This window comes from Lotus japonicus, chromosome 1 (genome assembly GCF_012489685.1).
Source record: "Lotus japonicus ecotype B-129 chromosome 1, LjGifu_v1.2".
Classification (NCBI taxonomy): Eukaryota; Viridiplantae; Streptophyta; class Magnoliopsida; order Fabales; family Fabaceae; genus Lotus; species Lotus japonicus.
The window spans coordinates 108,151,071-108,273,086 of record NC_080041.1 but is presented as its reverse complement, the minus strand read 5'-3'; the positions used below and the strand labels follow the sequence as shown (position 1 = coordinate 108,273,086).

At 36.8% G+C, this 122,016-nt stretch overlaps 12 protein-coding genes across 23 annotated transcripts; 9 read left to right on the top strand and 3 right to left on the bottom strand.

Moving 5' to 3' along the window:
- The first annotated feature begins 24,905 nt into the window (after positions 1–24,905).
- On the top strand, positions 24,906–61,571 carry LOC130728996 (protein SWEETIE). 4 transcript variants are annotated; one of them, XM_057580597.1, is made up of 48 exons: positions 24,906–25,194; positions 25,634–25,841; positions 26,160–26,266; positions 27,661–27,897; positions 27,992–28,081; positions 28,156–28,243; positions 28,714–28,778; positions 29,378–29,482; positions 31,342–31,431; positions 31,576–31,656; positions 31,741–31,809; positions 32,017–32,142; positions 32,998–33,101; positions 33,760–33,892; positions 34,544–34,650; positions 36,302–36,412; positions 36,502–36,669; positions 37,979–38,065; positions 38,748–38,841; positions 45,965–46,033; positions 46,123–46,245; positions 46,323–46,391; positions 46,488–46,592; positions 46,843–46,931; positions 48,799–48,955; positions 49,582–49,731; positions 50,423–50,472; positions 50,588–50,687; positions 50,773–50,829; positions 50,917–50,984; positions 52,075–52,168; positions 53,495–53,691; positions 53,972–54,116; positions 54,237–54,305; positions 55,124–55,180; positions 55,419–55,505; positions 55,722–55,850; positions 55,940–56,143; positions 56,275–56,739; positions 57,395–57,460; positions 57,684–57,781; positions 57,891–57,975; positions 58,159–58,303; positions 58,586–58,890; positions 58,964–59,098; positions 59,213–59,377; positions 59,464–59,589; positions 59,831–61,571. In XM_057580597.1, exons 1-48 carry the CDS (start codon positions 25,021–25,023, stop codon positions 61,289–61,291), a joined length of 7,314 nt encoding a protein of 2,437 aa, XP_057436580.1. In that variant the 5' UTR covers positions 24,906–25,020; the 3' UTR covers positions 61,292–61,571. The 4 variants fall into 4 exon arrangements, with proteins under 4 accessions (XP_057436580.1, XP_057436581.1, XP_057436582.1 ...); XM_057580598.1 differs by lacking the exons at positions 24,906–25,194; positions 25,634–25,841; positions 26,160–26,266 and having other exon boundaries at positions 27,766–27,901; XM_057580599.1 differs by lacking the exons at positions 24,906–25,194; positions 25,634–25,841; positions 26,160–26,266; ... (3 more) ...; positions 28,714–28,778; positions 29,378–29,482 and having other exon boundaries at positions 31,570–31,656.
- Positions 61,572–63,545: 1,974 nt separating this feature from the next.
- On the top strand, positions 63,546–64,344 carry LOC130732402 (uncharacterized). The gene is made up of 2 exons (XM_057584457.1): positions 63,546–63,925; positions 64,015–64,344. Exons 1-2 carry the CDS (start codon positions 63,746–63,748, stop codon positions 64,339–64,341), a joined length of 507 nt encoding a protein of 168 aa, XP_057440440.1. The 5' UTR covers positions 63,546–63,745; the 3' UTR covers positions 64,342–64,344.
- Positions 64,345–68,760: 4,416 nt separating this feature from the next.
- Positions 68,761–75,527, top strand: LOC130728995 (NADPH-dependent diflavin oxidoreductase 1-like). 3 transcript variants are annotated; one of them, XM_057580595.1, is made up of 13 exons: positions 68,761–69,155; positions 69,291–69,438; positions 69,541–69,618; positions 69,733–69,837; positions 70,097–70,188; positions 70,782–70,972; positions 71,810–71,904; positions 72,346–72,420; positions 72,596–72,706; positions 73,057–73,179; positions 73,619–73,738; positions 74,231–74,447; positions 74,761–75,527. In XM_057580595.1, the coding sequence occupies exons 2-13, from the start codon at positions 69,301–69,303 to the stop codon at positions 75,288–75,290; spliced, it is 1,875 nt and encodes a 624-aa protein (XP_057436578.1). In that variant the 5' UTR covers positions 68,761–69,155; positions 69,291–69,300; the 3' UTR covers positions 75,291–75,527. The 3 variants fall into 3 exon arrangements, with proteins under 3 accessions (XP_057436578.1, XP_057436577.1, XP_057436579.1); XM_057580594.1 differs by having other exon boundaries at positions 68,762–69,438; XM_057580596.1 differs by lacking the exons at positions 68,761–69,155; positions 69,291–69,438; positions 69,541–69,618; ... (4 more) ...; positions 72,346–72,420; positions 72,596–72,706 and having other exon boundaries at positions 73,057–73,189.
- A 1,316-nt stretch (positions 75,528–76,843) lies between these two features.
- On the top strand, positions 76,844–77,970 carry LOC130732401 (uncharacterized). 2 transcript variants are annotated; one of them, XM_057584455.1, is made up of 2 exons: positions 76,844–76,975; positions 77,543–77,969. In XM_057584455.1, the coding sequence occupies exon 2, from the start codon at positions 77,565–77,567 to the stop codon at positions 77,769–77,771; it is 207 nt and encodes a 68-aa protein (XP_057440438.1). In that variant the 5' UTR covers positions 76,844–76,975; positions 77,543–77,564; the 3' UTR covers positions 77,772–77,969. The 2 variants fall into 2 exon arrangements, with proteins under 2 accessions (XP_057440438.1, XP_057440439.1); XM_057584456.1 differs by lacking the exon at positions 76,844–76,975 and adding an exon at positions 77,046–77,093 and having other exon boundaries at positions 77,543–77,970.
- A 638-nt stretch (positions 77,971–78,608) lies between these two features.
- Positions 78,609–80,175, top strand: LOC130728994 (30S ribosomal protein 3, chloroplastic-like). The gene is made up of 2 exons (XM_057580593.1): positions 78,609–78,979; positions 79,712–80,175. The coding sequence occupies exons 1-2, from the start codon at positions 78,734–78,736 to the stop codon at positions 79,991–79,993; spliced, it is 528 nt and encodes a 175-aa protein (XP_057436576.1). The 5' UTR covers positions 78,609–78,733; the 3' UTR covers positions 79,994–80,175.
- A 1,692-nt stretch (positions 80,176–81,867) lies between these two features.
- On the bottom strand, positions 81,868–83,854 carry LOC130728993 (uncharacterized). Its single transcript, XM_057580592.1, has 5 exons — positions 83,527–83,854; positions 83,267–83,370; positions 82,874–83,045; positions 82,535–82,657; positions 81,868–82,274 (listed from the first exon to the last, which is right to left on the bottom strand). Exons 1-5 carry the CDS (start codon positions 83,692–83,694, stop codon positions 81,960–81,962), a joined length of 882 nt encoding a protein of 293 aa, XP_057436575.1. The 5' UTR covers positions 83,695–83,854; the 3' UTR covers positions 81,868–81,959.
- Positions 83,855–85,656: 1,802 nt separating this feature from the next.
- LOC130728992 (uncharacterized) lies at positions 85,657–91,363 on the top strand. 6 transcript variants are annotated; one of them, XM_057580590.1, is made up of 5 exons: positions 85,657–85,841; positions 90,061–90,129; positions 90,257–90,297; positions 90,404–90,425; positions 90,946–91,363. In XM_057580590.1, exon 5 carries the CDS (start codon positions 90,968–90,970, stop codon positions 91,172–91,174), a length of 207 nt encoding a protein of 68 aa, XP_057436573.1. In that variant the 5' UTR covers positions 85,657–85,841; positions 90,061–90,129; positions 90,257–90,297; positions 90,404–90,425; positions 90,946–90,967; the 3' UTR covers positions 91,175–91,363. The 6 variants fall into 6 exon arrangements, with proteins under 6 accessions (XP_057436573.1, XP_057436572.1, XP_057436570.1 ...); XM_057580589.1 differs by lacking the exon at positions 90,404–90,425 and adding an exon at positions 88,480–88,610 and having other exon boundaries at positions 85,658–85,841; XM_057580591.1 differs by lacking the exon at positions 85,657–85,841 and adding an exon at positions 88,506–88,610.
- On the bottom strand, positions 86,115–88,201 carry LOC130718137 (NADPH-dependent diflavin oxidoreductase 1-like). Its single transcript, XM_057568627.1, has 3 exons — positions 87,865–88,201; positions 87,058–87,248; positions 86,115–86,227 (listed from the first exon to the last, which is right to left on the bottom strand). Exons 1-3 carry the CDS (start codon positions 87,924–87,926, stop codon positions 86,115–86,117), a joined length of 366 nt encoding a protein of 121 aa, XP_057424610.1. The 5' UTR covers positions 87,927–88,201.
- Positions 91,364–97,560: 6,197 nt separating the features above from the next.
- LOC130728991 (uncharacterized) lies at positions 97,561–100,553 on the top strand. The gene is made up of 3 exons (XM_057580585.1): positions 97,561–97,754; positions 98,878–99,262; positions 100,092–100,553. Exons 2-3 carry the CDS (start codon positions 98,885–98,887, stop codon positions 100,260–100,262), a joined length of 549 nt encoding a protein of 182 aa, XP_057436568.1. The 5' UTR covers positions 97,561–97,754; positions 98,878–98,884; the 3' UTR covers positions 100,263–100,553.
- A 1,983-nt stretch (positions 100,554–102,536) lies between these two features.
- Positions 102,537–107,976, bottom strand: LOC130728990 (ubiquitin receptor RAD23d-like). Its single transcript, XM_057580584.1, has 12 exons — positions 107,802–107,976; positions 107,398–107,559; positions 106,878–106,937; positions 106,265–106,335; positions 106,111–106,158; positions 105,702–105,879; positions 104,667–104,807; positions 104,522–104,587; positions 104,381–104,428; positions 104,180–104,283; positions 103,554–103,623; positions 102,537–102,881 (listed from the first exon to the last, which is right to left on the bottom strand). Exons 1-12 carry the CDS (start codon positions 107,865–107,867, stop codon positions 102,765–102,767), a joined length of 1,131 nt encoding a protein of 376 aa, XP_057436567.1. The 5' UTR covers positions 107,868–107,976; the 3' UTR covers positions 102,537–102,764.
- Positions 107,977–114,053: 6,077 nt separating this feature from the next.
- On the top strand, positions 114,054–115,566 carry LOC130718127 (uncharacterized). The gene is made up of 2 exons (XM_057568615.1): positions 114,054–114,475; positions 114,573–115,566. Exons 1-2 carry the CDS (start codon positions 114,054–114,056, stop codon positions 115,564–115,566), a joined length of 1,416 nt encoding a protein of 471 aa, XP_057424598.1.
- On the top strand, positions 115,173–116,464 carry LOC130732400 (uncharacterized). The gene is made up of 2 exons (XM_057584454.1): positions 115,173–115,878; positions 115,960–116,464. Exons 1-2 carry the CDS (start codon positions 115,615–115,617, stop codon positions 116,137–116,139), a joined length of 444 nt encoding a protein of 147 aa, XP_057440437.1. The 5' UTR covers positions 115,173–115,614; the 3' UTR covers positions 116,140–116,464.
- The last annotated feature ends 5,552 nt before the right edge of the window (positions 116,465–122,016 follow it).

Below are 122,016 nucleotides of genomic sequence, written 5' to 3'. Positions count from 1 at the left end.
GTAGCAACGAACTATGGAACGATCAGGCAAGAATCGGCGAAAAACTCTTCTCCTCCTTCTCCTCTTGTGGCCGCGGTTTGTGTGTGTGTGTTTTGTGAGGTTTTTGTTTCAAGCTTCACATATTTATAGGGAATGAAATGGAAGATATTTATCAAAGATCGGATAAGTATGAATAGATATTTATCAAGATTGGATAAGTATGAATAGATATTTATCAAAGATTGGATAAGTATGAATAGATATTTATCAAAGATTGGATAAGGTTGAATAGATATTTTGTAAACCGGTACAGATTAGTTTAGATATCGGAGGATTTAACTCATAGAGTTAAGATAAAAATATAAGAGCGATCCCGATTTCTTCCTACTGATTCCAACGTATTTTAGACACGATATTCTTCCCGCTGAATCTTCTAATTCTTCGAAGAAATATCAGTATGATTTTTGGTTTTCGAGGCTTGTTTTTAATGTTTACCGGCTTAAAATGCACTTTATGCACTTTATGATTTTGACCTCGGATGCAGAAACTTCCTTCTGAAGAAAGATTTGGAACGTCGATTAGAGTGGGCGTACGCGTGTGGAATCTTCATTTGAAGCTCTGAATAGAAAAAGTCTTCATCGTCGGTTGATTCTAGGGTTTTGAAATACCAGGGTTTCGGTTTCGGCAAACTTCCGATGATTGGAATCGGACGTTCGTAGATCCTAGAGTTTCGCCTCGAAACGGTTGTGATATATGGAAAAAGAGAAGTTCTAACATTTCTCTGAAATTTTTTTGGAACTTTTCCCATAGTGTTCCAAGGGTGGAACTTTTTGGAAATTTTATTCCTATAGTGTTCCAAGGGTGGAACATCTTTGAAATTTATTCTTTTCCTAAGGTTCTTGTCCTAGGTTTAAGCGAATACTGCTTGCGTCATAAGTTCCGTCGGTTCGAATCTTGTCCTTTCACCAATTTATTCCAAGCTAAAAACTTGGGTCTTACAATACTACCCCCCAAAAAGAAAGTTTCGTCCTCGAAACTTGGTGTCAGAGGAACTCGGGAGTGTCATTCCCTCACATAACATTTTCTAAGCTATCCTCAAGGTCTCGTTTGCCCTTAGGTTCTTGGTGACTCTCTCACAATTAACAACCTCCAGTCTGCAACTCAATGCTAGAACTTTCCGTCCTTAACCTTGTCACTCCCATGTCAATCAAATCCTTAGTTTACTATCCAAAGTTTGACAGTCTCCATGTTTTATCCACTTAGGACAAGAATTCTCAGACTTAAAGTCTACTACACCTTTAATATGTTTGGACCTCTATTATCCTTTCGCTCTCTCACACTCCTCCTTGCAAAAGATACTACCCTACTCCTGGAACTCATACGACCTCTCATCAGAATCCGTCTCTTAACTTCTATTCCTTCTACTGTTATATCCTTATGAAACAAGGATAGATACTATCAGGTCGAACGGTAATTCTGTCACATCTAGCTTTAACCACGTCACACAAGCTAAGTCTATAACAGAATATGTAGCATCATAATCAAATAGTACGATAAGGGAATTACCCGGAATCTCGCAGGTACTGTGGATTAGACCATCGTCCTCCTCAGCTTCAGTTCCAATAATCGAGTAGACTCTTCCACAAGAAGTAGGCCTCCTTGTCCCAGCAACATTCGCAGCAACCTCAACCTTAGGAGCCCTACACTCTACAGCAGTGTGACCAGGCTTCTTGCAGTTCCAACAGATCCTCATGCTCTCAGGACAACGATTTGCAAAATGCCCCGCTTTGTTGCACTTGAAGCAAGTCACATCCTCTAAACTCACTGCTAGAGGTCTTGGTGCAATAGCATTCCCACCCGTAGGATAAAAGGAACCAGAAGCTGCCCCTCTACCCTGGGGACGAACATACGGCTTCTTCTGGATATGACTACCCTTGTCATTTCTTCCTTGATTAATCCTAGCCGGACCTCCACTCCCTTGGTGAGGCTTGTTCAGACCTTGGAATTTGCCCCTTGCATTATCAATGGCCTCAATCCCCTTGGTCTTCTCCACCAGCACTTGGTAGCGATTCAGTCCTAGTGGTTGCACCGCCCTCTGAAGCTCATAGCTCAGCCCATCAATGAAGCGCTCGCACATATAGCCTTCATCTATCTGTCCTCTAAAGTAGCGGAAATGTTTCGCCAACGACTCCAACTTAGAAGCATACTCAGCTACGGTCATGCCTCCTTGACGGAGTCTCAGAAATTGTGCTTCCTTAGCGGCTCTAGCACTATTAGGAAAGTACTTGTCCAGGAAAGCTCCCCGGAAGCACTCCCAAGTGATAGCTTGATGGTCAGCTTCCATCATAGCTCTAGCCCCGCGCCACCAATACTCAGCTTCACCAGTCAGCAGGTAGGTCGCATAATCCACTTTCATCTCTGCAGTGGTATGCATAAAGGTGAAGATCTTCTCCAACTCCTGGAGCCATAAGTCAGCTTCCTCCGGATCGAAACCTCCAGAGAACTTCGGTGGATCCTGACGCTTGAAATCGTTCAGACCCCTGGTCTGAGCAGCAGCTTGTTCACGCTCCTCACGCTGAACACGGCGAGCATTCTCTTCAGCTTGGTTTTGGGCAGCCACCAAAACCGCAGTAGCAGCACGTTGAGCTTCAGCTTCCTCCCGTGCCGCAGTGTTAGTAACTTGTTGTGCCATAAGGGCAGTCAGATTAGCAATAGCTTGCTCCATCGGATTCATGTTGTCTGAACCTTGAGTCTCGTCCAGTTGTGGAAACCTCCTGTTCCTGTTTTCATGAACAGTCAAAGACCACAACAGATACTCAGGCCAGAACAACACGAGGCTCTATCATAACTAACTATGTATATACTTATATCAAATGTATAATTAACGATAACTAGCATAAGGTTATTCACCTACAAACAACCTTCAAGAATAATTTATATAAACAGTAATCAAGCACACTCTTCCTCCGATTGACACCCCATCAATCGGTCTCAAAGTTCAAACATCTTAAGCAGACACTCTACCCAAAAGCTCTGGTTTTCTCAACCAAAGCTCTGATACCACAATTGTAACGCCCCAATTTCTCAACTGAGGAGTCACATTAGTAACCTAATAAGTCTAAGGACTATTTCGTAATCCTGAGAAAACACAATATATTTTTTTTCCTTTTCGAAACAACTGAACATAATTGAATACTTAACATAGACTTTATTCAACAACCCGTTCCCGACATATAATAATAGTGTCATACAATATCGTAAGCAAGTTTCCAAAATAAGTACGCTCACTGGAACAGTGGCGGAGATAAAGTTTAAACAACAGAGTTTTCAGATGGGGAAAGAAACTCAGACATAGTCCAGCAAAAGGAAGAAGCAACTGCTTCATCCACCTCTACTCGACCGCCCACGATCACGGTCTCCAACTTGAACAGCTAAGCTTCAGCGGAAGGCTCTCCATCGCCTAATAGCGTTAGGCGCCCAAACAACAAGTAGCAAATAGAAAAGGTTAACTCCATACAATTACCATGTATGAAAGAGAAAATCATGCTATTCAAATTTAACTACCTATCATGGTAAATAAACCAACAACATAACTAAACTCATATATCAACAACCTATCATATAACATCAATTCAGATATCAATAAAACAATAACTAAAATCCAACAACATAGGGTTAGGTGTTAGTTCCCTATAATGCAACTATATGCTTCTACCAAAATGGATCGATCAGCAACGTCTCTCAAGACGGGACGATCACGTGGGACAATCACCACCACACCGCCACTTAACGCCACTACGGACGGGACAATCACGTGGGACAATCACCACCACACTGCCACTTTAGGACATCTCGAAAGATGGGACGATCACGTGGGACAATCACCACCACACCGCCACTTTATAACGCCTTAAAAGACGGGACAATCACGTGGGACAATCACCACCACACTGCCACTTTAGGACATCTCGAAAGATGGGACGATCACGTGGGACAATCACCACCACACCGCCACTTTATAACGCCTTAAAAGACGGGACAATCACGTGGGACAATCACCACCACATTGCCACTTCAAGTTCAAGCCCTAAATGCCAAGTCAATCAACAACTCCCAAATCCAATAACCAAGTCAAGTATCAACAATAACCATGCCATATCCACTAGAAAGCAGTAATGACAGAAACCAGTAAACGGCCGAAGCCTCTCAGAAAACGGAGACACACGTCTCAATAAGTTTACTCGGCCGAAGCCTTCAGAAAACATTTGGCACAAGCCTCAGAAACAGTCAACATAAGCAAGCATAATAATCATAATCATCTGCCAATCAATATAAACATCTTCATCTCAAACACAGGCAGTGCGATAAAAGCAGGCAAGACTCAAAGACACTCTAAAACTGAGTTACCCTTACGATAAAAGCAGGCAAGACTCAAAGACACGCTAAAACCGAGTTACCCTTACGATAAAAGCAGGCAAGACTCAAAGACACGCTAAAACCGAGTTACCCTTACCTTCGTGAGTAGAAGTTGGGCATGGAAGTTGTGAACCTAGAACAAGGAAACACAATCATCAACACAAGCCCTACTAGAAGTAACACTATCTAATAACGCTAATCGAAACCGGAAAGAAAGCTTTTAAAGCTTCAGAGTTCCTCTTAAGGCATGAATTGACAACAGAACTTCGTTCGCTAAAACGAGCATAACTCGAGCTACAGAACTCGGAATGACACGAAACCAGCGCCAAAATTTCGACAATCGAAAGAGCTACGCAATGGTTCAAGTCATAGAGACCCAAAAATTATTTTTGGACACGGTATCCTAAGCAATAGGTTTCGGCCACTCTAAAAAATAGGGTTCCCGAACTTTTTCTTCGATCTAAATCGATTCCTAGGTATTCTTAGGCGATATCTAGGCCAGGGAAACTCTCAGAAAAATTATCGAATCGAAAACTGTCGCAGGGGTATTTTGGTCAATATTTTTAGCTCGGAAACTCAAAATCAGAATTTCAAAAAATAAATTAGATGGGGTTGATACCAACGACGATTATGACGACTAATCTTACTAACGCTAAACTCAGTCGAGGGTTTTAAGCCCAAAGGTTGGAACTTTAGCCAAACATGGGTATTATGAGCAGAATTGAAATTCGGCGGCAATTCGGCGAGAATCGGCGAAATGAAATCCGCTAAACATGCTCAGGGGCACGCAGGGAATAAGTTTAGATAGAAAGATGAAGTTATCTAGATAGTTTTGTAAAAACCTCAAAACTTAGAGCACAGAAAAGCATAGAGAAAAGCGGCAGAATTTACGATCAGAAGTGAGGATTAGCATCAGTACCTTGAGACCTACGCGTAGCAACGAACTATGGAACGATCAGGCAAGAATCGGCGAAAAACTCTTCTCCTCCTTCTCCTCTTGTGGCCGCGGTTTGTGTGTGTGTGTTTTGTGAGGTTTTTGTTTCAAGCTTCACATATTTATAGGGAATGAAATGGAAGATATTTATCAAAGATCGGATAAGTATGAATAGATATTTATCAAGATTGGATAAGTATGAATAGATATTTATCAAAGATTGGATAAGTATGAATAGATATTTATCAAAGATTGGATAAGGTTGAATAGATATTTTGTAAACCGGTACAGATTAGTTTAGATATCGGAGGATTTAACTCATAGAGTTAAGATAAAAATATAAGAGCGATCCCGATTTCTTCCTACTGATTCCAACGTATTTTAGACACGATATTCTTCCCGCTGAATCTTCTAATTCTTCGAAGAAATATCAGTATGATTTTTGGTTTTCGAGGCTTGTTTTTAATGTTTACCGGCTTAAAATGCACTTTATGCACTTTATGATTTTGACCTCGGATGCAGAAACTTCCTTCTGAAGAAAGATTTGGAACGTCGATTAGAGTGGGCGTACGCGTGTGGAATCTTCATTTGAAGCTCTGAATAGAAAAAGTCTTCATCGTCGGTTGATTCTAGGGTTTTGAAATACCAGGGTTTCGGTTTCGGCAAACTTCCGATGATTGGAATCGGACGTTCGTAGATCCTAGAGTTTCGCCTCGAAACGGTTGTGATATATGGAAAAAGAGAAGTTCTAACATTTCTCTGAAATTTTTTTGGAACTTTTCCCATAGTGTTCCAAGGGTGGAACTTTTTGGAAATTTTATTCCTATAGTGTTCCAAGGGTGGAACATCTTTGAAATTTATTCTTTTCCTAAGGTTCTTGTCCTAGGTTTAAGCGAATACTGCTTGCGTCATAAGTTCCGTCGGTTCGAATCTTGTCCTTTCACCAATTTATTCCAAGCTAAAAACTTGGGTCTTACACTATCCGACAATCAAAACTTCCATACTGATGCACTATCATTAGAGACGACCAAAGACAAAGCTTGTAACGTTAAACGAGACTCCGAGATTCTCCTTAAGTCATACCACAAGGATTCAACACTAAGGCTTGGGCTCAGACGAAAGAGATTCCAATATTCTTTCTCCCCTTAATCAACCTTAAGGACATAAGTTCTAGTCATCAATTAATCGTTTAACTACATTAAAGTCATCAACTTCCAAAGATTGAAATCTTAACCCTCTACCATCAAGTGCTTATGATAGAATCCTTAATCTCCTCAAAACTCACGATTCAGCCCTAAGGTACATTTCCAACGTTAGACTTCGGACATAACTTAACTTACTCGAGTCAAACCATCCTCAAGGTTTTGTTCACACTTAGGCTCTTGGTGACCTATCTACTTATAACAACTCCAAGCCTTCAACTCAATACTAGAACTTCCTTCCTTAGTCTTGTTACTCCTACGTCAATCGAATTCTTAGGTTCCTCCCCAAAATCGGAATATCTCTAAGTCTCAGACACCTAAGACAATAATTCCTAGACTTAAAGTCTAAACGTTCACCAAGTTTGGACCTCTATTGTCCTTTAACTCTCCTACACCCCTCAAGTGGAAATCTATTTCTTAAAACTACAATTTATTCACAGGGAAGAACAAGTACTCAACATAAACTTATCCTTCAAACTCGACTAGTCAATTATCAACTCTAATCAATCTTCTTATCATAGTCCATGTCAGTTGTGATTCCAAATATCAACCCCTCAATATTAAGTTGATCAGGCTCAATATCTTGCGGAAGAAAATTCAGAAAAAAAACTCACTAGTAAGGCCAATGAGTCTATCTCATCAAGTGGTCACATCTAAATTAAGATCATCTCTTAATCTACTCAATTTCTAACAACTTCATCTAGAAGAAGTACAACCTTAGTTCCTGGAACTCAAACAACACTCTCTTAGGATTCATTCTATGCTTCTATCTTCCTTACTAACATATATGTACCAAAACAAGTTTCAAGGCTTAGAAACTGCTCTAAACCCTATACCATTGTCCTAATTAGAATGCACACAATAGTCAAAGGAATGTGCCTAATGCATACTCCTTTCCCTGTTCAACAACATATAGTCGCTACCTAGAATATCGTATAACAAAGCAGGCAAACAACAAGTACAGTTAACATTTTTGTGGGGGTACTAACCATCTAGTCAGAAGTTAAGGGGTTAGTGTTCAAGACAACAACAAGCAAGAAACATCTAGTAGACACAATAAACAATTAATCATATAATATATATGGTAACACTCTGTCAATCGATCAACACCCAGCCGATCAATTACAGAGTTCAAACAACCTAGCACAGAAGACCTATTCCCCAACAAGCTCTGGTTTCTCAACCAAAGCTCTGATACCACAATGCAACGCCCCGATTTTCGGGTGTCACTTTAGTAACCTATTAAATTAAATATGTAATATTTTCCAAATAATTTATAAACACGAGTATATTTTTTTTCTTTTCAAATGTATTTCCGAAACATGTCATGCATACTCCCAACTACAAAGGGATTTACATCAAGCCTTGAACAAGGCGAGTACCCGAAACCCCAAATATAAATTTCTAAAATCGTTATGCAAGCTTAAACCAATAATGGTTAGCTTTTTAACTCAAGGCTCTAACTTTACACCCGACTATATTCTTCAAGTCTTCCACAGTTCTTCAAGCTCTCCTCTCCGACTCGTACGAAGGTCAAGCTTCATCGAAGAATCTCCATCGCCTAATAGCGTTAAGCGCCCAAACAACAAGTAGCAAATAGAAAGGGTTAACTCCATGCCATTACCACGTGTGAAAGAGAAAAACATGCTATTCAGATATAAGTGCATAACATAGCACATACGCTAGCAACCTAATTCAAGAAAGATGACGACATATATTCAACAATATAGATTTAAATCAACTATCAACAACCTCAACAATATTTCTACTCAGATATCAGCAACTTAACAACCTATATATTAACTCAGATATCAACAACTTAACAACACGTAACATTTATTCAGACATCAACTTAACAGCATATAACAACTCAGATATCCACAACCTCCACAGTATAGAATCAAATCATATGACAATAATCTCAACAATATAACATCAAATCAAATAACATCAACCTCAATCTGTAACATCTAATCAGATGTCAACAACCTTGACAATATAACGTCAAATCAGATATCAATAATCCTCAACAATATCAATCAAACAATAACGTCTCGCAAGACGGGACAGTCATGTGAAAACATCCACTCCACTGCCACTTGGTATGCCACGAAGGCCCTACAATATCAATCAAACAATAACGTCTCGCAAGACGGGACATTCCTGTGAAAATATCCACTCAACAGTCACTAAGTAACGCCTCGAAGGACGGGATAGTCATGTGAAAATATCCACTCCACTACCACTTGATAACGCCTCGAAGGACGGGACAGCCATGTGAAAACATCCACTCCACTGCCACTTGATAACGTCTCGAAAGACGGGACGATCACGTGGGACAATATCCACCACATCGTCACTTCAAAACTCCAAAACATTCCGATAAATAAGCTATCAATATATTTCCAGACAGATATCAACAAAATCAACAACATATATTTGAATTAGATAATACATAATCAACAATATGTAATTAAAGTAGATATAGCATAATTAACAATATATAATTAAAGCAGATACAAACATAATCAACAATATATAATTAAAGCAGATATAAACATAATCAATTGTTAGTGTCCTATAATGCGACTATATGCTTCTATCAATATGGATCGATCAGCAACGTCTCTCAAGACGGGACGATCACGTGGGACAATCACCACCACACCGCCACTTAACGCCACTATGGACGGGACAATCACGTGGGACAATCACCACCACATTGCCACTTTAGGACATCTCGAAAGATAGGACGATCACGTGGGACAATATCCACCACATCGCCACTTTATAACGCCTTGGTAGATGAGACAATCACGTGGGACAATCACCACCACACTGCCACTTCAAGTCCAATCCCTAAATGTCACAGTTAGCCAATCACCATCTCATCAAGCTCAGTTCAATATATCAACAATCAAGTTATCAACTATAACCAATGGTCGAAGCCTCAGAAAACGGAGACACACGTCTCAATCAGTTCACACGGCCGAAGCCTTCAGAAAACATTTGGCACAAGCCTCAGAAACATTCAACATAAGCAAGCATACAACATAAAAAGCATACCAACATTTCAATCAATTGCCAATCAAGTTTAAACAACTTCATCTCAAACGCATGCAGTGGGATAAAAGCATGCAAGACTCAAAGACGCGCTAAAACTGAGTTACCCTTACCTTAGCCAATTTATCCATCCAAGCTCAACATCCCAGTCCAATCCAAAATAAAGCTCCCGAACTCAGCAAGTTCCCCGGGCGTCCTTCTCAGTTGTGAAACCTCGCCAATTGCTCCAAAGTCTCTTTCCTCAGCTCAACTCGTTCCAAACCTTAAGCAAAGTATCATTGCTTAGTCGCTAAGAAACAAAACAACTAATAACACTATCAAAATCCGAAAAGAAGCTTTCGAAGCTCTAGAGTTCGACATTTAGGCACGAATGGACAATAAGACATGTTTTCGCTAAAATGCGCATAACTCGAGCTACAGAACTCGGAATGACACGAAACCAACGCCAAAATTTCGACAATTGAAAGAGCTACGCAATGGCTTAGGTCATACAGACCCAGAAATTATTTTTGGACACGGTACCCTAACAAACAGGTTTCGGCCACTTTAGAAAATAGGGTTTCTGAACTTTTTCTTCGATCTAAATCAATTCCTAGGTATTCTTAGGCGATATCTAGGCCAGGGAAACTCTCAGAAAAATTATCGGATCGAAAACTAGAACAGGGGTATTTTGGTCAAGATTTTTAGCTCGGAAACTCAAAATCAGAATTTCGAAAAATAAATTGGGTGAGGTCGATACCCACGACGTTTATGACAACTAATCCTACTAACGCTAAGCTCAGTCGAGAGTTTTTGATTCAAAAAGCGGAACCTCGGCATAAAATGGGTATTTTGAGCAGAATTGAAGTTCTGCGGCGATTCGACGAGAATCGGCGAAATGTAATCCGCTAAACATGCTCTTGGGCATGCAGGGAATAAGTTTAGACAGAGAAATCAAGTTATTTGGACAGTTTTACAAAAAACTCAAAACTTTGAGCACAGAAAGACATAGAGAAAAGCGACAGAATTTACGATCAGGGGTAAGGAAAAACATCAGTACCTCGAGGCCTACGCGTAGCAACGAACAGAGCGACGATCGGACAAGAATCGACGAAAAGCTTTCCTCCCTTTCTCTCCTTGAAGCTCGCGGGTTTGGGGTGTTGATGGTGGTGATGAAGTTTTGATTTTTTTCAAGCTATTTATAGTTGATGGAAAATGCGGGAAAATGAAAATTTCGCGATTCCGATTTTTCCTGTGAATTCCTCTGTGAATTCTAAGATAGATTCTGGCGACAGAATTCCCGAACTCAAAACAGGTTTCTCAGAATTAAAGCAAACGATCCAAAGTTGGTGTAAATCTATTTTACCTGAAAAACTACTTTTTGCAGTTGATGTCGGATGAGAAAACTTCTTTCTGAAGAAAGATTGGAAACATCGAAAGAAATAGGTTTACGCGTGTGGAATCTTCGTTTGAAGCTCCGAATAGAAAAAGTCTTCATCAACAGTTTACTTTAAGGTTCTTGAGCTATCAGAGATTCAGTTTCGGCAAACTTCAGAGAAACGAAATCGATCATTCGTACATTCCAGGTTTCGTGTTGAAACACTCGTCAGGAAAGGAATAAGAGAAATTCTTATAATCCTCTGAATATTTTTGAATTCCGCTTCTACAGTGCTTTAAGAGCGGATTAGCCTTTTACTAACGCTTTCGCCCTAAGGCGGAAGTGAATAAAGCTCGTGTTATAACCTATAGCGACTATAGAACTATTCTTAACCATTTCCTGAACTTTCTTCTTCATAACGCTGATCCAAACATTAAACACAAGTCAAGTTCCCTTCGAGCTTACACAAAATCCTATGCGTGAGTTGGAAATTAATTATTTATTTAATTCTAAGATCCTGGGTCTTACACTTTGCCTCTACGTCAGACCTTTTTCGAGATGAGATGAACTCCTTACTTCTATGACCATAACACCCATAACTTGTACATATGACATATAATCCTCCACACCAAATTTTATACCAATAACCCTAAATAGCAACCTTTGTACCACTAGTCTGGTCAAGTATAACTCCCCACACACTCTTGCAAACCTTCCCCTTTCATCCTTTAGAGTGTTAGAGTCCACATTGACACATTTTACCGGAGGTAAAAGACATAACTCTCATAATAAAACACTATTTCTAAATTTGGAAACCTTATCCAAGCTAGTGTTTTAGTCTTTTAGAGACTTTTTCCTAGAGTCCAATAAAACAATGGTCTCCATAGACAATGCGAGGTAATGGTCGAGTGTAAGACCAAAGATTTTAGAATTAAATAAATAAATAATTTCCAACTCACGCATAGGATTATGTGTAAGCGTGAGAGGAACTTGACTCGTGTTTAATGGGTGGATTAATATTATGAAGAAGAAAGTTCAAGAAATGACTAAGAATAGTACTATAGTCGATACAATTTATAGCACAAGTAGTATTCGTTTATACCTAGGACGAGAGCGTCAGTAAACGAATAATTTCCACTTAAAGACGCGATGGAAACTAACTCAAAAAATCTTCAGAGAAATGTTAGAACTTCTCTTAATCCTTCCATGACAAGCGTTTCGATACGAAACCCTGGAATGTACGAACGTCCGATTCTAGTTCTCGGAGGTTTGCCGAAACCAAAACCCTGATAGCTCAAGAAACCTATAATAAACGGTTGATGAAGATTTTTTCTATTCGGAGCTTCAAACGAAGATTCCACACGCGTACACCAATTTCTTTCAATGTTTCCAATCTTTCTTCAGAAAGAAGTTTTCTCATCCGACATCAACTGCAAAAAGTAGTTTTTAGGGTAAAATAGATTTACACCGACTTTGGATCGTTTGTCTTAATTCCAAGAAACCTATTTTGAGTTCTGGAATTCTGTCGCCAGAACCTATCTTAGAATTCACAGAGGATGGCACAGGAGTGTAAGACCTGGATTTTCAGAACAAGCTAATTTCCGACTCACGCGTAGAATCAGTGTAAGCGTGACAGGAGTTTGATATTTGAGAAAGATTAATGAAGAAGAAAGTTCAGGAATTGCTTGAGGAATGCTGCGTAGTCATTTTAGGAATTAGAGCGAGTCGTCTGCACACCCGCCTTATGGCAAGCGTGTCCAGAATAGGCTAATTTCGCTTTAGAGCAACGTTTTAAGTGAGATTTCGAATCCTTGGAAAATTTAAAGATTTTCTTTATTTTTCCTTCGACCAGCGTTTCATTTCGGAACTCTGGACTGTACGCACGATAGGTTTCACTTTTCGGATGTCCGCCGACGCTAATTTCTTTGCTTCGAAACCCTATTTTCGAGCAATGGATGAAGACTTTTTCTATTCGGGACTTCTAACGAAGATTCCGTCCATGTTGCCAGACTTGTTTCGACGTTTCCAATCTTTCTTCAGTTGGAAGTTTTGTCGTTTGAGCATCACAGCAAAAAGTAGTTTTTCGGGGCAGATTAACCGACACCGCTTTTGAGTTTTTCGATATCGTTTTTCCCAAATCCTAGATATTTGTTTTGAGTTCTGGAATTCTGACGCCAGAATCTCTCTTAGAATTTCTCGGTGATCGTGCTGCAAAAATCGGAATCGCGAAATTTTCATTTTCCCGCGATTTCACCCGCCTATAAATAGCGCGAAAAAGCAAAATCCTCTCATTTTCTTTCCATTTGTGGCTGATTTCGTGGGGAGCAAGGGGGGAGGAGATTTCCGCGAAAACTTGACCAATCTTCGTGCAGTTCGTCCCTACTTCTAGGTATCGAGGTAACTATCATGAATCCTGCCTCTGATTTCTGTTTCTGCTGAGTTTCTGAAGTCGTTTCTGTGCTCTAAGTTTTGAGCTTTTTCTAAAATTGTCCGATTTCTCTGATTTCTCGCTTGGGTTATGTTCCTTATGTTCCCCTGAGTCTAAAACCTCTGTCAGTAAACTCTGATTGCGATTCAGTTGTCCAGGATCTGAAAAATTGACTCAAAACTCTTTTTGTCTCACATTTCGAAACTTTATTGTCGAAAAGACTTAATCTGACTTCGTGCCTTTAGGATTTGTTGTCACGGATATCATGAGGATCGTTGCTGTCAAATTTGTTTTCCGAACTGATAACTTTGAAGTTTTGAGCCTTTATTTTGGACCAAAATGCCCCTGGATAGTCGTATTTCGACCCGATTGTCCGAAAATTGTTCCGACAATTTCTTTGCCTTAGTTTTACCCTAAAACTACCTTGTGAATTGATTTAGATCGAAGAAAAAGTTCGAAAACCCTATTTTCCATAGTGGCCGAAACCTAATTGCTTGGGTACCGTGTCCAAAAATAATTTTTGGGTCTCTATGACCTGAGCCATTGCGTAGCTCTTTCAATTGTCGAAATTTTGGCGCCGGTTTCGTGTCATTCTGAGTTCTGTAGCTCGAGTTATGCTCGTTTTAGCGAACGAAGTCTCCGTTGTCAATTTGTGCCTAAATAGGAACTCTGAAGCTTTAGAGGCTTTCTTTACGATTTCGATTAGTATTAGTAGATCGTGTTGCTCCTAGTGAAGCTTGTGTTGATGATTGTGTTTTCTTTGTTCTAGGTTCGCAATTTCCATGCCCAACTTCTACTCACGAAGGTAAGGGTAACTCGGTTTTAGAGCGTCTTTGAGTCTTGCATGCTTTTATCGCACTGCCTGTGTTTGAGATGAAGATGTTTATATTGATTGGCAGATGATTATGATTATTATGCTGAATTTGGAAAATGTTTTCTGAGAGGCTTCGGCCGTTTACTGGTTTCTGTCGTTACTGCTTCCTAGTGGATGGAACATGTGGTTACTTTGGATTGGTCCTTGGGTGGGCTTTGTTATTGTCTGACTTGGCATATAGGGCTTGAGTCAAGTGGCGATGAGGAGGTGTGTCCTATCATTGTCCCATCTTGCGAGACGTTAAGTGGCGATGAGGAGGTGTGTCCTATCATTGTCCCGTCTTGTGAGACGCTAAGTGGCAATTAGGAGGTTTGTCCTATGATTGTCCCATCTTGCGAGATGCTAAGTGGCGATCAGGAGGTGTGTCCTATGATTGTCCCGTCTTGTGTGACGTTAAGTGGCGATTAGGAGGTGTGTCCTATGATTGTCCCGTCATGTATGACGTTATAAGTGGCGATGAGGAGGTGTGTCCTATCATTGTCCCGTCTTGAGAGACGATATTGATCGATCCATTTTGTTAGCGGCATATAGTTGCATTATAGGGAACTAACACCTGACCCTATGTTGTTGGATTTTCGTATTGGTTTATTGATATCTGATTTGATGTTACATTGTTGAGGTCATTATTATCTGAGTCTGATTTATGTTTAAGTTGTTGATATATGAGTTGAGTTATGTTGCTAGTTATTTACCATGCCAGGTAATTAAATTCGAACAACATGATTTTTCTCTTTTATACATGGTAATTGCATGGAGTTAACCCTTTCTATTTGCTACTTGTTGTTTGGGCGCTTAACGCTATTAGGCGATGGAGATCCTTCCGCCGAGGCATAGCTACTCGAGTTGGAGATCGAGTTGTAAGCGGTGGAGTAGAGGTATGAGAAGCAGCTTTGCTTCTCTTCTTGTGGATTATGTTGGAGTCTCTTTTACTTTATGAGAACTCTGTTATTAAAGCCTTGCTTCCGCCACTGTTAAAGTGCGCATGTTTATTCTGAACCTTACTTATGGTATAGTAAACTATTATTACTGTATATCGGGAAACAAGTTATCTAAATAAAGTTATGGTATGTTTCCAACCTTTTAGCCGAAGTGTTTAGTTGTTTTACAGAAAAAAATTCCCTTGGTTTTTAGGGATTGCAGATTGGTCCTTAGACTTTGTTAGGTTACTAATGTGACTCCTCAGTTGAGAAATTGGGGTGTTACAATTGTGGTATCAGAGCTTTGGTCTAGAAAACCAGAGCTTTTGGGTAGAGTGCCTGCTTAAGATGTTTGAACTCTGAGACCGATTGATGGGGTGTCAATCGGAGGAAGAGTGTGCTTGATTACTGTTTATATAGATTATTTTTGAAGGTTATTCGTAAGTGAATAACCTTATGCTAGTTATTGTTAATTATACATCTGATATAAGTATATACATAGTTAGTTATTATCGAACAACATGTATTAGGTAGAGAACGTTGTAGCTAACTTGACCTGCTTACCCCTCTAGGGATTGGATGTGATCATAGGCATGTATTGGTTGTCCCACCATCATGTTCTTCTTGATTGCGCCAATAAGGTAGTTATCTTTCCCGATGCTGGACTCGCTGAGTTCCTGAACTCGTACTTTTCAAAGCTTTCTTTGAGGAAAGGAGCTTTGAGTTCTCTCATGTCTACAACCGTGGTGGAAGCTAAGGAGAATGGAGTACACGGAATTGCTGTTGTGCAAGATTTCGAGGATGTGTTCCCCGAAGACGTACCTGGAATACCTCCGGTCAGAGATATGGAGTTCACAATTGATATAGTCCCAGGCACTGGACCTATATCAATCGCACCGTATCGTATGGCACCGGCAGAACTGACTGAGCTGAAGAGTCAACTCGAAGATTTAACCAAGAAGGGGTTTATCCGACCTAGCGTTTCTCCGTGGGGAGCGCCAGTGCTGCTTGTGAAGAAGAAAGACGGAAGATCGCGACTTTGTGTGGATTATCGACAGTTGAACAAAGTCACGATAAAGAACCGTTATCCGTTGCCAAGGATTGACGATTTGATGGATCAGTTGAAGGGTGCTGCTATTTTCTCGAAGATTGACCTGAGATCGGGATATCACCAGATTAGAGTCAAGGATGAGGATATTCAAAAGACGGCGTTTAGGACACGCTATGGGCACTATGAGTACTTGGTGATGCCGTTTGGAGTTACGAATGCACCAGCTGTATTCATGGACTACATGAATAGGATCTTTCATCCATTCTTGGATCGCTTCGTTGTGGTGTTCATCGACGACATCTTGATCTACTCGAGGAATCGTGAAGAACACGAGGAACATCTACGTCAAGTATTACAAGTTCTTCGGGATAAGGTACTGTATGCTAACGCGACAAAGTGTGAATTTTGGCTCGAAGAAGTAAAGTTTTTAGGACATGTCATCTCAAAGGAGGGTATTGCTGTGGATCCCAGTAAAGTGGAAGCGATACTTGCATGGGAGCGTCCTAAGACTGTGACAGATATAAGGAGTTTCATCGGTTTAGCTGGATATTACCGACGATTCATCGAAGGTTTTGCTAAGATTGCAGGACCATTGACGAAACTCACCCGGAAGAACCAACCTTTTGCTTGGACAGAGGATTGTGAACAGAGTTTCCAAGATATGAAGAAGCGTTTGACGACCGCGCCAGTTCTGACATTACCACAAGAGAAGGAACCCTACGAGGTTTACTGCGATGCTTCGTACCAAGGTTTGGGTTGTGTGTTGATGCAACACCGAAAGGCTGTGGCTTATTCTTCAAGGCAATTGAAGATACATGAACGGAACTATCCTACGCACGATTTGGAGTTAGCGGCTGTGGTATTTGCGCTCAAGATTTGGAGGCACTATCTTTATGGGAGCACTTTCACTGTTTTTAGTGATCATAAGAGCTTGAAGTACCTGTTCGATCAGAAGGATCTGAATATGAGACAAAGGCGTTGGGTGGAATTCATCAAGGACTATGATTTCACTTTGTTGTACCACCCAGGAAAAGCAAATGTTGTAGCAGACGCACTGAGTCGCCAGACAATTCATGTTTCATCGTTGATGATTAAGGAATTGGAACTTATCGAGACTTTTCGCGACCTCAGTTTGGGTATGCAAGTGACACCTGGAAAATTGAGCTTTGGGATGGTGACGATCACTAGTGATTTTCTGAACGAGATCAAGGTGAAACAACTGTTAGATGAGGAGCTGATCGAGAAACGGAACTTGATCATTTTGGGAAAAGCGTCGGATTTTGAGGTAGGAACCGACAACATTCTGCGTTGCAAAGGACGTGTCTGCGTACCATTGGACATGGAGTTGAGAAGGATGATTCTTGACGAAGGTCACAAGAGCAGATTGAGTATTCATCCGGGATCGACAAAGATGTATCAAGATCTAAAGTTGAATTTTTGGTGGCCAGGAATGAAGAAGAATGTAGCAGAGTTTGTGGCGGCATGTCTGACATGTCAGAAGGCGAAGATAGAACATCAAAAGCCTGCGGGTATGTTGCAGTCACTTGATGTGCCGGAGTGGAAGTGGGACAGTATCTCTATGGATTTCGTGGTAGCTTTGCCAGCTACGAGGAAGAGATTTGATTCCATTTGGGTCATTGTGGACCGTTTGACGAAGTCAGCACATTTCATACCGGTGAAGACCACGTTCAATGTGGAGGCACTTGCAAAAGTGTATGTCGCTGAGATTGTACGACTTCATGGAGTACCATCGAGTATTGTTTCTGACAGAGATCCGAAGTTTACTTCGCATTTCTGGAAGGCGTTGCACGAGGCGCTTGGGACGAAGTTGAGGTTGAGCTCTGCCTATCACCCTCAGACGGATGGACAGACAGAGAGGACAATACAGTCATTGGAAGACTTGCTGCGAGCCTGTGTTCTGGATAGTCAAGAAAGCTGGGATGAGCTGTTGCCGTTGATCGAGTTTACTTATAACAACAGTTTTCATGCTAGTATTGGAATGGCACCTTATGAGGCTTTGTATGGGAGGAGATGTAGAACTCCTTTATGTTGGTTTCAAGATGGCGAACATCTTCTCGTTGGACCTGAATTAGTACAACAAACTACTGAGAAAGTGAAGCAAATACAAGAGAAGATGAGGACGTCACAGAGTCGACAGAAGAGTTATGCTGACACACGACGGAGAGAGTTAGAGTTTGAGGCGGGAGACCATGTGTTTCTTCGCGTGACACCAACTACCGGAGTGGGAAGAGCGATAAAGTCGAGGAAGCTGACACCGAAGTTCATTGGACCGTATCAGATTATCGAGCGAGTCGGTAAAGTAGCTTATCGGATTGCGTTGCCACCTTTTCTTTCCAAGATTCATGATGTGCTACACGTATCACAATTGAGGAAGTATATTCCTGATCCCTCTCACATCATCAAGGAAGATGATATTCAGCTTAGAGACAACTTGTCTTTTGAAGTGGCACCAATGAGGATTGAGGAACGTAGGATCAAGCAGTTGAGGAACAAGCAGGTTCCTCTGGTAAAAGTGATTTGGAACCAAGTCACGGGCGATGCTACTTGGGAACTAGAAGAGAGGATGAAGGAACAGTATCCGGAACTCTTCACTGAGCCTTAAGTTTCGAGGACGAAACTTTCTTTTTGGGGGGTAGTATTGTAAGACCTGGATTTTCAGAACAAGCTAATTTCCGACTCACGCGTAGAATCAGTGTAAGCGTGACAGGAGTTTGATATTTGAGAAAGATTAATGAAGAAGAAAGTTCAGGAATTGCTTGAGGAATGTTGCGTAGTCATTTTAGGAATTAGAGCGAGTCGTCTGCACACCCGCCTTATGGCAAGCGTGTCCAGAATAGGCTAATTTCGCTTTAGAGCAACGTTTTAAGTGAGATTTCGAATCCTTGGAAAATTTAAAGATTTTCTTTATTTTTCCTTCGACCAGCGTTTCATTTCGGAACTCTGGACTGTACGCACGATAGGTTTCACTTTTCGGATGTCCGCCGACGCTAATTTCTTTGCTTCGAAACCCTATTTTCGAGCAATGGATGAAGACTTTTTCTATTCGGGACTTCTAACGAAGATTCCGTCCATGTTGCCAGACTTGTTTCGACGTTTCCAATCTTTCTTCAGTTGGAAGTTTTGTCGTTTGAGCATCACAGCAAAAAGTAGTTTTTCGGGGCAGATTAACCGACACCGCTTTTGAGTTTTTCGATATCGTTTTTCCCAAATCCTAGATATTTGTTTTGAGTTCTGGAATTCTGACGCCAGAATCTCTCTTAGAATTTCTCGGTGATCGTGCTGCAAAAATCGGAATCGCGAAATTTTCATTTTCCCGCGATTTCACCCGCCTATAAATAGCGCGAAAAAGCAAAATCCTCTCATTTTCTTTCCATTTGTGGCTGATTTCGTGGGGAGCAAGGGGGGAGGAGATTTCCGCGAAAACTTGACCAATCTTCGTGCAGTTCGTCCCTACTTCTAGGTATCGAGGTAACTATCATGAATCCTGCCTCTGATTTCTGTTTCTGCTGAGTTTCTGAAGTCGTTTCTGTGCTCTAAGTTTTGAGCTTTTTCTAAAATTGTCCGATTTCTCTGATTTCTCGCTTGGGTTATGTTCCTTATGTTCCCCTGAGTCTAAAACCTCTGTCAGTAAACTCTGATTGCGATTCAGTTGTCCAGGATCTGAAAAATTGACTCAAAACTCTTTTTGTCTCACATTTCGAAACTTTATTGTCGAAAAGACTTAATCTGACTTCGTGCCTTTAGGATTTGTTGTCACGGATATCATGAGGATCGTTGCTGTCAAATTTGTTTTCCGAACTGATAACTTTGAAGTTTTGAGCCTTTATTTTGGACCAAAATGCCCCTGGATAGTCGTATTTCGACCCGATTGTCCGAAAATTGTTCCGACAATTTCTTTGCCTTAGTTTTACCCTAAAACTACCTTGTGAATTGATTTAGATCGAAGAAAAAGTTCGAAAACCCTATTTTCCATAGTGGCCGAAACCTAATTGCTTGGGTACCGTGTCCAAAAATAATTTTTGGGTCTCTATGACCTGAGCCATTGCGTAGCTCTTTCAATTGTCGAAATTTTGGCGCCGGTTTCGTGTCATTCTGAGTTCTGTAGCTCGAGTTATGCTCGTTTTAGCGAACGAAGTCTCCGTTGTCAATTTGTGCCTAAATAGGAACTCTGAAGCTTTAGAGGCTTTCTTTACGATTTCGATTAGTATTAGTAGATCGTGTTGCTCCTAGTGAAGCTTGTGTTGATGATTGTGTTTTCTTTGTTCTAGGTTCGCAATTTCCATGCCCAACTTCTACTCACGAAGGTAAGGGTAACTCGGTTTTAGAGCGTCTTTGAGTCTTGCATGCTTTTATCGCACTGCCTGTGTTTGAGATGAAGATGTTTATATTGATTGGCAGATGATTATGATTATTATGCTGAATTTGGAAAATGTTTTCTGAGAGGCTTCGGCCGTTTACTGGTTTCTGTCGTTACTGCTTCCTAGTGGATGGAACATGTGGTTACGTTGGATTGGTCCTTGGGTGGGCTTTGTTATTGTCTGACTTGGCATATAGGGCTTGAGTCAAGTGGCGATGAGGAGGTGTGTCCTATCATTGTCCCATCTTGCGAGACGTTAAGTGGCGATGAGGAGGTGTGTCCTATCATTGTCCCGTCTTGTGAGACGCTAAGTGGCAATTAGGAGGTTTGTCCTATGATTGTCCCATCTTGCGAGATGCTAAGTGGCGATCAGGAGGTGTGTCCTATGATTGTCCCGTCTTGTGTGACGTTAAGTGGCGATTAGGAGGTGTGTCCTATGATTGTCCCGTCATGTATGACGTTATAAGTGGCGATGAGGAGGTGTGTCCTATCATTGTCCCGTCTTGAGAGACGATATTGATCGATCCATTTTGTTAGCGGCATATAGTTGCATTATAGGGAACTAACACCTGACCCTATGTTGTTGGATTTTCGTATTGGTTTATTGATATCTGATTTGATGTTACATTGTTGAGGTCATTATTATCTGAGTCTGATTTATGTTTAAGTTGTTGATATATGAGTTGAGTTATGTTGCTAGTTATTTACCATGCCAGGTAATTAAATTCGAACAACATGATTTTTCTCTTTTATACATGGTAATTGCATGGAGTTAACCCTTTCTATTTGCTACTTGTTGTTTGGGCGCTTAACGCTATTAGGCGATGGAGATCCTTCCGCCGAGGCATAGCTACTCGAGTTGGAGATCGAGTTGTAAGCGGTGGAGTAGAGGTATGAGAAGCAGCTTTGCTTCTCTTCTTGTGGATTATGTTGGAGTCTCTTTTACTTTATGAGAACTCTGTTATTAAAGCCTTGCTTCCGCCACTGTTAAAGTGCGCATGTTTATTCTGAACCTTACTTATGGTATAGTAAACTATTATTACTGTATATCGGGAAACAAGTTATCTAAATAAAGTTATGGTATGTTTCCAACCTTTTAGCCGAAGTGTTTAGTTGTTTTACAGAAAAAAATTCCCTTGGTTTTTAGGGATTGCAGATTGGTCCTTAGACTTTGTTAGGTTACTAATGTGACTCCTCAGTTGAGAAATTGGGGTGTTACAAGGAGAAATCGGAATCGCGAAATTTTCATTTTTCCGCATTTTCTATTTTCTATAAATAGCTTGAAAAATGAAAAAAAAAACAAAAATCTCACCAACACACACACCCAAACCCGCGGCCAAGGAGGAAGGAGGAGGAGAAGAGTTTTTCGCCGATTCTTGCCTGATCGTCCCACAGTTCGTTGCTACGCGTAGGCCTCGAGGTACTGATGGTTTTCCTTACCTCTGATCGTAAATTCTATCGCTTTTCTCTATGTCTTTCTGTGCTCAAAGTTTTGAGCTTTTTGTAAAACTGTCCAAATAACTTGATTTCTCTGTCTAAACTTATTCCCTGCGTGCCCCTGAGCATGTTTAGCGGATTACATTTCGCCGAATCTCGTCGAATCGCTGCCGAACTTCAATTCTGCTCAAAATACCCATTTCTGACAAAGGTTCCGCTATTTGAGTCAAAAAACCTCGACTGAGCTTAGCGTTAGTAGGATTAGTCGTCATAATCGTCGTTGGTGTCGACCCCATCTAATTTGTTTTTCGAAATTCTGATTTTGAGTTTCCGAGCTAAAAATATTGACCAAAATACCCCTGCGATAGTTTTCAACCCGATAATTTTTCTGAGAGTTTCCCTGGCCTAGATATCGCCTAAGAATACCTAGGAATTGATTTAGATCGAAGAAAAAGTTCGGAAACCCTATTTTTGAGAGTGGCCGAAACCTATTTGTTAGGGTACCGTGTCCAAAAATAATTTTTGGCTCTCTATGACCTGAGCCATTGCGTATCTCTTTCAATTGTCGAAATTTTGGCGTTGGTTTCGTGTCATTCCGAGTTCTGTAGCTCGAGTTATGCTCGTTTTAGCGAACAAAGTCTCTGTTGTCAATTCGTGCCTATATAGGAACTCCGAAACTTTAAAGCTTTCCTTACGATTTAGATTAGTATTAATAGATCGTGTTACTCCTAGTGAGGCTTGTGTTGATGATTGTGTTTCCTTGTTCTAGGTTCACAACTTCCATGCACAGCTTCTACTCACGAAGGTAAGGGTAACTCAGTTTTAGAGCGTCTTTGAGTCTTGTCTGCTTTTATCGCACTGCCTGCGTTTGAGATGAAGATGTTTATATTGATTGGCATTGGATTATGATTATTATGCTTATAATGTTGTATGCTTGCTTATATTGACTGTTTCTGAGGCTTGTGCCAAATGTTTTCTTAAGGCTTCGGCCGAGTAAACTTATTGAGACGTGTGTCTCCGTTTTCTAAGAGGCTTCGGCCGTTTACTGGTTTCTGTCATTGAACTGAGTTGGTATGCAATTGAATTGAGTTATGTTCGTTCATAATAGGAATAACATGTGGTTACTCCGAATAAATCATTGGTTTGGGCATTGTTGTTGATTGACTTGGCATATATGGCTTGGTCTTGAAGTGGCAATGTGGTGGTGATTATCCCACGTGATTGTCCCGTCTTTTAAGGCGTTATAAAGTGGCGGTGTGGTGGTGATTGTCCCACGTGATCGTCCCATCTTTCGAGATGTCCTAAAGTGGCAGTGTGGTGGTGATTGTCCCACGTGATTGTCCCGTCCATAGTGGCGTTAAGTGGCGGTGTGGTGGTGATTGTCCCACGTGATCGTCCCGTCTTGAGAGACGTTGCTGATCGATCCATTTTGGTAGCAGCATATAGTTGCATTATAGGGAACTAACACCTGACCCTATGTTATTGGATTTTAGTTATTGGTTTATTGATATCTGATTTGATGTTACATTGTTGAGGTTATTATCCTCTGAATTAATCTATGTTAAGTTGTTGATATATGAGTTGAGTTATGTTGCTAGGTTATTTACCATGCTATGTAATTAAATTTGAATAGCATGATTTTCTTTTATACATGATAATTGCATGGAGTTAACCCTTTCTATTTGCTACTTGTTGTTTGGGCACTTAACGCTATTAGGCGATGAAGAGCCTTCCGCTGAAGCTTAGCTGTTCGAGTTGGAGATCGTGACCGTGGGCGGTCGAGTAAAGGTGGATGAAGCAGTTGCTTATCCCTTTTTGGAGGACTATGTCTGAGTTTCTTTCTCCATCTGAAAACTCTGTTGTTTAAACCTTATCTTCGCCACTTGTCTAAGTGAGCGTACTTATTTTGGAAACTTGTTTATGATATTGTAAGACACTATTATTATATGTCGGGAACGAGTTGTTTAATTAAGACTATGTTATGTATTCAACTATGTTTAGTTGTTTGAAAAGAAAAAAAAAATATATTGTGTTTTCTTAGGATTACGAAATAGTCCTTAGATTTTGTTAGGTAACTAATGTGACTCCTCAGTTGAGAAACCAGGGTGTTACATCGAGCACCATCCATGACTTTCGTTCCATCACATTTGCTCTATTTGCTCCGTTATCAAACTTCATCATGAAGCATAGATCATATCAAACTCACATGAAAGCCTCCACAAACTTGCAATTCTCGTGTTCAACATCTCATACCCAAAGCATTTTTCCAACAAACTAATCACAATTGCCTCCTACTACGAGTCATATAACTCTTGAAGCGTAGTATGATCCAAAAGACTTGTGGAAGAAGCTTATTTCCATTAACAAACTTCGTCTTCATCTTCTGTTTCTCAAAGAGATTAGAACTTCCCCTAGGAGGTTGGGCTCTACTGCATTCCATAATAGAGCTGATTCGAAAAGATAGTATAGCGTTCAAAGAATCTCCTTCCTCCCTTGGAAAGCTTTTCACCTCTAGAGAACTCCAATTCTCACAACATTTCTCTTATATATATAAAAAAACATTAGTCTAATAAATTTAATAAATATGTCTCATCTATTTGTAAGTCATATTCCTTCATGAGTGAATGATTACTAATATTTTCTTTCGATAGACAAATGTTAGTTGTTAGTAATGTTAGTAAATTAGTCATCCTCACTCCTCAGGGTTCGAACCTTGACCCTTCAGTCTTCACCCTTTATTCTCTAGCTATCACTTGAGATATTCTTCAAGGACGAACGGTAACCTACCCTATATTGTTAAGGTGAAAAATTGTAAATGAAAATAACTCGTAGGGGGCTAAAAGCATGTAACTATTTACACACCATTTTGCGATGAAGTCCAGTTCCTCTTCCGAAGTTTACAGTTACACTACACCGATCATCTAAACAAAACATTGGTGCGAGCGCGACGGACACTGCAGCGAGCGAAGTGAAGTTGGATTCACATGGCGAAGAATTACACGGCAGCGGCGGCGGCGACGGCGCCGCTGTCACGGTTCGGCGTGCTGGTGGCGCAACTGGAATCAATAGTGGCCTCTGCAGCCCACAAATCTCCGGAGCCACTCCTCTGCTTCGATCTACTCTCCGATCTCATCTCCGCCATCGACGAGGACACCAAGGTTACTTCACATGCTTCACATTGGATCTCTATTTTCCTTCGCTTGTTCATTTCTCCGCATTCCTTTTGTTTGTTTGAGATTCGTTTCGAAATTCCGCTGATCCGAGAGTTACTTTGTGGATTCAGTTTGAGATTGAGAATGACTTACATTCAGTTGCATCAGTTTGGATAAACCGTTGTTATTTTGCTCTTAACATTCTCTGATTAGCTAAATTATTGTGTCAAATTCAATATATGCTGAATAGAACACTCTGAAGATATGATGAATTTGTAATGTAAGACTAAGATAAAGATCTTGTTGTTTTTTTAGAATCGGCTCGGGTTATATGTATAATCTGAAGCTTCATAATTAGCTTGAGGTTCAATGCTAGGTTCATTTGTATTTTTTTTCGTAGAACCGTTGATTCTTGACATCTGATATTGAAATGTGTAATTTCCAGGAGAATATTTTGTTGTGGCAAAGGAGATGTGAGGATGCATTATATTCCCTACTTGTTATTGGTGCACGGCGGCCTGTGCGTCACTTGGCATCAGTGGCGATGGCAAAGATCATATCTAAGGGAGATGCGATATCGATCTACTCTAGAGCAAGCAGCCTTCAGGGATTTCTTTCTGATGGGAAGAGGAGTGAACCTCACAAAATTGCCGGTTTGTGCAAATTAAAGTTTTGTTCAACTTTTTTGATGGATATTAAATTGTTGTAATGTTTTTGATGGATTAGTTTGGAAGCTGTCGAAGATTCTTATAGGAAGATGGATATTAATTTTGTATCTATGCTATAATGCTATAAGCTGTCGATTATTTTTGGTATGACATGAATCTCGTACACCATTTTATGTTAAGCATGCTTTTGCTTGAGCATATTGGTTTCCTCATTGTTGCTTGCATTTCATTATTTAGATTATGTCACTTGTCTTTTGATTTTTCTTCACGATTTTGTTTTGAATATGATTTTGTAATTTATAGGTGCTGCGCAATGCTTGGGAGAATTATATAAGCACTTTGGAAGAAGAATTACTTCAGGTTTACTTGAAACAACAATCATAGCAACTAAGCTTATGAAATTCCATGAGGTATTTCCTTTCAGCTTTCATGTTTATCTTACTATGGCACAGTAAATGAAGGGCCAAATGCAAAAGGAAGAGAAAAAGTACCCTTTGTTGGTGTTATTGATTTAGTCATGTTTTCTCTTGCCCAAGATTTATGAATTTGTAATCCTACCTTTTAGTAGTTTTTCTTTTAATTATTTTCCCTTCACTGTTTTACAGATATATTAGATGTCCACAAACTAATCTGTGAGTAAAAAGAGAGAAGTTTTAGATGGACAATAGTATTCCTTCAAAACTTTGGCACTGGGTTGCAAAGGATATAAATTTAGGATAAGGCTTCAGGTTCAGGCCCAAAACAGAGACCCATTATCTTGAAAGTCTATTTTAGGAAACATAGGACTTAGTTTTAAAGTTTTAATAATATCCTTGTTAAGCTTTATGGACAGTTTAAGGAAGTTATGTATTCTCGTTTTTATTGGTGTGGTACTGGTAGTGTTAGGCGACCGTTACAGGCGCCTTCTGGTAGTTTTATGGAAAGAGACACTCTGTAGGAATTTCTGAACTCTGGGACAGCAAGAAATTGCAGTAATTTCTGTATTTTGGTGTGATTTAATCCTATTTTCCACTGGTGTTATATCAATTTAACATCACTAGAGGATTTTATCTGTCTAGTTAAAAGTATGGTCACATGTATGTGATCATGAACACGAGGCATTGACTATGGTTAAGAAAATGAAAGAAGAAAAAAGTGAAATAAAAGATAAATCTCTATTGACATCTTGCATAGATTGGGAACATCTAAAAAAGTGCAAGAGAGAGTGGCTGTGTGCTTTAGGAAAGAAGGATGAAAAGCATAGAGAACTCAGTTCCTATTGCTTGTAAATATTTTAAGTATGCTACAATTCAAAAATGTACTTTTTTTAATGTGAGCAGTTAGTCAAATTCAGTTTACAAAAACTCATCATAAGTGGAACTTGATTTTTTCTTAGTTGCATTGTCTTTTCATTTCTTAATTTTTTCTTTTTCTTTTCTTGTAAGTTTTAGGAGGATATCTTATGCTTTTGTACTTCTCCACTGTTAAATTGTAAAGTTTATTCTTCAATTTTTTAAAAAATGACAATTTGAGGAAGTTCGTTGTCAATTTAATAAGAATCGTTGTATTGGCCTACAAGAGGGAAATTTAATTTATCCTTTACATCCCTCTTTGCTAAATTTAAGGTGACTCAATTTTCCATTTATTTCTGGGGGAAGCTGTAAATTGGCAATGTGCTGTTATTTGTTTCCTTTTCGCATCTCTTTCATGTTATTTGACTCATTTTTGCTTCTGCATCATTTGTCAATTAATGAAGACACTTACTATTTCATCATACTTAGGGACGCACTCTTTTAATAACTTTGTTATGTCTCTTGAACTTTAGGAGTTTGTAAGGCAAGAAGCATTATATATGCTTCGGAATGCTTTAGAAGGCTCTGGTGGTAGTGCTGCTTCAACAGCATATTCAGAGGCGTTTCGTCTTATAATGAGATCTGCCACTGGGGATAAGTCGTTTGCTGTGAGAATAGCTGCTGCAAGATGTTTGAAGGCATTTGCTAGTATCGGTGGTCCCGGCTTAGGTGTGGCAGAACTTGACAATTCAGCATCTTATTGTGTCAAGGCAGGTATTTTTGTCTCAATTTCATATCTTTCACTTACAAGCACGCCAATGGTATTCTTTACTTTTCGTTCGTTGTCACTGCTACTTCTGGTAGGCCCTTGAAGATCCGGTTTCATCTGTTCGGGATGCCTTTGCTGAGACATTGGGTTCCTTGCTTGCTCTTGGAATGAATCCTGAGGCACAGGTTTCTATATGTTTGCTTTCTCTGATTTTTCCTTGATATTTGTATTCTTCGTAATTCTTTCTAAATTTCAATAGGTTCAACCAAGGGGAAAGGGTCCTTTGCCTCAAGCTAAAGTACTAGAAGGTGGTTTGCAGAAGCATTTGATTTTGGCCTTCACAAAAGGTATAATGATTTTATTTGGATCACTATATTTTTGTTGCCAAGATGGTCAGAATATACCATGGCAACTTGTTGGCAAGATAATCAGTATGCTTATTCTTTGCATTTGGTGATTAAATTTCTTACCTTACATCTATATAAAAAAAATTAGTTGGCTTTTGATTGGGATTCGTTTCTTTTAACAGAATGATAAATCGAAAGTTAAAAAATGGAGTTTGTGTCTTGTTTAGACACTGCTTTGGATTTTATTACGTAAATAGGGACTGTTTTACAAGCTTTTTACAGCTGTGTACAAAATAATATAAAACATTAGAACATAAAGCATAATACGCAAAACTAAAACTTAAGACTGATGGAAACATCCCTAAATATCTGACACATACAAATTATAATTGTTATTTTCTTGCTAAGGCTTCTATTGATCCTGTACTTTGTTTGCGGGCATGTAATGACTTGTATTTCTTCCATTTCAGCAAGTGGAGTACGGTCCAGGGTTGTCCGGGTTGGCCTAACACTGTCTTGGGTATTCTTTTTACAGGTGAATCTTGACGTTTCTGTATGATGCCTGTATCATTTTCTATTTTATTAAGGGACATTCTTGTCATTATTCTGCTTTTTTGTGTGTTTGGTCGTTGAATCTATTCACTATTGATGTTGTCTTTATTCGGTTATTTCCTTATTTTGGATTGTCACTTTATCATTATTTTTTGAAGCACAGACTTCTGTTCTTCACAGACTACTTTTCAAAAAGATTTGTCCTTTGGATAATGAGAAGTGGTTTTATCCCTACACATTAGGCCACTTTTTGTACTCATTATAAAAGTTGAGAGGGATATGGAGTATTAATTGAGGCTTTATGCAAGTTTTATTATTCTGCTGGGGTTTGGTGTATTTATCTGGAGTAGAAAGATAGATACTTTTGCCAGATTTTTTCTATCCAGTCTTTGGATTTTATGGTATGTGGTTGTTGTTATATCTGAGTTAACGTCTTCTACTTAATAATGCATTTTGATTTTTCATATATTTTCCAATTGCTCACTTTAATGGTTTTTTAATCAGTAATGGTGCACAAACAAATTGAAATGTACGTGCTTGTTCAGATTGTGATTTCTATTTTTGGTGATTTCTTTCTTCCAGGCCATTCGTATAAAATATCTGCATTCGGATAGCGAGCTTCAAAATTTTGCTTTGCAAGTTATGGAAATGCTCCGCGCTGAAACTTCTGTTGATGCCCATTCGTTGGTATTTTATTGATTTGTTCTTGTTAGTTGACTTTTTGGTTTTGATTTGCTTCAGGATGTGCATTTATTGAGATAAAATGCTGGAGAAAGAAACTACTGCTATTTTTAAAGTCTATTTATCTTGCTTATTTTATATTTTTGACATTAGGTCCTGTTTGGAAGGGTTTATTTTGAACATAGCAAGGCTTGTCTGTTGCCACAAAAACTTATGAAGAAATTGGTCTTGTTAAGGAAGAATGGGCTTTTCAGAGTAGCTTTTAAAAAGCAATAGAAAACTATTTTGGGCTTATTTTCTTCAGTTAGAAACTAAAGGTTTTCAAAAAAAAAAAATTTCAGAAGCTAAATTGGCCTTCGTATTAGTTGTTTTAAATTTTTATAGAAATTCTCTGTCTACATTAAGCTTGATAACTTGTTAAAAATTTCATTTCTGTGTAAGCGCTTCTTGAAATGTCTATCCAAAGATTATTCTGCTTATTTTAAACCACACTTATGACATGAGTGTTATTTAACAAGTTCTACCCATATAAGTTCTTATGTTAGCTGCTTATTCAAATGGGTACTTATTTTGTCACCTCATATAACATTTTTATCATATTTAATCTATGTGGAGCAATTAAAAAACTGTAATGGTGAATATGGAGCACTTGAAATTCACTGAATTAATGAATATACATTGAAAAATAACTTACTATTGCACCAAGGTTCACCCTCATCTTCATCAAGAAAGAATTTTTTTCGAAAACACACATCTGAACTAAATTAGCCACCTCCGCCCGAGGATTTTGTTCATTTTAATGTTTTCTATTAGAATAAGAGATCTAGGAAGGTGTTTTCACCTTTGCTTTATATCCTAAATGTTCCCAAAATAACTTTTTATAAACTTCGAACAATCTAAAATTGTAAAGGATAAGTATCTGACTTAAAGAATGGCTGACAGATGTTGTCAAGTTACAACCTAGGTTTGTCAAGACATTAAGTGACAACGAAGCTAAGATCTAAAGGACTAAAAGGAGATAAGATTTGTGGCGGATTTCAAAATGCTTCAAATCCAAAGTCTCAATTATTATGTTTTCATCAAAGCTGGGTTCTAAGAGATTTGAAACAGAATGAAGTCCGTCCACCCTGATAAAATAAATTTAAACCTGCCATTGGAAGGGCTTGTGAATATTAAAGATCCAATCAAAAGTCTTTGATTAATTCCCTCTTTTGTTTTCATAATTAGAATAGAATGAGTTAGGAAAGAGAATGGCAGTGGGTGGAATCAATGTCAGAGAAACACGTGCACTTCACACAGATGTAAGAGGTTTTTGAATCAAAAGAAAATTGAAATTTTGCTCGTCATTTAATATCTAATGGGCCTGAATATTCGCATAAATTTTAGAGCCATTTAGTGCAAACATCGGATATTGTTGGATGTTGAAAAAACGAAACTCAGAAGAAATTCAAACAAAAAGAATAAAATAATGCCTTCTGCTAGTCATAAGACCTCCTAGATTTGAATATTTTGACTGTTCTCAACATTGTGTTTAACTGAACGGTGATAAAATGCACTTGGAAATGAATTTTCAAGGACTTGCAAAATCCTCTACTTCTTATTTGGTTTTCGGATAAGAACAAAAGAAATATTGGTGCCCTTGTTGTCTTTTTGCAGACATTGAGCCTGTTCGGATACGGACTTATTGGAGCTTATCTACTAGAACAAGCACTAGATAAGCTCCAATGAGTGCTCATTGGTTTGTATCTAACCGGTTGATTGTGCATTTGGTTATAGCAATGTGCTAGAATTTTCTGACACTCCTTTCCTTTTAAGATTTTTAGTTTTGTGAACTGTTGATAAAAGTGTCTTATTTCTTTCTGCAGGCATGTGTTCTTTATGTTCTTCGTGTCGGTGTAACAGATCAAATGACTGAACCGACTCAAAGGAATTTCTTGGTTTTTCTAGGACAGCAGGTGCAATTTACTTAAATTAAATCAGTTGTTTCTATAAGCTTTTCTATATTTGTTATTGTTTGTTTCAGCTTCAATGTCATCTTAGTGATGTGTACTGAATTATTTACTCCTCCCTTTCCTTCCCCACTTTTTGGCAAGTTATAGCTCCAGTCACCTGAAGCTGGTCCTTACATGAAGGTGGCAGCCCTGCGTACTCTGTCTTATACTCTGAAAACACTAGGAGAGGTAATGAGATGTAGGTGCTATTATAAAGGATGAAGTATGGAGGGATGTCTCAAGTTTACATATTTTGGTTTTGTCCATTTGCAGGTTCCAATTGAATTTAAGGATGTTCTTGACAACACTATAGTTGCGGCGGTGTCACATTCTTCAAAGCTAGTGAGCTCATGACAGCATTGTTCATTCTGGATTTTATTCTTGTTTGGTTTAACACATCCTCTTCCTTATTCTCTTGCGTAGAATGATTTGAAAACCTTTTGCTAATTCATATTTATGGAGAATATGGAATCACAACATAATTCTTATACCCAGGCTTTTTTTTCCTTTACTCTTTGTTATATCTGTTTGAAATATGCATATTGTTAGGTTCGAATTGAGGCTGCTTTGGCATTACGTGCATTGGCTGAAGTTGATCCAACTTGTGTTGGCGGTTTAACTTCATACGGGGTGACCAATCTTACCGCTTTAAGAGAGAGTGTTTCTTTTGAAAAGGTATAGTTCTTAAAGTTTTATTGCATTCATTATTATGGGTAAAACAAATTTCACTGAAGGTAAGAATACGACAGAGTTGGGGATGAGAAATCCTCCATAATTAAGGTACTAATGAGATACATGAAAAAGATAGACAAAATGCATTGATAACTAGGTTTAGTCAGGCAGCTGAGTGGAACCTCTAATTGATTAATAAAAATGAAGTTCCCTTCATTTCATTATGAAATTATTGTCCTGTTTTCATTTCTTACTTATTCACCTTATAATGAGTAATTTCTTCTTTAAGTCCATTTGCAATCTAAAGCTCCATTTAAGGTCTAGTCATTGGCTAGCAATCTAAATTTCTTCTTTGTGAACACTGTGTTTGCCCGTAACTTTTAAAGGTTTTGTTAAGAATAAGGAAACGAATTTTACGGCAGCGTTCAATTTATGTGAGGTAGAATGGCCAATCTACTCGGGCATGTGATTGCACTCGCATGTTATAGGATAAGATGGCATTGCGGTTCACTTTGGTGTTCTGCTCATGGTTGTTTTGAGTGATTTTACATTTCTGATATTGATGGAGCGAAACTGACACTCGGTGGCACAAGTATTCCACTTTAAAACTCACGATAGAATATTTCTTTTTTTAGAAAAAAACTTACTATAGAAGTTCATACTGGTCAGCCCAACCATTGAAATAACACTAATTATTATATAGACCTTGCGCTGCAAAGTTTTTAAAATTGCACAAGAAAAAGTTTGTATTCAGCTGAGTTTTAACCTTTTTATTTGTGGAGAGATTAAAGATCAAAGCCCAACTAGTGGCTTTGTTGTAACTTTTTCTGTGAATTGACATTAATACATTGTCTGCAGGGAAGCAATTTACAGCTTGAGCTTGATTCTTTGCATGGGCAGGCTACTGTCTTGGCAGCTTTAGTCTCTGTTTCTCCAAAATTACCTCTTGGTTACCCTGCAAGGTAACTTGTCTTCCCCTTTATTTTACTTTATTTCAGACCTGGATTAGTTACATTTCTTTTTACACCAAATTGATGAATTCTTTTCGCCTATATATATATTAATATATATATATATGAATGCATGCGTGTAGACATATATATTGTGTGACTAACTTGGATTTGAAAATGCTTTGTCCTTTTACTTGCATCATAATTTTTATCCATATTTAGAGATAGAATGGAAGTTGATCAACACCTGATTTAATCTAAATGATGAGGTGTCCAATTATTTGAATGAAAAAAATTCTAAACTAAACACAAAAGAATGCGAGAGCTGATTCAGACTCTTAATATGTTACAGTTTTTTACTTTGTAAAATGAGTATATGATCATTACTTGATTTAAATGCTAATCAACAGCTTTTATCTTTATATCTTTTTAGTTCTTCTATTTATTGATGTTTCCCATGGAAGGCCATCATTCATATTTCAGTATCTGCTCTTCTAGTTTTCTTCTTTGAGATGGACTAAAGTTTCTCTCTCAGTCAAAACCAATTATAATTTACATTTCTAGTTTCATTCTCGGTATGATGCTAGATAACAACAGAAGCTGTGCCATGTATGAAGCTTAATACTTGCTTGATTTTCTTAAATAATAAGTAATAATGTACTATAAGCAGGCTTCCCAGATTAGTTTTTGGGGTTTCAAAGAAATTGCTGACGGAACATAGTCGCAATCCTGGGGCTGCTGCAGTTGAGAAAGAAGCTGGATGGTTGCTTTTATCATCTTTATTAGCTTCTTTACCAAAGGAGGTAAGAAGTTTGAATTGTTAGAGTTTTTCTTAAGATAAAATTTGTTATGAAACAAAACTAATGGTAAAGAAAAGCGTGTGAAAATATTTGACATCAGTATTACAATTAAGGCTTAATGTTAAGGAGAAGAGTCATGTATCCAAGGGAATCGGTCTTAGAGGCTCCTTATCAAGTCTTCGTATTTCCAATTCTTAGCTTCTATAGTTTTATAGAACAACAATTGAAGTCCTTTCCCATTAGGCGGAGTCTAATAGATTTATCAAATAATGCTATAATGTCTAGTCTTGAAGGAAGCCCAATGATAGACCTTTGAAATTTAAATCTCTCCCAATGGTTTGGCCTATAGTTTACCTCTAACTATGAGTTTATCATCAATTTGGTCTACCCTCCTTTTCGTTTTTTCTACAAGTCTTCTCTAGTCTCTAGTCTCTACACATATCCCCCCTAAGAGGAGACCTTACCAATTTCTCTGCAAAGGGAGCTTTTGGAGCTACCTTTCCTCTTGAAAAATTATAACACATAATCTTTATGCACTATTTATAAGATTTGGTAATATGACACTTGAAAATCATATCAGGACTGGTTCTGTGATATGCCGTATAACTGTTATTAGCAAAATCCACATGTCATGAGGTTTTTCCCTGCCTGCAGGAGCTTGAAGATGACGTCTTTGACATTCTTGCCTTATGGGCCACCCTCTTTACTGGTAACCCCGAAAATGAAATTACAAAGACTGAAGATTTAATGTCAAGGATATAGTAAGTACATCCCAAGCGTTATTACTCTTTATTGGTCATACAATTCTTATCTTGTTCTTCTATGTTTTCTGTGGTTTCATTATTTAGATTATTTTTTCTTAATTGAACTCTTCGTCCATCTTGTGAATGTTATTGTTAATTATTTTTCAATTTCCTTCCATAGTGGTAGATATTGACCTAACATCTAAAGGGGGCCACGAGTGGTGGTTCTTATTAGAATTTAAGTTATATCCACATCACCACAAAACCTTAAGGCACTTAAGGCAATGGGTGAGTGGGTCCTTTAACTTATATACTATTGTACACTTGCTTATCTATACAATGTGGGACTCCTTCTAGTCACACTTGTTACTCTAATGCTCCCCCTTCAAGTGGGACTCCATTTTTTTTTTCTCCTTGTTGCCTAGGCTTGTACTCATTTGTTCGAGTCTCAGAGGCCTTAGAACTTGCTTTTTGCCTGAGTTTGTACTCAAGTGGAACATCAGAGGTCGTTAGACTTGTGCTCCTTTCTGAGCCTCAGAGGCCTTATGACTTGCCTGTTTGTCCGGGCTTGTACTCAAGAGGTCGTTGGACTTGTGCTCCTTCATCTTTTAACTTGAGTCTCAAAGACCTAGATGACTTTTTTTTTGAATTTTTTTCTTCAATATTGTTTTCTTTTTAGATTTTTTTTGGATCATCTTTTAACTTGAGCCTCAAAGACCTAGATGACTTTTTTTTTGAATTTTTTTCATCGATATTGTTTTCTTTTTAGATTTTTTGGATCATGAGCTGTTAGGCATTTTCACCTCTGATACCATATTACAATTTAAGTTACATCCACATCACCACAAAACCATAAGGCAATTAAGGCAATGGGTAAGTGAGTCTTTTAACTTCGATAGTACACTTGCTTGTCAATACAATGTGGGACTTCTTTTAGTCACACTTGTTAATCTAATAGTTCTATTTGTTAGTTAGAGTTAGTTTTACACCTTGGGAAGTTCAAGTTCTGAAAGTAAAAAAAGTTCACTTCCTGAACTTGTAGTTCTTTTCCGGAAGTGTAATTCAGAAGAAAAAACATTTACACTTCCGGAAGTTGGATTTTCAGAAGTGATATTTTTCACCTTTTGGAACATGAACTTCTGGAAGTCTAGTATAATGGTATTTGGGACGAAAATCATTTGGCTGTGCACATAGCAATGTTGGGGTGTGCAAAAAATAACCCCCTATATTTTTTGTCTTCCCTTGGTTAAATGGGCTTCTAGGATAGACTCTATACTATCTTAGAATTCGATTATGGGTCTAGCTCTACTCCAAAAGCTAGCTTTGGTGTGAGGATCGCACACCTGTTTATAAGGAGTTTTTTGATCATATTTCTAGTTGATGCGGGACTTCGTTTGTCCTCCGACACTCCCCCACCCTTTATAAGGATTCCTTTGACCATATCTCATCGATGTGGGATTGTGGGACTTCGTTTGTCCTTCAACAATTGTTTAATTGAACAGAGTCGAGATAAGTGAGAAGGTATTCAGGATCCAAAGGTTTCTTATCATTTAGATTTGATTAAAAGTTTCATAGCATGCTATTTTGTTCCATGTCTTCTGTCTTGAAAACAAGAAGTGCTTCTGATTGTGCATGTGTTATTCATGGTCTCGTCTTATATATTTTGTAGTGTATGGTCTGCAGCTGTTCATGCACTCACAGCATTTATAGAGTGCTTTATATCTCCTAATGTTGTGAATGATGGTGTTCTACTTCAACCAGTTCTTGTGTATCTTAATAGGTACAGCTCGTTGTAAATTGGCTCTGTTTTTTTATGGCTGTAACTTCATTTGACAGTTGATAGTAATTCCTAACCTGTGTTGAAATCAGTGCATTATCATACATATCGGCACTAAGAGCCAAGGAACTACCACATGTCAAGCCTGCAGTGGACATCTTCATCATCAAAACTTTAATAGCTTACCAATCTCTTCCTGATCCAGCGTCATTTAAAAATGACCATCCTCAGATTATTCAACTTTGTACATTTCCATTCAGGTAGTGTTTATGTTGTATTTATCCGTAATAACATCATTTAAATTTTGACTTGGGGCTGAACATCATTTTCTAATACATAAAAAACATGTTTCAACTTTCCTTTGTGTAGGATCCTTTTAAATGTCATGCGAGTGTTGTTTTGGTATTTTGAGAAGTTATGCAAAAATGCAATAGCGGTGTTTTTCTCTTCTTTCTAGTTTTCCAAATTGATATCATTTTGAATAATTTTCTGCTTTTGATAAAAGAGACTTCATAAGGAAGCGATGAAATTATGATGAATTAGAGTTGATAAATCATTCTCAACTAAGTAAATTCAAAACAACAATTTGCAAAAAAGAAAAGCGGTCGATTCCTTATTATTTTTGCTGGTTTAACCCACTTTTGTGCTTTTAACAAATAGAAGCCAATATCTATTCTTATCCTAAATCAACTGTTGTGCCATAGAAACTTCTATAAGGATAAAAGTATCATAAACCCCACATTAGAATCTCATATTTCCAATGTGGTACTCAAGTCCCATACCTTGCAATTGGGTCCTAACATCCCACCACGCTCCACAGCCCCGGCGCCCATGCGGGTGGCTGTGCACTAGCTCTTTGACTAGTCCTGGGTGAACACTGCAATGCCAGCGTCACCACCCATGCCGCTTGTTTGCAGCTGCGAGACTTGGTGGAAGGCTCTGATACCAATTGATAAAAACCTTGGGAGAACGATACCACAAAAGCTAGCTGTTGTAGTTGGAGAGCCCAAGGCCTTATAAAAACCCCACATTAGATTCCCATACTTCAGATATGGGACTCAAGTCCCATACCTTGCAATTGGGTCCTAACATGCTGCAATCATATGCACCAAATTGTAATGTAGATTGCCCATTGCCATAAGACTCTAGAGTCTAGCCTCTTTACTTCTTGATTCATCGGAAAATATTAATAAAAAAGTAGTCCAAGTTCCTAGGATATGCTTAACATCCTCTAATAGGGCAACTATTGAATTCCAAGGAAAAACAGCAGCTGAAAAATTAGTTAAGGAACTGATTCAGAACTATTCTTAAACACTTAGAAGGTTTGATGAAGAAGGAACTTGGCTTTTGAAAAAGCTTTCATCATGTTAACTCCTAATAAATTATAAAGTTTCTTGAACATAATGAAGAAATTATGTTAAATTTGTGGTATCTTGTTTTATATTTCAACGAAAGCTGGTTGTAAATAAATGTTAAAATTTAATCATTTTCTTCACTTATGTAATAATTGATTAATTGTTAAATCTTCTTTGTTTGATCTGAGTATTTGTTATTGTTTGTTGGAATAAGGCGTGCTTCAGAATGTGAAGAAAGTTCGTGCTTAAGGTCGCTGTTAGACAAGAGAGATGCATGGTTGGGTCCATGGATTCCTGGAAGGTTTCAATCTGGCTATTATTCAATTTTACTTAATAGTATCTTTTCTTATTTATTGGAGTAAATGACGACGAACCCTTGATGTCAATTTAAATAAAAAAAATGTCTCATGTCTTGTTTGCAAAATGAGAAAAGTGCTTTAAATTGCGAGAAAAGTACTCTGTTTTTGTTAGGTTATACTAACTCACTCTTTCGGATTATTTTGAAGCTGTTCAAGGTAGACTAAAAGTGTTGGTTGTTCTTGCCTGTATCCACTCTACATTTCTCTTGGTAGAATCCAGTATAGAGATAGGAGAGAGAGAGAGAGGGAGAGAGAGATAATTCTCATTGTTATTGTTAATGAGTAATATTGATTTACATGATTATATAGAGATGTGCAGTGATAACTGCTTACAAGTTACAACGGAAAGCTGAACTAACAGCTTTCTAACTAACTGAAACAGACTTAACTAATAACTAACTCACATATACTCTAACATCTCTCTTATTCAATTTACTACCATTAATGGCTTTCGACAAAGGTTGGCTTGATTTTCTGGAGTTAAATATTTTCTAGTGATTTAGTGCAAATTGCAAATTTTCTAGCTTTATTTTGAAGACAAGTTTATAGTTCGTTTTAGGTCCCTCTCTCTTTTACCTCTTCTGTTTTACTATCTTACTCCTGTATATTTATATTTGATAAAAGGGATTGGTTTGAAGATGAACTCCGAGCTTTTCAAGGCGGAAAAGATGGCATTATGCCCTGCGTATGGGAGAACGAAATTTCTAGCTTTCCTCAGGTAATAATTATTTTGATGATTACAATTCAGGAACTTAAGAAAAAAATCACTTTCTAGTTTAGGATCAATCAACTACATGTGTAGTTATATCAAAATGTTATTGAATCAGTTAGGATTTATCAGTTTACTATATATTGACCTAACTAATTATTTTTCTCTTTTAACTATTACCTTATAACCTTTAACACTAATGGGAGAGTTGAGCTAATAAATGATAAACTACAGCCGTTGACATAAACCTTTTAAGTTCGACCACACGGTTTCTGAGTATTAGAAGTAAAACAGCAGTATACAGGATGCAAGTTCAGCGAGACCCCCACTTGCACTGGCTTGGAATTGAAACTTGAGAATCATAGCATGCCACAGGTTGCATAGTTTAGCCATTTAGGTATATTGGATCTATCACAACGATGAAATGGAGAAAGGCACTAACTGTATCTTAAGTTGTTTTTCAATTATATATATATATATATATATATATATAGAAACTGTGTTTCCTTATGACTCGCAAAATAAAAACTGTGTTTCTATATATATATATATATATATATATATAGAGAGAGAGAGAGAGAGAGAGAGAGAGAGGATGTATCGTATGAGAATGATTATTTTATATGAGAACATAAGAATAAATCATGAGCATTAGATCTAATCATGAATGGTCAAGATTTGAACAATTTAATAGTCATGTGACCACTAAAATGTCATGTGACTTTTTGACTTAATGTTTTAATCTTAACCATTCATGATTAGTTCCAACTGTCATGATGTATTCTATATATATATATATATATATAGAGGGAGTATCTAGTGAGAGGGCATGTTTTTATGTGAGAGTGAGGAGTGATTTTCAACCATTAGATCAAAATCAATGGATGAGATTAAAAGCCTCTTAAAACACCATTGTGCCTCTGGATTGGTTCACCTCTCGTCTCAGCTCTTCAGCATCTTTGGAGTGAGCTTTGAAAACTAGTGAATCGTTTATTTAATTATACATATTTATAGATTTCTGGATTGAATTTAAGTCGTAGCGATACAGAGGATTATGTTGGCATCAATGGAGATTTGTGCTTTCGACATCAATGGAGGTGCATAGGGCTGTGTTGGTGCGTGAAAAAACAGGGGAAGGGAACAAGGGTTTTTTAAGAGGCGAAAATCACTCCTCTCACTCTCACATAAAAACATGCCCTCTCACTAGATACTCCCTCTATATATATATCATGAAAATTTTATTAAGAAAAATGAGATACTTGAAGATAAGAGGATAAGGACCATGTGAAAACTACTAAAAGAAGCAATGTTGAAACTCTAACTGAATTGTAAACTGAATTGTATTTCTGAAAAGTTGAGTTACAATGAATAGCATTTAGCTATTTATAGAGAATCATAGAAGCTTGCGTAGCAAGCTGTTACTAAGAGAGAGAGGGAGAGAGAATCAGATTGACATGTCAGCATGTGACTGATTCTGTTACACCTACTAACTAATTCTGTTACAGATTGACATGTCAGCAATGCCATGTCAGCATGTGACTACATATATCCTAATACACCCCCTCAAACTGAAGGTGGGTGAGAAACTAGTTTCTCAGTCACATTAAGTTTGCTTCTAAGGTCTTCAAAACGAGTAGGAGAAAGTGCTTTGGTGAAGATGTCAGCAAGCTGATCAATGGAAGGAACATGATGAACAAACAAAGACTTATTCAGCACCTTCTCTCTAACAAAGAAAATGTCAAGCTCCATATGTTTGGTGCGGGTATGCAAAACTGGATTATGAGTTAATGCAACAGCTCCCATATTATCACAGAAAATTCTGGGAACTGTGAATGGAACATGCAGCTCTTGTAACAATGATTGAATCCATAGCAACTCAGCTGAGGTATTAGCAAGACTCCTATATTCTGCTTCAGTACTAGACCTGGCTACCAAAGTTTGCTTCTTAGAGGTCCAAGAGACAAGATTAGGACCAAAGAAGACACATGACCCTGAGGTGGATCTCCTGTCATCAGGATCAGACCCCCAATCAGCATCACAGTATGCTACTAGAGCTACTGGAGAATGCAGAGAACAAGGCTTGATATGCAAGCCATGATGAATTGTACCCTTTAGATACCTCAATATCCTCTTAACAGCCTTCCAATGTTCCTCCAAGGGCTGACTGAGAAATTGACACACTTTGTTGACTGAAAAGCTTATTTCAGGTCTGATAAGAGTAGCATATTGCAAGGCCCCAACTATGGACCTATAGAGTGTAGGATCTGCAAAATAATCTGCTCCATGCTTGCTTAGTTTGGCGTTACTGACCATAGGTGTAGAGATGCCTTTAGCTTCAGCCATGTCTGCTCGTTCAAGAAGATCACCAATGTATTTGGTCCGAGTAAGTAGGAGAGACCTATCTTGCAAGTGATGGACTTGAACACCAAGAAAATAGTCTAACTGACCCAATTATTTTAAAGCAAATTCAGAATTAAGCTTTTGAACAACCTCTTGAATAAAGGGCAGAAAATTCCCTGTGATAATGATGTCATCTACATAGACCAAAATATAGATGATACTTGACTTATGATGGAAAGTAAAGAGGGAGGGATCACAACAGCTTGCCCTGAACCCAAATTTGATTAGAGCTGTCTTCAACCTATCAAACCAAGCTCTTGGAGCCTGTTTGAGCCCATATAAAGCTTTGTTCAGCTTGCAAACTAGGGTCGTATCTGAACTTTGAAAACCAGCAGGCTGCTGCATATATACTTCTTCTTGGAGGGAACCATGAAGAAAGGCATTATTCACATCAAGCTGGTGAATATGCCACTGTTTAGACACAGCCAAGGTAAGAATCAAACAAATTGTAATAGGTTTAACTACAGGAGAAAAGGTTTCTGCATAGTCAAAACCTTTCACTTGATGGTATCCCTTAGCCACAAGTCTGGCTTTATACCTATTAACTGAGCCATCAGCATTTTCCTTTATTCTAAACACCCACTTGCACCCTATAGGATGTCTTCCCTTGGGAAGAGGCACCAAAGTCCAAGTATTGTTGGTCATGAGAGCTTCATATTCAGACTTCATAGCTGCCAACCACTTAGGGTCTTTAAGAGCATGCTTAGTGGTTGTAGGTTCTGCCTGTGCTAGAAGCAAAGTGGGAAAAAGCCTTGGCATAACAATGCCAGACTTTGCCCTGGTTTGCATGGGATGCACATTAGCCACTGGTTGAGGCTGAGAAGACTCAGTGGCAGGGACTGAAATGGAAGGTGCAGATGCAGTGGTTGTTGAACCAGAACCAGTAACTGGAGCTGCTGGAGTGGCAAAACTGTTGACTGCAGAAGTTGGACTCTGCTGTGGAGACTGAAGTGGTGCAGGAGATACCTGAAATGTGCTGCCAGTAGACTGGGAAGATTGGTGACTAGGAACTGGTTGCTGCACATGAGGCACAGAAGTAACAACAGGAATAATGGAGGAAATATGTGCATTATTGGAATCAGGACAAGGAGGAGAAAATAAAGTGGTGTATGGAAACTTGAACTCATTAAATTTAACATCTTTAGAGATGTAAATTCTACCATCAGCTGCTAAGCACTTATAACCTTGATGAGAGGATGAATAGCCAAGAAACACACACTCCTTAGACCTAAAGGATAGCATGCACTTCCAAACACTCTAAGGATAGAATAATCAGCAGGAGTGTTGAAAAGCTTATGGTAAGGACTGATGTTTTCCAAAACAGGAGTAGGTAGTCTATTGATTAGGAAGGTAGCAGTAAGAAAAGCATGGTCCCAGTAGGAAGAAGGCATGTTAGCACAAGCCAGAAGAGATAATCCAGTTTCTACAATATGGCGATGCTTCCTCTCAACACTACCATTTTGATGGTGTTTATGAGGGCAAGTAAGCCTATGATTAATGCCTAGTTTCTGAAAGTATGGGACTAAGGGTTTGAATTCAGTGCCACCATCTGTTTGAACAGATTTAATTTTTAAACTAAACTTCAATTCAGCCATAGCTTGAAATTGAAGAAAAACAGAACTGGTATCAGACTTCCTCTTAATTGGATAAATCCATGTAAACCTTGATAAGGCATCAACACAAGTTAGAAAGTAAAGATAGCCAGTAGAAGACTCAATGGAGGTAGGGCCCCATAAATCAGCAAAAATTAATTCCAAAGGTGCAGTATATATAGTAGTAGAGGAAGATGAAGGCAATCTATGAGACTTTGCAACACAACAAGATTGACAAATGTTATATTTTGATTTATGAGGAACTGGTATCTTACAAGTGGATAGTGCTAATTGCAGAGCCTCATGATGAGGATGCCCTAATCTAGAATGCCACAAGTCATAAGCTGTGGGACTAGGTAGTAGGTACATTATTTGAAACTGAAACAGAAGAAGTAACTGTAGAAGATGCAGGCTTGGACACTGAGAAGGCAGAGGGGACAGAAACTGGTGGAGAACCCTTGTTGAATGTTGAAGAGTGCATGCCATCAAAGGAATATAAGCCATCTGGACCAAGAGAGCCTCGGAGAAGAGTCCTAAAAGTATCCTGAGATTTAACAGTGCAATGAAAAGGGTGAAACTCAAAGAAAACACCATTATCTTTAGCAAATTTGCTAACACTAACCGGGCTTTTAGTAATATTAGGAACTAACAAGAGGTTTTTAAGTTGAAGAGTAGTGTGTGTGTGTGAAAGGGAGAAGAAAAAGAAGCTGAACCAATGGATGTGATAGGAAAACCTTGACCATTTCCCATGTACACTTGATCATTCCCAGTCACTGACACACAATCTGAAACTGCAGAAGCATCATGAGTAACATGATGAGTGGCACCTGAATCTGGAAACCAATTTCCTAGAGTGGAAGGTGCAGAAGTCAGCATAGCTTGTGGTGCACGAGGCTGCTGTGGTGGAGCTCGAGGATGGAAGCCAAAACCAAAGGTGGATGATGCTGGAGAAGCATATCCATAGCCAGGAGCAAACATTGCACCAGATGCAAAGGGAAAACCAGATCCACCAGTAAAAGGCATGCCAAACTGTGCAGGTGCACCAAAAGGTTGAAATCCACGAAAAGGTGAGTATCCAAACTGAGGCATCATGCCATAAGATGAGCCAAAACCATAAGGAGAAGGCACAGGTGTGTTGGAAGACACATTTGGCTGAGCATTCTGTGCAGGTGAAGCAGAGTTGCCTCGATGATAGCAGATGCTAGCATCATGACCATACTTATGGCAGATCTGACACTGAACTGAAGATCGATCACCACCGCGTCCACGGTTGTTGTAACCGCCACGTCCACCGCGTCCACGGTTGTTGTAGCCACCGCGATCGCGATTGTCACCAGAGCGAGAGCGATCATCATCGCGATCTTCATATGCACGATCCTCTGAATCGGTGCGAGAGGCGTAATGAACCTCAGATGCGACGGATGAAGGCGGAGGAGGCATCGCTGGCGGTGGCGCTTGCGGTGGCGCTGACGGAGGTGCAACTGCCTGAGCAAGGAAAGCAGACGGAGAAGTCGCAGGAGTCTGGCGCGAACGCATACGCTCCAAACGTGCTTCGTGTGCGATTACCATAGCTTCAGCTTGCGAGATCGAGCACGGAAACTCGCGACTACTCACGATAGTCATGAGATGACTATACTCCTCAGGAAGACCATCGAAAATCGCTTCAAGATGCTCGCGATACGTAACTGGATCTCCAATCGAGATCAAAGCGTTCACAATGGATTTGATACGCTTCAGATAATCGGAAGAACTCTTCGATCCTTTGGTGATGGATCGCAACTCAGATCCAAGTTGTGTGGACTGAGCAAGCGAGTGTGCGTGAAAGAAATCAAGCACTGCTTCCCAAACCTGCCATGACTGAGTACAATTCACAACAGTAGGAAGAACAGTAGGTGAAAGAGACAATAGAAGCCAGGTGAATAGTGCTGAATCCTGCTGTTCCCAGGCTTGATACGCAGGATTTTCAACCACATTCTCACGATCCTCATCAGTGAGAAAACGAAGCGGAATCTGCGGTGCTGTGAGAAAACTCTGCAAGCGATGAGTTCTCACAATTCCTTCTACGTGTTGCTTCCATGAGAGGAAGTTCGTATCATCAAGCTTCAAGGTGAGCTTGTGAACCAGAGAAGAAGCACTCAACGATGGTTGAGCCACTGGCACAGGAGCCTCTGGAGCTTCACCAGCCATGGTGAAGAAGAAGAAAACCAGAGAAAAAAAGATCAAGGATCGTTCCCTGCTCTTGATACCATGTTGAAACTCTAACTGAATTGTAAACTGAATTGTATTTCTGAAAAGTTGAGTTACAATGAACAACATTTAGCTATTTATAGAGAATCATAGAAGCTTGCGTAGCAAGCTGTTACTAAGAGAGAGAGAAAGAGAGAATCAGTTACACAGTGTTACACCTACTAACTAATTCTGTTACAGATTGACATGTCAGCAATGCCATGTCAGCATGTGACTACATATATCCTAATAAGCAATACTATGGGCCTGCAAATCAATATTTAAGAATAACAGTGCATCATGGCTGCCAATTTCTATGCAAATCTGAAATGACAACCCCCTTAATATGACCGTGAGCAAAGCACCAAAGGTCCTTGACCTCTTTTCTTCTTCCAAACCTTTTAAACCTTATCTCCCAGAAGGTTTCTTGAGAATTGAAGGACAAGGTTACAGATGCTCACCTATGACGGTTTGGTCAAGTGAGGAGAAGAAGACAAAGAGCTCTAGTAAAATGAATTCATTAGATGGAGGATAGAAAGATGTTCTGAGGTGGAGGATGGTAGTGGAAAACTGTAGGAGAAACCATTTTATAAGGCATTGATCAAGATGGGCTTGGGTTAAAACTTGGCATTTAACTAAAGCCAAGTTGATATCACTTGGTGGGAGAAGGATTTTTTTGTTATTGTATAATTTAAATTAGAATAACTCTCTTTTCAAAAAAAAAAAAAAATTAGAATAACTCTTTTCCTTTTAAAAACAATGAGAATAACTCTTTACTTTCATAATTGTATTTTCCTTTATTCATCCAACTCATTCATATTGCTTTCCCATGGTGCCTTGTTTTAGTTGTCGATGTTATTATTATTATTTTTGGATTTTTACACTTCCGTAATAACTTTAATCTAACCTTGAAGCCGGAGACGATAAGCAAGACTCTGGTGAACCAGATGCTTCTTTTATTTGGGATCATATTTGCTTCTCAGGTAGTTCATCACATAACGTCATTATATTGTTGCAGAATTCAGAGAGTGGTTGTTATTGTTGTTGACATAAGTTGGTTTTTATATCTCAGGATAGTGGTGGTATGCTCTCCCTTGTGGGAATTATTGAACAGTGTCTGAAAGCTGGGAAAAAACAACACTGGCGGTCAGCTAGTATCACCAACATTTGTGTGGGCCTACTTGCAGGCTTTAAGGTTCCATTCATTCTTTTATTGATATTATCATTTTGCGTGGATCTCACCTAATATAATGATTTCGTTGTCTTTTGCAGGCTCTGCTTTCTTTTCGAGCACAAACATTAGGACAAGAGATTTTGGGTTTGATACAATCTATTTTTCAGGTAGGAAATCTTTTAAACACACACACACACACACACACACATTATATTTGAGCAATAATTGATTTTACTTTTGTGCTTGTCAAATTTAAATGGAAGAGTATTTTGGCGGAGGGAGACATTTGTGCATCGCAGCGTAGAGCATCATCAGAAGGACTTGGATATTTAGCTCGATTTGGAAATGATATCTTTACTGCTAGAATGGCAAGTTTTTCAGTCTTCTTTTCAAGCTACTTTGTATTCCTCACAACTGAACTGTGATTTAATTATAAGAAACCTCCTTTTTAGTGTGTGTGTGTGTGTGTGTGGCGGTTTTAGAGAGAACACAAGAACAATTAATCTTAACCAGCCATGTATGATTATATTGTCATGGGTTATAGTTTCTAAATATTGTTTGTGCTATTTAATTTGTCAATTTCTGAATGTCGTTTTTACCCATTGTGGTGGCCACCAGACCAGATCACTGCTTGGTGACCTAAATGGAGCAACTGATTCCTACTTTGCTGGATCCATTGCTTTGGCGCTTGGCTGCATTCATCGCAGGTCATTTGCTACAATGCCAGTTAATAGTTTGCATGTTTATTTTATCATTTTTATCCCCCCCCCCCCCAAAGATATCTTCCTCTTATTCTGAGTCATGAATGGGTTTTAATTTTTTTGATCTTTATTTATCTGTTCGCGTAAAATTTCCTTGCAGTGTAGTGGATTAGCGTTTGATTGATTTAAATAGCATATTATTATTTTTGTTGAGTTTTTGTAGGTAATGAGTCTAAAGTCAGGAGAGATTGATTAGGATTTCTTTAACTAAAGAAAGAGTTTTAGTTATAAAGGAGATACATAAAAAAAGAGAGGAGGATAAAAACCCTCCACCCGAACAAAAGTGAAAGTCAAAATTACAATTTAAGTATTATGAGCCAACTATCCTAAAAGCTTAAGTTATTAGATGAAGACACATTAATTGTTCTTGTTGAGAAGTCTCACATTGACCAGAGATATCACTCGATAAATCCTTATATAGGGTAGAACAACTATTAGAATTTGGAACCCAAAAGCTAGCTCAAGAGTTGAGGGTTGCTCTACCCTTTATAAAGGTATGCCATATCTCTAGTCAATGTGGGACTTCTAACAACAACCCTCACCCCTGAGCTACCTTTTGGGTAGAGGTAGGCCTAACCTGAATTCTCAGATGGTATCAGAGCCTATCCGATCTGTTTATTGGAGACTGCCCATATATGGGCCATCCGCAGATGTTCATTCTTGCAAATTTTTACGCTCCAGATTTCCAACCCTCGGTGTGAGGGTGTGTGTTGAGAAGTCTCACTTTAACGTGTGTGGCCACTGCTCTCTTCTTTCTTTTTCAGCTTCGTTTCATCTTTCTTTTTGCACTCCGTAACCGAAAAGCTTGATGATGAAAATTTCTTGATCAAAACACGTGTCGCCACTGCGCTCTATATACATATGAAGGAACGAGTGATGCGTTGGAAACAAGATTCTCAGTTTCTCACAGAAAGACACTAAGAACATGTTTGGGATAGTGTTTTGGAGAGGAACGGAGGATAAATATTTCATTTCAAGTAATTTTTTTTTGATAAGCTCATTTCAAGTAAATGTTCTCTAGGTTAAGAATTATTAAGAAGGAAAGCAATAAAAGATAATTTGTCATGAAATCTTTTTCCTAATCCTTACTCTTTTATAAACATTATAAAACTCTCTTAACTCAAAAATTAAAATTGGTAACCCTCCCTTCCCTTTTCCTCTTAAACCCTTCATCTAAACATTCCATTAAAGGTTCAGGAGACCAAAACCTTTATTTGGGTTGGCAGATAAATGAGTAGAATCAAGGTTACACAAGACTAAAGGGGACTCAAATTTAGAAATTTCCTTATCATTTGGTGTTACTTAAGTAGAAGTTTCATAAAAATTGAACCTTGAACGTTGCTGCATGCATTATGGATGAAAGAAATGTGTAGTTTGATAGCACATTGTAAGTTAACTTTATTGAGGTTTAATGTAAGGAAAAGGAATGTTAATATGAATAATAGTAATGAAAATGAGGAAGTTTATACTTCTATAGTAGTTTCTTTACAATGAAAATGAGGAAGTTTATACTTCTATAGTAGTTTCTTTACAGAATATTTTCTTCAGTTATGATTTAATTCTTTTCATTGGAGGATTAGACAACAAAACTCTATTTTGATAACGGTGAAGGTTGACATAGTGGTTGAACCCTTTCTGTTTGATCATTCTTGTACATTTATAACTTTATGATAGATTTCACATTTTACTTCCCTTTCCTGTTGCTATAGAAGTATAGTCAGTTTATTTTCATAAATCACATACACTGTCCCAAGTCTACCAGCCTTTTCTCTATGCAAGTCTTGACAGTTTTTATCTTCTAATCTTGTTGCAGTGCAGGAGGGATTGCATTGTCAACTTTAGTGCCTGCAACAGTGAGCTCTATCTCTTCACTGGCTAAAAGTTCGGTAGTTAATCTGCAGAGCTGGTCTATGCATGGCCTTCTTTTAACTATTGAAGCTGCAGGCTTGTCCTTTGTTTCTCATGTCCAGGTTACCTATCTCAAATATCAGCATCTTGTGATCAATATATTTATGATTTTATGTCTCACATAAACAACTCATAATCTTTCTGACAGAGTAATAGCAGCATGGATAGCTCTCCCATTGTTTAATTGATAATATTTGTTAAGAGCCACTGTTAATTTTAATGCTATGAAATGTCACTAAATGGTTCATCTGAGCCGTTCAGTGATTCCATTCGTTTATGTTTTTTTGGGTTTCTTTATCTTATTAATTACTACCAAAGTCATGTTTCTCCACATCAGAGAAGTCTTTTCATAACACAGTCACATACACATTTACATGGACAAGGCCGAGAAAAATGATGTCAGTGTTTTACCAACTAAGTGAATTGAGATTTTAGTTCCATGTTTTGTTACTAAGGCACATCCCCCCCGTATGTAAGTTGCTTCCTGCCTTGGCTAATGTCGCATGTCGTTGTTGTATCAGCTTCTAAGTGATCTATGTTTTTTCAACCCAAAAAACTGGGAGAAAAATGAAGGAAAATTACTTGCTGCTTTCATTTGTTAATTCAATATACCTCATTTTATTGTGTAATACTATGTTACTATCTTTCTTAAGAAGATTACACCGATTCTCTTTCATTTTCTTCACAGGCAACCCTTTCTCTTGCTATGGACATTCTTTTATCTGATGAGAATGGTTTGGTAGACGTTCAGCAGGGAGTTGGCCGCCTTATAAATGCTATAGTTACTGTTCTTGGTCCTGAGCTTGTCCCAGGAAGCATCTTTTTCTCGCGCTCCAAGGTGGAATTCTTTGTTGAATTTTTTTATAAACAAAGAAACCCATAGATCTTCCATAATGTAAAAGGAAAACACAACTAACAAATGTAAAAAAAACATTAATGTAGTGAAGCTACCTAGTTCCTGGGCATGTATGTTTGTGTAGCTTCCTCTAGAGACTGTTAGATATAAAACCATTCATGTACTTTCACCTAACGTCTTCAGCTTTTGAGTAATTGGTTCATGACATGGTTCGATCCTTATTGCCCCAATGCTTTCAAGTAATAAAGTTAAAAATTTGAACACAAGGTTGATTGAGTCTACACATTCTTAGTCCATACTTGAAGCCCAAAGGGGATAATATTGTACCCTTTAGGTTAAACCTAACTCTACCCTAAAAGCTAGCTCATGAGGTGAGGATTGCCAAGCCTTTATAAACTCTACTTTGGCCAAATCTCTAGTCAATACAGGATCATAACAAATATAAAACTATTCATTTGCTTTCCCCTAGCTGTTTTGGATAGTAAGTTCAGGCAGAAAGCATGAGCTTTGGACCAAATACAGGCCAAATGCTACTTGGTCTAAGTAACTTCCTTAAAGATATGAAAGTTTCTCTGCAACCATACCACCAAAAAGGGGCATAGATTGCACATAACGTATTGCTTTCTTTTCTTTTTCTTATATGTATACTTCATGAGGTGTTTTTCCTTTCCAGTCTGCCATCGCTGAGATAAGCTGCTGGCAAGAAACTTCAACATTGCTTGAGTAGGTTTCTTAATTCCACTTTCTATCAAATAATTAACATTTTCTTGTGGCAAATATTATTTCAGTCAAATTGTTGCCTTTATTGATGATTATTAAAAGTTGTATTCTATTGCAGGAGTGCACGCTTCACTCAACAACTTGTTCTTTTTGCACCCCTAGCTGTTTCTGTGCACTCCCATGTGCAGACTCTTCTCTCTACTTTGTCATCAAGACAGGTTTTTTTTTTCCTGCATATTTTTCATTAATGGTAATAATGTGTTGTTCACCCTTCTTTTCAGCTTACTCTTTTTCTTCATGCAGCCAAACTTACGCCACCTTGCTGTGTCTACATTAAGGCATTTAATTGAGAAAGATCCGGTTTGTTCCTAATCTTAGTAGGATTTTCAATTAGGAAATGCCAGTATATCATATTTTTGTGCTGAGAGCTGATTTTAATCTTTGCAGGCTTCTGTTATTGTTGAGCAGATTGAAGATAACTTATTCTTTATGTTGGATGAGGAAACAGATTCAGAGTATGTAAATTGTTAAAAAAATAAAGAGCTTTCTTACTCTTACAAGCTGATTAGTTCTTAGGTTAAGTTGAAATCCCTTTCTTTTATTATTAGTCTCGTGAAGTTATTTTATGTAATTGCTTGTGCATTTTTTTGTAGTTTTCCTGTTTCTATCTCTTAACACGAAAGAGTTTATAGTAGAGCCAGAGAGATGTTAGAAGGAGTGCAGGCGGAGGGTAGATCATTCTCGATGACAAGTCAATTGAAGAGAATAACAGTTGAAAACACTAAATTTATCGAGCACTACATCTCTAAAATGGATGATCCGTTGGAAAATCTGATGTTCATTGGTTTAAATGAAATGAAACTCTCTGATAATAAATGGAGGCATTTGTTTCTAGGCATATGATGGCATTACTAGTCATTAATGTTATTCCCTGGTGAATTAGATTAGTGTTTGGACTTAGCATATATATATTTGGGAATGTTTTCAAAATTTGTTTAGTTCAAAGAAAAAAACTCAATATAAGAAAAATAATATGGTAAAAGGAAGTGGGAGTGGGAATTAATGGTTGGATACTTGGATGGGTTTCTAGATAACTGCCATTCTCATGGGAATAAAAACCAAGCGAAACATGGGCATGTTACTGTCTTAAGGATCATTAATTTCAAGGAATGTTTTTTAATACTTGCACCAAACATGTAAATGTCTATTCCCAATATCTTTTCCCCTGGTTCAATTCACAAACCTTGAAATAAACACACCCTATGCGGTGAAGATAAAAATCTTTTTCAATAATGACTCTTGGTTTTCTGCTTTGTATGCCTTCCTTTGTTGTCTTTGGTTGGTCTTAAATGATTTGTTCTTTAAAGGAAATTGTTTATTGTTTGCATGGTTTTGAGATAGAGCTGTTTCTAGGCTATCACTCAGGTTTTACCTTTTTTTTTTCTTCTTTTGATGGGGCTTTTTAGTGGATTAGGAGTTGAGGACATTGGCCATGGTCAACCAGAGTTATCGTTTATGTTTTATCAGTAAATTAGCCACGGCCAGCCATAGTTATTGGCATTTAGCTGTTAGACTGCTTAGTTCTTACTGCGTTCTTTTGTGCAGAATTGGGAACTTGGTGCAATCTACAATTATGCGATTACTCTATGCATCATGTCCGTCATGTCCTTCGCATTGGATATCAGTATGTCGCAAAGTGGTAAGCTTTTCTATTTCAAATTGCATAATTTTCTATATTCGTCATATTGTCTTGAAGTTATATTGCAACTTAAATACTAAATTTTTTAAGGGAAGTAGTGCTGAGTTCTTATGGAAGATGTAAATGTTTGTTCTTTTTCATATGAAATTGTTAGAAATGCCTATCTGGAACCAAGAAGATTTAGAAGGTCCAAAAGTGAAAAGAGCTCTGTAGTATTTTTTTGGCTTTTTGGGGGGGGGGGGATATTTGTTTAGTATAGAGAGATGTGAACTCACGAAATGGCCAATGACATATGAGAACTATAAGGAGAAACCTTTGTCAAATAACAATATTTATAAATGTCCTTGCAGATACCTTCTAGTATTCTTAGATCTTTCTCCCAAATGGCCCTGTCTTCTTTCTCACAGCTTCTCATCGTTCGTTTTCAATACTTATGACAGAGTTTCCAGTCTTCAATTTATTTCCTTTGACTCCCTCAATTTTCTCCTAAATCGTCTTTTCAGTTCTCACGTCACTCAGAAACAAACTCAACTCAGTTGCAAGTGGCATAATCTTCAGTTACAATTTGCAATTTCTCAGTAGGGACATCCATATAGTCCAGCTAAACCACCCACCAAGTGTTGGTGCGGCCATCACACCATAGAAGAACCAAATTGCACCAAGAATAACCAGAAATAGTTGACCAGTCAAATTCAGAAGCAGCAAGCCTTATATAGGTTCTTTGGTTCATAGTCTACCAAGCCTGGATCAAAACAACCTCCCCTCTACCATACAATATCAGCCTTGACAATCACTCTTGGGATATCATGACCGAATACCATGTACTGCTTGATCATAATCAAAATTGCTTCTAACCGAACCTCCCTCTAATGACAATGAAATTACCCAATCTTTGGTGCAGCATAAAGAAGGAACAATGGTTAACAGCAATAAAAGAAACGGGAAGTGTGCTTAAGAGACAGTTAATTGTGTTGGCTACTAAACTGTCAGATAGAAAAGGAATAGGAGCAACACTAAAGGACCAAAACAGGCAGGATCAGGTCACAATGGATTATATAGCTTTGACACCATATTAAAAGTAGTTGTCCATCCCCAAAGCTTAAGCTGTTGGGTGAAAACACACGCCCCTCACGCAAGAGCCCATTGGGCTTGAAGCGTGGACAATGCACTAGTCCACCTACCATGTACTGAAATTTAACTTTTTTTGTAGAATAATGGGGGCAACAAGTATCAAACTCTAGACTTTTGGGCAATATGGCTTGAGTTCTTAATACTTTCTTTAACTTTTACCATATGCTTCACAATGGTTTAATGGGATTATCACAGGTCCTTGCGACATCAATGCGGAACATTGAAAATAATATTGCAGCAAATGATGATAACGACTCAAGGTTGAACCTTGGGGATGAAGATAATATGGTTTCTGGCTCCAATAGCTCGCAGATTTACCAGTTTCAAGCTTCCATTGCTGCTGCTAATAGAGAGAAGTTCCTCAGATATAGGACAAGACTTTTTGCTGCAGAGTATGTATTTCTTGGTAGTTTAAGTTTTGCTATAAATAAGTTGAACTTACATGCCCTTCCTCTATATTTAACAATGCTAAGTTTGCCCTGTTTCAAATTTATATAAAATATTAATTCACCCCCTCTTTTTATCTATTCGAGATAATTAAACAAGCTTCTGTCATTTGACGTTAATGCACCTAATGCTAAAATCTTATTTTCTGAGGCTGACTTTTTCTTCCAATTAAATTATCTGGTTTTAATCTTTCTATACTATTGTTTGAGATTAATTTTATTGCAGATGTTTGAGCCATCTACCAGATGCTGTAGGAAGAAATCCTGCTCATTTTGACCTCCTTATGGCAAGGAAAGAAAATGCAAGTGGACGTGCTTCTAGTGATTGGCTTGTTCTCCACTTGCAAGAGTTAATATCACTTGCTTATCAGGTGCTTCTGAGCTATTTGAACATACTAGCAATGAATGATTTACCTCTTACACTTGTGAAAAATTAAAGATGTATAAAAATTCAATCACACCTTCCCTCTCTTTTTTTTTTACCATGTCAGATAAGCACGATTCAATTCGAGAGCATGCAGCCAGTAGGTGTGAGTCTTCTTGGCACTATTGTGGACAAGGTAATATATTCTCCCTGAAATATGATGGCTGTGCAAATTCTATGCCTTCTCTGCCTCTTCTCTTTCTTTTTTTTAACTTCAGTGCAAAAAGAAATGGCACTGAGATAAAATCTTTTCTTGGAGCAGCTAATTAGTAGTTTTTCCTTTTTCTTATTATTTTTTATTTTATAAAACAACATCTTGTTATTAGCTTAAAGGGCTGTAGTAGGAAATAAGGGAGAGGCTGAGCAGTAGGGTCTGCTAACTATGCTTCTTATTGTTATATTTGACTATTTGGCATGAGTGAAATGATTCTCTCTTCATGAATTCTTCTCACCTCTTATATCTCCTAAGGGCCAGGGTCAATTTTTTGGCATCTTGTTGATGTTCAGTCCATGGTATCTTTAAGTGAGCCCCTCTAATAGATATACAGAGGCTTTGGTGTGCCTTAATGTGTTGAAGACTTATTATGTCGTTTATATGCTTCTTCTCTCCTTTGTCTTTGATGATATTTTTTCCTCCTATTTTCTTGGTCATCTTTCTTCTCTCTAACAATTTTATTCCTTTATCCAGCCACACTTTGCGCATATTCTCTTCTTTCTAAACAAACAGGGCTAATTTGATCATGTTTACTTTGTAAATAAATGCAATGTTTGATCTATGAAGACCTCAATCACTTCATTTTTATTAGTTATCTGGATTCTGGAGTTCTAGTTGGAATATACTTATCAGTTTTTTTTCCTGCTTATTGTTATGCTGTGTGTATTGCATGGTGTATCTTATCATCCCCTGCTGGTCAAGGTTTTAATTTGTTTTTATATGTGTATTTCAATTAACAGTTTGAGAAAGTAGCTGACCCTGAGCTTCCTGGACATCTTCTACTGGAACAGTATCAGGTATTTGACAATTTTTGTTTCAACACCCCCCGCCAATAATTGTTTCCATGACAATATCTCAATTATTTTATGTCAACTGAGGAGTTTTTTTTTCTGTTTCTTTCAACTTTTAAGGGTCATTTAATTTATTCACTTGCCTATGTTAAAAGGTCCTATAGAATAAATGCTTCAATTTCATGGTTGTGTAGATTCTGAATCTTGTGATTCACTTGGAATAACTGAAACTTTCTAAATACAGGCCCAGGTCGTATCTGCAGTTCGTACCACCTTGGACACATCTTCTAGTCCTAGCTTATTGGAGGCAGGCTTGCACTTGGCTACCAAGGTTGTGGGTTTAATCTTTCTCTTCATTTCCTTTTTTATCTTTGAAATCGATTTATTTTTGCGTTTTTGTAAAACCCTTAAAAATTACTAATCACTTTTATAAATGAAGTTGTGGGCTTTGCCTCTAAATATATCTCATGTATTTGAAAATATCTTTGTGAAGTTCCTCAAATATTAAATTGAATACAATTTAACTCAGTAATATGTAAAATTTCAGATACTGACAAGTGGAATGATCAGTGGAGACCAAGCGGTGGTCAGGCGCATGTTCTCATTAATTTCACGCCCATTGAATGACTTCGAGGACATTTATTATCCTTCATTTGCAGAATGGGTCACAAGCAAGGCATGTGACTTGAATTGTTATATGTTCTTGTTAAGTTTTTGAATACTTTATATCTCGCTCTTTTGTCTTATTTATGATTCATGTTTTAGATCAAAATAAGACTTCTGGCTGCTCATGCTTCTCTCAAGTGTTATATATATGCATCCATGAGGAAGCACCAAGATGGTGTTCCAGATGAGTACCTGGCATTATTACCATTATTCCAAAAGAGCTCAAGTATTCTGGGGAAGTTCTGGCTCCATACACTGAAGGATTATAGTTTTATGTGCTTGTGCCTGAGCCCAAAGAGGAAGGTAAGCCTGAATTTGAACTTACCCGTTATTCATGAGTCCATACTTTCATCTAGGAGATGAAACCTGGATGAATATGAAACTGTTTATATCTTCATGGTTACCTTCTCATTCTAGTTGCACCTTTCTTGCAGTGGAATATGTTCCTTGATGGACTGCAGTCACCCATTGTTTCTTCTAAGTTACGTCCATGCTTAGATGAATCTTGGCCTGTAATTTTGCAAGCACTTGCACTTGACGCAGTTCCTGTGAATTCTGAAGGAAATGATTACCCGAAAGCCTTAGCTTCAAATGCTGAAAAACATGGTGTCACTTCATGTCAATATAGCATGGTTGAATTGAAGTTTGAAGATTTTAAGTTCTTGTGGGGCTTTTCTCTTCTTGGTCTATTTCAGTCACAGCATCCTATCCTTTACCGACCTATTATACAGCTGGATTTTGCTAATGCTAAGCATGGTGCGAACTCACCGAGTAATGAAGTGAAACCCTCAGGCGTGAAATTATATGAAATTGTACTACCTATGTTTCAATTTCTTTCTTCTGAAAGATTTTTCAAAGCAGGACTACTTACCGTGGATATTTGCAGAGAACTGCTGCTGGTGGGTGTTGATTCTTATGTTATTCTTTGACATAGGTCCAAGACACAGCTTTTTAATTTTTGTAGTTTATGAAGTCTTCTCAATCAAGCCCCATTAATATAACAGATTTTTACCTTTATGAGAGTTGGTCCTTGACACAGAATGTGCACATATTCCTGACGTGCATGTTAGATATTCAATTCTATTTATCAATTGGTGATGCATAAATTGGGAAATATTAGCTTCTTCTGTTCTCTTCCGTGCAACAATTAATGCATATTTCATTTTAGAAAAAGACAATTTATACATATTTGGAACTACAATATCGTATTGAAAGCCACATGGGTAGCTCTGAATTTGGAGGACCTGGAGCTTCAAATCTACTTATATTCTGACATAAATGATAGACAATTGTTCCCTTTTTTGTGGTCTTTACTGGTTCAGATTAGATGTTTGACTGTTTAATGGAAGAAAGGATTGATGACACACCTGCCTTATGTCAGTATATCGCTGTTAATCGAATACTGTATACTGTATACAAGGAGATTGGAGTGCAAAAATGTCCTTGTTTTAATTAATTTTAATTAATGATAATTTCTTTGCTCATGGTTAAATGCACATTATATGGAATGGTCATAAAAAGTATCCTTATATTCCTTATGTTTAATGGATGCAGATTCTTTCATATTCGACATACATGGATAATTGTTGGAGTAGTCTTGCGATGTCCATTTTATCACAGGTAGACAGATAAATTGATTTCTTGATTGTGACTCTGCTTTGTATTTTGTCTCCTATTTATGGTAAATTTATGAAAACGCTTAAAAAGTACCTTGTTCCTAGTAAGGCAAGATTTATTCTTGAGTGGCATGTTAATCTAGTGAGCTTTTTGCCGCTTTGGCCAATTTTGTTTTGCCTTCTTCCTTTCGAGACATGGGAAGTTGTTTAAATTATTTTCCCTACAGGTTGCGAGGAACTGCCCACAAGAAATTTTCAATTGTGAAAGTTTTGACTTGATAACATTGGAACTTTGTTTGCACTACCTTTTTAAAGTGTTTCAAAGGTAATTTATTTCCTGTGACTGATAATTTAATATAGTTTCAGTTATCTGATGGGCATTTTGTATGGGATATATATACTCTGCTAAATAGTTCCTTATTTCTGTTGTCCAGTACTGACACAACAAACTGTGAAGTAAATGTGATGCATTTAATATGTAGCACAACAAAGGCTATTATTAACCGTATTGAGACCAAGGTGTGTCAATTCTGTATGATTCTTGATAATTCATTTGCATCTAAGTGGCTATCTTTTTGTCCACATTTATAATTTTGTATTCATTGAAATCTCTGTACAAAACTTTTATCTTAAATTTGTCTGTCTTTTTTATTCTAAAATATGATCTTGATTGCTAATTTGTTCCTATTATGATTACTTAAGGTGCATAAGCATTCAAAATCCGTGGTTCTGGCATTAGTCTTAATTGGCTACAAGTGCGTTAGGGATGCTTCAACTGAGGTATACTTGTCAGAAGCCATTGAAATCGTCAACTGCACAAGTCCTTTATTAAAGAAAATAATTGACGGTAAGCCCTTTAAATCAGAACTAGTTTGATCCATATTCATCCTTGTTTCCTTGTGAATTGCTAGTATGCATTCTGCATAACTATATTTGATATGTATTCCTTGTTGATTTTGCTCTTTATGTTTTTTTCTTGTTTTAATTTAGTCGATGTAATGTTGCCATATTTTTGTCGGGAAACAACATGAGTCCCACAAGGTTCATGATATTAGAATTGGGGCGGACAATCAAATTTGATGCATTCAACAGCGCAACTGATGAATCTTTACTCATATTTGTTATGTAGATGAGGCTGGGCATGGTGATAGCATTCTCCCTCTAAGAGAAATGTTTGAAACTTGTTTGAGTGTGGTTGCTTCTCTGACTAAAGACTGCATTGAGGGATTCCATTTGCAGGAGGTTAAAAGTTTCAACAAACAGAAACTAATACATACGAAGCTTGCATTTTCTCTTGAACAAATCATATCAATTGCCAAACTGTCTCTTGATAGTAAATATGTCGAATGCGAAGCAAGCATATCCATCCGTGTTAGTGCACTGAGATGTTGTCTTCGATGTATCCAAGCTGTAATTAGTGATTCAAATATGCAGGTAAGTGAATATTATAAAGATCATACATGGCATTTAACCAGAAAGGAATACAAATGACCAGAGTTTTTGACAGGTTCAAGTAATAGGTTTGCAATTTCTTAAAGCCAGGATTCAAAGAGGTGTAAATACAGAAGATAACTCTTTCTTTATGTTTCTTGTTGGGGAGCTAATTAGCGATATTTTCACTTTGATTCACAGAATGCTAAAGGTATGGACCACATTTTCATTTTTGCCATTAGTGCAATTAATATTATCCTTAGTACATATTATTTGCTCATTTAAAGTGTGTAGCTAAAGAATTCTAAATTTTTATTGATTGCAGAATACTATAACAAGAGAATCTGTGAACATTGCAAGTGAATGCTTGAGTCTCATGGTGTTGTTACAAACGCTATCTAAAGATAATGACTGCCAGAGAAGTTTTATGAACCTACTTCTGGAGGCCATTGTTATGATTTTCTTGTCAACAGGAGATGGATTCTCTCAGGTAATATAAACTGAGATCTTCTATTGCTGAAGTTAGTTCTTCTTAACTTAGTTATACATTCTTTTGATCGTGCAAACATACAACAGGATGTCAGTGATTTAAGAAACACAGCTATTAAGCTTGTTTCTCGCCTTGCTCAAATTCCTTCATCAGCCAATCATTTCAAGGATGTTTTACTCTCAATGCCTCCGCTACACCGCCAGCAACTTCAGGTACTTTTCTGCGTGGCTAATATGTAGTATATACATCGGCTTATAATTGACTTTTATTTTGCTCAATTAGCATATCATTTTATGTTTTTTCACAATTACTAATTGGCCTCTTGAATAACTAATGGAGATTGAATTTTAGAAAATGGCTAATTCCTTTTTCTATCCATATAAATACAAAGCTCCCACTATAATTTCTAAGTTAATTTTCCGTTGTATATTGCTTCTGTACCTCTTTATGCAGGGGGTAATCCGAGCTTCTGTAACACAAGATAAAAACCCACTAGAACTAAAAGTACCAGTTTTGGACATAAAAATGCCGCAGTCATCAGGACCAAATGAAGAGAAACGTACTGTTTCAGCAGCTCCTGCGATGCGAACAGATGAAAATGACAAGGAAGAAGATGAAGTCAGTGAAGATGATTGGGATGCTTTTCAGTCTTTTCCTGTCTCTAAAACTGAAGATGGAGATGAATCAAGAACAGAACATGCTGCTGAAGGCAAAGATCCTAGCCTGGTTGAAAGCTCATCAGATAGGGAAGGTTCTATTGGAAGTGTTGAGTTTCAAGAATCTTCTGTTTTGAAATCCCTCAATAGAGAAAAGGAGCTAAAAGTTGATGAATATCTAGATGATGTCAAAGAGAAACATGACCAAACCAGTCCTGGTTCTAACGAGACATATGATAACGAGTATCAAAAGATGGAGGAAGAATTTCAAAGCTCTGAAGTGGCGACAGCAATCCCAGGAAATGAACTAGTTTCCTGTGATAAGAACCCAGAGATAGAAGCTGAAGAATCAATTAAAGATGAACATGATAACGAGGATCGAGAGATGGAGGAAGAATTGCAAAGCTCTGAAGTGGGGACATCAATCCCAGGAAATGAACAAGTTTCTTGTGGCCAGAAGCCAGAAACAAAAGCTGAAGAATCAATTAAAGATGAACATGATAACGAGGATCGAGTGATGGAGCAAGAATTGCAAAGCTCTGAAGTGGGGACATCAACCCCAGGAAATGAACTAGTTTCTTGTAGTCAAAAGCCAGAGATAGAAGCTGAAGAATCAATTAAAGATGAACATGATAATGGGGATCAAAAGATGGAGGAAGAATGGCAAAGCTCTGAAGTGGCGACACCAATCCCGGGAAATGAAATAGTTTCCAGTGATCAGAAGCCAGAGATTGAAGCTGAAGAATCAGTTAACGATGAACATGATAACGAGGATCAGAAGATGGAGGAAGAATTGCAAAGCTCTGAAGTGGGATCGTCAATCCCGGGAAATGAACTAGTTTCTAGTGATCAGAGGCCAGAGATTGAAGCTGAAGAATCAGCTAACGATGAACATGATTACAAGGATCAAAATATGGAGGAAGAATTGCAAAGCTCTGAAGTGGGATCGTCAATCCCGGGAAATGAGCTAGTTTCTTGTGATCAGAAGCCAGAGATAGAAGCTGAAGGATCAACTAAAGATGATTTAGTAGCCAATTATATGCCTGACCAAGTAGTATCAGATTCTCTGGCACTTCAACCGGGGTCTTGCGGATCAGATAATAATGAACAGTCTGACAGATATGATGAAGATGCTAAGAAAGAGAGTGTAGATGAAAACAAGAGTCATGACCGGCAGCAAGAAATGTCTGAGAGTCCAGTAGGGAGTGAAAATAATATTACAAAATTAGAACCATCTGCTGAAGACCGTATAGAATAAGGTATTTGTCTATTGCAACATTTTAATTTGAAGTGTATAAAAGTGTATCTTCCATCAGAGTCATTTTTCCCATTCCTACCAATTTTATTATCTTTGCTTCCACTCATTTGTAGCCTTACCCTCGTTATTCAGGTTATTTTTTGTTGGTCTTACATCGTTTCAAGTTCCCATAGCTATAGTTCTATGATAGTCAACTGCTTTCCACACCATATTTTGTACAATGATACTGAATGGCAAATTTTCCCCTTAAGAGGTAAAATATTCTTTGTTTGGTTTCAAATTGTTTATTGAGTTTTATGTAATACGTAAAATAAGGGGGTAAATATGGGATCCCTTCATTTTGTTACCACATTCCCATAGGAAGCGATGATGCATAAACTGGGTCACAGAGACTTCATCCATTCAATTTAACTCCTTTTTCTGTTTACATATTAGACAAAAAATGACTTTTTCTTTTTCTTTTTCCTTGAACTTTACGCTAACAATGAATCAATTTAAACTCAAAATAAGAAGACGGGTTTGTTTAGAATTACATCATCAGAAATTGGTCTCCATCTAAGGTGTGTAACAACAAGTAATTAAATTATGTGAGTGGCCTCTTGGTTCTTTTTGGGTGTGTAAAAATGAATCCCCGATAATTTTTTTCTTGGAATAAGATTATTTTAGGAGTTTAGACTAGTTTTCCTCACCGAAACAATTTTGCTTGAGCTAAGATTGGACTATAAACTTATGGGTTGCATAATTCTTGCACTGGATATTTAACGACATCTCTAATTAAAATGGGGTGCACTGTAAATTTAAAATGATAGTATCAAAGTAATTATATGACTTATTTATGTAAATTCTATCTTTGCTTTTTAGTCAAATACTTTTAAGTAATTTTAGTTTAATTTTTCGAAGTTAACTTTTTTTTGAACGCTTAGTTTTTGTTTAAAGATAAAATAATTAACTGTAACAAAATCAAATAATTCGAAAATAGTTTAATGGTTGTACACTGTTAGTGTAAAACATTCTTACACATAATAATTGAATGTCATGTATTAAATGCATTTATGTTCCTTTTTATTTTAATTAAATTAAAATCATATTTTCTGATTTGACAACATACTATTAGGTGCATGAGTAAGAAATATTTACATTAAAGGTGCATTACCATTAAATTCATCATTTAATTATATTTTGTATGTTCTCCTAAAATAATAGACAGTTGATTAGAGGGTAGAGGTTAAAGGATGAACTTTACTAAAACTTGTAGGTTAAACTGAAAAAAAAAATGTATAATTGTGTAAGATAAGTTTATTTTCCAAACACTTCTATTTTGATGAACTAAAATATTTATAAACTAATATTTTTTTACGAAAATTTGTAAACTAATCAAATACGCTATTGGTAGAAACAATTTGTCAAACAAGTTTTCGCAGCCACCCCTTGCCCAGCCGCTCGGAAACCTCCGTTGTACCATCGACGTCGTCACTCACTCCTCCGACGTGCCACCGCGCGACCATCAAAGTCGTCACCTCGGCTCCGCGCAAGATTCGCCGAGCTCTAGCCTCCAGTGTCGCTGGCTCTCTCCCCTATCTCTCATGTCAGCAGTGGCGGAGCCAGGAATTTTGTGAAGCCTGGGCAAAATTAAGTCTACACCTAACTATCCGCACCTGACGTTTGACTCAGTATTTTAAATTGCAGTTGCGGTTGCGGCCACAGTAGCGTTTGCAGCGTGATTTTTTTTATTTGCATAGTGTAGTGTGTTAAAAAGTCAATAATTATCATGATATTATCATGCCTATTACTAATACATATTTAAAATGAGACCCAAAATCTCAATTAAATACAATATTAATTCCAAAATCTCAATACTATATGCATTCTAATTTCATTTAAAAAAAAAACAAACTTTTCTAAGAGATTCACGGTCCCACAAACAGTAAAAAAAGAAACAACCTTTGTTTTCTTTATTTATAAGCCATTGTAATATTAATAAGCCACCCATATAACAAATGAGAAAATAAAATAAAAAGAGATACAAAGAGGAGGAAAACAGTAAGTAGCAGGGGAGAACAAAACAATAACGAGTAAACAGCCATTCTGGTCCTTGAATGTGTTCACTTGTGATGAAGTGGTCCTCAGCTTTTGAAAATGGGCTTTTTTCATCCCTGAATGTGTTGCCGTCGGTCAAGTTAGTCCTTGGCTCAGTTTTCCGTTAGTCCCTCAGACGAAAAACACCACATGTCACGTTTTTTTACACGTTGGCATCCTAGTTGGCTCTCCAACGGTCAGAATGAAAGTTTCTAACCTGTCAATTTAGTCCTCATCATTGAATCTACATAATCACCCCCAATTCTTAACCTTGGAGCCCCAAATCAGAAACCCTAGTTCTTCAAACCTACAATTGGCTTCTTCAATTCTCTCAATCGTGAAATCACTACCTCTCGTTGTCGATTCTCATCCATTAACATGACAGTGGGCTCTAATTCTCGTGGTGGTCAGAGGTCAGGGCCGACATATCGTGAAGGTGGAAGTGCTTCTGTGAATGGCAGAGTTGTGCGCTGCAAATGTGGCGTCGAAGCAAAAGTGAGGATCTCTAGAACAAATTTGAACCCAGGTAAACCTTGGTATGGTTGTCATCTACCAAAGGTGAGTTTCTTCTCTTTCTTCTTCTTGAATGTTGATGCATGTTATATTTGTAACCCATGAACTCGTGATGAATGTTGTTTTTTTCCCAGAATCATCCTCAAAATTGCAATTATTTCCTCTGGGTTAGAGATGAAGAAGATGGAATTACAGAAGTAACTAGCTCAAGGGAGGAAGAGATCATGCAACTGAAAGCAATTTTACTGAAAAATCAAGCCATGATTGAAGAATTGAGGGTTAAGAATGAAGCTGTCATTGAAGGTATAATGGTGCTGAATCAAGCCATGATGGTGAAGAATGAGAGGGTCACACAAGAACTGAGGATGTTGAGAGTTTCTGTCTTAGGTTTAGTGTTGATGTTGGTGATAGTGTTCTTTTTGTTGCTTTATTCAGGTTCTGTTCACTTTCTAGGCAGTTAGAGGTTGAGTGTGTTATGGAATGTTATGGAGAATGAGAATGTATGTAATGTTTATGAATTATACAATCCTCCTTGTTATGAATCATGCTACCATTTTAATGCAAAATGAAAATGACTGTGTTCAATCCTTGTTATCCCTGACTACTACAATCCCTGACAAAGATATACCAAATCAGGATAAATTCATTCTGCATAACATAAGTCAGGATCTTGTCATTGAAGATAATTACATAATCACACAATGACAAACATATACCAAATCAGCAAATTGACATTCAACATAAATAGATTCATTAAATAAGTCAGTTACCACAAAGTTATGGCACATTAAACAAACAACATTGGGGGTAGGCATGAAAGTCATTTGTGCTCCATTGAAGACAGCAGGACCTGGTGGTGGTGAGCTTCTGACTTGAAATTGCATAGGGCCAGATGATGTTGTTGGAGTGGAAGACATATTTATGTTGCGGGGGGGCCTGAAAACAATTCCTGTGCCTCTAGCTCTGATAGGAGGAGGCCTAAATCCAACAGCTGGAGCTCTTGGTGGCATAGGCAGAGTTGGAGGTCTTGGTGGCATAGACAGAGTTGGAGTAGTTGGTGCCATTGGCTGAGTTGGAGTTGTTGGTGCCCTAGCTCTTGGTGCCCTAGCCTGAGTTGGAGCTGTTGGTGCCATTGGCTGAGTTGGAGCTGTTGGTGCCATTGGCTGAGTAGGAGCTGTTGGTGCCCTAGCTCCTGGTGCCCTCCTTGTGGTTGTGGCCTGTAAAGTAGTCATAAAATTGAAATTAATTTTAAACCATAGTGGTTTTCTATCAATGAATTAAAACAACACCATACCTCATTTGATGAGCCTGCATTTGCATTCTTTCTTTGTCTTGATGCCCTCCTTCTGGTTGTAACCTGTAAAGAACCATGTTGGATGTAATCAGGGGTTGAAACCAAAACTAAACTGATGATGGAGCAGGATTTTACCTCAGATGATGGAGCAGGATTTGCAGCATTTTCACTGACAGGTTGAGGGATAGAATGAGACAAATTTTCCTCAGGTGGTGCATTCTGTGATAAATCAATCTCAGTTTGATTTCCCTCATTTTCCTCAGGTGGTGGGGGGACCCATCCTGTAGGCATTACTGGACAACCAATGTTCATGCAGCCTCTAGTGTTATGATTGACTCCACCACACCTAGAACACTGAATGTCAGTATATGTTCTCCTCAACCTTGTGCCCCCAACTGTTGTTGCCTCTGTGCTATCCCTTCTCCTACACTTCTTTGGCCTCCCAGGTTTTCTCTTCATTGGTGGTGGAACTGGCTTCAGGTATGGAGTAGCCTCCCAGAACTCTTGGCTCTGTGTTGGTTGTACATAGAACTCATAAGTAGCATTGTATGCACCTGTTGTCAGCCAACCATTGCAATAATTCTCTGGCCTATCATGTTTGTGAGCAATGGCAGCAATTGCATGCTTGCAAGGCATACCTGTGAGTTGCCAAAGTCTACAGGTGCAAGTTCCTTCATCCAATTTGACATCAACTCTTGTGTCATGACATTGAACCTCAAATCTATTCCCATCTGCATCACCAGCCCATACAGCGGTCCAGGGGCGACTATTTATCTTTTCCTTATCCAACTTACTCTGTTGGACTGGTGTTAGCAAACCTCTGTGTGCTGCTAGCTTCATTTTGTTGTTTGCCATAGTCCTCATTATGTAGCATCTTACTTCCTCCAGCAGAGTTAGAATTGGTTTCCCTCTATACTTGAGGATCTTGGCATTGAAGACCTCACAAGCATTATTGCATATATTATCACATTTGCATCTGACACTGAAATATGACTTGGTCCAAGCATGTTTTGGCCATTTGTCCAGGTATCTCCAAGCAGGTTCACTCTTCAACTTCACCTTGTCCATCTTCTTGTTGAATTCTATCACAGTAGTTGCTCTAGCACAATCCCAGACTGCATTCTTCAATTCTTTGTCTTTCCATTGCTTAGTAAAGTTTCTCCACAGATGCATTGCACAAAATCTGTGATCCACTCCTGGCATCACCTCCTGCATTGCTGGAATCAAACCCTGCAAGTGTATTAAAACAAAAATTAGTCCTTCAATTTCACAACTTAAAACCAAAATAGTCCTTATAATATTCGAGAACAGTCAATCTAGTCCTTACTAACCTTCTGCATATCTGAAATGAAGTTCCATCCATGTTGTCTGTAATCTCCAAGGTCCTCATGCAACAATCTCAGGAACCATAACCAATTATCCTTGTTCTCCACATCCACTATTGCATATGCAATCACAAAAATGTGATTGTTTGCATCCTGTCCAACTGCTGATAGTAGTTGCCCTCCAGAGTAACCCTTCAGAAAGCATCCATCAAGACCTATAAGAGGTCTGCAGCCAGCTTTGAACCCCCTCTTGCAAGCAGCAAGGCAGATATAAATCCTCTGAAACTGTGGATCAGAGCCAGTGATGGGAATGGTATCCATTGCAACAGTTGTACCAGGATTGCTCCTTCTAAGTTCCTGAGCATAGTTCCATAATTTAGCATATTGCTCCTTCTCACTACCTTCTACAGCTTTCCTTGCCATTTTCAGTGCTCTGTAAATCTTGGTGTCATCTAGATGGATGCCATATTCTTCCTTCATAACATCAAATGTTTCATGGTGAGATAGTGTTGGTTGAGTTCTCAATCTGGCTTGAAGTTTCTGAGCAACCCAAGCTGTTTTGGCTTGCTTATTCCTGAATGTCCTGTAGCAAGTGTGTGTCTCAACAAATGTCTTCACTTGAAAGCACTTTTGTGGCTTGCTCCAAGCACATAAGATCACCCAAGGGCAACTGTCTAACCTGCATGCAGCCCTGGCCCTGGTGCTATCATTCTTCTCCCATCTCATTTGCCTACCTGCATCAATTGTGTAGTCCCTGACTGCAGCTTTAAAGGTTGCCAAATCTGCAAATTCCATACCAAGCTCCAAAAACACTTTCCCACCCCGGTTGAGCCTTGTACTGGGGGAAAATACGAGTCCTACTTTCTCCCTCATCACCTGAACTCACAGGACTCATAAGCTCTTCACTGTGATAGCTCATGGCCCCTTCTTCGCATGACCATTCAGTTTGTTCCACTTGGTCAGCAGGCTCCACATGTGCACTGTCTGAATCTGTACTTCCATAAGAAGCAGATTCAGTTTCACTACTATCCTCATCCCTTCTTCTCTTTCCCTTCTTCTTGTTGTTCACCTTCTTTCCCTTCTTACCCTTACCCTTATCCTTGCTTGGCTTGTTCTTACTAACTTTCTTACCCTTGCCCTTCTTAGCTTGCCGTGCAGCATTCTCCTCATTCAATATGTCAGCCAAAATTGCATCAACATCATCTGAAAAGTCATGCCTTGAGCCATTCACCACAACCTCCCTCACAGCCTCCCTCACAGGTTCCACCACAACCTCTTCCACCACAGCTTCATCAACCACAACATCTTCCACCACAGCTTCATCAACCACAACATCTTCCACCACAGCCTCTTCCACCACAACTTCATCAACCACAGCCTCTTCCACCACTTCATCAACCACAGCCTCTTCCACCACAGCTTCATCAACCACAACCTCTTCCACCACAGCTGCTTCAACACCAACATTTCCAATTCCAACTCCATGGCCAGAAAGTAATTGATCATCATCATGATCAATGACCACATCAAACTCAAGCATTGGTGCTGGCGGCACAATAGTGAGTGGTTCAAACTCAGGGTGCTCAAAGTAAATGTAAACATCCCCCTCAGTGAACTTGGCCAGTGAGATCATGTTAATCACAAAACCATCTCCATCAACCTTCTTCAGGTTAAGATCCTCTCCACCAGCCTTCCACCATATATTCTTGAAGCTCCCATAACCATGCTCTTTTCCCATTGCTTCAACAAGGAATGTATTCAAAGTGTCACCATCAATGTCATCCCAAACACAAACTTCACCATTGACATATTCTCAGTCTCCAGATTCCTTGTCTACTATGAGTTGTCCACCATGGTGCAAAAGCAAATTCACCCTGGAAGCCATCTGCATTCAACCCCAAGATTATTTTAGAACACTAAATCTGACATATTAGAAGGGTTCCAAGGGTTCCACACTCAAAATTTAGGGATTTAAACACTACAACATAATCGACCAAGTAGAAAGGACATATGACAATTTAACACAACAAAGATATCAACTTTCATCTCACAAATATGTTAACCGACAAAAAACCCAAAAAATTTCAGTCACAGCTTAACTAAACATGGAATCTTTTCTTCGAAAAACCTAAACAAGCTTCACAACTACTTCAATCAACCAACAACAAGCTCAAATCATGAAACCTAACCGTAAATTTCAAAACATGCAGATGAAAGGAACGAACTTTACATACCTGAAAGCAAGGGAACAAAACCTCTCTGCCACAAGCTTTCCAACGTCGATCACAGCTCCGGTTAACTTCGATTCACAGAGCTGTTGCAATGGATGAGAAACCTAGGGTTCTTCAGCCGTTCTTCACTCTCCTCTCTCTGTGTTTTTGGTTGCTTATCTCATGGGTAATAGGTGAAGAAACGCTTGGTTTCCATAAGAAGCTGGCAGGGACTTATTTGCCCGACTTTGGCATCCATTAGAGGGTCAACACCTCTCACTCTCCATCTCTCTCACTGGCTCACCTTGATCTCCTCACCCACCGCCCAATTTGGCCCACTTTTTTCTTTTTATTTTGGGGCCAAAAGAGAAGCTTGTCCAAAGAATTTCATTTTTCTTTCCCCTAGAGCCTGGGCATAGGCCCAAGCTCGCCAGGCGGTGAATCCGGTCAGTCCCTCTCTTCTGCCCATTGATGCTGCAAACCTTCAACTGGTTTTGAATAAATCCTTCATTCAAATCGATTGTATTCTGCTAATTCTTTCTTTCTTCCATTCATTCAAACTCAATTCCTATTTCAATCAGAAGCAGCAGCATGCAACAAAAGCATAAGCTGCTCATACTCTATGCAACCCAAACCGGCAATGCATTGGACGCAGCTGAACGTCTTGCTCGCGAGGCCGAACGAAGAGCCTGCCCCGTCAACCTTCTCTCTGTCGATCGATATGATCCTGTATGTCATTAAACTTTATCTATGATTTCATTGTTTTGAACTGTTGGGGTGTTTCTTTTGCAATGGAAGTTGAAATTCTTGCTTGCTCTGTTGTGTTCGCAGAGTTTGTTACCACAAGAGGAGGCTGTGATTTTTGTGGTTTCTACCACTGGCCAGGGTGATGCACCTGATTCCATGAAGGTTACTTATAAGGGTCTTTTATATACTACTTTTTGTTGGTTTTTTGTGTGCCATTGTTTGAGGTTGTTTTTAATCTGTTTTTTTTTTTTGCTGATTCTTCTTTTGTCTATGCAGGTGTTTTGGAGGTATCTTCTTCAGAGGAACCTAAGCCAGCACTGGCTGGAAGGGGTTCGTTATGCTGTTTTCGGCTTGGGAGATTCTGGTTACCAGAAGTACAACGTAATCATGTTTATTGACTTTTGATTTTTGTGTTTTAGTAGTTCTCTATTTTATTTCGATACAATATTTTAATACTTCTTGAGTGCTGGAATTTTTGTGCATCTTGATGCTGGATAATTGTGAGCAAAATAGGCACTGAATGATATTGAAAAATGACCAAGTAACACTTCAATTTTGATGGAAATTATTGTCTTGGCTGATATGTTTATTTTTATTTGTTTGATGTTTTGGATCAAAACTCACATGTGAACCATTGCAGTTTGTTGCCAAGAAGCTGGATAAAAGATTAATGGACCTTGGAGGAACGGCTATCCTTGAAAGAGGCTTGGGAGATGATCAGCACCCTTCAGGGTATGCTTGTGGAATATGAAAAGCTTTGATATGATTGGATTATTGATTTATCTAGAAAATCCTGTGTCAGCATTGTTTCTTTTTTAAATGATTGATTGATATTCATTCAAGCATGACAATACTTCTCTGCTCTTCTTCGAAAAATGCTTCCTTTGGCATTAAAACATATTATCTAGGTAGGCATGGAGTAAAAGATATTACTAGCAGATGAAATTTTTCTAGAGTAGTGGGACACGCCTAAGGCTCACTCAGAACTCTAACTGACTTGTTTTATAGGAAAATATCATCCTTAGATGGTTGGACTAGGACTAGGTGACCAATTATTTATGAACTAGAACTGTATCTGCAATCGTTTTATTTATTCAGAATGGAGAAAACAAAGATTGTTTGACTGAAGTTCTATATGAATTTACCTGTATGATGTCTGTATTAGTGCTTGTTACTACCTTCTTTGGAGAAATCAGTTATATTTAATGGTTACCTTATTCTTTGTAGTTAGTATCTTTTTCTGATAAACTTATTGTGTTGTTAATTAAAATTCATATTTTCTTCTTCTTTGTACACTCAAGAGTTTGTGATTATATTATTTGCAGCTATGAAGGCTCTCTTGATCCTTGGATGTCTTCTCTGTGGAGAATGTTAAATATGACTAAACCAGAATTCTTACCACATGGCCCAGATGTTGTGATTGAAGATACAGTATTGATTGACCGACCAAAAGTCCAAATCACATATCACAACATTGAAAATGTTGAGCTTGGGTCACATTTTTCTACTGCCTCAGGTATCCCAATGATAGAGTTCACTGTTGGGAGAGAAAATGGAAATAGTGATTTGCTATAACTGATTGTGTTATTCAATCTCACTGGTGCTTCTGATTACAAGTACTTATAGAATGCTTCAGCTTGCTGAGCAAGCTATGCTTAAGTCTAAGAAACTGCAACAGTGATAACTAACTACATCGGTACAATAATAGATGCATAATTCAATCTTCATAACTGAACATATTTAAAACACTAACGATCTAATACTCTGTCACCCAAAGTCGTTAAATTCTTGGTTGACTTGTAGTGTTCCCTTAGTAATTATTTTGTGGCAACACAGGCAGTATTTGTATGTATCTTACTTTTGTTGTCTATGATTTACCACTTGTATGAATTGAATAGGATGCATATTATATGCAACATTTCATTAAGTTATGAACTAGCACAAAATGGATAGAACCTTTTGCTCTCATCACTTTACATAGCCATTTTCTGCTATCTATAGCAAGTAATTAGCTGTGGGATGTGAGTTTGTTTGAATTACTTATGGTAAAAAGTCTTTTAAGTTATTGGTGTTTGACATGCAAAGAGCATCTTAATTCCTGTCATATTTGAGCTATCATCTTACACCTTTATATATATTATTTTATTGGTGATATCTCTAATTATATATTTAGGGTGTAAGAATGCTTCTTTGGTGTTTCCATTCCAATACTTAGCATGGCTCATTATAGTTGAGTTGTAGCTGTAAGAGTTTGATTATGAGTTACACTTTTTTAGCTTCATTGTTGAACGTTGATATGAAAATTTTAGCTGCTCTTTTTGTATTTGACTAGATTAACATATGACTCTTTCAGATGTAACATGTCTTGATGCTCAAATTGGGAGTGCTCGTTCAATGCATCCTGGAATATCATCTTCCCACAAAAGGCCTGGCTGCTTTCTTAAGATGGTATTGGATAAGACACTATAATTTGTAGTTATGAACTATATTTATAATATGCACATTCTGCTGACAGTCATTGTCGGTAGGGGTGGTATGCAATGCCCATCTGTATTTCTATGCATTGCACTTGCAAACCTGCATAGTATATAAATCAATTCTTAAGTGAAGAATAAGACATTTGATTGTTGGTTTATATCCATTGAGACTACTCTAAAATCGAGAGTCACATTGAGAACACTATTTCTGTTCTATGTCAATCTTAGAAAGTATTTATAAGCAGTTCAACTTTGCACACACGAATAGTTGTTGGGGCTTTAACTCTTTTTATATTTGAATAAACCAACTCTTGCAAAACTTTAGGCTGCTGGATGAAGGGCGCATAAATGTTTAATATCTAACAATATCCAACATAATTATTTGTATATTTGTTTGATTCTGATGTTGCAGGTGAAGAATCTTCCTTTGACCAAATCAAACTATGGAAAAGATGTTCGTCATTTTGAATTTGAATTTATTTCAGATGTAAGCTATCCTATTTCTTTTTTAACCTTGTTGCACCTGTAAATAGCTGTATTAAGTTGAACTTGAACTTGCTGAGAACAGATTATAATGCTTTGGATACATCATGTGCTAAAATAGCTACCGAGTTATTCATCTTCCTCCTCTGACTTAAAAGATGCATTATGGGTTTCTTCAGGCTTTTGAATATGACACTGGTGATGTCCTTGAAATTCTCCCTGGTCAAGATTCAGTTGCAGTTGATACTTTCATACAACGTTGTAATTTGGATCCTGATTCATTCATAAGTGTGAGTCTTTTAAGATTAGTTAGAATTTGTTGTTCTTTGACCTTCCTCAGCATTGAGTTTACACTATAACTGTCTCGTGTACAGAAATGCATTCATATAACATTGTTTGACACATTTTAGCTGCTGTAATGAACTATATGGTGTTTGTACCATTACTTAGTGCTTAAAGTATTTCAGAAGTCATGTTCTCTCTGATTGGTTTTCTTTCTAGGAGTTATAGAATCTTTTAGTTGGTGGTGTCTACTTGTATTTTGCTTTCATACATGCCTTCAACCCATTGGCTTTTTTTTATTGAATTCATGATTTCCTTTGATGTATGCATATCTAATGAGATGTCCCCTAAATTTCAGGTTGGTCCTAGAGAAATGGATGATCGCAATGCAAATGGCTCTAGTACCCCTTTAAAATTAAGAACTTTTGTGGAATACACTATGGATGTAGCTTCTGCTTCCCCTCGGCGGTATTTCTTTGAGGCAAGATGCAGTATGTTTTGACTTTCCTTTTATTATGCCATTTTACAAAATTGAATTCAGTGTTCTATGTTTATGTATTCTTACATTACTGTTCACTTTTATGTATATTAGTGCTAATTTATGAAAAACCTAATATACCCTTACCCCAATTGGGAAAAGCTGGACTCCTTTTTTCTGTTACCATACACTGTCCCTCATGTCCCGCCTTATTAAGAGCTTAGGCATGGTACATTTATTTTTTATTCAGAAGATGTAGTGTATAATATCTATGATATAAATTTTGTTCTGATGCATGATGACTTCTTAAGTATTGAGACAGTGGAGAGAAGCACGATGAGAAGAGGAAATCATTATATTTTTGCGCTTCTGCATGAACTGATAGTCTTATAACATGCTTTTTTTACATGCTTGTAACTTCCTTAATAACTTGATGCTGCAGGTTATGAGCTTTTTTGCAACAGCTGAACATGAAAGGGAAAGACTTAAGTATTTTGCTTCAGCTGAAGGAAGAGATGACATGTATCAATACAACCAGAAGGAAAGGAGAACTGTTCTTGAGGTGAGGTCAATAGTTTGTATGTCATATATGATATTTTCTTTGTGAGTGACTTCATTGTTCTTTTTTAGCACTGAATTATGTAACTTGATTTGGACTTTTTTCTTCCTTGTTAAGAAGCTTCTTATTTGAATGAAAGGGGGTAATGGCTAAAGGGCTGTTTTTGTAGTTATGGCAAGCTATAACTATACCATGAATGTAAAAATTGAAGAAATAGTAATTAGTGATGATGGTTCTTCTCTGACTCAAATATGCTGCACAAGTACATACAATAGGAGCATTTGAATAGTGTCTGTCTACCAAGATTAGAGATATAACACATAGGTATTTTAGTAAAGGTTAAAATCTTATCGTAAAAGAAATCATTAGACTATGGTTTCAGTTTCAATCCTTAAATTATTTAGATGGTCCTTAATATATGCTTTTATTTTCTTGCATGTTTCATTATATCAAACTTATGGGTATATCTGTTCTCTTTTCTTTTGGGGGTAATAGGTGTTGGAGGATTTTCCTTCTGTACAAATGCCATTTGAGTGGCTAGTCCAACTAGTTCCTCCACTGAAAACAAGAGCCTTTTCGATATCTTCTTCTCAATTAGCTCACCCTAATCAAGTACACTTGACTGTGAATGTGGTGTCCTGGACAACGCCTTACAAGAGGAAAAAGAAAGGGCTGTGTTCCTCATGGCTAGCTGCATTAGATCCTCGTGATGGTATGTACACAAAATAAGTCATTTATTGCATTTTAATTTAGTGAAGTAACCACTAATTTACGATTTTGGACTCTCGGCAGTCAGAATTTCTAAATTCACGCAGTCATAAAATCTGAGTTGTTAGATCAAAGATCAGGCGACTCAAATCTTAAGCTAATCTCTACCAATCAATGTTGATAAAATCATAAAATATATGAGCCACCTGACCTTGATCAAATGATACAAATTCCTTGACTGTGTGATTGCCCTTGCTGTTGGGAACCCAACTCCAATTTACCTGTTTATGTGCTTGATTAATTCTTGTTTTAAGCAGCCGTCTACATTCCAGTCTGGTTCCTCAAAGGTTCCCTTCCAACACCATCACCATCACTTCCCCTCATACTCGTTGGACCAGGGACGGGATGCGCACCTTTTCGGGGATTTTTAGAGGAAAGAGCAGTGCAAAGTAAAACTCATTCTACTGCTCCAGTTATTTTCTTCTTTGGCTGTAGGAATGAAGATGGTGACTTTCTGTACAGAGACCTTTGGTTGACCCATTCACACAACAATGGGGTGCTTTCAGAAGCAAAGGGTGGTGGTTTCTATGTTGCTTTCTCAAGGGACCAGCCTCAGAAGGTTTATGTTCAACATAAGATGAGGGAACACAGCCAAAGGATCTGGAACCTGTTAGCTCAGGGGGCTGCTGTTTATATAGCAGGTTCTTCAACCAAAATGCCTGCAGATGTAACATCAGCTTTTGAGGAAATTATATCTAAAGAAAATGAGGTTTCAAAGGAGGATGCAGTTAGGTGGATTAGAGCATTGGAAAAGAGTGGTAAATATCATGTTGAGGCATGGTCTTAGAAGTCTTGAACTCCAGATTTATTTGATGCAAAAAAGTGCAAGATGATCCAGTATTACAGTTTGTCAAGGTCTAATATGCTTAACATGAATCATATTATAGCAAATAATAGGAAACTTCCCTTGATTTTAGTGCTATTTGTATTCCTCCTCCTATCTGTCCAAACCTTAGATCTCAGAGACTACAGTTTCAAAATTACTTCCATTGAGTATTTATTTCTTAAAATGATTGTTATAACATGTGCTTTAAGGTGGGCTCTATTATTCCATTTATATATTGCAAATCCTGGTTTCTGAAGAATGTTCCATATGCTCTCTGGCAAAAAAAGATGGGATTATAGTTGTTCAATGAAAAGGTCATATTCTCAAGAGGGTTCTTGTGTTATGCTTTCCTAAACCATTTCTTAAAGTTCACTGCCAAATTGCTTTAAGTATAGAAACGTATATTATCAATAATCTTGATTTTCAACTTTCTTTCTGAATTATCACTTATTTCACCTTCTATTTTTTTAAATTTTTTTCCTACCACGTTTACTTTTAATCTCTTATCATCAAATAAAAGGAACTCATAAATTGATGAATTACTAATAAAATAATTAAGTAACACATGGTGCATAGTGTATAAAAAAATCGTATGCAACATTGGCATGTAGGCCGTTAAACACTTATCCGTATTGTTAATTGACGAAAATTTCAAACTTATAAATAACATATAATATTAGAAATTGGGAGGGTTATACTCAACCACAAAAGCTATCTATCTGTGCTCTATCTCTAGTCAATGTAGGACTTCTAACACACCTTTCTCATGTCCAGGACTGAACAAACTGGAACGTCCAATCAACAACAACGGGTGACCCAAATATGAGAGGTCTCTACAACAAACAACAAATGGATCAATGATAGACTCTAATACCATATTAGAAATTGGGAGGCCTATACTCAACCACAAAAGTTAGCTCAAGAGTTGAGGTTTGCATAACCCTTATAAAGATTATATATGCTCTATATCTAGCCAATGTGAAACTTCTAACATATAAAATGATAAAATAATGATTCTTTCACAAATAACTCCCTCCATGTTGAGGAATATAGAGGTAGAAAAGAAGAAAATGAGAAAGAGATTTGAAAGAAAGGAGGGTGAGAGAAAGCTATTGTAATTCGTATATAATGAGAGGAGCGCTAACAACACTCATTTGACATTCTTCTTAATATTTTTTTATTGTTTGATTGAAAATCATTTAGATTCTACTAAATTGGGAGTGAGACCCATATTTTTAGTGGATCTTACATAAATTTTAACAAATCAATAAAACTATTAGAAAGAAAGTGTTAAAGTTAAAAATATTTAAGGCGAACTAATTTAAAAGTGGTCCACTATATTTGAGCATTAGATATAATATTAAAAACTTTTAAAATGGTTCACCTTATAGTCTTATACATTTCCTTAGTATACATATCTATCGGTCACATATGATGATATGATGGTTTACAAAAAAAAAATCAATTTTTAAAATGGGAACCTTATAACAAAACGATATCGTTTTAGGCATAACAAAACAATGAAAAAGGGGCGAACCACCTGAAACACTCTCTGACCTTCAATACAAATCAGTGTGTAGCGTTCGTTTCCTGTCTCTCAAACAGAGTGATTCACCGCCACCGCGAGTCTCCGCCACCGTTCGCCGGTATCTACTTTCCTCTGCTACTTCTTCTGAAATATTTGTATTCTACTGCATCATGTTTTGTATCTAGTTGAAAGAGCCCAATTTGATTGATTTCTGTGTACCCTAGCCCTAGCTGAGAGTGAGTACTCTCTGTCTCTGGAAAATACTTAATTATTGCAGATTCCTAAATTTTGAATTGTTGGGTCAAAATTATGCTAATGATTGAATGTCTTTGTTTGTTTTTAGTGTTAGCACCCAACTTCCCTTCTTAACAACCTGTTGTGATTTGACATCCCTTATAACATGTTTGGATCAGCTTTTCTCTCAGAACCAATTCTGATACCCAAAAGCTGCTAATGGAAGCTTCTTCCTCGTAATTCATTACGACTTCAGAATCAATTGTACCAAACATGCACTTATACTGTTTGTGGAAATGTTTGCCGTTTCAAGCCATGCTATTTTTTTTGTACTGCCCTCATTAGAATTTATATTGTGTATCATTGTCACCTTATTCAACTACTCTTTGTTATCTGCTCATGTGTGATCAAGACCATATTTGTGAAATTGTGCTAACTTTTCTTTTTTTAGAGATTTTTCCCCATTCACCAAGATGGCTGGAGTTTTAGGATTTGCAAGGCTTCCACCCAAGGCAAAGAATTTCGTAGTTGCCGGGGGTTTGACAGCATTTGTCTTCGGGACCTACTTCTACACCATGAGAGCTGTTGGAGGTACTGATGAGCTGCAAGTAGCAATTGACAAGTTTGAAGCTGACAAGAGCAAGCAAGAGGGTAATCCAAGCGTGCCATCAAAGGTCTAGACATGTTTTCTTGTGGAACAAAAACAATACTTTGTGTGTATGTTGCTTTTCAGCATCAGAAGAAAAAAATATTTTCAATCTAGTGCATAATAAGTTCAACCAGTTTTGTGTACAAAAACTGTGGTAGGGAAATTACAATTGAAGTTCTTTTTTAGCCTTGCTGAGATATTTTGTTGGCAACACAAATCTTGGATCATTATACATGTAAGTGAATCAAGACAAAATGCCATTACAAACTTAAAATGAAAACCATATGCATATTTCCATTTTGCTCTATTTTAACACCACTGTATTGAAGAAAGGAACAACTCGAGTGAGGAAAGAAATAGAGAGATCGCGTTTTGCTTCCAAGATTCGAAAAATTAAAATGCAAAGATTATTTATACTCAAAATATTGTGTTGTATTGAAAATGAATAACTATTGATAAGAGAAATATAGATATTAGTAGGGGCAATTGACAACTGCCCGCCATAGTCCACAATGTAGCCCCGCCCCTGCTGATGGCCAAAATGGTCGACATTTTAGTAATTTGTTAATGATTTAGGACGTCGGAAATTTGATCTTCAATTTTATGGTAAAAAAATGTTTGTGTATTTCCCGTTAGTTTATCGACAATTACTGAATGCGGAAAATTTGTTTTCTCGAAAAAATTTGTATGGACGACTAGAAAATAATTATTAAACAAAGAATATGATTTTAACTATGACAAGTTTTTTTTTTTTTGAAACTGGGTAATTAACTATGACAAGTTAATTGATTAGAAAATTTGATTGGGAAAAAATAAAAGAAGAAAGTTATCTTATCCTAAAGTTATTATATGGGGCAGGGGCACCCGATTGAAAAAGTGATTCGGGGCAGGGGCACCCATCTCAGGTTTCTTTCCTTCCTTATCTTCTTCTTCATCATCGATTTGTTGCTGTCTGTGTGTGTGTGTGTGTTTGGCTGTGACATTCACAACAACATGATGTTATCATCCATGGTGGCAGTTCAACCTCCTCCCACTCTGAAGCCTCTCACTCTCTCACCCATCAAATTCAACACCTCTTCTTCCTTCTCCTCACACTCACACTCACACTCACATTCTCACTCACACCTGTGTCCCTCAAACCCCTCACGTTTTAGGCTCGCTGTTTCTGCCGCCGAAACTCCTTCTGCTGCGGTTGCTGTTGCTGAACAAGATGACACTTCTCTCTCTCCTCCGCCTCAGGTACATCACTAGCTGATGCTTCACTCTCAATACTAATAGAATAAGAATAGCCACTCTCTCTTTTTTCCAGTGATTTCCAAAGTTATATTCTTTTCTGCTTTTTCTTCTTGCCCTTCTTTCAATACAAAGATGGGTAGTCCAAAATTGTTTTTTTTTTCTTCATACTAAATGAAGAGATAATGAACTGAAAAGAAATGGAGTTGAGTATATGTATCTATGTTCTTGTAATTCCATTGAGAATGTTTAAAAGGGGTGCAGAAATGTTCAGGATATTATGTGTGTCAGTTAAGTCTGTGTTATTGTGAATAATTGAATCTCAGAATTGATTCTGATAGAGAAAAATCAATTTTGGATGACAACATAGATGTTTGGCTGTCATTTTGGAAAATTGATTCTATTCTGCTATTGGCTTTAGAGAATTGATTCAATTTTGCTAGAAGCTTTAGGGAGTTGTTTATGCGTTGAACATATCAATGATGCTGAGTTTTTACTACTGGATTTCATGACATTACCTTAGAAAAATCACTTTTTTTCATAAATGTACCCATCACTCCACTCTCAACTCATGTCTACTATAACCAATTTTGTTAAAATCAATTGGGAACCGAACACGCACTAAATCTTGATAATTGCTTTCATTTCTATGACTTAAGAACTTTTTTGAATTAAGAATAAAGTTCTTTAGTGTGTTTTGTAATTTTTTAATTGTGATTTATGATTGCTGTGATTCAGAAGCTTGGAGTGGTTGTGAAGCCAACTGACAAGCCAAGACTTGTGTTGAAGTTCATTTGGATGGAGAAGAACATTGGCATTGCACTTGACCAAGCTGTACCGGGCCACGGCACCATCCCTCTCAGCCCTTATTACTTTTGGCCGAGGAAAGATGCTTGGGAAGAGCTGAAGGAGTTGCTCGAGAGCAAGCCTTGGATATCTCAAAAGCAGATGATTATTCTTCTCAATCAAGCTACTGATATCATCAATTTGTGGCAGCAGAGTGGTGGCAACTTATCCTGAAATCAAATGTAGGATGTTATCAATCTTCTAATTTTTCTGGTGATGTTTTGTGTCAATAGGATGTTCTCTTTTTAATACTATGGTTGTTCTGTTGTATTGTGTTTACAGTCAAGTTATTTCTCTTGCTATGTATACCAGACAAGTGTGAAATTCTTTTAGATGAATCATTACTTTTCTACTCTCATAGTTTTGTCACTGAAATTTCTAAGTTAGGGAAGATTGGTTGCAACCTCTTGGGGGTTTTGTCAGTGCTTGGTGGCATAACTATTAACCTTTGAAATATCTAATGCAGATATTTGAAATATCTAATGCAGATTTGAAATAACTAGAAACATTTGCATGATGTTTGGAAAATCAATCTTCTTACACCTTTTGACAGGATCAATTCTTATTTTGAGAAGTAACTCCTTGTAGCTTCTAAGCAAGAGAATCGATTATGGCTTACCAGAAGCTAAATTAAACATGCTGTTGATCTTAAGAATGAAGTGAACCTTGTAATGTGTTATCAAAAGACAATCAGAAAGACTCTCAAGAGTCAGGAGTATGTTCTGAAGTTTAGTTAGTGTCTTATTACATGCTGAGTTTGTCTTTTACTAACCATATTGTGATTGGGAAATCTGGATAATGATGGAACCCTGATATTATTCAAGAAATGTGCAAGAAACAGATGAGTATTCAGGGGACTCATCACTCTCCTAAATCCCAATTCTCAATTGATCCCAAAAGATGCCTAACACTCTCAATAACCCTCTTATTTATAATATCCTCTCCAGACTAACTAACTCCTTAAGCTTGTAATACTCTAACTGAAATGCTAACAAAATTCAACTAACAAAGCTGCTAACTAACTTCCTATGCGGGTATCTATCAGATATTCAGTGTTCAACCTGCACAAAGCTTTATTCCATCATGTTTGGGAAAGTTTATTTAACAACATGAATCATGAGATATTGTGATCAGAACTTACCACCTGTATTCATGTGTTTAACACTTTAACCAATCCAAAATCTGTTTTGCACTCCAGTGAAGCTTAAGCTTTAGAACAATTTTTGTCAATTGCATTCATTATCATTTTATTTAGAATTGTAACTGAGAGGTGAAGTTGTGATCTTGTTCATCTTTCCTTGATGCATAAATTATCGACTTGCATATCAAGCACTTTCTTATCTGCATGTTTTATGCACTGAGCAGTGTTACAGAAAGCACTGGCTACATTTTTCAATATGATCGTTAGTTTATAATTGTTAGGAACTAGATATATTGAATGTAGAACAGAACAATGTTGCTGAGTAATTTGAGAGACTCTTGGAAATATTGAATGTAGAAAAGAACCATGTTGCTGAGTAATTGGAGAGACTCAGCCACTCTCCCTAAGTCCCAAACCCCAAATGATCAAAAAGATAACAATACTCCCCCTAAACTCTCTATTTATAGGCACCATGCCTCACTCACTAACCCACCCACTAATTAACCAACTCTCACTAATTGAGCGTGTCTAACAATAATTATTTTTATTTCCAAATTTGATTATCCCTTTTGCTAGCAACCATAGTCTTGGTTTGTGATTGATCACTGGTTCTCCTGATTTCCACCATTATTGGAGTAAACATGAAATCTAACATGGAATGTAAGGTTAGACAAATGAGTAATGGCTTACCATTGAACATTGCTTTTTAGTCCTACTATAACCAACATGTTCCCTTTCTAAAATTACCATTAGGATCTGGATTGTTTTTCACTTTTTACATATTCTTGTACAGTTGTACTTAAATTTCAACAGATTGTTTCTTTTTATTCTTTTTACAATTTCAAGTGTTAATAAACAATTTTTTTTGACGTTTCACCTTCTGTAACATCTAAAGAAACCATAGGAAAGGGAATTTTTTTATTAATTGGAAACTGTCTACAATATACATTTCTTTGTGCTCATCTGGTTCTCATTGACATCATCTTCCAATCCACATTTTCATGATACTATCTGTTTTGCTAGCATGATGCTCTCTCTATTTGTATCTTGCTCCAAGTGTTCCTTGGAAACTAACTCTAAATGAGATTCTTCTTGCCATAATGCAAGTTGTTTTTTTATTTCTGTCCATTCCAAATGCTTAAGATCAATACCACGGCTGCTTTTGGAAATGACTGCATCCTCTTGTTTAGAACTAGAGCATCCCTTGGGATGCTCAGGATCATGTTTGATGTTTGCTTCATGTTTAGGATCATCAACACTACTCCATTTACTGGTTCCCACTTCATCTTGTCTTCGTTCAACTTCTAATTTGTCCTGCAGTAGTAGAAGAGAATATGCATCACTATAAAATGTCACAATCAATTGAGAAGGATAAAAGTGACTTGAAAGCGAAGTGTTTTGTGTTTTGATACATTAATGTGAAAAGTGATTTCTATATGGTAATGTTGTGAAATTCGGTTATGAAATCTCATAATTTTCACCGTAGAAGCTACTCTTTCTAGATTCTCCGCATAATTAATTTTCACCATTCAATCTGCATGTTGCTATTTCTTTTTGGGACATAATTTTCTTACCTCACTTATCAATGAAGGGCCCTGCTCCAAATGCAAGGTGACTCCAATTTCGGTAGCAATTTCCTTCAGTGCTTTCATTTTGATTTCCATGTCCAGACGTCTTGGTGAAAGTTTTTGTATCATCTAGATAAGCCATTGAAAAGTTATCAGAATAATGGGATCATTCTCTTGAAATGAGGTCTCATAATATCTCATGTCACATATATTGTGTTTATTTCTCTTGTCATGAATGTTGGGAAGGTCTCATCTATTTAATACTTTTGAAGAGAGAGATAGACTCATAATTTCACATGACGGACAATGTCATATGAAGTACCGTGATCATAGTCAAATCATTACCTTAGAGTTAACTCCATTATTCTTGTTCAACTCAACAGCATGATCAGCAAATGCTTTCCCAAATCTTGATGTCAAAATCTCTCGTATCTTGTGCAGCTCTGGAAATTCTCCACACCTTGAGGATGCAAAGATAAGGCTTGATGTTGCTTCCTTGAGCTCAAAAGGGCACTCCCTATGTAAACATGGTTTTCAAATATCTAAATAAGTAAATTAGGATAGTAAAAGGCATGAACAATCCATCCTAAATGAGTAGCATGTTTAGTTCTACAGTTGGGAAACCCTACAAGGAGAAGCTACAAAGTGCAGCTTCTGGAGTTATTGTGCTTTAAACATGCTATAATTTAGGATGTTGCATGAACAATTCGTTCCAAGATGCACTCAAAGAGAACTGACCTGTTATTTTCAAGTACTTCAGCTCTTTCTCTGAGGAAGTGGCAATAGCTTGCTATCATGCCAAATGCATCCAACCTGTTTTGCTCTGCTATCCATTGCTCCACCTGTTAATAAACAAAGGATATATTCAATGTTTGCTTGTGAAAGAGAGAAAAAGATATAGCATGTCTGGGATAAACTTCTTTGAGTAGCTTCTGAAATTCCGAATTGATTATGAGAAAAAATAAGTTGTTATTAGAAGAGAAGGGTTGGAGCTTTACACGAAGAAGAGCACGATCCTGGTAACCGAGGTTCAAGAATTGAGCAACATCAGATCTAGCATGTGAGGCTCGAGCCTTGTGCTGGTTCATCAAGATGGCAATCCTTGAAATAGCAAGAGTTGTGATGCTTCTGAATTTGGAAGTGAAGCTTTTCCCGAGCAGACCCATGTTTCCAATTCAATTATATCCTGCTTCTGTGTATGGCACCTCAGGTTCTGAATAGAAGTTGCTAGCAAGAAGATATGTTGTTTATGTATCCACAAGAAGGCAAATAGGCAATGAATGAGTTTATGTTGGGAGAGTCTTTTATAAGAGAACCACTTTAGCTTACAAGATAAGATTTCAAATTTGACTTGATTCAATGTGTTAATTTTTGCCTGGGTCTCTTATTAATGAAACAGTCCCCAGTGGAATAAATATGACTGCGAAAACTCATTCTTTGTTTAGAATTAGCCTAAACCAGGGTATCTCTTGGATGCTTCCTTCTTTATCCTAAAGACTAGGAAACTCAAGTTTAATTTATTTTACAAATTTGTCAACTCTCTCAGAAAATACTCAATATTAGTGGTTGATTTATGTTTAATTTCATTGAAATTCGAGTTTTGTGTATGCTAACTCTAATAGAATGTGCAAGTATCTCAGAAAAGATACATGCATGTTTATAAACTAAAAGAAAGGCTCATTAGTGAGATGGGGACTATGAAAGGTCACCTTGGTGTCAAGTGGGATATGTCGACCCCTTCTCCTGTGACAAGTTTGAAAGGTCAAAAGTGTCATATAGGTGTTGTGTGTGATTTATATGAATTATTAACTTTGTCGTTTTTGCATGGTTGAAGTAGTTGTAGGAAAGAGTTAGTCTCATAATTAATCATATAGAATGTGTTTACCAAATGTTACAAATCTGAGGCGCGTAGCTGTAGCATTTTCTTTATTACGTGGCTGCTGTCAAACTATGGAATGAATCAAGTCATGTAAAAACACAAGAAGAAGTAAAATTGAAAGATATGACTGTAGCTGCCTGAGGATGTACTTGACGAGTCGTGTACATGGCTGCCGATTTGGATCATCTAATATGGCATAATAATGTTAGGCCGTAAAATATTATGTTTATTTTTTTTATAAATATTTTAAGGTCTCATATATTTAATATTTGCTCTGTTTCAATGTAGTATAAGTTATATTTAAACTAATTCTCTTAAATTATGAAAAGTAGTTGCTAGCAATAAATTTGTTTTATTGACTTTCCTTACCCATAATTTCTCTCTCCAACTTAAAAACTTTTTAAAATCATACTATGAGGTCAAATGTATATGGAAAAAAGGTAATTAATGCTTCATAAATATTGGAGAGTGACTTATATTTTGGGACAATTTTTTTTTGATAAAATGTGACTTATAATATGAGACGGAAGGAGTACATGTGAAGAAAGATAGACACAAAACTTTAATATAATGAAATATGAAAGCGTTTTCATATGAGATCATCATATGCAACACTTGGAAAAGTGCATGTTATACAACTAAATAGTTGACAATGATTGAGGTATTCGTGAATCAAACTATGAAGCTCTATAGCTCTTGGCTATCGTAGATTCGTGCATCGTTAAAAAGATTTTACCCTTAAATTTCCGTCAAATCCATTATCATCGTCTCCGTCACTGTTCGTCATACAACCACCAAGCTCTAAAATAGGAAGGACATCAATGTTTTTTTCTTTTTTATTTCTCAAGTATCCCACAACCAACAATCATCAAGACTCGAATATCACACTAAATGAGTAGATTTCACCCAACATCATTCTCCATACGTATCGCCTAAAGATCGAACACTAGATTAGATGTCATAGGAACTCAACTATCTATTAGTTGTGTTAGACCTTATTGATATCATAAATGTTTTCTTATGACCATTTTTACTAAAATTAGAGGGTTTATGAAATATTTTATTATTTTGATGATTTTTTTAAAACTATTTAAATTTATTAATACATTTTATATTAATTATCATAACCGTAAAAAAATCATTTTTTCTAAAAATTTAAAAAAAAATTCATTTTTATATTTTTATTACCATTGAAGTAATTTTGAAACTAAAAATAATAAAATAAAAACTATTTGCAAGGTGCAACCTTTACTTTACCTTTTCTTCCCATTCTCTCCCTCAATTGAATCAATGCACTGACCCTCCCTCTCTCGGCCTCTCAGTCGCACCCCTCCGCGCCGTCGCCTGTTTGATCGGAAGCCACACCGGAGTTTCACGGCCGCAGACTTCATCTCCATTTCGGGTCTCTCTATTTGCATCAATCTTTCGCACAAGGTAAATCACAAAATGAATCTCTTTGCTTGATTTTTATTTGCGGCATTGATTTACCGGACCCATCTACATTTTATGCTATGAGAAGTTTTCTTTTTATGCTATTTTACTCTGTAACATTCAAAGCTTCTATTTTTCCTGGTGTATTGGACTGATCACTGATGCATATTAGCTGTTTGATGAAATGCCTGTTTCAGTTTGAGTGTTCATTGACATGGCTGTAGGCTTAACTGAAGCCACTGTAACATAGGAATGTTAGATATATTAGTTTTAGATTTAGGAATTGGTTTTATTCTTATGGTAGCAGCTAGCTAGAGGAAAGAAAAATGATGATATTCCAGGATGCATTGAACGAGCACTCCCAATTTGAGCATCAAGACATGTTAAATCTGAAAGAGTCATATGTTAATCTAGTCAAATACAAAAAGAGCAGCTAAAATTTTCATATCAACAATGAAGCTAAAAAAGTGTAACTCATAATCAAACTCTTACAGCTACAACTCAACTATAATGAGCCATGCTAAGTATTGGAATGGAAACACCAAAGAAGCATTCTTACACCCTAAATATATAATTAGAGATAACACCAATAAAATAATATATATAAAGGTGTAAGATGATAGCTCAAATATGACAGGAATTAAGATGCTCTTTGCATGTCAAACACCAATAACTTAAAAGACTTTTTACCATAAGTAATTCAAACAAACTCACATCCCACAGCTAATTACTTGCTATAGATAGCAGAAAAGGGCTATGTAAAGTGATGAGAGCAAAAGGTTCTATCCATTTTGTGCTAGTTCATAACTTAATGAAAAGTTGCATATAATATGCATCCTATTCAATTCATACAAGTGGTAAATCATAGACAACAAAAGTAAGATACATACAAATACTGCCTGTGTTGCCACAAAATAATTACTAAGGGAACACTACAAGTCAACGAAGAATTTAACGACTTTGGGTGACAGAGTATTAGATAGTTAGTGTTTTAAATATGTTCAGTTATGAAGATTGAATTATGCTTCTATTATTGTACCGATGTAGTTAGTTATCACTGTTGCAGTTTCTTAGACTTAAGCATAGCTTGCTCAGCAAGCTGAAGCATTCTATAAGTACTTGTAATCAGAAGCACCAGTGAGATTGAATAACACAATCAGTTATAGCAAATCACTATTTCCATTTTCTCTCCCAACAGTGAACTCTATCATTGGGATACCTGAGGCAGTAGAAAAATGTGACCCAAGCTCAACATTTTCAATGTTGTGATATGTGATTTGGACTTTTGGTCGGTCAATCAATACAGTATCTTCAATCACAACATCTGGGCCATTTGGTAAGAATTCTGGTTTAGTCATATTTAACATTCTCCACAGAGAAGACATCCAAGGATCAAGAGAGCCTTCATAGCTGCAAATAATATAATCACAAACTCTTTAGTCACTTTAAAAAATCGTTGTACATGACAATATACAAAGAAGAAGAAAATATGAATTTTAATTAACAACACAATCATTTTATCAGGAAAAGATATTAACTACAAAGAATAAGGTAACCATTAAATATAACTGAGTTCTCCAAAGAAGGTAGTAACAAGCACTGATACAAACATCATACAGGTAAATTCATATAGAACTTCAGTCAAACAATCCGTGTTTTATCCATTCTGAATAAATAAAAACGATTACAGATACAGTTCTAGTTCATAAACAATTGGTCACCTAATCCTAGTCCTACCATCTAAGGATGCTATATTCCTATAAAAACAAGTCAGTTAGAGTCCTGAGTGAGCCTTAGGCATGTCCCACTACTCTAGAAAATTTTCATCTGCTAGTAATAAATTTTACTCCATGCCTAGATAATATGTTTTAATGGCAAAGGAAGCATTTATCGAAAAGAGCAGAGAAGTATTGTAATGCTTGAATGAATATCAATCACTGAAAAAAAGAAACAATATTCACACAGGATTTTCTAGATAAATCAATAATCTCATCATATCAAAGCTTTTCATATTTCACAAGCATACCCTGAAGGGTGCTGATCATCTCCCAAGCCTCTTTCAAGAATAGCCATTCCTCCAAGGTCCATTAATCTTTTATCCAGCTTCTTTGCAACAAACTGCAATGGTTCACATGTGAGTTTTGATCCAAAACATCAAACAAAGAAAATCAACATATCAACCAAGACAATAATTTCCATCAAAATTGTAGTGTTACTTGGTCATTTTTCCATATCATTCAGTACCTATTTTGCTCACAATTATCCAACAGCAAGATGTACAAAAATTCCAGCACTCAAGAAGTATTAAAATATTGTATCAAAATAAAATAGAGAACTACTAAAACACAAAAATCAAAAGTCAATAAACATGATTACGTTGTACTTCTGGTAACCAGAATCTCCCAAGCTGAAGCTTCATTGCAAAAAAATGCAAGATGATCCAGTATTACAGTTTGTCAAGGTCTAATATGCTTAACATGAATCATATTATAGCAAATAATAGGAAACTTCCCTTGATTTTAGTGCTATTTGTATTCCTCCTCCTATCTGTCCAATCCTTAGATCTCGGAGACTACAGTTTCAAAATTACTTCCATTGAGTATTTATTTCTTAAAATGATTGTTATAACATGTGCTTTAAGGTGGGCTCTATTATTCCATTTATATATTGCAAATCCTGGTTTCTGAAGAATGTTCCATATGCACTCTGGCAAAAAAAGATGGGATTATAGTTGTTCAATGAAAAGGTCGTATTCTCAAGAGGGTTCTTGTGGTATGCTTTCCTTAACCATTTCTTAAAGTTCACTGCCAAATTGCTTTAAGTAAATAAACTTATATTGTCAATAATCTTGATTTTCAACTTTCTTTCTGTATTATCACTTATTTGACCTTCTCTTTATTTAATTTTTTTCCTACCACGTTTACTTCTAATCTCTTATCAAATAAAAGGAACTCATAAATTAATTAATTACTAATAAAATAATTAAGTAACACATGGTGAATAGTGTATAAAAAAAATTGTATGCAACATTGGCATGTAGGTTTTTAACTTCCGTTTAAAAAAACTCATCCTTATTGTTAATTGACGAAAATTTCAAACTTATAAATAACATAAAATGATGAAATAATGATTCTTTCACAAATAACCATGCAGAGGAATATAGAGGTAGAAAAGAAGAAAATGAAAAAGATATTTGAAAGAAAGGAGGGTGAGAGAAAGTTATTGTAATTTGTATCTAGTGAGGAGAGCGCTAGCAACACTTACTAGATGTAACATTCAAGTTAATTAGAGAAGGATAAGTTTTTACGTATCACCAATTTGCAAACTGCAAGTGCAAAGTGCGTTTTGCTATTTGTGGAGGTAGAACCGTAGAGACTACATCATGAAATATGTTACACACGAAATGCATGTATTGTGATTTAATTAGCTACTACATAACTTATACCCCTCAATCTATTAACATATGTATTTTCATTTTCTTTACTTTGGCTTTAGTATAAGAGGATGGAGGCGTGGAGGGAGGGCAGCGGCGAAGGAGTGCGAATGGTGAAGAAGATGAGAGTGAGCCCTAGAATTGGAGATTTGGAGGAAGGGTAGGTTGTAATGAGGATATGTGAAGGGTACTTTGAATTTGAAATTTGAAATTGGTGCATTTAGAGGTATTAGATGTAATGGGTGTTGTGCACTCATTTAATGATTCTTTGGAAAGTGGAAATTGAAGTAAAATGTGGGGTTTGTGAAGGGAGAAGATGACAGAACAATGTGATGCGGATTTAATGAGGAACATAGTGGGAGAGAGAAAACGAAGGGGAGAAGATAGTGGAAGAGAGAAGAGATGGAGACTGAATAAAATAATCAAAAATATTAAAAAAGGGAAAACTAGAGGGATCAACTAGATATAATATTAAAAACTTTTAAAATGGTTCATCGGTCTTATACATTTCTTTAGTATTATATTGATCGGTCACATATAATGGTTCATCGATAAATCACTTTTAAAATAGTACACCTTATAACTATTCTTTGAAGTGGGTGTTGCTATCAAATTTGTTTAGTAATATACATTTTTCACTTGTGAGAATTAAGGTAAAGGCATTGGTTGAATTTTTTATTTTTATTTTAGTGTTTGGATACTCATTCCTTTTAAAAATGGGAAAACACAAAATAGGAAAATACTAGATAAAAACGTGAATAACTTTCTTGTGCTAACATTGCAAATCAGTGTGTGTAGCGTTGCCTGTCTCTCAAACACTCGCTCTCTCAATCTCAAAGGGAAAACAAAAATACTAAGGTAAGGTTTCATTCCTTTGAGTTTTGTTTGATTGTATGATTTGCTGCCATTCCTTTTGCTTATTGCTAATGTTTGATCTGATTTCATTTTTCCGTGCACTTATACTGTTTGTTGAAATTCCTCACAGACTCATTCACCGCCACCGCGACTCTCCGCCAACGTTCGCCGGTATCTACTTTCCTCTGCTACTTCTTCTCAAATATTTCTATTCCACTGCGTCATGTTTTGTATCTAGTTGAAAGAGCCCAATTTGTTTCATTTGTTTGTGCCCTAGCCCTAGCTGAGACTACTCTCTGGTAAACACTAAATTATTGCAGATTCCTTCTCTTGCTAATTTGTTCTGAAAATTTTGAATTGTTGTGTGTGTCATATCATATCATAGCCATAAGAACATTATGCTAATGATTGAAGGTCTTGTTTGTTTTTACTTTTTAGTGTTAGCACCCAACTTCCCTTATTAACAACCTCTTTTGATTTGGGCTCAAGTGTTTGTTTGTTTGCTGGGACATCCCTTATAACATATTTGGATCAGCTTTTCTCTCAGAATCAATTCTGATACCTAAAAGCTTCTTCCTATAATTCATTACGACTTCAGAATCAATTGTAGAAGGGTTTCCAAACATGCACTTATACTGTTTGTGGAAATGTTTGCTGTTTCAAGCCATGCTATTTTTTTGGACTGCCCTCATTAGAATTTATATTGTGTATCATTGTCACCTTATTGAACTACTCTTTGTTATCTCTGCACCTGTGTGATCGAGAGCATATTTGTTAAATTCTGCTAACTTTTCTTTTTTCTTTTAAATCTTTTTTTAGAGATTTTTCCCCATTCACCAAGATGGCTGGAGTTTTAGGATTTGCAAGCCTTCCACCCAAGGCAAAGAATTTCGTAGTTGCCGGGGGTTTGACAGCATTTGTCTTCGGGACCTACTTCTACACCATGAGAGCTGTTGGAGGTACTGATGAGCTGCAAGTAGCAATTGACAAGTTTGAAGCTGACAAGAGCAAGCAAGAGGGTGAACCAAGCGTGCCATCAAAGGTCTAGAGATGTTTTCTTGTGGAACAAAAACAATACTTTGTGTGTATTCACTATTTTGCTTTTCAGCATCAGAAGAAAAATGTATTTTCAATCTAGTGCATAATAAGTTCAGCCAGTTTTGTGTACAAAAACTGTGTGGTAGGGAAATTACAATTGAGGTTCTTTTTTAGCCTTGCTGAGATATTTTGTTGGCAACACCAATCTTGGATCATTATACATGTAAGTGAATCAAAGACAAAATGCCATTTCAAACTTAAAATGAAGTACTTTTAAATTTGTAAGCATATCTCCTTCATGCATGAAAGTAAACCCATGACAAAGAACAATGTTAATTGGTATTAAATGAAACAATGAACATATAAACATTAGGGATGTGAATTTTGGCTCACCCAATATATTTGAGTTTATAGTCTATGACCTTTATGAACTTTCAAAAATAAACCTTTATGGGAATTTTACTCTCTCCATGGAATTTGTGATACTTCTGTGTGTATTATACTATTTTTATCAGCGCACATTTTAAGAAAGCTTGAATGTGCTTTTGGCCAATCCATATCTCTTGTATCATTGGAGTGAATATGTTTTTGACCAATTTGAACGTAAATACAAAACATTTCTAACAAAAAAGATGGATTGTATTTACAACATCAACGCTTAAACAAAGTCTGGTCATTGTCAATTGTTCAGTCATAGAGATTGATCTATGTTCGTGCCTTAATTATGACTCAATTCCTTGCCAAGATATTAACAATGTTCCTAGATATCACGAAATGCAATTAAGTCAATAATTACACACAAGGCAATTACGAAATTATTCTGTACTTATTTAATCATTGTGACGTTAGTAGCACACATCGAGTAAGAGGATTAGGGTCAAAGAGCGGATTATCTTCACTTGGGTATTCTAGGGTCAAGTTAAAGTGGGTTACAATACAAGCATAATATGATTTCCTAGTATTAATATGTGAACATTGACACCCATTGTGGGTTTCTTGTAAGACTTTTCTCATTTCCTCAATTGAACTTTGATAAAGAAGTCTTTGGAAGAGACGAATTCATGCGAGAACAGGGGAACAAGGAACAACTCGAGTGAGGAAAGAAATAGAGAGAGATTGCATTTTTTGCTTCAAGATTCAAAACATTAAAATGCAAATCACATTTATACTCAAAATATTGTGTTGTATTGAAAATGAATTAACTATTGATTAGAGAAATAAAGATTTTAGTGGGGGCAATTGACAATTGCCCCCATAGTTCACAATGTAACTACGAAACGATTTTGTACTCATTTACTATATTGTGACGTTATTAGCACACATCTTATAAGAGGATTAGGGCCGAAGAGCGGATTATCTTCACTTGGGTATTCTATGGTCGAGTTAAGGTGGGTTACTAGCCTAGCATGGTTTCCTAGTATCTATGCTAACTCTAATAGAATGTGCAAGTATCTCAGAAAAGATACATGCATGTTTATAAACTAATTAAAAGAAAGGCTCATTAGTGAGATGGGGACTATGAAAGGTCACCTTGGTGTCAAGTGGGATATGTCGACCCCTTCTCCTGTGACAAGTTTGAAAGGTCAAAAGTGTCATATAGGTGTTGTGTGTGATTTATATGAATTATTAATTTTGGCGTTTTTGCATGGTTGAAGTAGTTGTAGGAAAGTGTTAGTCTCATAATTAATCATATATGTGTTTACCAAATGTTACAAATCTGAGGCGCGTAGCTGTAGCATTTTCTTTATTACGTGGCTGCTGTCAAACTATGGAATGAATCAAGTCATGTAAAAACACAAGAAGAAGTAAAATTGAAAGATATGACTGTAGCTGCCTGAGGATGTACCTGGCGAGTCGTGTACATGGCTGCCGATTTGGATCATCTGATATGGTATAATAATGTTAGGCCGTAAAATATTATGTTTATTTTTTTTATAAATATTTTAAGGGTCTCTTATATTTAATATTTGCTCTGTTCTAATGCAGTATAAGTTATATTTAACTAATTCTCTTGAATTATGAAAAGTAGTTGCTAGCAATAAATTTGTTTTATTGAATTTCCTTACTGATAATTTCTCTCTCAAACTTAAAAACTTTTTAAAATCACACTATGAGGTCAAATGTATGTGGAAAAAAGGTAAGTAATGCTTCATAAATATTGGAGAGTGACTTATATTTTGAGACAATTTTTTTTTTTTGATAAAATGTGACTTATAATATGAGACGGAATGAGTACATGTGAAGAAAGATAGACACAAAACTTTAATATAATAAAATATGAAAGCGTTTTCATATAAGATCATCATATGCAACACTTGAAAAAGTGCATGTTATACAACTAAATAGTTGACAGTGATTGAGGTATTCGTGAATCAAACTATGAAGCTCTATAGCCCTTGACTATCGTAGATTCGTGCATCATTAAAAGGATTTTACCCTTAAATTTCCGTCAAATCCATTATCATCGTCTCCGTCTCCGTCTCTGTTTGTCATACAACCACCGAGCTCTAAAATAGGAAGGACATCAATGTTTTTTTCTTTTTTATTTCTCAAGTATCCCACAACCAACAATCATGAGCCTATAATCTCATCAAGACTCGAATATCACACTAAATGAGTAGATTTCACCCAACATCATTCTCCATACGTATCGCCTAAAGATCGAGCACTAGATTAGATGTCATAGGAACTCAACTATCTATTAGTTGTGTTAGACCTTATTGATATCATAAATGTTTTCTTATGACCATTTTTACTAAAACTAGTGTATTTTACCCGCGCGTTGCACGGGAAAAATGTCTATTTTATTTGATACATTAATTAATACTTTGATTATTAAAAATATATTTAACAACGAATGAAATAGAAAAGTCAGAATTGATGAGTAAAGTGGACATAAAGACTTCTCTTCTAAGCCCGATTGAGACCAAGAGGAACTCGTTTCACATTCTTTGTAAATATGAAGACGATAACACAAATCATAGATATAAGGAATTATCAACATATTAATCTTAAAAAAAATTAATGTGATAGCAGCACAAATAAGGATTGTGTAAGATATATCATAAAGTATAACATTATTGTGTTTATTCCAACTAAGTAGGGATGACAATGGGTAGGTACTATAGTACCATCTCCATACCCGCGATTTTAAAAATTACATGTACCCGTCTCCATACTCACGTGGGTAGCAACTGAAGCTCTCCACCTTTAGACAATTCAATGTCATTATAGGAAGCTATCCATCTTTGCCAAAATCTAAATCTATGGATGACAATAAGTCTCAAAATCATAGGGTACCCGCAAAAAATATCGCAAAAAATATCCACTATGGGTAGGGTAAAAAATCGCTAAATGGGTATGAGGTTGAGTATAGATAATTACCCGCAAAAAATAGAGGGTATGGGTGCGGGTATGGGTACTATAGTACCCAACTGCCCATATACGCACACACATGTTATCATTATTATTATTATTATTATTAATATTATTATTATTATTATTATTATTATTATTTGGGAATATATTAACAAATTAACTTAAGCTATAGCTTTCAAACTCACTCTTTTTTAAAAAAAAGTTTGGGATATATTAATTAATACTCTAAAAATAAATAATAAATAAATTAAGATAAAATCAAGAAATAAACCACCTAAATCCTAATCAAATCTAAAATTTAAAAATGTATTTTTTTACTCTAAAAATAAATCAAAAATAAATTAAGATAAAATCAAGAAATAAACAACATAAATCCTAATCAAATCTAAAATTTTAAAATGTATTTTTTTGATGAGAATTAATCTGAGAATGACACATGTTATTTTTTTTTCCAATTAGTGAATATTCTGCACCCTAGAAGATTTTCTTTTCCTCAATCCTTTTGCTTTTGATTAAGAAGATAAAAGCAGGAATCCTTAAAGCATATGACATCTTACAATTAGTTGAAGAACAAAATCAATTCATGAAGAAGATTGAAACAGAAACCCAAAATGAAGTCTTGAAGAATAAAATACCATCTTTCACCAATTGGAAAGGACTGTGGTGAAAGAATTGTATTTAGTGTATTTGTGAATCTTGGGGTGGAGCCCTTGTGAAACAAAAAATCAAAGACACATTTCAGTCAAGAGAAACAAAAAATGGTGTATTGCCCCATATGTGCGCACCCCAACAAATTATCTATATAAGTAAGAAAAAAACAAAATAATTCTCCCACCCAAAATAATTGTGGTTACTTCACCAATAAACTTATACTAACAATCAATTTAAATTGAACTTAAGGAAATATATAGAGTAAAGTAAGATAAGTCACCCAATTGGCATACTAAAACATGAGTATATGCAAAACTAATGAGTTTGAGGAAAACATGAACAAACCTTAAGAATGAGCCAAACATACTCATGAAGATTAAATGTGAGCTCTTCATATGCTTTTATCAATTTGACTGACATGTGCATCAATAAAAAAAAAATTAGTAAGTTGTGCATCATTCACATACAGTGCAAATAGTATGCTTATACACACAGCTCAAACATGAAGAATAAAAACGTGCAAAATTTGAGAAATGAATATAAATTCAGGCTATCCTAAGTTTCGTAAATTTCTATAAATTATACCAAAATCTGGTTTAGAATGGTTTCACACGCATAGATTTCTACAAACTATACTAAAATCTAGTTTAAAAAAATACAAAAGCGGAAGAAGAACAATAGAAAAAACATTACATCAGAATCAAAACATTACGTCTTCAACAACGATTCGTCAAAGGGTCTATGCAAAAATTTGTAAACTTTTGGATCAAAACACACAAAATATGTGAAATTTAAGAATCCAGGATTGAATTACGAACAAAGGATAAACTGAAATGGTACAAACCATCAATCACAACATGGTAAACTCTTCTTCACGTAACATCATCTTACGGCATACCTCTGTCCTGATCGCGACATGTGGCAGAGGTAGAAATAGCAGCTATCAAATCTCTGCGTGTCCATGGTAGCTTTGTGAACCCTCAACACCAAATCAACTCCCTTTTCTTAGAATTAGCATTAAATAAATGATAAGATAAATTAAGATAAAATCAAGAAATAAACAACCTAAATCCTAATCAAATCTAAACTTTAAAAGGTACTAAATAAAGATAGATAAAAACTACCAAAATCTAGCAAATCACAATAAAAAACTCATAAAATCCTGAATTAAATAAAAATATGAAAATTCAATAAAAATACCATAAAAATTCATTTATACTCTAAATGTAACTCAAAAATAAAATAAAATATTTCATGAAATTAAAATTAAATAAATAATAAATAAGGATAGATAAAAACTATCAAAATCTAGCAAATCACAATAAAAACTCATAAAATCTTGCATTAATTAAAAATTCGAAAATTCAATAAAAATTAATTATTAGACTCTATAAATAAATGTAAAATAAAATAAAATATTTCCTGGAAGTAAAATTAAATAAATAATAAGATAAAATTAAGAAATAAACAACCTAAATTCTAATCAAATCTAAAATTTAAAAAGGTACTAAATAAAGATAGATAAAAACTACCAAGTCTAGCAAATCACAATAAAAACTCATAAAATCCTGAATTAATTAAAAATCTGAAAATTTAAGAAAATTTAATTAATATACTCTAAAAGTGAATCTAAAATAAAATAAAGTATTTTCTGGATTTAAAATAAATGATAAGATAAATTAAAATAAAATTAAGAAATAAACAACCTAAATCCCAATCAAATCTAATATTAAAAATGGTATTAAATAAAGATAGATAAAAACTAACAAAATCTAGCAAATCACAATAAAAACTCATAAAATCCCGAATTAATAAAAAATTCGAAAATTCAATAAAAATTAATCAATTTATTCTAAAAATAAATTTAAAATAAATTAAAAGACCAAATCTTATCTTTTAAAATAATATCAATAAATTATTTTAGAATATATAAAATTAAAACATATATCAATTGAAAATTATATCTTCTAAAATAATATCAATTAATTAGGTTAGAATATATAAAATTAAAATATATATCAATTGAAAATTATATCCTCTAACAAATTGACACGTGGAATAATTTTTATGAGAATTAATCTGGGAGCGACACGTCACTAACTTGGCCTGTGGGAGCGACACGTCATGCTAGAAGTTGTTCTTTTCTAATATATATATAGATATAGATTAGAGGGTTTATGAAATATTTTAATATTTTGATGATTTTTTTAAAACTATTTAAATTTATTAATACATTTTATATTAATTATCATAACCGTAAAAAAATCATTTTTTCTAAAAATTTAAAAAAAAATTCATTTTTATATTTTTATTACCATTGAAGTAATTTTGAAACTAAAAATAATAAAATAAAAACTATTTGCAAGGTGCAACCTTTACTTTACCTTTTCTTCCCATTCTCTCCCTCAATTGAATCAATGCACTGACCCTCCCTCTCTCGGCCTCTCAGTCGCACCCCTCCGCGCCGTCGCCTGTTTGATCGGAAGCCACACCGGAGTTTCACGGCCGCAGACTTCATCTCCATTTCGGGTCTCTCTATTTGCATCAATCTTTCGCACAAGGTAAATCACAAAATGAATCTCTTTGCTTGATTTTTATTTGCGGCATTGATTTACCGGACCCATCTACATTTTATGCTATGAGAAGTTTTCTTTTTATGCTATTTTACTCTGTAACATTCAAAGCTTCTATTTTTCCTGGTGTATTGGACTGATCACTGATGCATATTAGCTGTTTGATGAAATGCCTGTTTCAGTTTGAGTGTTCATTGACATGGCTGTAGGCTTAACTGAAGCCACTGTAACATAGGAATGTTAGATATATTAGTTTTAGATTTAGGAATTGGTTTTATTCTTATGGTAGCAGCTAGCTAGAGGAAAGAAAAATGATAATATAAAGCCTAAATTGTAAGTCTAGTTACACTGCTACTGGTACCAACGTGATGCGAAAAGTTTTAAATTCTTCTCATGTTTAGTTACTTTCAAAAGCTTAATTGCGTCCTCTAGTGATGTCTTTTATGGGTGCGTATGATATACGATGATATTTGATAGTAATACAAATAAGCTCCTCCTCGGTTTTGTTCCTTTGAACTGCTCTGTAATTGTATTAGCTTTTTCCATGGAATCAAACTAGTTAGGATTGAGAATGTAAAGTTGCTTTATGCAATCAATCTTATGAGTCAAATCAAATTTTCAAGTTGTCCAGGCTTGGATTCCATTTTCCACCTAGCCAATTTTGACTCAGCTTTGCTGAAAACATTTTATTAAGTTATCCAGTTGGAGTGGTGGCCTTTGTTCATTACATGTTATTGTTAGAATGAAGTTTTCAATGTTGCAGTTTTGTTTTTTTGGTTTCACATTGTCGACTGCGTTGTTAATGCTGCATTGTTATCGACTTTAAAGTGTTAATAGCCAAAATATTAGATTTAGCTCCGTGCTTTAAAGGGCCACTAAAGAATTGGTATACATGCTGACTTTAACCTTCAGCTTGTTTTAAATTCCTTATCTCACGTACTAAAATAAGCTTCTTATATTCCTAAACGGATAAACTGACAATTTGTAACATTTATTCAATTTTTTATAGTTTATTTTATTCAATATTGTCCTAGTCTTTATAAAATTCCTGTCTTGTGTTTTACTTTTTAGTCATCACCTATTTGGTTTTTCTGGTGCTGTTGTCAATCAGTTCAGTAATGTCGACCTTTTTCCGTTCATCCTTGCGCTCATTTGCCACCACTGCCAAATCTGCACACCACAACAATCATCGTGACAACCACAAGTTCCTCCCACCAACCTCGTTCCTGGGTAGCTGGGAGGCACCGAAGGACCCCAAGGAGGCTGAGGCCAAGCTTGCTCAGCTTCGCAGGGACTACGCGAAGCAGGTGAAGGAGCTTCGGAAGGAGTACATCGAAGAGATGGAGCTGATGCGCCTTGAGAAGCAGCGCAAGGATGAGGCTCGCAGGGAAGCCCTCAGAGTCGCCACCGAAGAGCGCAAGAGGCTCAAGGCTCAGGAGGCTGAGATCAGAGCCCAGCAACGCAACATTGAACAGCAACAATTTCGAGAAACCCTTGTATGTTTTTTCGTTCTTTCTTCCCCCCTGTTTTTTTATGAAGTGTGAAGTAAATGTTTTTTTTTCTTCTCCTTTTCCCCTTAAATGAAGAATCTGATTTTTGTTATTTGAATCCCAGCTTGTTTCATTGAAAATTTGTCTAGCATGGGGAGGCATTGGTGCTCTTGTGTTTGTTTGGTTTGTTGAATAAAATCTATTTATTGTCTACTGTTGTGTACTGCTGATTGCATGGTGTAACCTTGTCCTTCTCCAATAACATTGCACTATTCAATTATGCATGCCATTGAAGAATGTGAGAAGTTGAGATGGAAAGTATATTGATAATCCGAGCATGTTTTATTGAAAATATGATATAGATAAAAGTATATTTCCACTTTATTGGTAATTTTGAGTCTGTTGATATGTTGGTATGCATTGTTCTTTGAAATTGCTGTTGATTTCCTTTATCTGCAAGGGGAGGGGGATTTAACACATGTTAGAGAGTGCATGAAAAATATACATTCAAAGTTTCTCATTGTAAAATTAGTCTTTTGACTCTTTTCCAATTTCCATCATTATCATATCAATTATTAACCTTTTCGCCAACTAGCTAGACACTCAATTGTCTGGTCTTCGCAATGCAGTTATCTGTTGATTGATGCATTTGTAGTCTATACTGCAAATCTCTAGTTCAAGTCACAGTTTTGGAATTAATTTCTTGCCTTGTGTTTGAGAGAAACTCTAAGGAAACACATGCTTGCAGTGTTTGTTTCATGTTTTTCTTTATAGTACATTCTATTCTAACTTTAGCTGATCGTCATTGGTTGATTTCTCATTATTTGTTATTCAGTTAAAAGAAAGAGCAGAGAAACTTGAATACTGGAGGAGGAAAGTCAAAATGCACGAGGAGAAGAAGGCAGAGAAGAATGAATTATTGCGTCGACAAAGTTCGATGTGGGTTGATGAAGCTGAAATTGAGAAGCAAATATTCGATACCGTAATTGCTACAACGCATTTTTGAGCCCCTTGAAGTATATCGATACTGATTAGTAGAATCTAGTCCTGTGTGCAAAGCAGCATCATATAATTAGTTCTTGCTTTCAGAGTATCACACAAGTTGCATGGTCATGCATGGAAATAAGCCTTACATTGTCTTATTTGGGAATTTTGAAAGAAATACTTGCTATGGGGGTGCAAACTATGCTGTTTCTTTGAAGTTACTTGGTAAAACAAGTTGTGATTTTGGCTTTGATGCAGATACCTTTCTGGTTAGATTTGGACATTTTTAATTTGAAATAGGTTGTTTGGTTCATGGTTTCCTAACATTAACATGTAGAATCAGTTAACCTGGAAAACCCAGGCAATAAATGATTAGTGATCAAAAAATATGTTGAGTATGCTTCTGATGAATGCTCGAGGTTTCTTCCTGGTGATGCTGTTGAAAGCTTGATGGGCTTTTAAATGCACACAAATGCTGATTGAATATGTATTTATAGTTCATCACCCCAAAAAATGTTATTTTGAATCATACACATGTATGACCTAAAAAATACTAACTCTCTGATGTCTTCACTGATCATCGAAACAAGTTTGAGAGATATAAGGGATTGGACTTTGCAGTAACAAACATGGGCCTTTAATTTACTCTAACCTTAGGGTTTAGGGTTTAGGTTTGAGCATTAATTTTGGCACCACCTTTCTACATTCTTATACTCCCTCCGTTCCTTTTTAAGTGTCGTTTTAGCATACAACTCTCCAACCAAGATAGTGGATTATTAGAGTTGTTTTTCTCATTCTACCCTCTCAAATCTCAATCATAAAGTCATAAAGGTCTCCAACCAAGATAGTGGATTGTTAGTTTTTTTTTCACTCTCTCATATCATTAAACCAGCTACAACTCTCAACCAATCATAAAGTCATAAAGGTCTTCATAGTTATTAAGAAAGAAGAATTTTATGGGAAATGTGAAGTGGAGTTATTGAAAAAGTAAGGGTATAATTGACAAAATGGAACCTAAAACATCAAAACGACAGTTAAATAGGAACAAAAAATTTGTTCTAGAACGACACTTAAAAAGGAACTGAGGGAGTACCATCACTCATTTTGTAAAGCATGATTGTGGAAGGTTTGGTTTGAATTTCATAATCTTAAATGCAGCATGTAATTCTTCCCGCAAACATAAGTGTCGAAAATATGAGTGGTGAAAATGTTTGAGGATGGTACCAAAACTAATACCCTTTAGTTTTAGCACTTATTAATATAATAAAAGTAATTTATTTATTTTGGAATCATATTTTAATGTTTTCTTTGCTTTCATAGGATTCAAGTTGTGAGAGAACTTGGGTAGTTTTGCATAGCTTAGGTTCAAACTCATCCTGACCCAATATTGTGTTGTAAAATGAGAACCAATAATCTACGTTCTATAAATAATAGTAACTTTAAAGTTGCAACAAATTTTATTTTCAGTACTTTTTTTTTAAGGAATGTGATAGTTTGTTACAGCTTTAAATTTGTCAATCTAGCAGCTCTAGAAGATATTGTTGGCGTGCTCCTACTTAATTTTAAGAATTATGTTGTCAAGTTACCCCCCTTTGAATTTGACCAAGTACAATAATATATCGTATATAAACGGCTTATATGAGCATGTTGACAAATTCAAACATACAAAGTTACAAACACACACTTTCACTAAGTAACTCTCTTAAAATCAATAATTTATCGTAAATCCTATCAATCCTTCTACCAAGTTAAAATATCTCATTAAAGAAGAATTAAGTATACGAACTTTTTCCACTTGAAAAAAGTATACGAACTTCCATAAAATAAAATTTAAAACATACATAGTATTTCCTCAACTAACTTCAGAAACAATGTACTTTTCAAAATATAAATAAATATTAACTATTAAATCACATATAAATCAATATTAACTAAAAATCACATACACAAAAATGTCCTATTTATATAAAAAGTTTTGTGCATAATCACTGATATATAAATTAGATCCAGAAATTAGATTGGTAAAAATTAATATCTACAATTTTTTTCAAAATATCATGCCAAGAATGATTTGCTAATAGTAAATGGTTCCTCATGGCAAGTGCACACACAGAGAAAGGTGCTCATATACATGCGCCCACTTATTTTTTATTCAAAGAAGTTCGTTAAAAAAGTGAAACTTTGAATTTGTTAAAATAGACTCAAAGATAAGACTGGTTAAAGAAACTCCTTTCAAAAAAATGACAGTATATCAGTAGCATGATATACATAATGAAAATATAGAGCTAGAGAAGAATAAAGAAACCTATAACCTTGTGTAACCATCGGGATTCTATTCTCTAGTCAATAATGTCAAATAACCTACAAAAGGTATAGTTCCCCAAGACAATAAAAGACATGAAATATTAACATCAAGACTTTGTCCAACGAGTTCAGAAGAGAAACAAATGAACTAAAGTGCCAGCACAGAAAAATGCTGGACACAAGAAAGACCACAGTCAGAGAAGATGAACTAGAATTTCAACTAATCGTCAAACTCATTTTGGTGATCCAATAGGTAGTTGGCTGCCAGATCCTCGTTTCTATTGCATGCAATGAACACTTCCAACACGAGATCACGATCAAATCCCATATCTTCAAGCTGCAAAAAAATGTCTGGATCAGTTTTCTATTGGAATGGGGCTGGGGGAGAATGCCATGGTTACAATCTGCATATAATGCTGCTATTTGTTTCATTGAAGAGTGAAAACAATAATTCATGTAGCTTTCATTTTATTATTACAAAAGAGGGCAGTAATAAAGATAAAACACTAGAAGGAAATAATTGAAGTACAAATATCACCCTTTTGGGTGTGAGAGAAAGCATATAGAAATCTCTCTCAATACATCCTCCAAAAAAAAAGTTTGCTATAAGGCTCCTACTATGCACGAGGTCCAGGGAGGAGCCGGACACACTTTGTAGATCTAATGTAGGCAGCTTTACCTTGCCTTTTCGCAAGAGGCTGATTCTGTGGCTCTAACTTGTGACCGGAAAGTCACATGGAAACAACCTTAGCATTGCGCAGAGGCTCACCCTCGAATACATCCTCCATCAAGAATAAAATTGAACTCGAGCAAATTAAATCAGATGCATCAAATCTAAGGGGCATCTAATTCATATATAAATATGAACTTTCATATACTACTATAGCTTATAGCCAATTCAACAACTGATAGCGATGCCAAGAAATCCATGATCAAGCCAATGCCGGAAAACACCAATAAGAAAGTCAGAGTTAAAACAACTGAATGGAGAGTATTTTCAGTAGCTTACCCGTTGAATGGCCTCATTCTCTTCAGGGGTGACAGTGATGGCCTGAGTCATCCCAGCAGCCAATGGGTTCCTGGTCATACAATAACACAATAGCCTGAGCATCCAGATGTCTTATAAAGCCAATACCTACTAATCTACTATCCTCCTCCCTCTCCCGCTCTCTCTCACCATGGGTTTTAACTTTTAACATTACAATTTACCTAAAATCCTCCCGTCAAACCAGAAATATTGTTAAACCTTTTTTGTGCGCATATAGGATTAAGAGCCCTTAACACTAGCAGAAGTCACAATCAATCTTACACAAATGAACAGCCTTTTGTAGGATGAATTCCCATAAATCCCAGATATTATGTCATTACTGCATTAATATCTGGTTTAATTTTATCCTTAGTAATTATAATCAAGGTCGAAGGATTACTGATGCCCCATAGAGGTCTGTACTCTGTAAGTGTGTGTCTAGTGAACTTTTTAACTCATTTAATTCAAGAATTTTCTTCTAAGCTCTCACCATTCATTTATAAATATGAATTATTCTCTGTCAGCGGAAAAGAGTTGGAGCTCATTGAAAAGTTCATACAATATAAAATGAAAATAAAATACAACAAAAATTAAAATAGTCTTCTTACTCTTCTCCTTCAGGTTCATTTATAAGATTCAGGAAGTCAGATTGATGCTCTTGAATGAGCTGCATTAGGTGAGGATTTTGTTTTCCCAGTTCCTGAAGCATGGGCTGTAATGGGAAACAAACAAAAAATTGTCATTCCTTAATTAGCTAAGGCCCAAACTGCTAATTATAGTGTAAAGGAATCTACAAGTACCAATAATACCTGCAAGATTTGAGGGTTTGCTTGCACCATTGCTCTCAAGGCTTGGAACTAAAATGGTAAAGAATAAGACATTAAGATGCGCCATACATAAATCTATAAAATTAACAGGGGCCTAGCTTCTAAAAAACAAGATTAAACCACCTGTTGATTGTTGCGCAAGAAATCCAAGTCGCCTGCATTGTCCTCTGCACCCATATTGGGAATGCCCTGATTCAAACAGACATTAATATTTTTACCACCCAATGTTGTTTAATTTTACTGCATGGGAGACACAGATAGTACATACTTGGGGAAACAGGTTGAGTGGGTTGGTGTTGGGCCCACCAGTAGGCACAGCTGGTTGAGGAGGCTGGACTGATGGGTTTTCTGCCTGCCCAACACTGGGTGATCTGGCAACTGCTGGCACATCAGCTTGTTCAGGAATGCCCTATCAGTTAAATTTTGCATCAATGTTTTATGTTGGGTTAAGAAAAGACGTTGACTAATGTAAACCAACTATGTTTTATTGACAAAAGTACGTTCTGTTTAAGTTATCATATTTATGAGGTTAATACAAAACCATAACCAGTAAAGTTCGCTCCACATACACAAAAACTATAATATTTAGGCTATCCAATGATAAATTATGAAATAACCTAACAGTATGACCAAATTAGTTATTTAAATATACAATTTACAATGCAAAAATAAAAAACGGTTATAAAAATAATTTGCTGTTGCCAAGTAGAATAACAACCATGATCCAGGTACCAGGACAGGTTCATTTCCATAAGGGAAAAGAAGCCATGTGTTTGACACTCAAATATTAAACAACCAACTTATTCCCCTGATATTAGCATTTAAAATCTTGACACTTTCCTATTACCAAATATTTTCTCTCAGGTAGCGTCGATAGACAAGTTTGAACAAGGCAAAACAAAATATGAGTTCAATATCAAAAGTAGCATGAAATAAGACAGAAAGTAAAAAGTTGGCCAATTTGGTGCTGGCAAAAGGGTAGAACCGAAGACCAAAATAAAACAAGTTGTCCTGTTTTGTTCTATTCATAAGCCAAACATAGCCTTAAGATGCCTTAGACAAGTAAATTGTTAGTAAATAAATCATTAAAACTGTAATGGCACAAGTAGACATATTTGACTAGAAGCATAAGTTTTGTAGGCATAATTCTTTGTGCCAGTAAGTCAATCAAAATTTAAAATGAAGTGGTAGCATTGAGCCTCTAAAAAGCTTCCAACAGATAGCATGCTACCAAATTAACAACTGAAAGTCTGAAACATCCATAGTTTAGATGACAAAGAAGCCAGTCTGTGCATAGACTTACAGAATAGAGGTATTCAACAGCTCGTTCCGGATTGTTATATGCAGCACGAAGAGCACGAATAACAGTATCCCGATCCCAACTTCCTCCCCCCATTTCAAGAATCTGTTGAACAGTAGGGTCTACATTACTTCCTGCAATGAGATTTGAAGCTGCTTGGCCATATACGCTGGACACAGCACTGCAATAACAAAGATATAAAAAATATATTTAAGTTCACAGAACAATAATAGATTTCATAGGAAGAAACTGGCTTCAATAGAAAGAGCTGGATTTTTTAATTATTCAGCATAAAAGAAACAAATGGCCAAGAATAAGATATTATGCAATTATAACAAAAAACTATTTACAGAGGAAGAGAGCTGGTATGGCATCAAGGTTGCCCATGATAGAGAAAATTCCAGATACTTACGCAGTTGGAGGAGTTATAACAGGACTTTGCTCAGAATTGGAGGCTCCCCTGAAAGTGGAGTAAAAGACAAGAGAATTTCGCATGAAAACTACAAATAAATAAATAAATTCATCATGCTAAAAATATGAAGCAGGGAAAATGAATATGAACTCACTGTCCTACAGCTGAAGTGGGAGGTTCTGGTGTTGATGAGGTGGGAGGCACAGAACTTGCAGGTTGGGGAGCCTAAACAAGTAAATAACAAGTAAGAAGAAACAACAAAATAAGAATGATAACACTTTACTGTCATCAACACGTGAAGTCGACGAAAAACATGAATAATCATGCAAAAATGAATTCAGCGTAGATACAATAAGTTAAACAAAAAGAAACTATGAAGTGTCAATACGTCATGTGAAATTTTCAACATAAGACAATCCATAATCAGCATCCAATATTAGTTGAACCCCATCATATCTTTATCACATACTTTTCTATATAGGTGCTCAACATAAAGACTATGAAGATAACCATAGTACCAGATGAAGATACCAACACAAGCACGCACAGACACATTTTGAAAAGACTTGTCAAAACAATAATACTTCAAATGAATAAACAAATCATTGTAATATCCATCCAACAGCCGAGACAGTAACGACATCAAGCTTTAACTTTATAAAGAACTTCATCAAGGAAGTGATAAATTTTGACAAGTCAACAAAATGTAAGAAAATGAAAGCAATAAAAATATAAAATAAAACCAAGAGTAAAAATTTATCACTCACCGTCACCGGATTTGGTGGTGCCGCTGCAGCAGTTGAGGCTCCACTTGATGATACCTTATTCTGCAATGGGAAGATCACAATGAAAAATTAGCAGTACGCCAATTAAAACAATATTACAAATAAGCCAATGAAGGTTGAAAATGGAGTCTCTCTCTCTCTCTCTCTCTCTCTCTCTCTGACACACACACACAGTCTCTCTCCCCACACACAACATACATATCATACAAGATAAAAAGACAGACAAATCTTTTTTCATACAATCAGCACAAGTCATTGCAAAATCAATAGAAAATTTGTATATACAAAACTTCAACAGTAAAACTGAAAACTCCATGATACGAAATCATACGACACAAGCTGAAAATGATCAGTAGGCAAGTCTCAAATAATGTCAGATTTGTGCTGATATATCAGTATTAATCCAGCTTCCCCAATTAAATCAAAACCTTCATAAAAAATCACTGACAGCCGAAAAAAAGTTTCGCACACAAATAACATGATGATGATCATGATTCATCACCTTGCTCAACATGATGACCACGAAACTATCCTCAGCAACATTATTCTCTTCCAGGGTTGTGTCATCCTTCAGCACCTTCCCCTGATGAATAAGCATTTGCTGCGCAGCAGGGTAAACACCAGCACCTTGCGCCACCTCTATAGTCTTCTTCACATCAGCAACCTAACAACATTACCACCCACACATCAACAAAAATCAATACACATAAACAATCAAAACACATTCAATTCCATTATAATTACACACAAACGAAAAACCTTCACCAAATTCCAACATAAACATCAAGAAAATTACAAGAAAATTAAAAAAACCCTAAATAAATAAATAAAAATTGTTGATGAATTCGAAGTGATGTTGAATTTCCGTGAAATTGAAATGAGTGTTTGAGAAATTGATAGCATTACCGAGTCTTGTAGGTTAACTTGGATCTGAAAGTGAGTGCCCTTGAGTGTCTTGACGTTAATCTTCATCTCCGATCGATCACTGGAAGGAGAAGAGAAGAGAGTGGGGTTTGGTTTTTGGGAGAAGAAACGCGCACGCACACAACAACAGAGAGAGTCAGCGAACTTCGAAACGTTGTGCTCTGTTGCCGTTTTATATAGAGTTATCAGGTGTGGATGCGACTACGCTGCTTCCTCTGTGTTCTTGAAATTTCAACAACTTGCTGGTAATTTCTTTTGAATATCATTTTTTAATATCTTGATATGTTTTGTTGTTATAATAGTTTTGACTATCATTTTTTTAAATTAAGAAATGGTAAATAAAATTGTTAGTTTTAAAATTCAAAGATTCTACATAAACACTAATTTTCGAAGACCGAAACACCCAAACTCCTTATCTTACTTTACGTGAACTAATATACTCGACAAACGCTTGAATGACATCATCATCTGAATAACGGTATTTTTCCCGCTAAAAATTAACTCGTCTAGTAAAATACACTACCCAATTTTAAATTTTGATAGTGTTAAAAAAAATTATGGGTTATAAATCTTGATATGTTAAAATGCACTACCGATATTTGAAAATTAATGTCTCAAAAAACATTTAGAAAAGACGCGCGCATTAGCATAAAAAAAAAAAAAAGAGGCGCGCACTATCGAGTAAGCTAAAAATATACCGCCCGAAAACCCAATAAATAATAAATTAGGGGTGGGGGCATTTAGGGTGCCATAATCAACCGGATAAGAAAATATTCTGTTTGTTTTTTTCTTAGGATTTGTTAGGTAAATACTTATTAAAAATAAATGATTTTGATTTGATAATATTTTTTCAAGAACATATTATCAACAAAGTGTTATTGACATTTAATACACAAATCAAAACATCAATATTGATACTTATTAATTTTAAAAGTTTTATATTCGATAAATATTATTTTGTCAAAAATAACTAAACATGTGATACGAAATATATCACATGATGTAACATATCAGTAATGTACAATAAATAGTATAATTACTAGATAGTTAGACTCCTTAAACATTTAGTTTAGAGTTTGATCTTTTGGCGACGTGTATGGAAAAGATTTGTTGGGAGATGTCTATCCACTAAATGTGATTTTCGAGCCTCCTTAGGCAATACGTACGAAGAAAGATTTGTGGAGAGATGCATAATCACTTAACGCGATCTCAAAGGCTCAGGAGATTCTCATACTGTTGACTATGGGATACCTTGAGAAAAAAATTGAAATTAAAAATCGTTCACATTACACCTAACAGATATCTAAATACATTTTTTAAAAAATGTAATTTTTCTGATACTCATCAAAAAGTGAAGAAATTAATACCTTTAAGTTTAATTTACCATAACTTCTTCTGCAAAAAAATTTATAATTTATACTTCAGTCATTTATATTCTAAATAATGAACTAAATGGTTTGTAATAAAAAAATAAATGGTTTCAAAGTCTCTCATTTTAAATGAGTATGGGAGCAATGTCTCTAAAAAAACTCATCTAATATCGTGGAGAATTCTTATAGATGATAAATCCGCAAGTGCAAACCTTCCTATGTCTGTTTTTAACTTTGTTGTGTTCGTGGATCCTACTTTGTTCTATGATCATTTGCTTACTTGAGAGCGCTGGTCTTAAGTTTTTTTTTTTTTTTGAAAAGTTAGTTTCTTATCTTCAGTATAATGATTTTCTCCTTTCGAAAAAAAGAACTGTTATTAATTTGAATTCTTTTTTTGTTTTTGTTTAGAGGCTGATGTTATTTGAATTCGAAATTGAGTTAACAACAAAATTTAATCAAGACTTGACGGAAAAGTCATGTGTAATTTCAAAGAGAAAACACTATATACTCTTTTCTTTTCTTTTTTCTTTTTTGTTTTGAAAATAACACTATATACTCTTTTCATTTCACCCTTTTTATTATTTGAAATTTATGTAATATCTGCTCCTAATTTGATGTGTGTCATTCATATTTTTTTACAAGTGGAAATATGCCATTCATCATTTACCACATTATATAATTCCAACCAATAAAAAATATTAACTCATAATATTTCAAATTCTTTTCTCTTTTCGGGAAGCAATGTGCTTACTTCTTTGTTTGGAAAGCTCTGAAAAGGAATGTAGAAGGTAAGCAGCAAAGAATATACGAATCCTCAAAACGTAAAATAAACGTTTCATAGAAATTCTACCAAATTTTGGCGTCCGGGAATTGTAGAGAAACAGCCGCAATAGCATTAGCATGCATAAAAACATAAAAGTAAAAGGTTTAAGGCTTAATAGCATTTTTGGTCCCTTACTTATCACGATTTGACAGTTCTGGTCACTCAAAGAATTTATTAGCCTACAATGTCCCTCAAGTTTACTAACTGTTGCAGTTTTGGTTTTTCGTCAACTTTTATCAAATATTTAACAGTTTTAAATTAAAAAATCAATTAAAAATAAGGCTTAAATAACCGTTTGTTTTTTGATTAACAATTTTATGGTTTCTGGTTTTTTTAATTGATTTTTTTATTAAAAATCCGTTAAATATTGGACGGAAATTGAAGGAAAACCAAAACTGAAACAATTAGTAAACGTGAGGGACGTTGTATGCTAATAAATTCCAAGAGAGACAAGAACTGTCAAATCGTGATAAGTGAGAGACCAAAATTGTTATTAAGCCAAGGTTTAATTAGCATTAGCTAGCATGCGTAAAATAAACGTTTTAAGATGGTTTTTTTAAATATACACACCACTGACAATAGTGACTAATTCTTTAATAGTAAGTGATCACATTAAATGGTAAACAACTGTTCATAAATATGTTTCATTCGCATGAGCGATAGAAAATTTAACCGTATGAGATTTCTTATTTGTTGTAATAATCCGGAGTCTACCTAAGAATCCGATATGAAGATCAAAGCATATTGATATGAAGTTGAATTTCATTGATCACATTTTCTTGGTATATGCATGTTTCCTGCCTTCGCTATAATTGTTTTATGGATCCGTACGTCTTCAATTGTCACTAGAGTATGCTCATAAAATGTGACTCATAGGAGAGAGTTGTGGTAGACATTTAAGAGCACAAACATCTCTATGAAGTGTTAATGTTTTATGATGTCGGAGACCAACACGGCAACACCTATGCAATAGTTGTACAACACACTATTATGGTGTTTGAGTAAGATTTTTTCTTCGACTCAAATGGTGCAAACACGATTTGAAGTCTTGAACACTTTTAAAGAGAAAAAGTTATCACCTTTTGTTAATTCGACTTGTGAGATATTTATAATTTTTTACGTCAAATAATAAATACTTATTTGTAAAGCTCATTAGCATATGCTCATAAGGAAGTTGTTTTTGTGTTTATAAATAGACTAACTTATCCTGATGTTCGGGTGGTGTTGTAATGTGTTTGGTGTCGGTTGAAATATGTGCTTCTTAGTTCTTAGTTAAAAATATATTTTAGTTTATGAATCATGTGTTTATAAAATTGTGGGAGCACCAATATAGTCCAACACAATTGGTAGGCAGTTGAACTCTTACGCATCTAGTCAATGGTTCATCAAACCCTAAGCTGTGTGTATGAAAAAAGATTTGTTAGGAAAAAAACTATCCACTTAATGTAATCTTAGGAGTAGTCTAATATCAGTTAACTAATTATTATTATTTTTTTTGCCAAGAATTGGAACATCATAATTGTTTTAACCCATCGTAAGCCCATGTGAAATTAGTCATTTTTGTCCACTTCTTGAATTTGGGATTTATTTAGTCATCACTTTTATATATGCCCCAGATTCACAGCAATATATAGTTTGATATTTTTTTGTTAGATCTGAATGAACTCTTCCCGGGGACTTGGGTCCTGCTGCAGGAACATATAAGTCACTAAACTAACCCACACTGCTATGCACCAAACTATGCAAAGGAAGGCTTTTGGACAAAAACTAAAGCAAAAACGTTTTGGGCCATGAGGAGTAGAGAACAAACTTCGGACCAAAAAAAACCTCAAAACTAATAGGTGGAATATTTCTACACTTGGAGAATTTGGGCGAAATCTTCATGAGAACTCAGTCAAGTCAAGCTGGGTGATGAAGCTTTTATTACACACATGGCCCCTCTTTCTTAACAATTCCTATCTTGCATAACCTAGTTGCAATAGATCCAACACTTTACAGCTCATGGTCCATTTTTACACGAGGCAAATTTAATTTTGTGTCACGTACGTATCATATTGCTTGATGAAGAAAATTGCCTTCATCAATAGTAACTTCTGTAATAGTCTAACTTGTTTTTAACAGATTGGAGAGTGTGGAGGGAAAACCAGCCGGTAGAACAACGCTCTTGTATGTGTGACATTTTGGAAAATGGCCGGATACACTTTGTGGATCTAATCCAAGTAATCTCATCTTACAGCACTCGAGAATGCGATAACAAACGAAATCTAAATGTGTGTTTGACTTTCCGTTAATTAAACTTAATGTTGATCCACATATATTTAACTTAAGAGTCAAAATCTTACTTCTCTATTAATGTTTTGCATTTGCATCAACGAAACAACACAAACAGGAAACCGAAAAGGCGGGAAGCACACCTAAAAAAGTGGTATGTCTACTTTCCAAATAAAACCAGAAAACCCTAAAAATAGAGCATGTAGCAATTCATGTTTATGCAAAGGCAGAGACTATTTGCGCCTCCCTGTTTTGCTAAGTCCGTCATCTCCTTTTTTAAAAATTCCAACAATGCCCTTAGTAAAAAAAACATAAAAAGGTAATATTTAATTTTTACTTCCCACACACCATCTCCTTCTTCCTCCTCACCCTCCTCCTCACTCTCCTCTTAATCCTCCACTCCTCCACTCCTCCACCCCCAAGCTCTTTTGGGTGATCTCAAGTCAAGAATAGAAGCTTACCCATGTAAGTTTTTACCTTTTTCCGAGTTTTTTTTTCAGCTTTTTTTAGCTTCCATCGCGATTTCGCGACTTTCTGACGTAACTGGATAGTCCCGCCCTTAAAACTGCGGGAATGAAACAAATTACACGCTCCCGTTAACATACGTGCGGACGTGTTAAATTTATACCTTCCGCTAACTTGTTAGCGGAAGTCAAAAAAACTTAGTCATTTCAATCGTCTTAAGTTCTGGTACTGCTACTATCTAAATAAAATTGATTTTCCCGTTAACATACGTGCGGAAGTGATATGTTGGAATAATAGGTCCGCCAGTTAAACTGCGGAAGGCAAATATGTGCTGCCGCATATTAAAGTGCGGACAGAACAAAGTTTTTTAGATTGATTGAGCTTATTTTGTTGATTGCAGCATAATGATACCTGAGGAAGTAAATAGGCCCAATATGGAGATTGTGCCTTCTGTGGATCTTACAAAAGCTTTCACCACTAGCCAAGTAAGTTTTGTTCAATTTAACAAGTTAGGCACTATGTGTAGGTCATGCGATGTATACTTAATTGAGTTTTTAAATGTTGTAGGCTTTTGAATCCTCCAAAGATCTTGTTAATTGGGCCAAAGCTGTAGGTAAAGAGCATGGCTATGTTATTATTATTCAGAAGTCGGACTATGGATCTGACAAAAGGAGGGCCGTGATGACACTAGGATGTGAGCGTGGCGGCAAATATAAACCATCCACATCGGTGTTAAAGCGAAATGGGACTGGAACTAAGAAGTGTAATTGTCCATTCAGGCTAAGGGCAAGGCGTAGTAATAAAAATAAAATGTGGACGGTGCTTGTGCATAGTGGGATCCATAATCATGACACTGCTGAGGTTTTGCAGGGTCACTCATATGTTGGCCGTCTAAATCTAGAGGAAAAGGCGATGGTGGGAGAAATGATTGAAGAAAGGGTCAAGGCCAGTGATATTTTGATTGCTATAAGGAAACACAACCCAACCAACTTGACTAGAATTAAATAGATTTACAATGAGAAGCAAGCATACAACAGGTTGAAGAGGGGATCGTTGACCGAGATGCAACACTTGATGAAGTTGTTGGAAGAACACAAATACGCACATTGGTCCAGGGTGCAGGATGGTACTGATGTGGTCAGATCTTTGTTTTGGGCACACCCTGATTCCATTCACTTATTCAATGAGTTTCCTCATGTTGTGATTCTGGATAGTACATAAAAGACCAATAGGTACAGGATCCCTTTACTTGAGATGGTGGGGGTTACGTCGACAAATTTGACATACTCAATTGCTTTTGCGTACATGCAGAATGAGCAAAAGGATGAGGTTGTTTGGGCTGTGAATAGATTAAAAGACTTGATCATTAATGAGGACAATCTGCCGAAGGTCTTTGTTACAGACAAAGACCAAGTTTTGATGGAAGCATTGGAAACTGTTTTTCCCGCAGCTCGCTGTCTTCTATGTCAGTTTCATGTACTTAAGAGTGTAACTGGCGAGATGAAGAAACTTGTGAAAGACATTGAGACACGTGAAGACATTACTGATAGATGGAATCAGTTGATGTATGCTGCCAACGAGGTTGAGTATGATAAAGCTGTGGGTGCTATGTCGAATACCGGTGAGCTCTGGACTTACATTGAGACTAACTGGTTGCCTTTGAGAAGCAAGTTTGTGAAGTTTGAGATTGATACTTGTATGCACATGGGGTGCACGACAACAAACAGGTAATTTGTTGCTATCCTTCACTTTTTTTACTTCAACTGTAAAATGTTTGGCAAAATGTTTTCTGTTTTTTTTATTTCATGTTTATACCATGCGCAGAGTTGAGGGGGCACACTCAAAGCTGAAGAAACTATTGTCCGACAGTAAGGGTGACTTGGTCATTGCGTGGACTGCGATGAACAAGCTTATTATCATGCAGCATGACAAGATAAAGGAGTCCTTCCAGCTCAGCATATTTGTCACAGAGCATTCTTTGAATGACCCGTTCTATAAGCATTTGCGCGGGTTTGTATCTAGAGCCGCATTGCACATTATTGTTAAAGAGAAGACTCAAATTGGCATGATTGGGGTTGGTGGTATATACTGTGAATGTGTACTTAGGAGAACCCATGGACTACCATGTGCTTGTGAGCTCATGAAGTTTGAATCTGTCCCATTACTTGCAATTCATCCACATTGGAGGAAATTGACTTGGGATTCTTCGGACCGTGACATGGATCCAACATTGGGTTTGAGTTTTGAGTCTGAATTTGATAAATTACGAACCAAGTTCGAGGAGTCTTCTCACGGAGTTAGAATGTCGATCATTGAGAGCCTTAGAATGATTACTTATCCAGAAACGACTTCTATGTGCGCTCCAACAAAGAAGAAAACAAGGGGTAGGCCAATGAGATCCACTAACAAGCCCAAGAAGTTTGCCAAGGGATGTGGTGAGACCTCTACAAAGCGCATTCCTTGTAGATGGGAGACTATTGACAAGGAGTATCCGGGCTCATGGCGTGATAGCAACACGACACCATTACAGGAACCTTCTCCAAAGGTTAGGTCTCAAAAGGCTTCGAAGGCTTCTAAGGCTTCTAAGGCTTCTAAGGTTTCTACGGCTTCTAAGGCTTCTAAGGTACAAAGTCCTCTGATCCGGATGGTGTGTACAAAGAATAAGAAGCCTGTGAGTAGTTACCTACGTCGGCGCTACCTTAAACAAATCCCTGATGAGTTTCATCCATTCGTTGTTGACTTTATAAATGTAAAGGGAGATGGCCACTGTGGATATAGATGTGTTGCATCGTTGAAGGGTCTTGCAGAAGACGATTGACCACTTATACGTAGGGAACTTCTGACGGAGATTGATTCGGATGCTAATATGTACATCAACATGTTTGGAGCCAGCGAGGTTAACCAAATGCGTTTAGCTCTAACAGTTAAGGATACTAAGCCCGTAGGTGAAGACAAGTGGATGATGATACCAAATATGGCCTACCTTATTTCCACAACATATAAGTTCATAGTGTTGACTATTGCTAATACCGGATGCAACACTTTTTATCCGTTAAAGGGAAAGGCGGACCTAGTGGAAGAACACAAATTCATGCCGATTGTGCTTGTCAATAAAGATCATTTCGTTGGGGTAAATCCTTATCCTTTATCCTTCATAATACGTATATGTAAAACCTTATACTTTTATGCTTATACTCTTCTTTGCTTGTAGGTTACTCTTCGTGAAGGCCATCCAATGCCGACCACAGCTCACTTGTGGGCATACAACTGTCACCCGGATGCAAGAAAATGGGAAGAGCCTTACAAAGAGCGCATTGAAGAATACGCGGCTTATCTGAAACAAAAAAATGGAGGATGTAGTGATGATATTATTGACCTTAGTGATGATTAATTATGTTGGATCATTAAGTTGTTTTGTAACGAATTGCTTGTAATTTATATGCGTGTAACGGATGATTACTTTGAACTTTATAACTGTCTCCTTAAAAAGCTTGTGATGCCTCTGGATTGTTATAACTGTCAGGAAATCAGTCTGTGCATGCCTCTGTTATAACTGTCATTAATTTTCATCCTGTCCGCACTTATAACTGCGGTAGGTCATGACGCATCTGTAAGAGGTACTGTAAGCCTCATTAATAGAACCAATTTCCCGTGGTTATAACTGCGGAGGTGTTTTTATTTTCATCCTGTCCGCACTTATAACTGCGGTAGGTCATGACGCATCTGTAAGAGGTACTGTTAGCCTCATTAATAGAACCAATTTCCCGTGGTTATAACTGCGGAGGTGTTTTTATTTTCATCCTGTCTGCACTTATAACTGCGGTAGGTCATGAAGCATCTGTAAGAGGTAGTGTAAGCCTCATTAATAGAACCAATTTCCCGTGGTTATAACTGCGGAGGTGTTTTTATTTTCATCCTGTCCGCACTTATAACTGCGGTAGGTCATGACGCATCTGTAAGAGGTACTGTAAGCCTCATTAATAGAACCAATTTCCCGTGGTTATAACTGCGGAGGTGTTTATATTTTCACCCTGTCCGCACTTATAACTACGGTAGGTGATTTTTTGGCAGAAAACTTTTGGTTCATATAACCATTCCCAATTTTGGTTCATATAACCATTCCCCATTAATAGAACCAATGTATCTCACTATATTTCTAACCATAACATTTGGGCCAGTGATAACATGAATGTATGATGCTAAACAAATTATCCAACAACACATAACAAAATATCTGAAATTATCCAACAAACACATAGTTGCACTATCCAACTAAACATAACAGAAGATCCGAAATTATCCAACAAACACACATAGATGCTTTATCCAACAAAACACATAACAAAAGACCCGAAATTAAACAACATTAAACAACATCATTATCCAACAAAATAAAAGTACAAAGGTCCCTAAATCTAACGCCCAGAATTTGAAGGCCCAGCTCCCGAGTCCCGTCCCCTAATCTTTCTTCCCCTCCCGTGCACTGCTCCCTCGATGATGGTATGCATATTGTGCACCGCATCCCACATCAGTGAACCCGGCGGGGGCGATCCATCTGTCGTCGGATCAACCGCAATGCCAGAGTACAACGCAAGCTCCGCAAACTGGCTCTGAAATGACAATAAATAAGGTCAATATACACATAGGCATACACATAATCGTAATGTAAGCCACATGGAAAAAACAAGTGTCAGTACCTCTAGAAATGCAAAGCGGTCGCCTTTGTACTCATCTGGGACCATGTAAGGGTGTGAGACCTTGATATACCAAGGAGTGTATTCGCCAGTGGTCTGAAAAGGGAAAGCAGCTTCTTCCGACAGATGGTAAATGTGATCATTCCAGTGCGCAAATCGACGATCACACTCCCGGCACGTAACTGACGATGGTGGGGGATCTGGCACATACTGGATCCGGCCAAACTGCCTGATGACTCGATCTAGGAGGTATGGGAATATCATCCCGGCATGCCTGATAAATCCCCTATACAAGGCAACCTGTTCTCATCGTCCTCATCACCAGACTCCTCATCAAACTCCGCCTCGAGGTCAGCACCGACATCCTCCTCAGCCTCCTCCTCACCACTAGTCTCCTCCTCACCACTAGTCTCCTCCTCCGCCTCAGTGTCATCATCCGGCTGATCAGCCATAATCTCATCATCCTGCTGATCCTGTACAGCAGGCTCTTGTTCAGCATTCCTACCCCTTCCTCTACCCCTTCCTCGACCCCTTCCTCTACCCCTTCCTCTATTAGCCTCTTCTGACCGTTTGCGGTTAGAAGCATGAGTGGAGCTACGATCCCGTGGAGCAGTAGGTTCAGTAGAAGGACAACAACACGGGCAGTTTTCCTAGGAGGCCTGAAAATTAAAAATACAAAAATTAATACTCATGCACAACAATTTATTAACATGAACAACAGTTTATTAACATAAACAACAGTTTGCTAACATAAAAAATAATTTATAAACATTCAGAGAAAATTCAGAGAGAATTAAAAAAAAATTGACAGGCTAACCGCACTTAAACTTGCGGTAGGTATAAAAGATTTGACAGGCGTACCGCACTTAAACATGCGGTAGGTATAAAAGATTTGACAGGCGTACCGCACTTAAACATGCGGTAGCCATAAAACCTGTCCGCGGTTTAGAGTGCGGGAAAGTCACGAAACCTCCTCCCATTGCAGAATCAAATCGAGGGACTGAAATTTAACACGAAATACAACCTAAGCCTCGAAAACTTGTAAGAAATAACTTACATTGTTGTTCTTCTTGTGGGTTATGGGTTGTTGTTGTATTTTGTGGGTTACTCCTTCTTGACTTGGTCTCCTTCTTCCTCTTCTACTTCAACTTCTTCTTCTTACTTCTTCTTCTTACTGGTTGTCCTCCTTTCTCTTCCTCTTCTTGACTTGGTTGTGGGTTTGAGAGACTTGATTTTGTGAGGGTTGAAACTTTTGAAATTGGGTGGGAGAGGAAGATGGTATACGGTTGAAAGAGGGGGGAGGGTTTGTAGAGATAAGGTAGTTTTTTTTTTTAAATTTAAATTACTGAAGGGTATTTTAGTCTTTTCGTGTGTTTGGGGATGGCGGACTTAGCAAAAAAGGGGGCGCAAATAGTCTCTGCCTTATGCAAAATTCCCCATAATGAAAAGATACCAATTGCAGGAAGGTGATTGCACAATTATAGTAATTGGATGCCATTGCCAACCTTGATGTCGGTAGGTAGGGCTTTTCGGACTAAGAATTTGGAGCTTAAGGGATGGTGTGTTGGTTAAATTTTTCTAGCTCGTTGGATAAAAAAATAGAATAGGCTCATATGTATGCTCACTTTTAGAAATTGGACCTAACCCATTTCTCATGGCGCAAAGTGCGCTACAGATTTACACCTACTTATCTTGATTGCTTGCTCAGGTTGGGGGACAAATATTCATGGTTCATGTTGTCCAACTTAATTTGATCATGCACTGTACTGCATGCTGGTACCATTATGGTATATTGGTCTTCCTTTATTTTAACCTTTGACCAATAATTCCGCATTTAAACGACAACTTTCCCTTTAATACGGAAATTAATAATGTAATACTCCTTTTGGAAGGCCATTATGGTTCAACTTAGGGAAGGTATAAAGGAAAAATAGATGCTAGGAGGGCTTTAATTTACTCCTCTTAAATGGGCCATCTCTATCAAGGTGATCTACGTAGTTGTTAGAAAATTGAGTTGCTGAGTGTCTGCAACGTCTAATATCTTGTGAAATTCTAATGTATAGGTAACAACAAATTGCATGATGAAATATTTTTTCCCTATAGATTTGGTTAAGTTATCGGAGGATCTTGCATCTTAAAATGTTTCAATGAATCCAAATCTAGAAATAGTTGGACGAATCAATTTATTTTATACGTTTTTCAATGAAATAAAAGTTTGGGTGGGTTCTGTTAACAATAGTAATATAAAGAAATAAATGAGAGGGAGAAGAGAGAACACCAAAACGGCTATAGGATTACATCGTGAATACAGGTTACAATAGAAAACTACATAATGAATATAAATAGAAAAATATTCAAATGCTAAAAGACTATGCTACTCTTAAAACCTAAATAATATAATAAACTTATATTCTCTAACATCCTCCCTCAAACTCACGATGCGACAAAACGAAGCATCGAGAGTTTGTCAATCTTTTATTGGAAGCGGAAGTACCAAATCTAAAGTGGAAGCATCATGTTCACCTCTTGCAAATTTTTCAGATTCAATCGCCACACCGGAGAGCCAACCAAGACAATCTTTCAACAAGGCCGAACAAACCAATGCAATCCCTCAACGGGGCCAAACTAATCAATGCAATCCCTCAACGGGGCCAAACAAACTACTGCAATCCCTCAAAGAGGGCCAAAACAAAAAAGAAGAAGATTCAATCATATCACTGCCATTTGCAATGACATGCCAAAAGGGAGGAAGAAGAACAATCATACCAATAACCAAAATTCACACACCAACAAACCACCTAATGCAAAACCAAATCTTAACTTCAACCGAACCAATATATCTCAACTCCAAAACCGCAACAGTCTCATGTGCCAACACCTTCTTTGAATCAACCAAGACAAAACCTTTCAAATGCCAAGACTTCATAACAAATTCCAAAATAGCAAATGGAAGCATCAATATATACTATAGTCAATTGCACCTTCACCATATACACACGCTCTGCTTTTACGATCACTCACAATTCCACAATTTTATCTTTCAAATTTCAATCTTGCACCCAACACTTAAATAAAAGTAAACTATTCTTAATTAAAAATTAAGTGCAACGTGCAGGCCCACACACACACAATTTAGCAAACCGTCAAACCCAAAATCTTTCTCTATGTGTTTGTTGTTTTCCTTCTCCTCATGTGCGCCGCTTCGTGATAATTTCTTTTCCCTTCAATTTCAATTCCTCCAACTAGGTTTAACGATCAAAACACCACAATAGATCCACCGAACAACAACCCACACACAAATCCAACCGCGGTCACAGCAAATCAGATCGAACCACCACGAGACTTTCAAGGATCGGAACCAGCTCTGATACCATATTAGAAATTGGGAGGCATATACTCAACCACAAAAGCTAGCTCAAGAGTTGAGGTTTGCCCTACCCCATATAAAGGCTATCTATGCTCTATCTCTAGCCAATGTGGGACTTCTAACACACCCCCTCACGTCCAGGACTAAACAACTTGGAACGTGGGATCAACAACAACGGGTGCCCCAAATATGAGAAGTCTCCACAACAAACAACAAATGGATCTAGGATAGACTCTGATACCATGTTAACAATAGTAATACAAAGAAATAAATGAGAGGGAGAAGAGAGAACACCAAAACGGCTATAGGATTACATCGTGAATACAAGTTACAATAGAAAACTACATAATGAATATAAATAGAAAAATATTAAAATGCTAAAAGACTATGCTACTCTTAAAACCTAAATAATATAATAAACTTATATTCTCTAACAGGTTCGACTCCGATCAATATATTACAGGTTAGAGTATGCCTCGAGGGTCATAGGTCATTGACACAATTTGTTTATCAACGCAATTCTTACATGAACGACCTATCAAAAAAAAAAATCTTACATCAACAGTGAGAATCATATATATAATTTTTTAAAGTCAAGTGATTCGTCTTTATACCAAAGCTTACTGGAGAGGGTGGAACATGTGAAAATATTGGCCAGCTTGAAAACACTCAGTCTACTTAGAGCATCTCCAATGAGGGTTGCTTAATTCAGTTGGAGCACTTAAGCAACGTTGCTAATTTTGGAGCACCATTGGTGCAACATGACATTGCAGTATTGTCACAAAAAAAAATCATGACATTGCAGTCTGGTTGATTAAATTTAAGCAACGATTGCTTATTCTCTTTTTTCTTGCTTTTTGACTAAAAAATTATATTTTCTCTTTCATTTATTAACTTGAATAGTGTCATAACCTTGAAATAATATAAATATAAAATATATGAGGAATAATGTGACCCAACCAAAAGTAAAATAAACAACCGTGGTTCGAGAGAATTCTGCTTGGATTGCTTAAATCTTATGTGGCAGTTTGGACCCACCAGAATAGTGTTTAAGCAACCCAACTAGCAATCATGCATTGGAGATGCTCTTAGTGGGTATGAGTCATCAAAACTTTTTAATTGAAAGGTTCCTAGACAAAGATATCATTTACCTTGTCTATTAAACTAGCAAGAACTGCAGTAAGGTTGTTGTTGCTAACATCCATCT

Excerpts from the sequence above, each read along its gene's own strand:
- LOC130728996 (XM_057580597.1), top strand. The coding sequence starts at position 25,021 with ATGGCGAAGAATTACACGGCAGCGGCGGCGGCGACGGCGCCGCTGTCA. Across the intron at positions 31,810-32,016 it reads TGTCACATTCTTCAAAGCTA|GTTCGAATTGAGGCTGCTTT; the intron begins GTGAGCTCATGA and ends GCATATTGTTAG. Across the intron at positions 55,506-55,721 it reads GCTTGCACTTGGCTACCAAG|ATACTGACAAGTGGAATGAT; the intron begins GTTGTGGGTTTA and ends GTAAAATTTCAG.
- LOC130732402 (XM_057584457.1), top strand. The coding sequence starts at position 63,746 with ATGACAGTGGGCTCTAATTCTCGTGGTGGTCAGAGGTCAGGGCCGACA. Across the intron at positions 63,926-64,014 it reads ATGGTTGTCATCTACCAAAG|AATCATCCTCAAAATTGCAA; the intron begins GTGAGTTTCTTC and ends TTTTTTTCCCAG.
- LOC130728995 (XM_057580595.1), top strand. The coding sequence starts at position 69,301 with ATGCAACAAAAGCATAAGCTGCTCATACTCTATGCAACCCAAACCGGC. Across the intron at positions 72,707-73,056 it reads ATCCTGATTCATTCATAAGT|GTTGGTCCTAGAGAAATGGA; the intron begins GTGAGTCTTTTA and ends CCTAAATTTCAG. Across the intron at positions 73,180-73,618 it reads CTCGGCGGTATTTCTTTGAG|GTTATGAGCTTTTTTGCAAC; the intron begins GCAAGATGCAGT and ends TTGATGCTGCAG.
- LOC130732401 (XM_057584456.1), top strand. The coding sequence starts at position 77,565 with ATGGCTGGAGTTTTAGGATTTGCAAGGCTTCCACCCAAGGCAAAGAAT.
- LOC130728994 (XM_057580593.1), top strand. The coding sequence starts at position 78,734 with ATGATGTTATCATCCATGGTGGCAGTTCAACCTCCTCCCACTCTGAAG. Across the intron at positions 78,980-79,711 it reads CTCTCTCTCCTCCGCCTCAG|AAGCTTGGAGTGGTTGTGAA; the intron begins GTACATCACTAG and ends GCTGTGATTCAG.
- LOC130728993 (XM_057580592.1), bottom strand. The coding sequence starts at position 83,694 with ATGGGTCTGCTCGGGAAAAGCTTCACTTCCAAATTCAGAAGCATCACA. Across the intron at positions 83,371-83,526 it reads AGGATCGTGCTCTTCTTCGT|GTGGAGCAATGGATAGCAGA; the intron begins GTAAAGCTCCAA and ends GTTTATTAACAG. Across the intron at positions 83,046-83,266 it reads GAAGTACTTGAAAATAACAG|GGAGTGCCCTTTTGAGCTCA; the intron begins GTCAGTTCTCTT and ends ATGTTTACATAG.
- LOC130718137 (XM_057568627.1), bottom strand. The coding sequence starts at position 87,926 with ATGGACCTTGGAGGAATGGCTATTCTTGAAAGAGGCTTGGGAGATGAT. Across the intron at positions 87,249-87,864 it reads GATGATCAGCACCCTTCAGG|CTATGAAGGCTCTCTTGATC; the intron begins GTATGCTTGTGA and ends TATTATTTGCAG. Across the intron at positions 86,228-87,057 it reads ACATTTTTCTACTGCCTCAG|ATTTAACATGTCTTGATGCT; the intron begins GTATCCCAATGA and ends TGACTCTTTCAG.
- LOC130728992 (XM_057580590.1), top strand. The coding sequence starts at position 90,968 with ATGGCTGGAGTTTTAGGATTTGCAAGCCTTCCACCCAAGGCAAAGAAT.
- LOC130728991 (XM_057580585.1), top strand. The coding sequence starts at position 98,885 with ATGTCGACCTTTTTCCGTTCATCCTTGCGCTCATTTGCCACCACTGCC. Across the intron at positions 99,263-100,091 it reads AACAATTTCGAGAAACCCTT|TTAAAAGAAAGAGCAGAGAA; the intron begins GTATGTTTTTTC and ends TTTGTTATTCAG.
- LOC130728990 (XM_057580584.1), bottom strand. The coding sequence starts at position 107,867 with ATGAAGATTAACGTCAAGACACTCAAGGGCACTCACTTTCAGATCCAA. Across the intron at positions 106,938-107,397 it reads TGGTCATCATGTTGAGCAAG|AATAAGGTATCATCAAGTGG; the intron begins GTGATGAATCAT and ends TTCCCATTGCAG. Across the intron at positions 104,588-104,666 it reads CACTCAACCTGTTTCCCCAA|GGCATTCCCAATATGGGTGC; the intron begins GTATGTACTATC and ends TGTTTGAATCAG.
- LOC130718127 (XM_057568615.1), top strand. The coding sequence starts at position 114,054 with ATGCAGAATGAGCAAAAGGATGAGGTTGTTTGGGCTGTGAATAGATTA. Across the intron at positions 114,476-114,572 it reads GGGTGCACGACAACAAACAG|AGTTGAGGGGGCACACTCAA; the intron begins GTAATTTGTTGC and ends TACCATGCGCAG.
- LOC130732400 (XM_057584454.1), top strand. The coding sequence starts at position 115,615 with ATGTACATCAACATGTTTGGAGCCAGCGAGGTTAACCAAATGCGTTTA. Across the intron at positions 115,879-115,959 it reads ATAAAGATCATTTCGTTGGG|GTTACTCTTCGTGAAGGCCA; the intron begins GTAAATCCTTAT and ends CTTTGCTTGTAG.